This window comes from Pelophylax lessonae, assembly GCF_965119305.1.
Source record: "Pelophylax lessonae genome assembly, chromosome: 4".
Taxonomy (NCBI): Eukaryota; Metazoa; Chordata; class Amphibia; order Anura; family Ranidae; genus Pelophylax; species Pelophylax lessonae.
Window position 1 is genome coordinate 63,974,668 of NC_138771.1, and position 123,797 is coordinate 64,098,464.

Consider the following 123,797-nt stretch of genomic DNA (forward strand, 5'->3'; position numbering starts at 1 on the left):
GAGGGAGAGGAAGAAGACTCAAATCTGTCTGACCAGACTCATCAAGCTAAAGGCCTCTTCTGCGGGCAATGGGCTTATCAGAATCTGGAAGCCCCCTTTAACAAGGGGCCCCCAGATCCTGGCCTCCCCCCCTATGTGAATGAGCCCTACACCTACTCGTTCACCAAAAAAGAATTATAGTGTAAAAATGACAGTAGGCATTTTTTGACAAGTCCTTAAATAACTAAGGGGTGAGGCCACCTGGTGACATAACCGGGTGACCCCACCCCCTTGTGATGTAGTCGGCCACCAGGGGCATGCTGGGCTGATGACATCACAAGGAGTGGCCACCAGGTGACATCAGCGGTTGACCCTGTCCCTTAGTTATATAAGAACTGTCAGATGGCAGAGCAGGCAGATGGTGGGAGCCTTCGGCGAGAATGAAACACTTTTTTTTTTTTTTCTTCTATTTTCGGGTCGGTGGTAGAGTGATTGACGATGGATCTACGTCTGGAAACATTTTTTTTTATTTTTGTTTTTTTTAAATAAAGGACTTGTCAAAAACTGCCTACTGTCATTTTAACACTACACCTTTTATTTTTGGGTGAATGAGAAGAGTTACTATGTAATCCATACTCATTCACATAGCTGGAGGCCAGGATCTGGTGGCCCCCTGGTTAAAGCGGGCTTACAGATTCCGATAAGTCCCTGCCTGCAGACCCCCCCAATAGGCAGAGGTCCTCCAAAGCATCCCCCCATGTTGGGGGCATGTGGTCTGCCATGGTTCAGGAGGAGGGGGGTGCTCACTCGTTCCCTCCCTTTCCTGACATGCCAAGCTGCATGCTCAGATAGGAAAATGGTCTGTTATGGATTTTGGGGGGGGGGCTCACTTTTTTTTTTTCCATTTTGGCATGGGGTTCCCCTCAAAATCCATTTGTGGCCTGGTATGGATTGGGGGGGAGGGGGGCCACGCTGTTTTTTTTCCTGATTTTTTTTTTTTTTAATGCCGGAATTTATTTTTTACATTCAGCTGTCTGCGGGGAACCCCTCTGACAGCTGATGACTCATCGATTCTGGCCCGCGCCTTAACAACCAGCTTTTCACCGTCTGTTATTGAAAAAAAAACACAAATAAAAACCGCAAAACACATGTAAAAATGCATCAAAAAAGCAACACTTGTGTTTTTGGTGCGAATCTATTGAAGTCTATAACACCCAAAACGCAATCTGCTGCGGGAAAAAAAAAGTCCCTGATCCTTTCCAAAAACGCATAGATGTGAACGTGTACCATGGGAAACCATGTTAAAGGAACTGTAGTGCGTTTCTGCAAACTGCAAAATGCACTAAAAAAAACGCATAGATGTGAACCTAGGGTAAAAGCACATTTCTGGATACCCCACTCACAAAAAGATATTGATAAGACAGAATGAGCCCAGAGACGTGCAACAAAACTGGTAGATGGTCTGGATGATAATACACATTGGCCGATCCTTGGGAGACACATGCTGATTTTGTCAATATTAGACTTTAACATCTCTGGGTTCTGCCCTTTGGACATATAGATAGATCCCTGGATATTGAAGTGGTTTACTCCCAAGGCTATTTGATCAAGGGAGTTTTTTTTGTGTTTTGTGTTACAAATTCCCATTTGGGTCCAGTTGTCAATATATGGATAATTTCCCTCTCAAGTGGATTTTTTGTTGATTAAATTGGCTCCATGATGATGATGCACTGTGACCGGGGCTGCTATGTGTGTATGGCTCTCTGGATGTGTTCATTCACTGCACACCATTCACCTTATCCAATGGGAGGAGGGGGCAGCCGCATGTAGTCTTCCTGGCCAGTGGTCTCTTTCTACTAGAAGGGGGTGGGCAGGGTCCCATCTCATCACCACCCTGTAGTCGTCCTGGTCTGGGGACTCCTTAAACTGGAAGGGGTTTCCTGTATTTCTTGAGGGGGTTTTTCCTGTATTTGTCTGTTTTCCTGGATGGGTGGGATGGGGGTTCCTTCTAATCACCCCATGCACTCCTCTTGTTAAGGGATCTCCTTCTCCTGGAGAGGGGTCAGTACACCTGAAAGTGTGTGTGGGTGAGAGAGGTCCCTGACTTCAATTGGGATTCTCAGAATAGTCCTTGCACTTCTGGATTGGGATCTCTGATTACTCCTTCATTATGGGTACTGAAATACTGAGCTCTCAGATTATTGCCCCTGGACAGTTGTACAGAGTCCTTCCTGCCCCCTTCACACCAACCTCTGTTAGCATTAGTGCAGACAGTCCACCTCCTCGGTCACCACCTCTCCATGTACAGACATGTTGATGGGAGAGGGGCAGACTATTATGATCAATGTGTCCTTTCATACACAGATCCTATAGAAGCACAATGAGATTGCTATGGGTTTCATATGATTCATGTGTTCTTTTACACAGAGTTCCTAGAGGAACACACGATGGGATTGAAAATGGTGCTCTGGATGCAATGTTATTATGTAGAGGGGAAACCATTGGCACTATTTTGGTGCATGCCAAAAAAGTATAGAGACCATGGGGGGGTGATAAACATGTCAGCACCTTCCTGAATTAACACAGTGAGCGATCGGTACAGATCACTCCTGTGTTCATTCATCACTGAAGCATAGTAAACTGAATTTACTATGCTTTACAGATACTTCTATTTATTCATAGGCAGTGCAGCTGAAGCTGCAGAGAAAAGGAATGAGGACTATAAGTCTTCAGTCACTTCCTTTGTCTCAACAAACTGACATGGAAGACTATACTGGGGGACAGATTGACCTGGGGGAGTGGGAAGGATTATCTTGACGGACAGACTGACCTAGGGGGGAGGTACTGGGGTGAAGACTGACCTATGGGGATTATACAGGGGGACAGATTGACCTGGGGGAGGATGTACTTAAGAACAGACTGACCTGGGGGGGGGGGGGATAAAACTGGGGGACAGACTGACCTCCTGGGGGCAGGGCCGCTGATAGGGGGGGGCCACCAGCCCTCTTGTAGGGGGCCCGAGCACACAGGGGGGCCCACACAGAGAGGGGGATTAGTGATGGACAACAAATACAGAAATCTTCCTCCAGCACCTGAATCTGATCTGTCCCTCTCCCTGCTATCAGCTTTTATCTGTTGAGAAAGAGACAGTTGTCCCTCACTAATCCCCCTCCCTTGTGTGGGCCCCCTCCCAGCACTTATCTCTGCTCAGGAGTTTATTTGTAAATTGTAACTTTGTTTCTCTCTCTCTGTCTCTCTGATCACTGAGCTCCAACTGCCCAGCCTGTATATTTTCTCATCTTCTTTTTTGTTTAACATAGTTTTTTTTTTAGATTTAGCAGGAATTATGTGAGTTATGTTATATTTGTGTCTGATAATAGTGATTTTGTTGTAATTTTAGCTAAATATATCTTTAATATTTTCTTGGGGGGGCCCTGCCAGGTAGTCTGTACGGGGCCCCGCGATTTCTAACAGCAGCACTGCCTGGGGGGATTCAATTGGGGCACAGACTGACCTAGGGGGATTGCACTGGGGGACAGGCTGACCTTGTTTGATTTAACTACGCCTCAAAGCTTCTCCCATCGTTAACACAGTTTGGCCACACCCACTGTTCATCACCGCGCACTATGCGCGTGGCATACTCTTCTTGGGGCACTCAAAGGTGCTGCATGCAGGTCTTTTATAATCCCATAGTGTATATTGCAAACAAACAAAAAAAATTGCTGTGCGCCGCTTAAGTGTTTGGGTTCGACTTGATGAAAAGGTGGCAACCCTATAAACGCCTGTACAACACATCCTAAATTTCATTAAGGCTGTAGGCTGCTTTAAAATGTAAAGCCTGTGTAAAAGAGCCCTTACTTCCTGCCAAACTTACAATGTATCATTTTCCTGCAACATCCTAACCACCTGAAGCAGGGTAAAAGCTGTAAGGGCTCGTTTACACTTGCTTCAAAACGTGGCATTGGGCATGCTTTTTTAAAGCCCTCACAATGCCAATCAAAGCCCCTGTCATTAAATAAAAGGCTAAACTTACTGTTCTGTTCACATATTGTGTTTGCTTTGCTTTGCTTCACTTAAAAACTGATAGAGGTCTATGACAAAGCTCGCTCACAGTACCTGCAGCTTTGGAGAGGCTTTAATTCAGCTTTAGCTTTGCGCTGTTTTGGGAGGCATTGCAGGTATGAGATATCAACACACACACAGAGCATCAGCCAAGCTTCACTAAAGCTTCAAAAAAGCACCACGAAGCATCACAGAAACATCAAAAAGCATGCTAAAGCAGTAGGCGCTTTAATGTTTGTTGAAGTCGAAGAAGGTGTAAATAAGCCCTAATAGTTGCGTTCCCAGTAACAATTTACAGTTCAAACACTTATCATCAATGACTAGAGACATCTTGTGGCTGTTTAGGGAAACTACAATGGTAGATTCTCTAAGTACATACCACATTATCTTGCACACCCCCACAGGACTTCCAGGCTCCATCTGAGCTCCTTCAAACTCTCAGGTTTAGCACTCTAGAATTTGCTTAGGTCAGGTTTACTAATTACAGGAAGAGGAAAAGCTGATAAATCTTCATTTTAGCAGTGATAATAAAATAGGTAAGCCATACTAGATTTGCTGTTTTTTGGCTCTATATGGTTGCAAACAATATAGGGACACACAATATTATTGTGAAACGTTGGTAGAAATTCAGAATCCTCTTACAGAATTCCATTCTGGTTCATCAGAAAAGTAATGCCTACTGCCAAAGCCAATGCGGAAAGATAGCACATGTCTGAAAAAAGAGACAGTCTTTACAATTTAGCCTTAGCAATGAAATCATGAAGCTAGCTAGTACACATACAGTGGCAAGAAAAAGCATGTGAACCCCTTGGAATTAACTGGTTTTCTGCAGTAATTTGTAATAAAATTTGATCTGATCCTCATCTATGTCACAACACTAGCTAGACAAACACAATGTGCTTAAGCTGATAATATGCAAACAATTCTAATTTCTTTTTTATTGAACACACCCATTAAACATTCACAGTGGTAGAGGAAAAAGAATGCGAACCCCGTTGACTAATTTTTTTGAGGAAAGCTAACTGGAGTCAGCAGTTTGCACATCTAGAGTCCAATTAATGAAATGCGTTTGAAGGTGTGGTTTAGAGCTATTTTGATTGATAAAAGATACTCATACATTTTAAGATTCTTGTTCATAAGAAGCAACAGCTGATGTGAACCATGCCTTGCAAAAAGGAGCTCTCTGATGGCATACGATCAAGAGTAGTTGACCTGCAGAAGACTCGGAAGGGTTACAAAGCAAGTTCAAAGTGTTTAGACATTCACGAGTTGACAGATAGACAAGTTGGAGACAGTTTAATACTGTACGTACTCTTCCTAGAAGTTGGCAACCAGCCAAGATCACTCCCAAGGCACAATGGAGAATCCTCAATGAGGTAAAGAAGAACTCGTGAGTAACAGCTAAAGGCTTTAAGACATCACTTGAATAAGCAAACATTCCTGTCTATGAGTCAACCATACGTAAGTTTTTGAACTAGCATTATGTCCGAAGTGGAGCACCACGAAGGAGGCCACTGCTCGCCCAAAAAAAACATTGCACAGAGCAACCTTGGAAAACCACACCGCTATTGGGAAAATGTTTTGTGGACCGATGAAACAAAAGTTGAATTGTTCGGGAAGAATACTAATATGGCACAAAAAGGGCACAGCTTACAAACATCAAAACATTATCCCAACAGTAAAGTATGGTGGAGGGAACATCATGATTTAGGCCTGCTTTGCAGCCCCAGGCTCTGAGCCGCTTGAGGGGAAAATGAATTCCCAAATTTTCCAAAATATCCTACAGGATAATGTCAGGGGGGCTGTCCCCCAGCTGAAGCTTAGTTGAAGTTGGGTGATGCTGCAGGACAATGACCCTAAGCATTGAAGTAAATCAACGACAACATGGCTTCAGAAAAATAAAACGTGCCTTTTGGAGTGGCCCAGTCAGAGCCCAGACTTTAACCCCATAGAGATGCTGTATAAAAACATCAAGAGAGCTGTTCACACCAGACAATCTTACCTGCATTGTTGCTTTCTGAGTGAATTGGTTGCAAATATCCGGCAGATGGCAAGCACACATGACCTCATTTTTAAGAGGACACATTTTTTGGTAAGCAGATGGTGTGTGCTCTGTCTTGGTGATGTTACACTGAAGTTGGTGCAAACAGCTTGCAGTGTATCTGCACAAGTTTATTATGACACAATTTTATTGGACTTTTTGTATGAAATGTATTTACTGTGCTAGCACTTTGGAACGTACACATATTATTTATTCTCTATATTGATCATATTGCACTTAAAGCACTTTTACATGAGCAGTCCAATTGGAGCCACTTGTCTGTTTTTCAGGTGGACCCAATTGGACCCTCTATTCTCTTGGAGCAGCATGTGTAATCTCCAATCCAATCTACTAAAAACGAATCCTCCATCTGGGTGGATTGAATCAGTTTGCAGTCAGGTGTAAACGGACAGCAAAGTCTGTTTACATCTGACCGCCCATAGCGCAGAGTGGGCTCTGTCCCACCCTGCTCAGCGGGAATCAACTCACAGATCCCCCATGTTTCCTCTGTTCTGTTCCCAACTCCTTTGCTCTGTCTCTGTGTAGCTGCTCTAACTGCCCCTATGTCCCCTTCTATCCCCATCTCTCTTTCCCCTTGTTCTTTCTCTCCTTATCTGTCCTCTTTTCCCCATGTGTTCACCCTAGGGAGGGTCCCCATATACATGCAGTGGTCTGAAGATTAAAAGTACACACAGTCAGGCATAAAAAGCCATTTAATCCATGCCCTACCTTCCCCAGAAGATTGTCATCTGTACTATTCCAGCTCATCTGCCTGCTGGCTCTGCCTCCTTGTCTCACTCGGCTCCTCTACCTGGTCTCTGGGGGCTCCCTCTTATCCAGGGTCCAAGACTAGGGGTGGGTAGTCTAAATGTAGGGCCTCTGTTTGTGGCCAGGCTGTGTAAAGACTCATTATGCCTTATAGAATATACGTTGTGGTGTTTGCTTTCCAAAATTGGGTCATTTTGTGGGTCTTTCCATTGTCCTGGTGCTCCTGGGCCTTCAAAAGAGTGTTCAGTAGTCAAGAAGTTAGATGTGTAATTTATGCTCCTAGAACACCTGACTATGCTCCCTGCATGTTTGGGCTACTCTATGTGGCCAGGCTGTGAAAAAGTTTCACACATGTGGTATCGACATACTCAGGAGGAGTAGCAAAATGTGTTTTGGGGTGTAGTTGCAAGTATGTGCTAAGAAAAGCATATGTATGGCCTTGTCTGCTTATCAGGGGGGCCTGATCAGTTAGCTAGACTGTCATGTGTTTCCAGGTATGGTCTGTTGAGTCTCCCCACTGTATCTAATGAGGGCTCTTGTGGGACAGTGGAGGAAACCTGGCCAATGGCACACCAGGGTTCATAGCTGTCCCGGTGGGCAGAGTTTGCCGCAATGCACCGTAGGATGGGGTATAAACCTGGCGGGAGCATGTGACAGAGCGTCTTTGGCGGGAAGCAGAGTCCCGGGAGGAGACTGACAGCTGTCTCTCCTCCTGTCAGAGCTAGGGAGGGTGTCCTGGACGGTCGGCCTAGAGGACCGGAGGTTGAGCTGGGATACAGGAGAGGATCCAGAGTGTTGCTGTACGAGTGGAGCTGCTGGGCAGAAGTTTCCAGGAAAAACAGTGTTGTGAGTACTCGAAACTGCCCAGGGGTCTGCCTAGGAAAGGGGGCCGCTCCAGAAGGTCAAAGGGATCCAGGAGCCAGCTAACCAGTAGTTGTGGCATAGAAAGGGGGTGCCAAGTGTTAAGCCCTGAAGATAAGGGAGTGAAAGGGGGTGCCAGTGTGGGCCCTGAAGCGTTCAGCAGTAGAGCAGTGTATAAAAGTAGCTACCTCAGGAAGGAGTACCTAAGGCAGCTAAGAGAGGATTTTTTTAGTCAAAAACAGTTGCAAGATTAGTACAGCGTTAACCGGCATCAAGTCAGCGTTGGCGGGCATTCAGCCAGCGTCAAGCCAGCGCCAAACAGCATTTTTCAAGTGTCCTCGCCAAATTGTGCATAGTTGAGCCAAAGTAGTATCCCACTCATCCCTTCTCCCATCCAAGTTCCTAAATAAATCAAAAAACCCAAAGATACTGGACTGGTCATTGTCTTAGTGCTCACACTTGAAGAAACTGTTGTTGTTAGCAGTAACCCAGGGGGACCCATATCCAGCAAAACGGCTGGGAATTGTGCTACATATGCATATGCCATGTGAGAGAAATAACCTGTTAATATGATTTTTTATAATTTTTTGTGGGGAAAAAAATCTTCATTTTGCAAAGAATTGTGGGGAAAAATTACCCTGGAATGTCTACTTACCAAAAAGGGGGCATTTGAGGGGTATTTGTACTTTCCTGGCTTGTTAGGCTGGCCATACACTATACAATTTTCTTGTTCAACTTTCCTTTAGATTTACCAAAACCATGTAATATAGGGTCAAGCCTAAATACTTTCAATTTGTATGCAATCAGGCAGGCCCTTGCACTACATAGTTTAAGGTAAATCTAAAGGAAATTGAATAAGAAAATTGTATAGTGTATGGCCAGCCTTAGTGTCTCAAAACATGAGATCATCAGTACATCAGGTGTGATCAATTTTCAATGATTGGCATCATAGCTTGTAGACTCTATACCCTTCACAAACACCAAATATTATACACAGATTTGGGTTATTTTATCAAAGTATTGTAGCAGTATAAATTTCGGTCAAAATTTATGAAAAAAAAATACTAATTTGCAAAATTTTATAACAGAAATTAAGAAAAATGCATTTGTTTTACAAAATTGTCTGTTTTTTTTATTTATAGCGCAAAAAGAAAAAAACCCAGTGGTGACTACATACCATCAAAAAAAGCTTTATTTGTGTGGGGAAAAAAAGGAACTTTTTCATATGGATACAGTGTCGCATGACTGTAATTGAGTAATTGTCATTCAAAGTGTGAGAGTGTTGAAAGCTAAAAACTAGCCTGGTTAGGGAGGGGTGTATAAGTGCCCAGTGGCCAAGTGGTTAAGCTTTGACAACAAAAAAATGGAAGCTGATTGGTTTCTTTGAAGCACTCTTCAGTTTTAGTAAATCCACCCCAGTGTGTTGAGGTTATAATTATTTGCTCCTGATCTCACACATACATCTATACACTAACAATATAATACATCTATTTACTATAAATATAATACATAAATAATAATAATACAATATATAATACAATAATATAATAATATAATAAACAAGTGTCGTAGTATTGTAAATCACAAATGTGCATTCAGTCAGTGAACCACCTCTTTGTTTACAAGTGAACTCATTGCTATCTAACTTCTAGAAAGTAGTGGAAGTTTAAAATTTCCAGCTACATAAACATTTTCCAGAATGAGGGTGCACTTAGCAAAATGTCCTTTAGATGGCACTAGTCGACTGTGCAATAGGTGAACTGGAAGCTAATCTACATAACACTTCTTACAATATTGAACTAATACAGTAACTACTCTACATTTTGAATAAATTAACAAACAAGTTAATGAAGAAGTGACCACAATTTTGAACATTCAGAACTCACATATAAGCATAAGTCTATGGTATGAAAAAACAATGGTGCTGTACAAAATAAATATCTGACAAGCTTGTAAGCGCAATGCTCTTCTTTATTGCATGATCATGTAGAAAGGCAATGTTTCGGGACTGCGCAGGGATCCTTCATCAGACATGTGATCAGCTACATGCCTGATGAAGGGTCTCTATGTGGTCCTGAAAATGTTGTCTATGTGATCATGCATAAAATTCGCTTTTCACCTTAGTACAAGCTTGTCAGTGTGCTGATGACATATCTCATCAATCTTATCTATGCCCCTGAATCATACAACACTTTTTAGACCCATGACGTCACTATAAAGTGTCTTCACCTGTATTGCAGGGCTGGATCTAGGTGGATATAAAGTAGGGTTCGACCGATTATCGGCAATGACATTATATCAAGGGCCGATATGCACTTTCCCTGATATATTGGAATCGGCCCCTGAGGTTACCGATATTGCCGATATTTCGGGAAAGTGCTTGTACCAGAGTGATTGTACCAGAGTGATGGCTGCAGCTAGAGGCATCACCCGGTACCGATGTCCATAGCCGACGGTCACTTGGCTGTCATTTCAAGGAGCGAGAGGGGACGGCCTCCTCCCGCCGCCTTACGCTGCTCGCCGGGGTCTCCCGTTCCACTGGGAGACCTGGGCAACCCTCCTGCATGCCTGCCGAAGACCCGATCAAAGCCATATTCAGCTCTGATCAGGTCTCCATGTAAAAACCCAGAAGTGATGTCATGACATCTCTTCCAGGTACTCGGCGCCAAATTCAAAAAAATGACAGCATTCAAAACGGCGTTTTTAATGCTTTTAAGTGCAAAGGAGGGGTTTGGGGTCTTTTAGACCCCCAGATCCCTCCACAACAGTACCTGTCAAGAAAGAAAAAAAAATGTTTTAAATGTACAAAAATATCGGCCAATATCGGCCGATACCGATATTCAATGGTCAAAATATCGGTATCGGCTTTAAAAAAACGATATCAGTTGATCACTAATATAAAGGTCTAAAGAAATATCAAAGTAGCAATAAATTTGTAAATTTCTAACACAAAGGCATAAAAAATAAATATAGTTAATATACATTAATATATAAAAAAAATACTTCCATTTTGAAACAGTTTCTTTACCATCCAGATAAGGCTCCATGTACATGGGACGTTGTCAAAAGTCCCTTTGAATGCTGGAATTTTTAGGACGTTTAAAACGTCCATTAGGTCGCGTTTGCACCTGCGTTTAGCGGGCGTTTAGCGGCCATTTAGGGGGCGTTTGCGTTTAGAACCGTTCCTAGAGGTCAAAAAAATCATTCCCCTTTAAAATGGAAAAAGGCGAGCGCTAAACGCAGGTCATTGCGTTCGGTTGCGTTCGGCCGCTTTCGGTCACGTTTTTGCGTTTGAAACGCCGGGAAACACACCAAATATGACTGTAAACGACCCTGTGTACATGGACAGATAAGCTAAAATGTAGTTGGGTTCAGGGGCTTCTGAAAAAAACGCCCAACTGCTCCTAAACGGCCATTTCTAGCGTCCCGTGTACATGGAGCCTTAGTGCCTGCTTACCTAACAATAATATACAAACAATTGAAAGCCCTGACGGTAGCCTGGGCCTGTTTGTATTATTCATAAGGCTTTGCCAAAATTAAACAAATATCCCCCTTCAGTGCCGGTTCACATTTCTGCGATGTGGGAACGCTGCGAATATACAGCGTGTTCCCGCATCGCATCGGCACCCCAGGCAGTTCACACTGCCATATGCGATATGCTGGGGGTGTCAATTCAAAGTTAACGACACCCCCAGATCAGATCACATATCGCAGTGAGATCTGAAAGTTCGCACAGAATCGGATTGCACTAGTGTCAACCACCATGCGATCCGATTCTGCTGCGGACCAAAAAAAGGGTCCTGTGCGACTTAGGTGCGATTGCGGTGCGAATTCAGCCATACAAACTGTATGGCTGAATTTGGACCGCACAGAGATCGCATGTAATTTTAGGAGCAGTGCGCTCTGAATTACATGCGATCTCTGTGATTGCAGAAATGTGAACCGGCACTTATTGTTATAACTAGAGACGCATATCCGGCCGGTGGAACGCACGGCGTTCAGGAAATACACCGCTAGAGAGAAACTTGTGGCTCCTAAGCCAGACGGATGCTTTTGGACTGTTTTTTCTATGTGAGTACCTGTTTTTATGTTACTGAATAAAGGCTTTTAAAGCGATACTTCACTATAAGCGGCATTCTTTCCATACATGTCCTGGGATGGATCTTGTGAAATAATGACGCTGATGTAATCTTGCTATTGCCTATACGGAGTGTGACCTGGGAGTTGGAGCCATTTAAGGAGGATCAGGGACCGGACCCTGCTACACGGGAGCGATCCCTAGTATCGAGCTGCGCTTCACCCCTGTGGGGGTACCTGCTTCTGGTAAGCGCAGGACCTACTGGAGAGGGGAGTACCCGATTCCACACTTCCTATACAACCACCCCACGTCACCTCGGATAATAACACCATAAACTATTTGTGGACCTTCATAATTATAAAAAAAAAAAAAGTTTGTGGGGACTCTTTTTGCACATTTTTTGCACATTTATTTGCACATTTTTTATGAACTAACTATTTTTTTATAAATATAAGTGATTTCTTCACCGGTTTAATGTATCTTTTCCCATATGATATATTATCTTGGTTTAATATATTTATTACTGATTTTTTTAGCCAATTTTTTACTTCAATCAATTTTAACCATTTGCAATCGGTTATTTTCATCACTATTTAAGAGGGTTCCACCCTTGCACTTTATTGGGTTTAATTTGGATCTAATTAGAGTAAGTTACCAAATTACTGGCACCCAGCCTTTATTCACTATAGGTGATCAATTTATAGAGTTGATTTTTTTCATCCCACTTATCCGCTATTTATTCACTTTGCACTTTACGGCACGTATTGCACTATATCACAATATATGGTTTATTGCACTTTATATTGCCTCAATAATATTTATTTTATTTTTAGTGACTCTTGTTTGGTACAAGTCACACACTTTTCTTTAGTGGAAATTCACTGCATATATCGCACCCAGTTATATGTTTACTGCATTTGACTATTGTTCTATTTATAGTTTATATCTCATTTTTTATCCACATTGGTGCCACTGTATAGGATATTGTATACTATATTTATTTATTGCTGCTATTAATCTAGGGGATATTTATTACAGACGTGCTGGATATTTTACTTTTATGTATATTTTAGAGGGTATTTATATATATATATTTTTATTGATACTTTCTCCACATATACATACACCATCTTCTGATTTGTATACACACCACGTCAATACAGAATATATATTGTATTCCATACATTTACTGGTAGTGCCTAGCATCTCTCCTTCTTTTCATTACATACCTACATTTACCTTTCTCCTTGGCATACACATTATGTTAATATATAATATCTATTCTATTTACCACTGGCAGCGCCAATTACTTCATTTTTCTTTTATTATTGTTATAACTACCTTTAAAATTTGTAGAGGATATCTCTTTATTAATTTATACTTCTAGTACCTGGATAAGGCAGGTTCAGTCCTCTAATTAGGAGTAATGTGAGCTGTGCCGCTGACACCGATTCTCACCATGTAATTACATACAGGTTACAAAGTATATTTCACAATATTTCCCCTGCAATTGTTTGCTTAACGGGAGTATAGACAATAGTAAAAACTGACAGGTGTTCTTATCCCTCTTCACTCTATCCAAAAAAAAAAAAATAAAAAAAAAATTTCAAACACTTTGAGGGAGATTTACTAAAACTGGAGCACACAGAATCTGGTGTAGCTGTGAATATTAACTACCGTATTTATCGGCGTATAACACGCACCTCAATATTTGGAGAGAAATTTCAGGAAAAAAGCTTAAATCTAAAATAAACAGCTTTGAACTCAGAACATTTATTTTTTTTTTTTTTTTAATCAAATGACATCTCACCAGTGCCCATGAATGCAGCCTCATCAGCAGTGTCCAGCAATGCATCCTCATCAGCAGTGTCCAGCAATGCATCCTCATCAGCAGTGTCCATATATGCAGCCTCATCACCAGTGCCCATATATGCAGCCCATCAGAAGTGTCCATTTATGCAGCCCATCAGCAGTGTCCATATATGCAGCCCATCAGCAGTGTCCATATATGCAGCCTCACCAGCGGTGTCCATATATGCAGCCTCAATATATGCAGCCCATCAGCAGTGTCAATATATGCAGCCTTGCAAGCGCAGTGTCCAAATATGCAGCCTCACAAGCGCCATTGGAACTGTCCAAATCTGTTTTAAAAAATGGCGGGAAGTACTTGGTTGGGAAAAAAAAATGGCGGGAAGCAGTGCCGAGAGCAGAAGGGGTGGGCCGGGCTGAGGAGAAGGAAGGAGGAGCTGTCATAAGAGCAGAAGGGGGCGGGCCTGGCCGAGGAGAAGGGAGAACGAGCGAGTGCAGTCATCGGAAGCCTCCTCTGCCGAGACGTGTGACGTCTGTCATAGGCGGGACTTCCGATGACTGCGTTTGCTCGTTCTCCCTTCTCCTCGGCCCGGCTCGCCCCGCCCCCTTCTGCTCTAATGACAGCTAGTCCTTCCTTCTCCTCGGCCCGGCCCGCCCCTTCTGCTCTCGGCGATGCTTCCTGGCTTTTTTTTTTTTTCTAATATTGGCGTATAACACGCACTGCTGCTTTTTCCTCCATTTTTAGGAGGAAAAAGTGCGTGTTATACGCCGATAAATACGGTAATCAGCTCTAAACATCAGCTTGTCCAATGAAGCTTTGACAATAAAACCTAGAAGCTGATTGGTTAGTATTCACAGCTACACCAGATTCTGTGTGCACCGGTTTTAGTAAATCTCCCCCAAAGTGTCAATAAAGGCAAATTTTATTTTATTTTTTTTGGATAGAGTGAAGAGGGATTAGAACACCCGTCAGTCTTAATTATTGTCTATGCCCCCATTAGGGAGTTTCATTCTCTCTATTTTTCCTGTTTACCATTATTATCAAAAGTAAAAGTATAAGAGATTGGGACATTACAGCTGAAGGAAAAAAAAAAAGTCTACCCCTTCTAAACCTACCCTATGGAGGATGGAGACATATAATGAGTGAACGTCACTGGAGATCAGGACATCATAATGTTCCAGTCGTACCGAGTGGACAGATCTCTGCAGTCCTGGGCACAGGATGAAAAATTGGTAACCAAATCCTTCAAGTATTTCCCCACTTTATAGTAGTGATTAACCGATATCGTTTTTTTATTGCCGATACCGATATTTTGGTCATCGCATAACGGTATCAGCTGATATTTTGGTATATTAAAATTTTTTTTACCGACAGGTACTCTTGTGGAGGTATCTGGGGGTCTAAAAGACCCCAAACCCCTCCTCTGCACTTAAAAGCATTCAAAACGCCAAAATGTGGCTGTTTTGAATGCTGTCATTTTTTTTAATTTGGTGCCGAGTACCTGGAAGTGATGTCATGGCATCACTTCCGGGTTTTTACATGGAGACCCCATCAGAGCTGAATGCGGCTTTGATTGGGTCTGCGGAGGCCGTGCAGGCTGGTTGCCTGGGTCTCCTGGTGGGACGCCGCGGAAGGCGGTGGGAGGGGGGGGGGACGTCCCCTCCCGCTCCTTGTAATGACAGCCGAGCATGTTCTCAGCCGCATCAGTTGTCATTACAAGACATCCGACCATCAGCTATGGACGCCGGTACCAGGGTGATGTCTCTAGCTGCAGGCATCACTCCGGTACAGCACTTTTCCAAAATATCGGCAATATCGGTAACCTCAGGGGCCCATTCCGATATATCTGAGAAAGTGACTATCGGCAACCGATATATCGGCTTTGCCGATAATTGGTCGATCCCTACTCTATAGGGATCTATGATAGTGCTTAGATTTCAGTTAGAGGTGTAGGTCCCATTTAAAGGCCAGTTCCCACCACAAGAAGGCAGTCCAGAAGCGCTTGTGTATGTGCATTTCTGATACGTTTTTGATGCATTCCAGTGCATTTTTTCCTGTCGTTCTTATTTTATCTTAACCGATTGCCGACCGCTGCAAGTACATATACTGCGGCGGTCAGCCCCGGCCAGGCAAAGTGACGTATGGGTACGTCACTAGCCTGTCACTAGCTTGTGAGTCAATAGCAGGCGGGCGGGCGCGCGCCCGCGGAGGCGCGCGTCCGCCCCGTCTCGTTCCCTAACAAGTAAGTGCGTGTGACCGGCGGACCCGATGTCCGCCAGTCACTGGCGATCGTTCGCCGTGAAGGGAGAAAGGCAGGCGGCTAATGTAAACAAAGCCGCCTGTCATTCTCCCCTGTGCAAAAATGGAGATCACACGGTTATACTATGTAGGACCGTTGATCTCTGTTCTTACACCAGTAGCCATGTCCAATCACAGTTAGAAACACGCCCCTAGGGACATACTTAACCCCTCCTTCCCCAATAAAGTTAACCCCTTCCCTGCCAGTGTCATTTTTACAGTAACAGTGCATATTTATAGCACTGATTACTGTAGTAATGTCACTGGTACCCCCAAAAGTGTCAAAAATGTCAGTCAAGAGTCCGATCTGTCCGCCGCAATGTCGCAGTCCCGCAAAAAAAATCGCAGATCGCTGCCATTACTCGTTAAAAAAAAAATGACAAAAATCTTTCCCTTAGTTAGTAAACGCAAAAACTTTTGCGCAAACCAATCAAAATATGCTTATTGTTATTTTTTTTACCAAGCATATGAAGCAGAAAACAAATTGGCCAAAAATGTTAAAAAATTTTGATTTTTACATTTTTTTGGGGGAATTTCATATAAAAAATGTGAAAAATATTGTTATTTTTGCAAAATTGTCGCTCTTTTTTTGAATATAGCGCATGATCAAAAAATCGCACAGGTGATCAAATACCACCAAAAGAAAGCTCTGTTTGTGGGAAAAAAAGGACGTCAAATTTGTTTATGTACAGCGTCGCACGACCAAGCAATTGTCCGTTAAATTCACGCAGTGCCGAATCGCAAAAAAAACCCTGGTCAAGAAGGGGGTAAAATCTTCCGGGGCTTAAGCGGTTAAATAGGGACATGTGTGTTCCAGTGCATTTTTGATGTGTTTAAGTGCATTCAGGTGTGTTTTTAATGCGTTTTATCGTGTTCCAGTGCAGAAAAAAATGCTGCATGTTCTACTTTTTTTCAGCACTGGAACTGACCACACTGACTGCTGTGAACTATGCCTTTGGAACAAAGGTATGTATAGTGAACCGGCGCTAGTTTGAAAAAAAAACATGTAAAACGTTTAGAAAACGCATCAATTGCAAATGACAAAAAACGCATACAATTCACTAAATAGGCATAAAGCTTATATACCAGATGAAAAAAATGTTATCCAATGGATAGGAAGAAAAGCAATGTCAAAGCTGGTGAATGGATCCAAATATCAAAGGTTATAAAATAAAATAAAACGCATCCAGCAGCCAATAATTTTTTCTAAAAAAAGAGGAAACGCATCAAACAGCAAAAAGTTCCAAGTGAATAAAATGAGATAAAACATGTGCTGCAGGTGGAAAATAGAAGGTTACCCTTGAGAAAGTCACGTGCTTTGTGACGCAACGCGTCGGGAGGATACCGGGTGACGTTACTTCCGATTTACGGCCGAAAACCGGAAGTCCCTTTGTTTGTGTTACCGCAACTTAGCGGCTGCCTGCTGTTTTATTCTGACACGTAAGTTGTTATTATTTTCTTTAATAAATGGATACTATTACATATTTCACTATGGATTTGCATCTATTCCTTTGAACTACTGGGAGTGTCGCATTGAGTCAGTGGAAGGCGTGAGATCCCCCACAAAAAAAGCCCTCAATAGAAATAGAAAAGAAGGAACCCATCATCTCCATCCTTGGAGTGGATACCAGCTTAAGCGCCTATATTGGTGCAATGTGAGGTGAGCGTCCATTGCACTTATTGTTTGGATCACATCACTTGGATTTCACTAAAGTCACTTTTATTGATTTACTTTTAAGAAATCACCATCAGTCACTTCATCCTTTGATTGCACATGGACTTTATATTGTGAATATTTATCACTAATTCCCGGAGTGTGAAGCAATTTGTTGGCATTAAGACTTTATATATACATACATACATTCTTTATATTGTTTATATATTTGATCAATAAATTTTATTAGATATTTCGCATTTAGTTATATCCAACATTATTTATTTCACTTTGCATTTCACTTGGCACTTGAACATTAGGACACAATTTTATTCATAACACCTTTTTTCATTTTTTTTTTTTTTTCACTTATCATTATGGTTTCAACACCATACCTTGAATGTGTCATGAACATACATCACATGTGTTTGTGAATGTCCTTCTATTTTCCACCTGCAGCACATGTTTTATCTCATTTTATTCACTTGGAATTTTTTGCAGTTTGATGCGTTTCCTTATTTTTTAGAAAAAATTCTTGGCTGCTGGATGCTTTTTATTTTATTTTATATCCTTTGATATTTGGATCCATTCACCAGCTTTGACATTGCTTTTCTTCCTATCCATTGGATAACATTTTTTTCATTTGGTATATAAGCTTTATGCATATTTAGTGAATTGTATGCGTTTTCTGTCATTTGCAATTGATGCGTTTTTTAAACGCTTTACATGGTTTTTTTTTCAAACTAGCGCCGGTTCACTATACCAACCTTCATTTCTGTTAGTATTTGTGAAAATACAGAATTAGCTGCTGGTTTTGTGTGGGAATTTGTCCCATTATTTATATCCTACCAATATCTACTTCCCCTTTGACTCCCTTCTTTCTATTACCCAACTAGCAGCGCATAGGCTTTCTACCTTTTTTCAGTATGCCTTTGGAACCCATATATCCCACTGTCTATGCATTTTTGATGCAGGGAAAAAAACGCACTGGACTGCATCTGGTGTGAACTGGCCCTAAGTCAATTAACCATGTGCCGCCTGCCCACCGTTAAATGACGGCGGAGCAGTGCGGCTCTCGTTCTGGGACGACGTCATAAAAAAACTAAAATTAGCCCTTTATAGTACAAAAAGAGCAGATAATCTCTACTATAAGGGGTTAATTACTACTGTGAAACAGTGAAAGTAATAATATATATTACTCATATCATATATATATATATATATATATATAATAATAAATACACCCAGAAGTAGGATATATGGGCATTCTAACTAGGAGTCAGACATGAAGACGTGAATGACATGATTTTATATTAAAGTAATACTAAAAGCTGAGACTTTTTTTTTTTTCTCTGGATATGATCATTTTATATATAATGCAAAATACTTGTAAAAGTTTACTTTAAATGTAATTGTAATGCCTTATATTACCTCCAGTCTATCAGCCTCCACCTTCTCTAGGTTTAGATGCTGATCTTCCCTGCACAGAGTCTTTAAAGTAATTTTTTTTTTTAAAACACCAAATAAGTTTACTTACCTGCTCTGTGTAATGATTTTGCACAGAGCAGCACTGATTCTCCTCTTTTGGGGATCCCCCGACGCTTCGGGCTCCTCCTGCCTTCAGAGTGCCCCTTTAGCAAGCTGCAAAGTATAGTATAGAGTAGCCCTATAGCAAGGTAAAAAAAACACTCACTTCCTGCACAGGACTACATGTCCCATGAGGCATTGCTCCCCGCACATTCACATTCACAAGTTCTCAGGCACTTACTAACATGTATGGATGGTGTACTGAGCTGTATGTGTGCTGCACTGTATTTCCTGATATGTAAACAACTAATGCATTTTGTATGCAAGCCAACTAAGCGGCTGACCAACTAATCGATTATGGAAAATAATTGACAACTATTTTCATAAATCGCTTAGTTGTCGATTAATTGATTCCTTGTTTTGGCCCTAAACACATGTGCATGAATCAGAACACCATTAGCTCCAAGTGCTGCCCTTCTCAGTCTTAGTGCTGCTGTACATAACCACTGCTAGAGGCTGATGATACCAAATAAAACAATGGTACTGACACTAGGTTCATTGAAATATACTGTATATTTAAAGTAGAACTATAGGCAATGTTTTTTTTTTTTTTCATTTTTAATAGAGCAAGAATGGGTTATAACCCCTGTCAGGTTTTTGCCATCTGTGTCTCATGGGGAAGACTCCCCTTCATTTCCTTTCCCATAACCACAAGTGTAAGTGAGCGGAAATCCCTCAAAGAGAGGGAATCCCTAGTTCTCACCAGGGTGAACAGAACTATTGTCCCCGTTGGAAGATTTCCTTTTCATTCTGTGTCTGGGGACAACTCAAAATGTGGTATTTTTCTTCACTCTCAGTAAAAAAAGTGTTCCCTTTAAATGTCATTTAGTGCTAATGTGTGTACAGGTGGATTGTCATACTCAGTGTAATGGGTATACAGGTGGATTGTCATACTCGGTGTAATGTGTATGGGTGGACTGTCATACTCGGTGTAATGTGTATGGGTGGACTGTCATACTCGGTGTAATGTGTATGGGTGGATTGTCATACTCGGTGTAATGTGTATGGGTGGACTGTCATACTCGGTGTAATGTGTATGGGTGGACTGTCATACTCGGTGTAATGTGTATGGGTGGACTGTCATACTCGGTGTAATGTGTATGGGTGGACTGTCATACTCGGTGTAATGTGTATGGGTGGACTGTCATACTCGGTGTAATGTGTACAGGTGGATTGTCATACTCGGTGTAATGTGTATGGGTGGATTGTCATACTCGGTGTAATGTGTATGGGTGGACTGTCATACTCGGTGTAATGTGTATGGGTGGATTGTCATACTCGGTGTAATGTGTATGGGTGGACTGTCATACTCGGTGTAATGTGTATGGGTGGACTGTCATACTCGGTGTAATGTGTATGGGTGGACTGTCATACTCGGTGTAATGTGTATGGGTGGACTGTCATACTCGGTGTAATGTGTATGGGTGGACTGTCATACTCGGTGTAATGTGTATGGGTGGACTGTCATACTCGGTGTAATGTGTTTGGGTGGACTGTCATACTCGGTGTAATGTGTATGGGTGGACTGTCATACTCGGTGTAATGTGTATAGGTGGATTGTCATACTCGGTGTCATGTGTATGGGTGGACTGTCATACTCGGTGTAATGTGTACGGGTGGACTGTCATACTCGGTGTAATGTGTATAGGTGGACTGTCATACTCGGTGTAATGTGCATACAGGTGCACTGTCATACTCGGTGTAATGTGCATACAGGTGCACTGTCATACTCGGTGTAATGTGCATACAGGTGCACTGTCATACTCGGTGTAATGTGTATGGGTGGACTGTCATACTCGGTGTAATGTGTATAGGTGGACTGTCATACTCGGTGTAATGTGTATGGGTGGACTGTCATACTCGGTGTAATGTGTATGGGTGGACTGTCATACTCGGTGTAATGTGTATGGGTGGATTGTCATACTCGGTGTAATGTGTATGGGTGGATTGTCATACTCGGTGTAATGTGTATGGGTGGACTGTCATACTCGGTGTAATGTGTATGGGTGGACTGTCATACTCGGTGTAATGTGTATAGGTGGACTGTCATACTCGGTGTAATGTGCATACAGGTGGACTGTCATACTCGGTGTAATGTGTATGGGTGGATTGTCATACTCGGTGTAATGTGCATACAGGTGGACTGTCATACTCGGTGTAATGTGTATAGGTGGACTGTCATACTCGGTGTAATGTGTATGGGTGGATTGTCATACTCGGTGTAATGTGTATGGGTGGATTGTCATACTCGGTGTAATGTGTATGGGTGGACTGTCATACTCGGTGTAATGTGTATGGGTGGACTGTCATACTCGGTATAATGTGTATGGGTGGACTGTCATACTCGGTGTAATGTGCATACAGGTGGATTATCATACTCGGTGTAATGTGTATGGGTGGATTGTCATACTCGGTGTAATGTGCATACAGGTGGACTGTCATACTCGGTGTAATGTGTATGGGTGGATTGTCATACTCGGTGTAATGTGCATACAGGTGGACTGTCATACTCGGTGTAATGTGTATAGGTGGACTGTCATACTCGGTGTAATGTGTATGGGTGGATTGTCATACTCGGTGTAATGTGTATGGGTGGATTGTCATACTCGGTGTAATGTGTATGGGTGGATTGTCATACTCGGTGTAATGTGTATGGGTGGACTGTCATACTCGGTGTAATGTGTATGGGTGGACTGTCATACTCGGTGTAATGTGTATAGGTGGATTGTCATACTCGGTGTAATGTGCATACAGGTGGATTATCATACTCGGTGTAATGTGTATGGGTGGATTATCATACTCGGTGTAATGTGTATAGGTGGACTGTCATACTCGGTGTAATGTGCATACAGGTGGATTGTCACACTCGGTGTAATGTGTACAGGTGGACTGTCATACTTGGTGTAATGTGTATGGGTGGATTATCATACTCGGTGTAATGTGTATGGGTGGATTGTCATACTCGGTGTAATGTGCATACAGGTGGATTGTCATACTCGGTGTAATGTGTACAGGTGGACTGTCATACTCGGTGTAATGTGTATGGGTGGACTGTCATACTCGGTGTAATGTGTATGGGTGGCCTGTCATACTCGGTGTAATGTGTATGGGTAGACTGTCATACTCGGTGTAATGTGTACGGGTGGACTGTCATACTCCGTGTAATGTGTACGGGTGGACTGTCATACTCGGTGTAATGTGCATACAGGTGGACTGTCATACTCGGTGTAATGTGTATGGGTGGACTGTCATACTCGGTGTAATGTGTATAGCTGGACTGTCATACTCGGTGTAATGTGTACAGGTGGACTGTCATACTCGGTGTAATGTGCATACAGGTGGATTGTCATACTCGGTGTAATGTGTATAGGTGGACTGTCATACTCTGTGTAATGTGTATGGGTGGACTGTCATACTCTGTGTAATGTGTATGGGTGGATTATCATACTCGGTGTAATGTGTATGGGTGGATTATCATACTCGGTGTAATGTGTATAGGTAGACTGTCATACTCGGTGTAATGTGCATACAGGTGGACTGTCATACTCGGTGTAATGTGTATGGGTGGACTGTCATACTCGGTGTAATGTGTATGGGTGGACTGTCATACTCGGTGTAATGTGTACAGGTGGACTGTCATATTCGGTGTAATGTGTATGGGTGGACTGTCATACTCGGTGTAATGTGTATGGGTGGACTGTCATACTCGGTGTAATGTGTACAGGTGGACTGTCATACTCGGTGTAATGTGTATGGGTGGACTGTCATACTCGGTGTAATGGGTATGGGTGGACTGTCATACTCGGTGTAATGTGTATGGGTGGACTGTCATACTCGGTGTAATGTGTACAGGTGGACTGTCATACTCGGTGTAATGTGTATGGGTGGACTGTCATACTCGGTGTAATGGGTATGGGTGGACTGTCATACTCGGTGTAATGGGTATGGGTGGACTGTCATACTCGGTGTAATGTGCATACAGGTGGATTATCCTACTCGGTGTAATGTGTACGGGTGGATTATCATACTCGGTGTAATGTGTACGGGTGGACTGTCATACTCGGTGTAATGTGTACGGGTGGACTGTCATACGGTGTAATGTGTATGGGTGGACTGTCATACTCGGTGTAATGTGTATGGATGGATTATCGTACTCGGTGTAATGTGTATGGGTGGATTATCATACTCGGTGTAATGTGTACAGGTGGACTGTCATACTCTGTGTAATGTGTATGGGTGGATTGTCATACTCGGTTTAATGTGTATGGGTGGACTGTCATACTCGGTGTAATGTGTACGGGTGGACTGTCATACTCGGTGTAATGTGTACAGGTGGACTGTCATACTCGGTGTAATGTGTACAGGTGGACTGTCATACTCGGTGTAATGTGTATGGGTGGACTGTCATACTCGGTGTAATGTGTATGGGTGGACTGTCATACTCGGTGTAATGTGTATGGGTGGACTGTCATACTCGGTGTAATGTGTGTGGGTGGATTGTCATACTCGGTGTAATGTGTACGGGTGGACTGTCATACTCGGTGTAATGTGTTTGGGTGGACTGTCATACTCGGTGTAATGTGTATGGGTGGACTGTCATACTCGGTGTAATGTGTACGGGTGGACTGTCATACTCGGTGTAATGTGTGCGGGTGGACTGTCATACTCGGTGTAATGTGTACAGGTGGATTGTCATACTCAGTGTAATGGGTATAGGTGGACTGTCATACTTGGTGTAATGTGTACAGGTGGACTGTCATACTTGGTGTAATGTGTATGGGTGGACTGTCACACTCGGTGTAATGTGCATACAGGTGGACTGTCATACTTGGTGTAATGTGTATGGGTGGACTGTCATACTCGGTATAATGTGTACAGGTGGACTGTCATACTCGGTGTAATGTGTACAGGTGGACTGTCATACTCGGTGTAATGTGTACAGGTGGACTGTCATACTCGGTGTAATGTGTACGGGTGGACTGTCATACTCGGTGTAATGTGTACAGGTGGACTGTCATACTCGGTGTAATGTATACAGGTGGACTGTCATACTCGGTGTAATGTGCATACAGGTGGATTGTCATACTCTGCGTAATGTGTACGGGTGGACTGTCATACTCGGTGTAATGTGTACGGGTAGACTGTCATACTCGGTGTAATGTGTACGGGTGGACTGTCATACTCGGTGTAATGTGTACAGGTGGATTGTCATACTCGGTGTAATGGGTATAGGTGGACTGTCATACTTGGTGTAATGTGTATAGGTGGACTGTCATACTCGGTGTAATGTGTACGGGTGGACTGTCATACTCGGTGTAATGTGCATACAGGTGGACTGTCATACTCGGTGTAATGTGCATACAGGTGGACTGTCATACTCGGTGTAATGTGCATGCAGGTGGACTGTCATACTCGGTGTAATGTGCATACAGGTGAACTGTCATACTCGGTGTAATGTGCATACAGGTGGACTGTCATACTCGGTGTAATGTGCATACAGGTGGACTGTCATACTCGGTGTAATGTGCTGTTATATTTGGGGGTGATAGCTCCAAGGGATCACGTGCACAAGCCAGGTAAACTTAAAGACGTGGTTTATTTTCTTCCACAACAGAAATAAAGCTTCCAGCAGCAAACAGTTCAGAAAACAGGTATAACTTAAAAGTCCACTTAACTCCAGCATAAATGGTAAATGATAGTACGATACCGGCTTTTGGCAGGGGCTTGTACCCCAGGTATGCAGCTCCAGCTCCTACTCTCCCACCCCCACTGACACTACTTCCTGTCTTTAAGAGCTGTTCTCTCTGGGAGAGGGCTTAACCCTTCCCTTCCTGAGATCCCACACTTCCCTTACAGGGACCACAGTCCAAATATTGGTGCAATGTAACATCCATCCAGGACCCAACCTCTATGAACGCCACATATCCCCCCCCCCCCTCTGCCTCAACGCGGAGGTGTTGGAGGTACCATTAGACATCATACAATGGACTCGGGAGAGCGCATCGGCATTCTGATGCTGTCTCCCGGGCCGATGCTCTACCATAAAGTTGAATTCCTGGAGGGACAGGAACCACCTCGTCACCCTGGCATTGGTCTGCTTGTTTTGTCGCATCCAGGTCAACGGGGCACGGTCGGACACCAGGCGAAACTTCCTACCCAGCAGGAAGTAGCGCAGAGAGTCTAGTGCCCACTTGATGGCGAGACACTCCCGCTCCACCACAGCATAGTTTCTCTCAGTAGTTTCCTACTGAGAAAAACTATGGGATGCTCCTCCCCATTGACCACTTGCAACAAGACAGCACCCAGTCCAGCATTCGAGGCATCCGTCTGTACTACAAACTCCCTGAAAAAATCCGGCGCTACTAGCACTGGATGCTCACACAATGCTGTTTTAAGCTTCTGAAAAGCTTCCTCGGCCTCTGCAGGAATTCTCTCACTTGTTGGCTTTGGGACTTAGTCAGAGTGGCAGCAACATGCACTAGCTCAACTCCTGCAGAGTCCTCTACAGTGACCCCTACCACAGCGGATACCTGATCTCGGTCTCTCCAAGTTTTAGCAAATTCACATGGTAGATTTGGTAGGGTTTCCTCTTCCCAGGTTGATGTACCCTATAATTCACATCAGCAACTTTTTCCACCACCTCAAATGGACCCTGCCACCTGGCCAAGAATTTGCTTTCTACTGTGGGTATTAACACCGCTACCCGGTCTCCTACCTGGAACTGTCTTATCCTGGCGGACCGGTTATACACCCTCCTCTGGGCATCCTGTGACTTTTGGAGGTGTTCCCTTACCAACGACATTACTTTTGCCACCCTCTCTCTGATTTGGGAAATATGCTCCACCACAGTTTTGTGTGGTGAGGACTCACTTTCCCATGTTTCCTTCACCATATCCAGCAATCCGCGGGGTCTTCGCCCATACATTAGTTCAAAGGGCGAAAAACCCGTGGAGGTCTGCGGAACCTCCCGGATGGCAAATAACAAGGCCGGGAGCAACATGTCCCAATCTTTGCCATCCCTCTGGACCACTCTTTTTTAGCATGGATTTTAAGGTCTTATTAAACCTCTCAACAAGGCCATCTGTCTGCGGGTGATAGGCAGGCGTTCACAACTGTTTGATCTGGAAAAGTTTGCAGAGGTCCGCCATCACTTTTGACATAAACGGGGTGCCCTGATCGTCAGGATCTCTTTGGGCAGCCCAGTGCGTGAAAACATATGAAACAACTCTCGGGCAATAGCCTTAGAGGTTGTTTTCCGTAATGGGACTGCCTCCGGATACCTGGTTGCGTAGTCTAATACTACTAATATATATTGGTGTCCCCTCGCAGATTTTACTAAAGGCCCCACCAGGTCCATAGCAATCCGCTCAAACGGTACCTCAATTATTGGTAAGGGATCTAAGGGGTTCCTATAGTGTGACACTGGTGCTGTTAACTGACATGTGGGGCAGGAAGCACAGTACCTCTTTACCTCCGCCTTCACGCCTGGCCAGTAAAACCGGTCAGTTATTCTGGCCTCTGTTTTCTCCGCCCCCAGGTGTCCGCCTAATGCATCATTGTGAGATAAATCGAGAATCCTTCGCCGATACGACTGGGGAACCAGCAACTGTTCAATAATTTCCCCTCGGCTTTCAGTCACTCGATAGAGCAAATCCCCAATGAACGCAGAGTGCGGAAACTTTTGTTTTGCCCCTGGTATTTGTGGGACTCCATTCACCACTGAGATCTGTTCTCGGGCATTGACTAAAGAGGGATCCTGTAACTGGGCAGAGCTAAATGCCCCCTTGGATATGTACAGGTCTGGGTGCACTGGCCTGGGGGAAACCTCCCCTTCAGCCTCCCCAAGGGGAATCTGCAGTGGGGAGAGTTCCTCCTCATCTTCCCCCAACATGACCTGTAACAGAGAGTCTTCCCCCCCTCAGGGGTCAACTCGGGTTTGAGACCTGAAACATGAACGTCATCAGTCATATCAACATTTTCTATTATACCACTACCACCCTTAGGTGTTTCAAAGCTACCGGGGTGTGTTGTGGGCAGTTCTGGACCGGACCCCTGAGACTTTAGCCCTTCAGGCCCCACTGTCTCTAGTTCTCTGGGCCGTCCAGGTAGTCCACTCTGCACCTGGTTCCATAGTTCAAGGAATAGTGGACAATCCCGCCCTACTATGATATCGTGGATTAAGCTGTTTACCACGCCTACTTCCTGTGTCACTGAGGTGCAACCATAAGAAACAGTCACAGGTACCAAGGGGTACTTCCTGGTACCCCCATGGATACATACTACCCGAAGAGTCTTACTCACAGGGCCGAGTCTCCCGATCACTCTAGTGTGGACCAGTGTCACCATACTCCCGGAGTCCAGTAATGCCTTGGCAAGAAGGTGGTTTACCCAAATCTCGCATTCAAACTGTTCTGCTGTTAGATCGAGATGGGTGGTACATGCTAGTTGGGCATAGAAGGAGACTCTCCTGCCCACCCCACATTCCATGGGCTCCTCCTGAACGGGCACTGCGCCCAGGTATGGCCCCAGGATCGACAACGCCAACACTGTATGTCTCCCATTTGGTTGCCAGGGGCCGATCTCCGTGGATCTGGCGAAACTGAGGCAGGGATGCATGTTCCCAGGTCTGGTAGGGCTCCCCTCCTGGATGCTGCAGCTGGTTGTCCTGCCCTTGATGTGGGTTCCCGTCGCTTGGCAGGTCCGAGCAGATCCTCCACCACGGTATACCTTTCAACCAACTCCACCAACCGGTCAACTGTTGCAGGGTCTCCATGGCTTACCCAGCGTTGAAGGTCATCCGGCAGAGACCGCAGGTACCTGTCCATCACCACCCGTTCCAGCATTTGTGGGCCAGACAACGTTTCTGGCTGCAGCCATTTTTTGACCAGCTGCACCAGTTCATGCATCTGAGACCTCGGTGGGCGGTCAGGATGGTACCTCCAGCAGTGCACCCTTTGGGCCCTGGCGGCTGTAGTCACCCCTAGGCGGGCCAGGATCTCAGCCTTCAGCCGCTCATAGTCTTTGATGTGTTCCGTTGGAAGATCAAACTAAGCATTTTGTGGGTCACCGGTAAGGAAGGGGGCGATGATGCCAGCCCATTGGTCACGGGGCCATCCCTCTTGCTCCGCTATCCTTTCAAAGGTAAACAGAAAGGCTTCCACATCATCATTTGGAGTCAGTTTCTGTAAAACATGGCTGGCTCTCCCGGCTATTTGGTTGCCAGGGCCAACAGCTACTTGCTCTCCTCCTTGAGCTAGCTGTTGTACTGCCTCCTTTAAGGCCGCCACCTGCGTTTGTCTAGCCTCCTGCTGGGCTGTAGGATGGGTGACCAGCAAGCAGGTAGTCTCCTGCTGAGCTGCTATAGCCTCCTCATGGTGACGGTTTGCTTCTATGTAATGTGTATGGGTGGACTTTCATACTCGGTGTAATGTGTACAGGTGGACTGTCATACTCGGTGTAATGTGTATGGGTGTACTGTCATACTCGGTGTAATGTGTATGGGTGGACTGTCATACTCGGTGTAATGTGTATGGGTGGACTGTCATACTCGGTGTAATGTGTATGGGTGGACTGTCATACTCGGTGTAATGTGTAGACAGGTGGACTGTCATACTCGGTGTAATGTGTATGGGTGGACTGTGATACTTGGTGTAATGTGTATGGGTGGCCTGTCATACTCGGTGTAATGTGTATGGGTGGACTGTCATACTCGGTGTAATGTGTATGGGTGGCCTGTCATACTCGGTGTAATGTGAATGGGTGGACTGTCATACTCGGTGTAATGTGTATGGGTGGACTGTCATACTCGGTGTAATGTGTATGGGTGGACTGTCATTCTCGGTGTAATGTGCATACAGGTGGACTGTCATACTCGGTGTAATGTGTATGGGTGGACTGTCATACTCGGTGTAATGTGTATGGGTGGACTGTCATAATTGGTGTAATGTGCATACAGGTGGACTGTCATACTTGGTGTAATGTGCATACAGGTGGACTGTCATACTCGGTGTAATGTGCATACAGGTGGACTGTCATACTCGGTGTAATGTGTATGGGTGGACTGTCATACTCGGTGTAATGTGTATGGGTGGACTGTCATAATTGGTGTAATGTGCATACAGGTGGACTGTCATACTTGGTGTAATGTGCATACAGGTGGACTGTCATACTCGGTGTAATGTGCATACAGGTGGACTGTCATACTCGGTGTAATGTGCATACAGGTGGACTGTCATACTCGGTGTAATGTGCCTACAGGTGGACTGTCATACTCGGTGTAATGTGCATACGGGTGGATTGTCATACTCGCTGTAATGTGTATAAGTGGACTGTCCTACTCTGTGTAATGTGTACAGGTGGACTTTCATACTCGGTGTAATGTGCATACAGGTGGACTTTCATACTCGGTGTAATGTGTATGGGTGGACTTTCATATTCGGTGTAATGTGCATACAGGTGGACTGTCATACTCGGTGTAATGTGCATACGGGTGGATTGTCATACTCGCTGTAATGTGTATAAGTGGACTGTCCTACTCTGTGTAATGTGCATACAGGTGGACTTTCATACTCGGTGTAATGTGTATGGGTGGACTTTCATATTCGGTGTAATGTGCATACAGGTGGACTGTCATACTCGGTGTAATGTGCATACAGGTGGACTGTCATAATCGGTGTAATGTGTATAGTTGAGTTGTCATACTCTGTGTAATGTGCATACAGGTGGACTTTCATATTCGGTGTAATGTGCATACAGGTGGACTGTCATACTCTGTGTAATGTGTGTAGTTGAGTTGTCATACTGTGTGCAATGTGCATACAGGTGGCCTGTCATACTCGGTGTAATGTGTATAGGTGGACTTTCATATTCGGTGTAATGTGCATACAGGTGGGCTGTCAAACTCGGTGTAATGTATATAAGTGAGTTGTCATACTCTGTGTAATGTGCATACAGGTGGACTGTCATACTCACTGTGTGTAATGTATATACAGGTACAGCTGGGTTGAACATTACCGGTTGCTCTGTGAGAAGTGGGAGGAGATCCAGGAGGATCTCACCGTATACCTGTCACTGAGCCCTGTCCCCCCTCCTCCTCCTCCTCCTCCCTGAAGAGTTTGGATTGCTGTCAGCTGTGCTCTCAGATATGGTTAATAGTGCACACAAAAGCAGGCAGAGCAAGTGCAAAGGCTAATTTCTCCTAAGCTCCATCTCTCAGCCCCCCTCATGATCACTGTTTTCTTCACAGCCCTCCCCGGGCTGCTGCTGCTGCCTCTCCTCATCAGCTTCATCTTTCCATACATCTTCCAGGACATCGCCAATTTCATCACTGTCAGTCGCTTCGGTATCAGGACCAGGAAGCGTTCCAACAAGACCCCAGCCTACACCATTGTGGACCTATTCCTGGAGAAGGTGGAGACGAGTCCTGACAAACCCTTTATCCTCTACCAGGATGAAGTGTACACCTACGCCGAAATAGACAAACTTAGCAACCAGACGGCCAGAGCCCTGCGCAAGCATGCTGGGGTTAAGTCAGGGGACTGTGTGGCCCTATTCATGAGCAATTCCCCAGCTTATATTTGGATATGGCTCGGAGTGGCCAAACTGGGCTGCTCTATAGCCTGCCTCAATAACAACATCAGAGCCCAGTCATTTCTGCACTGCTACAGATGCAGCGGGGCAAAGATCATCCTCGTAGAGCCAGGTGAGTGCAGTTCTCGTCATGTGACATGGACCAGTGCCGTACAAGTGAGATCCAGTCATTGGATGTGTGTACGGTACTGTGTACTGATTGACAGTGTGACATGGACCAGTGCCCTACATGAGGGATATATCCATTGACAACTGACAATGTGACATGGACCAGTGCCCTACATGAGGGATATATCCACTGACAACTGACAATGTGACACGGACCAGTGCCCTACATGAGGGATATATCCACTGACAACTGACAATGTGACATGGACCAGTGCCCTACATAAAAGATGCATCCACTGACAACTGACAATGTGACATGGACCAGTACCCTACATAAGGGATGCATCCACTGACAACTGATAATGTGACATGGACCAGTACCCTACATAAAGGATGCATCCACTGACAACTGACAATGTGACATGGACCAGTGCCCTACATGAGGGATATATCCATTGACAACTGACAATGTGACATGGACCAGTGCCCTACATAAAAGATGCATCCACTGACAACTGACAATGTGACATGGACCAGTGCCCTACATAAAAGATGCATCCACTGACAACTGACAATGTGACATGGACCAGTACCCTACATAACGGATGCATCCACTGACAACTGACAATGTGACATGGACCAGTGCCCTACATGAGGGATATATCCACTGACAACTGACAATGTGACATGGACCAGTGCCCTACATAAAAGATGCATCCAGTCCACTGACAACTGACAATGTGCCATGGACCAGTGCCCTACATAAAGGATGCATCCACTGACAACTGACAATGTGACATGGACCAGTGCCCTACATAAGGGATGTATCCACTGACAACTGATAATGTGACATGGACCAGTGCCCTACATGAGGGATATATCCACTGACAACTGATAATGTGACATGGACCAGTGCCCTACATGAGGGATGTATCCACTGACAACTGACAATATGACATGGACCAGTGCCCTAGATAAGGGATGTATCCGCTGACAACTGACAATGTGACATGGACCAGTGCCCTACATAAGGGATGTATCCGCTGACAACTGACAATGTGACATGGACCAGTGCCCTACATAAGGGATGTATCCGCTGACAACTGACAATGTGACATGGGCCAGTACCCTACATGAGGGATGTCTCCGCTGACAATGCGACATGGACCAGTGCCCTACGTGAGGGATGTCTCCACTGACAATGTGACATGGGCCAGTGCCCTACATGAGGGATGTCTCCGCTGACAATGCGATATGGACCAGTGCAATACATAAGGGATGCATCTGCTGACAATGTGGCATGGACCACAGCCCTACATGAGAGATGCATCCACTGACAACTGACAATGTGACATGGGCCTGTGTCCTACATGAAGGATCTGGTCATTGGATATATGTGTACTACTAACTGACAATGTGACATGGGATACTGTCTCACATCTGCATGCATGATGCATCCTGTCACTGGATGTGTGTATACTGCCATATCCCATGCACCCGCCATTCAGTGTCTGCATACTGCAAACTACAAATTCTGGATAGACCCTCTGCACACAGCTATACAGCAAACTATGCAATGGGGAAAAAAAGGGATTTTTAGTACACATATTGCAATACATGTTTAAGCTGGCCAACTGTGTCAAAGTAATCCCTCTTATGGCCAGCCCTACACTACTTTGCCACTGCAAATGCTACAGTGGACACCATGCCAACATGGGGCATACTGACACAAGGTGGGGAGAGCTACTAGTTTTAGGTCTGGTCACTTCCCTTGTACGCCTGTGTAGAGCTCATGCACTTGGGTGTATTGGGGTACATAATGTAAAACACACCCGTATTTCAGTTGCTGGTAGCCACAGGTGTTGCGTATAGTCACTTGTAGCTCTGAGTGTGAACATGCATACGCGTATGGATGTATTCCCTGCAAGCCGACAAAGCAGACAGTCTGTGACAGGGGGTGTACATCCACAGGTGTAAGCATTACATTTACTGTAGCTCAGTTTGCCCACTGTACAAGCCACTGTGCACAATACCTATGGCTCCCAGCCGCCTAAATATGGCTGTATGTTATATTATATGCCCCAATACACTCATGTGCATGACCCCTAACATTCAGAGCTGCGTATATCTGCATACAGATTTTACAGGTCGTAATCCATTTGTTCAGGCAGTAGTACCTGTGGCTACCAGGTGTTAAAATCTGGCATCAATTTATGTCATATGCTCCAAATACTCAAAGAAATTTCCAACATGCAAGAAATATCCTTTGATTTAATAATTAGGAAAACTGCTGTGTGAAAAATATTTTAGTGAATTCATCTGTGTGTATGAGGATCTGCGTTCTAAGAATGTGTAAAATCTTCAATAGGCTGTGTGCTACAGAAAATAGACAACAATTAGGAAAGATTTATAAACTTTGTTGTATAGCAGGCCAGCACATAATATGAACAGTGATCCTTATGAGACAGATTTACTATATGATCAATTCATAACAAGTAACACTGGGCTAAGTATAAAGCACTGTGAAGCTGCTGCGGATATTTGCAGACTGTGGTGGCAAACTGATATTTTATAAATTAGAAATTGTAAAATAGACATATGCCCTGAAAACATTATTATAATAGATACTTATATTACGCCATCAATGTACGCATCACTTTACATATTGCCCGTTCACATCACTTACTGCCCTCAAGGAGCTTATAATCTAAGGCTACCTATATTACACACACCTCCGAGATACCACAGGGCTGCCTCGGAAGTATTAGTCGAAGTGTCCTGTGGATCCGAGCTGTGCCCTGCAGCTAGAACATTACTGGTGTCATTTCCCTGCTCTCTCTCTCTAGAGTGGGGGTTGGCAACCCATTCATTGTGATCTAGTCATTGAGCACAGGAGGTGATGGGTAGGTCACATTAACCCCTAGCAGATCAGAAATGCTCCATCCCCAAATGCAAAAAGCGGCTCAGGGAAGCAAAATATTTAGGTGTCCTGTGCTGATCCCTGCTGGCCCTCCTCTTCTGTTCAACCTAGTTGCTTGTATGTGGACCCATGTACCTTGCCCTGCTGATCCCTGTGCTCCGTCTTGCTGACCCCTATACTCTGCCCTACTGACCTCTGTGCTCTGGCCTACTGACCCTTATGCTCTGTCCTGCTGACTCCCTGTATTCTCCCCTGCTGACCCTGTGGACTCTGCCCTGCTGACCTCCTGTGCTGTGCCCTGCTGACCCCCCTCTGTTTTTCCCTGTTAACTCCCTGTAATGCCCTGCTATCTACCTGTGCTGTGCCCTGCTGACCCCCTATACATTTCCCTGGTGTCCCCTGTACTCTGCACTATAATCTACTGACCCTTGTACTCTGCCCTACAAACATTTGACCATTGTGTACTGCCCTTGATTCTACTGACCCCATTACATTGCACAACAAACTACTGATATTTATACTTTGCCCTACAAAGTGTGGACCTCTGCACACTACCCTATACTACTGATCCCTTTAAACTGCCTTATAATCTACTGATCCTTGTACTCTGCCCTACAAACTGCTGACCTCTGTACACTGCCCAGCTGACCCCTGTATACTGCCCTACATACCAATGACCTCTGTACACTGCCCTACATACTAGTGACCCCTGTACACTGCCCTACATACTGGTGACCCCTGTACACTGCCCTACATACTGGTGACCCCTGTACACTGCCCTAAATACTGGTGACCTCTGTACACTGCCCTACATACTGGTGACCCCTGTACACTGCCCTAAATACTGGTGACCTCTGTACACTGCCCTACATACTGGTGACCTCTGTACACTGCCCTACATACTAATGACCTCTGTACACTGCCCTACATACTGGTGACCTATGTACACTGCCCTACATACTAGTGACCTCTGTACACTGCCCTACATACTAGTGACCTCTGTACACCACCCTACATACTGGTGACCTCTGTACACCACCCTACATACTAGTGACCTCTGTACACTGCCCTACATACTAGTGACCTCTGTACACTGCCCTACATACTAGTGACCCCTGTACACTGCCCTACATACTAGTGACCCCTGTACACTGCCCTACATACTAGTGACCTCTGTACACTACCCTACATACTACTGACCTCTGTACACTGCCCTACATACTAGTGACCTCTGTACACTGCCCTACATACTACTGACCTCTGTACACTGCCCTACATACTAGTGACCTCTGTACACTGCCCTACATACTAGTGACCCCTGTACACTGCCCTACATACTAGTGACCCCTGTACACTACCCTACATACTAGTGACCCCTGTACACTGCCCTACATACTAGTGACCTCTGTACACTACCCTACATACTAGTGACCTCTGTACACTACCCTACATACTACTGACCTCTGTACACTGCCCTACATACTAGTGACCTCTGTACACTACCCTACATACTGGTGACCTATGTACACTGCCCTACATACTAGTGACCTCTGTACACTACCCTACATACTACTGACCTCTGTACACTGCCCTACATACTAGTGACCTCTGTACACTACCCTACATACTGGTGACCTATGTACACTGCCCTACATACTAGTGACCTCTGTACACTGCCCTACATACTAATGACCTCTGTACACTGCCCTACATACTAGTGACCTCTGTACACTACCCTACATACTGGTGACCTCTGTACACCACCCTACTTACTAGTGACCTCTGTACACCGCCCTACATACTAGTGACCTCTGTACACTGCCCTACATACTAGTGACCCCTGTACACTGCCCTACATACTAGTGACCCCTGTACACTGCCCTACATACTAGTGACCTCTGTACACTACCCTACATACTACTGACCTCTGTACACTGCCCTACATACTAGTGACTTCTGTACACTGCCCTACATACTACTGACCTCTGTACACTGCCCTACATACTAGTGACCTCTGTACACTGCCCTACATACTAGTGACCCCTGTACACTGCCCTACATACTAGTGACCCCTGTACACTACCCTACATACTAGTGACCCCTGTACACTGCCCTACATACTAGTGACCTCTGTACACTACCCTACATACTAGTGACCTCTGTACACTACCCTACATACTACTGACCTCTGTACACTGCCCTACATACTAGTGACCTCTGTACACTACCCTACATACTACTGACCTCTGTACACTGCCCTACATACTAGTGACCTCTGTACACTGCCCTACATACTAGTGACCCCTGTACACTGCCCTACATACTGGTGACCTCTGTACACCGCCCTACATACTGGTGACCTCTGTACACCGCCCTACATACTAGTGACCTCTGTACACCGCCCTACATACTACTGACCTCTGTACACTGCCCTACATACTAGTGACCTCTGTACACCGCCCTACATACTAGTGACCTCTGTACACTGCCCTACATACTAGTGACCTCTGTACACCGCCCTACATACTGGTGACCTCTGTACACCGCCCTACGTACTAGTGACCTCTGTACACCGCCCTACATACTACTGACCTCTGTACACTGCCCTACATACTAGTGACCTCTGTACACTGCCCTACATACTAGTGACCCCTGTACACTACCCTACATACTAGTGACCCCTGTACACTGCCCTACATACTAGTGACCTCTGTACACTACCCTACATACTAGTGACCTCTGTACACTACCCTACATACTACTGACCTCTGTACACTGCCCTACATACTAGTGACCTCTGTACACTACCCTACATTCTACTGACCTCTGTACACTGCCCTACATACTAGTGACCTCTGTACACTGCCCTACATACTAGTGACCCCTGTACACCGCCCTACATACTGGTGACCTCTGTACACCGCCCTACATACTGGTGACCTCTGTACACCGCCCTACGTACTAGTGACCTCTGTACACTGCCCTACATACTAGTGACCTCTGTACACTGCCCTACATACTAGTGACCCCTGTACACCGCCCTACATACTGGTGACCTCTGTACACCGCCCTACATACTGGTGACCTCTGTACACCGCCCTACATACTACTGACCTCTGTACACTGCCCTACATACTAGTGACCTCTGTACACCGCCCTACATACTAGTGACCCCTGTACACTACCCTACATACTAGTGACCCCTGTACACTGCCCTACATACTAGTGACCTCTGTACACTACCCTACGTACTAGTGACCTCTGTACACCGCCCTACATACTACTGACCTCTGTACACTGCCCTACATACTAGTGACCTCTGTACACTACCCTACATACTAGTGACCCCTGTACACTGCCCTACATACTAGTGACCTCTGTACACTACCCTACGTACTAGTGACCTCTGTACACCGCCCTACATACTACTGACCTCTGTACACTGCCCTACATACTAGTGACCTCTGTACAATGCCCTACATACTACTGACCTCTGTACACTGCCCTACATACTGGTGACCCCTGTACACTGCCCTACATACTAGTGACCTCTGTACACTGCCCTACATACTAGTGACCTCTGTACAATGCCCTACATACTACTGACCTCTGTACACTGCCCTACATACTACTGACCTCTGTACACTGCCCTACATACTACTGACCTCAGTACAGTGCCCTACATACTGGTGACCTCTGTACACTGCCCTATGTATGTGTTAGATTTTAATTGTTTCTCCTATGTGTAAAGATTACTATCAGACGCTCAAGACTAGTGACACTGACATACTAAATACAAATATTTGTGCCTGGCCAGCATAATATGAAAATGATCAATTCGATTATAATCAATAACCCATCTGTATGCTTATGATGCCTATTCTACAGGTAAAATTACATGGAGATGGCCTGATTACACGCAGATAGGTGATTAAGGGGTTATTATGAAAAATGATGGCACTGTTGAGGATAATAATGGCAACGACCGCGTTGTAGTAACAGCTAATTAAAACAGATGCCCCCAGACTATGTAAAGCCTACAGGGAGTTGTGATCCTGACTCAGCAGCCATAGGAGAGCGTACTTATTGTCTGTCTCTGTTTACACTGAAATACACAGTTGTAAGAATTCTTCTCTGTCTCATCTGGAAGTGGTTGGACTGGTAATAGGACATGTCATTAATAGACTCCAGGTGTATTGTCAGTAGAAAGACATTCAGAAAGGAGAATGTCCGGTTCATGTGGTTTTTTGCTCCCGTAACATGTCCTAACTCATTTGTGCCTGTTGGGGCCATAGAGACCTGGGGTCTCCCTGGGTTCATTCTCCATTGACTCCCCCTGGAATTTACCATAGACATGGCTGTATATAATGAGAATTATGCCTTCCCTGACACCCACATGCATTGTTTAAAAACTGGCTAAAAATATGATGATCTGATCTTTAAAAGAAAAAAAAAAAAGGGCTCTTTTATATCGGTGACAGTGTCTACCATCCCCTGAAAGGTGATCAGCTGTGGATCGATTTTCAGAGGGCAGTGGAACAGTGGCTGCCAGGCTGCATCCTGAATGTATGCCTTTTTTAAGTCCCAATGGGATTTCTGCTATAAAATAATAACTGTACATTATTGTCCCACCGCTATCTAATTTATCAATCACGTTACACTTTGAAGGGTCATACATCAGTTGAATTTTTCTAGAAAACTCTAATTTTCAAGATTTCTAATGGCTGACACGGAAAAACTGATGATCAATTTTGATCATAAGAATGAAGAAAATCTAAATCTATGTAAAATTATAGGAATGTATGAAATAACAATACAAAGAATGCTCTATAGTGTATGCAATCTGAATCAATAGGTAGATTCTAGTATGTACTGAACTGTATATCTAAGTATGTGTATATATATATATATAATTCCACTTTTTGCATTGTATTCCCTTTTAACCACTTAAGCCCCGGAGGATTTGGCTGCTAAAGGACCAGGGGTTTTTTTGCGATTTTTTACTGCGTGATTTTAACGGACAATTGCGCGGTCGTGCGACGCTGTACCTAAACGAATTTGACGTCCTTTTTTTCCCACAAACAGAGCTTTCTTTTGGTGGTATTTGATCACCTGTGCGATTTTTTGATCACGCGCTATAAACAAAAAAAGAGCGTAAATTTTGCAAAAATAACAATATTTTTCACATTTTTTTATATGAAATTCCCCCAAAAAAAAAGTAAAAATCAAAATTTTTTAACATTTTTCGGCCAATTTGTTTTATGCTACCTATGTTTGGTAAAAAAAATCGCAAAAAGCGTATTTTGATTGGTTTGCGCAAAAGTTATCGCGTTTACTAACAAAGGGAAAGATTTTTGTCATTTTTGGTGTTTTTTTTTTTAACGCGTAATGGCGGCGATCTGCGATTTTTTTTTCGGTACTGCGACATTGCGGCGGACAGATCGGACCATTGACTGACATTTTTGACACTTTTGGGGTTACCAGTGACATTACTGCAGTAATCAGTGCTATACATATGCACTGTTACTGCAAAAATGACACTGGCAGGGAAGGGGTTAACTTTATTGGACAGGGAGGGGTTAAGTGTGTCCTAGGGGCGTGCTTCTAACTGTGTAGGGACATTCCTATTGGTGTAAAAGCAAAGATCCACCGTTCTACATAGTAGAACGGACAGATCTTCACTTTTACACAGGGAGAACTGACAGGCAGCTTGTTTACACAAGCTGCTCTGTCTTTCTCCCTTCACAGGAGCGATCGCAGTGTGACTGGCGGACATCGAGTCCGCCGGTCACACGCACTGACTTGCCTGTGAACGAGCCGCGGCGGGCGCGCGCCCGCCCGCGATAGGCTCGCAAGTCAGTGACAGGCGAGTGACGTACCGATACGTCACTCTGCCTGGCCGGGGCTGACCGCCGCAGTATATAGTCGTGCGGCGGTCGGCAACCGGTTAAGGAAGAGTTCTAGAGACCTTTTTGCTTTTTACCCATACAGGGTGAAGGGTTCAGGGGTAGTCAGGTCAGAGAAGAGAGGACTGATAAATAGAACTCTCTGGATTAGTAAATGCCCATTTGGTACCCCAGATTCAAAGTCTGAGAGAGACTTTGGGTGGGAAAGAGCCTCCAAACCCTAAATACAGGGACTTTGGTCCCAAAAGGGGTAACCCACCTGCAAGAGGGGCTTGAAAAGCAGCAAGAAGACGTCATTACCTGTCTGAGATGGAGCAGAGTAATCCATAGCTTTGAGAAATTGTGGACTGTTTTGTGACTAAAGGCCCGTACACACGCACCGATTGTCGGCCGAACGATCGGCTGTCTTTTGTCCGGTGCTGTTTTGTTGGTTGAAAGGTGCTCTAGACTGCACACGAATTTTGTCGGCCAACAACAACCAACTGCAGAAGTGATGTCATGTTCTGGTCTACTTTTCGTGTGTTTTTTCTTCACTGAGCATGCCCAGTCTTGATCATCACATTTTTGGCGGCCGAAATCTGTACTGACTGACGAACAATCGGTCGTTCTTTGTTGGCCAACAAAAATTTTAAAGCCTGCACACCAGATTTTGTTCGGCCGAAAAGTCGCAAGTCGGTTGTCGGAAGCATCATACTAACAAGCCGACAATCGGCCGATCGGACGTTGGCCGAATATTTACGGCCTACAATCGGTACGTGTCTTGTAGCCTAAAACAGACGGGAGTCCTAAATGCAAGTTTGAGACCAATATACTGGTGGTGATCCATTTTGTGGTCTTAATTACACCAGGACTATGGACTGTTATCCTTTATTTTTGTTGAAGGAAGCAATTTGTGCTTGCATGTTTTGAGAGACCAATAAAGACTATTTACAAGCGGCTGGCTGGTAATCTTGGGGCCTCCATAATACAACTTCTAAATGTAGTGCTTACCCCCGAAGGAGCCATGGATTCCGCATGGCAATGGCCTTCCTGGCAATGCCACACCCTCTGACACACCAAGTCTCAGGTAGGAGGCATTATGTGGGATAAACAGCTTTTTCGGCAACAATAGAAAAAGAATGGCAACAGAAATAAACAATAACAGGTAAACAAGCCTGAAAAGGTACCTGCACTACTTTGATGCAACTTTGATCCAGAGAGTGTAAAGTTGGATCAAAGTTGCATCAAAGTCGCACTCTAAGTCGCAATAGTGGAAACGTAGACTAAGGCCCATTTCACACTTGGGCGACTTGTCCTGCAATTTGAGACTGCAAAGTTGCATGACATGTCGTAATCCATGATTTCCAATGGGTACCGTTCATATTTGTGCGACTTCAAGTTGCAACGACTTCAAAGTAGTCCCAGCACTATGTCCGACTTGATGCGTTTTAAGGTCCAAAGACATACGCATTGCTTCAAGTCAAGTCAAAATTGCAGCAAAATCGCACGACTTTTAGGCTGCACAAGTGTGAAAAGGGCCTTAAGCTCAGTTTCCACTAGTGCAACTAATTAATGACATCCAATCCCATCTATGCGTCTTTGAAAATCAGTGACTTTGAAAAGGTACCTGCACTACATTGTTGCAACTTTTAAAGCGACTTTGATCCAGAGAGTGCAGAGTTGGATCTAAGTTGCATCAGAGTCGCATCTAAATCGCAATAGTGGAAACGTAGACTAAAGCTCAGTTTCCACTAGTGTGACTTATCATGCGACTTTGGACACACAAAGTCGCATGAAAAATCGCAGCCCATTGATTTCAATGGCACCCATTCCCATCTATGCAACTTAGAAAATCAGCGACCTTGAAAAGGTACCTGCACTACATTGTTGCAACTTTTGATGCGACTTTGATCCAGAGAGTGCAGAGTTGGATCTAAGTCGCATCAGAGTCGCATCTAAATCGCAATAGTGGAAACGTAGACTAAAGCTCAGTTTCCACTAGTGTGACTTGTCATGAGACTTTGGACACACAAAGTCGCATGAAAAATCGCAGCCCATTGATTTCAATGGCACCCATTCCCATCTATGCAACTTAGAAAATCAGCGACCTTGAAAAGGCACCTGTGCTACTTTGATGCAACTTTTGATGCGACTTTGATCCAGAGAGTGTAAAGATGGATCAAAGCCACACTTCAAAGTCACACTCTAGTCTAGCGGCTATGTTTCCACTAGTGCGACTCTTAAGATGTGCGATTTAAACAGCGACTTTGAGTGCAGCTTTGATCCAACTTAACACTCTCTGGATCAAAGTCGCATCAAGGTGGTTAGCAGTAGATCCATGTGTCTATTTGTGACTGCACATACACAGCCCGGCCAATGGATCACAAAGCACCACAGCGCTGCCCGATATTTCACTTTAGTGAATGAACGTGTATAACACAGCCAGGCAGCACTGATCATCCATTTATATAAGTGAAAGATCACATAGTGCTATGTTCACTCTGTCCTCAAGGGGGAGTAAATAAAAAAAAAAGTTGTAATGATACTTTAACCACTTAAGGACTGCCCGCCGCAGATTTACTGCAGCAGGCTGGCCCTCCTGCGCGAACCGACGTAGCTCTACGTTGGTCACGCACCTGCAGCTAGGGGGCGAGCGTGCACCACCGGCTGTTCGCTCCCGCCCCCACTCGCAGTGGGGACTCCGATGCACGGGGCAGGCGGCTCCGATTGCCGCTGGGCACTCGCGATCGTCCCGCTGAGAGACAAGAACGGTCGGCTGTTGTAAACACAGCTAACCGTTCTTCTCCCTGGAATGATCACAGAGTGCCTGTGATCCTTCTATATAGGATCACAGGTCTCTATGATAATTTCACAAGCCCCACCCCCATACAGTTAGAAACACACCCCTAGGCTTACATTTAACCCCTTGATCACCCACTGTGTTAACCCCTTCCCTGCCAGTGTCATCATTACAGTAACAGTGCATTTTTTTAGCACTGATTACTGTAGTAATGTCACTGGTACCCCCAAAAGTGTCAAAAATGTCAGTCAAGGGTCCGATCTGTCCGCCGCAATGTCGCAGTCCCGCAAAAAAATCTCAGATTGCCACATTTACTAGTAAAAAAAAAACAATAAAAATGACATAAATCTTTCCCCTAGTTTGTAGACGTGATAACTTTTGCGCAAACCGATCAAAATATGCTTATTGCGGTTTTTTTTTTTTAACAAAAATATGTAGCAGAAAACAAATTGGCCTAAAATGTTAAAAAAGTTTGATTTTTAAATTAAATTTTTTTTGGGAATGTTATAGAGCAGAATGTGAAAAATATTTATTTTTTTTTTTTTTAGAATTGTCGCTTTTTTTTTGTTTATAGGGCAAAAATAAAAATCGCACGGGTGATCAAATACCACCAAAAGTAGGCTCTATTTTTGGGAAAAAAAGGACATCAATTTTATTTAGGTACAGTGTCGCACGACCGCTCAATCGTCCGTTAAAGTAGCGCAGTGCCGAATCAAAAAAAATGGCCTGGTCATTAGGAGGCAAATCCTTCCGGCCCAGAAGTGGTTAAATGAATGGTTCTGTTAGGCCCACACAGACAGCACAGAGTTTTGCTAAATGTGCAGATGGAGCAAAATTGTATGATCCGATTGTAATGTATTTACAGCTTTAGATTACAGATTGGTTAACTTTGAGGCTCGGGTCACACTATTGCGATGCGGGAAGGCTGCGAATTCGCAGCCTTTTCCCGCATCGCACACGCACCCCCGGCAGTTCACACTGCCATATGCGATACGCTGGGGGTGTCAATGTAATCTTAACGACACCCCCAGTTTGATCGCATATCGCAGTGCGATCGTGCAGTTCGCACAGGATGGGATCGCACAAGTGTGAACCGCTGTGCGATCCGATCCTGATGCGGCTGCAAAAATGCCTCCTGTGCGTGTTTGCACCGGGTGCGATGCGAATTTAGCCATACAAACTGTATGGCTAAACTCGCACCGCACAGCTGATCGCATGTAATGTCGGAGCAGTGCGCTCCGACATTACATGCGAACCCGGCACTCGCATGAGTGTGAACCGGGTCTAAATGTGTTTATTTCCTCAGACTGGTCTTGTATTTTAGCCAGTCATACACTTGGGCTAAACAAGGGAAATCCAATGGATTTCTCCATCCACACTACAGCGTGAATGAAGGGATCTTCCCTGCAGAACATTGTATTCTAACAGCCAGCACCTAAGGCTACATTCACACCTGAGCGTAGCGTTTTCGCGCGTTTTTTACCGCGATTTTTGCCACTATTTACAGGCGTTTTTTGTGCAGGCGTTTTTTGATTGAATAGATACAAATGGAAAACGCCTGTAATCTGCCCAAAAAGAAGCTCATGTACTTTTTTGAACGTTGGGCGTTTTGTAAACAGCGTCAAAACGCTCAGATGTGAACAGGGGCCATTGAAATGAATAGGAATTGTCTTGTTGGGCGTTTTAAGAGCTGATCCTAGAGCAGAAAAACGCCCCAAAAACGCCCCAAAACGCCTAGATGTGAATGGAGCCTAAAGCTGGCCATAGATGATTTTTTTTTTTTTAATCGGCCAGCAGGCTGAACAAAAACAAAATGAAAAAAAAAAAAAAACAGATTCCTCCATTCACACAAAACAAGGTGACAGCTGGGCTCCAATTGGCTGCAGTTGCTGATCAAGATAAATCTTCCAACATTCCCATATTGCAAAAGTGGACCTAACAATCCAACAAGGACACATCGATCGATGTGTCCACCGCCCTCCGGTGCTTCTACCGTTTTGCCCCTGTAATCGGTAGGCCGGAGTAGGAATCCACTGGCGGAAGAAGTCCAGATGGTCCCAGCCAGTCTCTTTGACCTTCAGAGGCCGGGAGCGACATTATGACATTACGTCCGACTTCGGCAGTTGTAAACATTAACATTGTCGCTTTTTGTTTTGTTTTTTATTTTAGGCTTCTTTCACACGGCTGCTCAGTTTATTTCGTCCGCTGCGGCACTTTTTTTTTTTTTTTACGGTCCGTATGTCCGCATATCATCCCATCCGTTTGCGGGTGATATACGGACATAATGTTGGTCTATGTGGATTGCGGATGTTAGCGGATGACACCGCTGACATCCAATTTTGCGTCCTTTCCGTTTTTTAAACGTAAGAAAAATAGGGTTCTGTTCCGTTCCAAAAAACAGAACAGAACTGAAAGGATGAAAATCAGATGTCAGCGGATGGTCATCCGCTGACATCCGCAATGCCATTGACATGCATTATATCCGTATATCACCCGCAAATGGATGGGGTGATATACGGACATACGGAACACCCGTGTGAGAGGCCTTAGGCTTTCCAGCCTGGAGGCGAGATCTGGGGACTTATATTATTATTATACAGGATTTATATAGCGCCAACAGTTTGCGCAGCGCTTTACAAAATGAAAGCAGACATTACAGTTACACTACAATTTGGAACAAGAGGAATCAGAGGGCCCTGCTCGTTAGAGCTTACAATCTAAAAACCACAGATCTCGCTGTAAAGAGGACCTGTCACGCTCTATTCCAAGTACAAGCGATATTTACATTCCTTGTAATAAGAATAAGCCCCGGTTCACACTCCTGCGAGTGCGGGGTTCGCATGTAATGTCGGAGCGCACTGCTCCTTCATTACATGCGATCGGCTGTGCGGTGCGAGTTTAGCCATACACTTTGTATGGCTAAATTTGCACCGCAGCCCCAGCAAACACGCACAGGACCCTTTTTGGAAGCCGCATCAGGATCGGATCACACAGCGGTTCACACTTGTGCGATCCGATCCTGTACGAACTGCACGATCGCACTGCGATATGCGATCAAACTGGGGGTGTCGTTAAGATTACATTGACACCCCCAGCGTATCGCATATGGCAGTGTGAACTGCCGGGGGTGCGTGTGCGATGCGGGAACAGGCTGCGAATTCGCAGCCTTCCCGCATCGCATAAGTGTGAACCGGACCTAAAAGTGATCAAAAAAAAATTTGTAAAAGGGAAGTGTCAAAATATGAACATAAAAGTAAAATAAACAATAAAAAATGTTCCCCACATGATCACTCGCAGAAGCGAAAGCATATGTAGTTCACGCCCTCATATATACACGGCGATCAATCCACGCGCGAGGTATCGCCGCAAACGTTAGAGTGAGAGCAATAATTCTAGCCCAAGATCTCCTCTGCAACTCTAAACAGGTAACCTGTAAAAAGTTTTAAAACATCACCTATGGAGATTTTTAGGTAAGTTTGGCGCCATTCCACGAGTGTGTGCAATTTTAAAGCGTGACATGTAAGGTATCTATTTACTCAATGTAACATCATCTTTCACATTATGCAAAGAAAATCAGGCTAACTTTAGTGTTTTGGTTTTTTTTAATTCATGAAACTGTTTTTTTTTTTTTAAATGCATTTGAAAAATTGCTGCGCAAATACCGTGCGAAATAAAAAGTTACAATGACCACCATTTTATTCCCCAGGGTCTCTGCTAAAAAAAAACCATATACAACGTTTGGGGGTTCTGAGTAATTTTCCGGACGGGCATGACAATGATTGGAAGAAAGAAGAGACAGAGAGGATATGATAGAAACTTTTAAATACATAAAGGGAATCAACTCGGTAAAGGAGGAGAGCATATTTAAAAGAAGAAAAACTACCACAAGAGGACACAGTTTTAAATTAGAGGGGCAAAGGTTTAAAAGTAATATGAGGAAGTATTACTTTACTGAGAGAGTAGTGGATGCATGGAATAACCTTCCTGCAGAAGTGGTAGCTGCAAATACAGTGAAGGAGTTTAAGCATGCATGGGATAGGCATAAGGCTATCCTTCATATAAGATAGGGCCAGGGACTATTCATAGGATTCAGATATATTGGGCAGACTAGATGGGCCAAATGGTTCTTATCTGCCGACACATTCTATGTTTCTATGGACATTTTAAAAATGGGTGGAACTCCACTACAATGTTTGGAATCTCGCCAGGTTCCTGTTGAACCGGCTATAATTCGAACTGTGTATGGCCGGCCTTAGGCTAGCAATACATGGCTCAAATTTTAATTTCGCTGAAATTTGAGCCATGGGTGAGCCACATGCCTCAACAAATTTCAATGGGACAAATCGAAGGAGGTGATTGGAAATTTTCCACCGAACGGTGACTGAATCCAATCAGATGTAAGCAGCCTTCGGGTATTCAGACAACTGTTGGTTTCAAGGCCATCAGAATACAATAGCTGGAAGAGCAGATTCCTCCATCCATGTTTAACGAGACTATGATTTGGTTGAATGCAGGTTACCATCAAAACTTTTAATGGGGGTCTGCGTCAATGTGTTTACTAGCATGCTGTGAGCAAAAACTCCATTCATCTGAAGAGATTTATAGAAAATGTTACATGTGTGGGAACCTGTCACAAATGGGCTTATGCAATGCAAGGTTCAGAATATTGTGTCCCAAAAGAAATCTATGGTCACACTTTCGTATTATAACTTCAGCACTGTAATAGCAATACAAATAATAGTTTGTAGCAATACAATATAAGCTTACTTGAAAAATCTCTCTTTATGTGTATGTTCTGCCTGTCTTCTGGCCATCTCTTTCCACAACTTCCTGGATTGCCGACATGCTTTGCAGCTTCTCCTCTGTTATTTACTTCCAATTTCTAAGGACTACATATCCCATGGTACCTTGCTGTAATTCCTGTACTGACTCCGCCTCCTGAAACTCCTCCCCTCAGCTCCTCTGTAGTTCAGAAGTCAGGCGCTACGAATTCTGTGACACAGCAGAGCCTACTCACAGGGCATAGTGACTACGTGTCACAGAATAGAAGGAAGAAAATGTGTGTGATCTTCACAAAGTAAGTTTACAAACTTCAAGATCATTCAGTGGGCTAGAAATAATTTAAATACAATGTGAAAATGAATATAAGATCTTAAATTTTGACTATAGATAGGCATTAATTTATGATAGCTGTTCAGTCTTAAAGCGGTTGTATCCCCGTGTAAAAAAATAAAAAATAAAAAAAACCCTGCAGGACAGTGGCATAATGTGCTAGTATGCATCGCATACTAGCACATTATGAAATACTTACCTTAGAACGAAGCCCCCACACAGTCGCTAGGACACCTCTGAGGGAGCTGACAAGCCTGAGGGAGTGCCGACAAGCCTGAGGGACAAGCTGAGGGACAAGCCTGAGGGACAAGCTGAGGGACAAGCTGAGGGACAAGCCTGAGGGAAAAGCTGAGGGACAAGCTGAGGGACAAGCCTGAGGGACAAGCTGAGGGACAAGCCTGAGGGAAAAGCTGAGGGACAAGCTGAGGGACAAGCTGAGGGACAAGCCTGAGGGACAAGCCTGGGGGACAAGCTGAGGGACAAGCCTGAGGGACAAGCTGAGGGACAAGCTGAGGGACAAGCCTGAGGGAAAAGCTGAGGGACAAGCCTGAGGGACAAGCTGAGGGACAAGCCTGAGGGAAAAGCTGAGGGACAAGCTGAGGGACAAGCTGAGGGACAAGCCTGAGGGACAAGCTGAGGGACAAGCCTGAGGGAGCTGACAAGTTCCCTCTGCGTCCCTTCCGGGTTCGGCGGCTCCGGCGCTGTGAGTGGCCGGAGCCACGATTACATCAATTCCGCGCACTCGCGCAGGAGTTCACTTTCCAGCAAGGGGCTCTGGAGGTCCGGCAAGATACGCCAGACCTTCAGAGCGCATGCGCCTCTGGTGTCAGCGGCTGCATGCAGGGTGAATATCTCCTAAACCGTGCAAGCTTAGAAGATATTAATTTTACCTACAGGTAAGCCTTATTATAGGCCTTATTATAGGCTTACCTGTAGGTAAAAATTAAAAAGTGAGTATACTACCGCTTTAAAGCACATTAAAGCCCAATAGGAAAAAAATAATTGCATTGCTGCTTACAAGTTCCTATATGTGGTGGCTGCATTAGTTTCTTTTTTTTCAGTTTTTTTTTTTCTATATATATTTACCTGTTGATTCTGCAAGCAACACGTTTCCTCTGCTAGAATGACAATGCTCACTCACCGTACTTTATCCAGAAGGAACAGGGTTATCAACCTGGGACAGGACTACAGAACTACTCCCTTTTTTCCTATTTCATAACATAGGGGCAAAGGGTTCTGTAGTTCACATAGAGACCTAGGAAGGAACAATGTAACTGATAAGAGTCAGCAAAGGCAAGACGCACAGGGAGTTGTCCGCTTTCCAGATTTCTGGCAGGATTGACATGTATTTTTTTGCCCATTTATCCAACAGATATATTAACCGCTTCCTGCCTGCCCACAATGTACTGCGGACAGCCAGCTGCTGTAGGTAAAAAGTGACATGCCCGTACATCGCTGCCTACTTCCAGATTAAGGGCACACAAATTGGCGACGACTGCCCCCCCCGACAGGCTCCTGCTGTGTACAATCACCTGTCAGCATCTCCCAGCCAATAATTCATGGCCAGGACCTGCTGATCATCACAGCCCAGAGCTCTGTGTTAGTAAGAAACACACAGCTCCGTACAGAGGGAGCGATCCGTCAGTTTCTCATCCCTGTAAAGCCGGGATGAGAAATTGAGAGATCATTAGTAAAAAGCAGAACACATTACACACATTACACACATTACACTGTCACATAGTTGGCCACACATTTAACCCTTTGATCGCCCTAGTTGTTAACCCCTTCCCAGCCAGTGTCATAGTTGCCAACATTTAAAAAAAATTTCCAGGGACACTTTGCAGCACAGCTATCAATTACCACACCCACTTCCCTGAAGCTCCGCCCATTCTGCATAATTAATCTTGCCTACTTATCAGATTATAGAGTCTACTCAATAAAGAGAGAATTACAGGAAATTAAAAAGGGAATTTCATATCTTAGGCCACAGTAGCAGAGTTGGAAAAATTCTCCCATTCAGCTGCACTACTTCTGCCTAACATTTATGGGCAGCCCGATTAACAGGCGCTTCCAGGGACAATATAAATTACCTGGGACAGGCTCCTATTTGCAGGGACTGTCCCAGGAAAAAAGGGTCAGTTGGCAAGTATGCAGTGTCATTAGTACAGTGACAGTGTATAGTATTATCGCTGATCACTGTATTAATTTCACTGGCGATGTCAGTGGCAGTTCGTCGGTTCCCCCCAGCATTAGTTAGTGTCAGATTGCCCACCGCACTATTGCAGTCCCCATCATAAGTCGCCGATCGCGCCTGTTAGATGTATAAAAAAAATTCAAAAAATTACATTTTCAGTATTTATGCCATATTTTGTAGGCGTTCTAACTTTCACACGTACCAATCAATATACACTTAGGCTTGGTTCACATATTTGCGAATTGGATTCATTTTTACCTGCACTCAATTCGCATAACTTGAGTGTGACCAGCTTTCAATGGAGCCGGTTATATCAGGCAGGCCCTTTCACTACAAAGTTGAAGATATGATAAATCTAAAGGAATGAAAATAAAAAAAATGTATAATGTATGGCCAGATTTAGGGTTATTCTCAGAGGAAATTATTATAGCTACATAACACTGGCTATGTATATTGAGTCACCACCAGTCAAGTTATACCCCAGTGTTTTTTTTTTTGGAAGTAAAAAAGTAACCAAAAGAATCCGAAATTTGGCCCTTTGTACTGTTGCTGTTCTGTTTAAACGACCATGGCCACCTTTCACCTAGTTTATTGATGTAATTGGAGGCTTTCATCTGGAAGTAGACTTTAGAACCGGTTGCTAAACAAATTAGTTCAAAGTTCAAACCCTCAGTTGACAATAGGCCTATCACCTCTGAGCTATTCTTGATGGAATGTATTGAGTTGTAGTTTTGATAACTTTTACATGGTAGAAATAATACTTCCTGTTGGTTATATGTATATAGTAAATCATGAAACAAAATCGTTGCATTATGCTGTCCACCAACGCTAGTGAAAACTTGAAATCCATGGTAATCTGTGGGTGTCTAATTTATAAAATTAGTTCAAGAAAATATTACCTTCTAAAGCCATGTGATGATTTTCAAATATGATAAAGCATTAAATAGGGAAAAGTGATCATGTCATAGAAATAGAGCATAGTAGATGCATTGTGATAACATTTGAGTCAATCATTGCTTTTCATTTCACCACATTTTTCTCCAGTTTATAAAACTTGAAAAAAAAATACATGCCAACGTGAAATGGAAAAGAAGTAATGAAAAGTAGATAAAATGAAAAAATTAAGAAGACAAAATCATAATAAAATAACAATTAGGCCAGACCAAAAAGAGAGCAAATAAGAAAAGTTCATTGTTATGGCTTACATACAGTACAACATACGTTACTACCAACAACTACAATATATACTACAAGACCCTACCTGAATAGAGATAAATTGACTAAATTGTTTAGGTAGACCCTTGTGTTACATTGGTAAATTTAAAGCAGACTGCAAAGGGATTCTACAGTCAGACTGTATGTATAGCGCTTTAAGGTTCCCATTGACATGAGATGACAGCACAACAATTTTATGGCTATGAGAGGCCTTCACCTATTTTATATATTTATTTATGTAGCACCCTCCTAGATAGGGTGCTAGGTAGGTAAAGCATAGTTGCTCTTTCTGCTTATCAGGGGAGCCTGATCAGTAGTTAGGCCTGCTCAGTGTGCTCAATGTGCGATTCATGTGGGTTGAGGGAGTGTCCCCACTGTATCCAATGAGGAGGTTCGTTGGACAGTGGAGGAAACCTGGCCAATGACGCACAGGCTTTTGTACCTCTCCCAGTGGGTTGGCACAGTGAGAGGTGCAACATGGGATAGGGTATAAAAGCCAAGAGCACATGAGGCAGGGGGTCTTTGGGCGGGAAGCCAGGTCCCGTAAGGAGGGTGACGGCTGTCTCTCCTTCTGTTTCTGTGGATGGTGGTCACAGGCGGTCGGCCTAGTGAGCCAGGAGTGTGGGGCTGAAACAGGAGGTCCATGATAGCTGACTGGTGGAGTTGAATGCAGAGCAACTCTGGGAAAAACAATGTCCGTGAGTACCGGGAAGCTTGCCGGGGGTCTGCCCAGGAAGGGGACCACTCCAGTGGAAAGTCAGTGGATGGGTGTCAGCACACACAGTAAGAGAGAAAGGGGGTGCCAAGCTAGAACTGTGAAGAGAAATTCAAGCAGGAACACTTAATCTATCTTCACTTCAGTGGCAGGGTAAAGCAGCGGCCTTGCCGCATCCTACAGTTAGTTGTCCTCACCATTGTGAATAGTTGTCAGTTGGAGTATCCCACTCATCCCTTCTCCTATTCAAGTTCTACAATAAACTACAAAACAACATCCCCTGCACTGTTCGTTGTCTGAGCCAAGTGTTTAAAGTGATACGTTTCCATAGACTGTTGCTATGGGTAACCCAGGGGAATCCAGAAGATACTATATCCAGCAGCCCTCTAGGGGGCAGTGCTACATTTATTACCGGTACTTATATAGTGCTGTAAATTTATGCAGCTCTTTACATATATATTGCACATTCACGTCAGTCCCTGCCCTCAAGGAGCTTACATTCTATGGTCCCTAACTCACATTCATACAAATACATACTAGGGCCAATTTAGACAGGAGCCAATTAACCTACAAACATGTCATGAGTGTGGGAGGAAACTGAAGTAGCCAGAAGAAACCCACACAGGACCAGTGAGAACATACAAACTCCATTCAAGTCAAGTGGCAACAATTGACTGGACAATTTCCCCTTTGACAAGCTGGCACTGGCCTTCCGTCCCTCTCAACTATTTCATTCATTTTTCAGTAAGTGAGAATAACATTTGTATGGCCACACCATTTTGCAGAAAATGATATAAACCCACAATTACAATGCATATGGCATAAAAGAAAACTCAGCAGTTGGCCTTACAAACATAAAGTCTCTGACTCAGTCATCTGTCTGTATAGCAAAGTCCTAGTGAGGGAGTAACTTGTGTTGTAATCCGCAGTTAGAATAGCACAATCTGTTAAATGGCTAACCCAGTAAGCCTATATTATTCAGGATTGGAGGGTGGTGGTCGGTCACACATTCCAGTCTCTAGGCCCTCTCAATTTACATACATTTATCAGTTTAGGAGACAGAGCAGTGCTGATAACGTGCCCACAAGCTGGAAGTATTGTATGCATGAAGAATCGTCCTATCAAGTCCATGATCCGCCTAAAACTTCCCAGGGAAGGGAAGTCTTGTGAACAGCTGAAATCTGGCCTTCTTTGAGTGACCACTCAATTGTTTCAGTAAAAAGTAATTCTTGAAATTGTCTTTAATTGCTTTTTAATTATTTAAATCAGTGAGGCTACACCCGCACTAGAAGGGTTAGCAGCACGATTTTTCTAGAGGAGAGGAAAAACTGTTTTACTTACCCAATCCTCCACTCCCTCGGCAGGCAGGGCTCAACCACGATCCAGTGGTGGACTATCCTTCGGCGTCCTCACATCCAGGCTATGGGCCCTACTCTGGTCTTGATATGGGCCCTGCTCTGGTCTCTATCTTAGACTTGTCTGACAGATTTGAGGAGGTGGGTTAGTTGAATGTATCAGTATAATTCATTGTTTGGCATATACTATTAATCTTGCAGGATTGAACCCTCAACAAGTCTGCTATCCTCAGGAGACCCTAAGGCTGCATTCACACTTGAGCATAGCGTTTTTGCACGTATTTTTACCGCGATTTTTAGGATTTTTTTTTCAGGCGTTTTTGGAGGCAGGCATTGACATCTATCAAAAACGCTGGTAATCAGCCCAAAAAGAAGCTCATGTACTTTTTTCAGCTACAGGCGTTTTGCAAAAGGCTCAGATGTGAACAGGGGCCATTTAAATGAATGGGGTTTTACTTGTTGGGTGTTTTGGAACGTTTTTTTTTAGTGTTTTTGGAGCTGAAAAACGCTCAAAAACGCCCAGGTGTGAATGGAGCCTTATTGATTTAACAGACAAAACCACTGGGTTGGTGACCCAGGATGAAGGCAGTGTTGTGGAGAATAAGAGCCAGAGGGTTTTGGGTAGGGTTGTCCCCTCATCTCTTTAAAACTGAACACATAATAATTACACAGGTTCTGGGGTTGAATCTTTAGGATTTTTACCGATTTAGCAACAGTGGCACAGGGGAAGATTGATAAATGGTTCTATTAATTAGGAATTTGGGGCCAAACCCCCAAATTTAAGTCAAAGCTTGTAAGGAAAACAATAGGTAGTCCTAAAAGACTTAAAAGCTTTGTAGAGATTTAATGTGAGCAGCTAAATTAAGGTTTGGGAATTTTCTTGTTTAGGCCTAGTAGTGGGGTCTTGTTTAGGCCTAGTAGTGGGGTATAAATCCCACTTGGTCCGAATGTATGTATAGAGCACATGTGTCAATCACAAGGCCCGCAGGCTGAATCCGGCCCTCCAGGCCATTTCATGTGGCCCATGCACCTCTCCTGCAGCTGCGGAACCCCCCTCGTCTCAGCAGTTGGCAGGAGAGAGGAGGACAGAAATCCTCCATCAGATCCTGCACTCCTCTGTGCAGCCACGGGGAAGCTTGTCTCTTCCCCCTACCTCAGCAGTCGGCAGCAGAGAGGACAAAACTCCCCCTACAGATACTGCACTGCTCTGTGCAGAATCCCACAGCTGACTCCAATTCTCCTTTGGTCCTCCTTTAGACCCTGCATTTTTTGTCTCCCAGATCCACCCCAGCTTCTTCTCAGCAGCAACACAAGGTAAGGAGGGGTGCACTCTGATGTAAGGGAGGGTGGGGGACTCGACATCTGCTTATAAGTATAATGAGAATAATAATACTATGCCAGTTCAAAAGGAGGGTTGTAGACCGCTGTGTCATCTACAAGAAACTTTATTGTTCCCCCGTGCATTGGCGCCACGCTCGGCGCCGGCGTGTGACGTCACCGCATGACGCCACGACGCCGACGTTCCGCTTTCCATCCACAGTGTATTTCAGGCAACCGTGGAGACGGTCTGCCTGTTCGGTCTGCCGCTTCGGCGGTGGCTACCTCTATGCACTGGCGTGACGCTGGGCCCACAGTGCGGAGCTATGATCGGCGGGCATGGGACACACATGTCCACAGTCTGGGCTTCAAATTCGGTATGTTTCTTTTGGCCTCTACTTCTCTGGTTTTCTACTTCACTTGTCACCCTTGGCTATCGGTTCTTCCTTTCTCCACATTTTTCTTTGTTTCTGCACAGTATCACACCCTCCTCAGGGGTTCTTATATACAATCGCTACTTTATCACATGGTCGATCTTTGATACTATGGGCAAGCAATTTCTTATACCATGCACTTAATACCATTCTTTCACTTCACCATGGATGATTCCCACCCCCCTCTGGCACCTTCTATACTCTTTCTTTGGCGGCAGCAGCACTATGATATTTCTACCATAAAAATACTTATGTACTTATGGCATATTCGATACATATATACATATGTATATAATCTTTACTATTTGACAGATATTTCCTGTTCTGCTGCCACAAGCAATGTCTCTACACCATATACTCCAGCCCACACTCTTCATGCGTGTGGCGTGTCTGACCCCTTTCTGCCCGCCCTGTGGACCCTCAGCTCCCGTGGGAGACCATCCGAGCCATGTCCTATTCCCTTAGCCAGCAAACACCTGCAAAGCAACGTAAGTTTGGGAATTAGAGGTCTACATCTCCTCTCCTTTCCCCCTTTTCTTCCAGTTTTTATTCGTCCTCATTTGCCATTTTTTACATATACTTTTTTACACACACAGATCATACATCTACTCCTGATGAAGTGGCATACTAAGACCACGAAACGCGTCGAGTTATTATGATGTTTTGATTACTATCCATTACTTCAATACTGTTGACCATTGCAGTCCATTGATGTCTATGAATATACTTCTGTATGTACAATTGCTATGTTGATCTTATGGAAACTGGAACTGGGATGTACTATTCCCCCCTTTTTATCGTTTACTTGTTGATGTCCAATACATATATAATTATATGTCATGTTTATTATCTGTATGCATGTATGTATCAATAAATGAGACATCTTTTTTCCTGCTATCCTGGTCATGTCTCTCACTCAAAGTCCCAAAACTTCCTTCATGTTCTTTGAACCGGGATGGAGGCGCACAATTTGTCCCATTGTGCTCCTCACTCAAAGTCCCAAACTTCCCCCTCCTCTACAGAAACTTTATTGGAGACACTTACACAGAACACCATGGCAGAACTATGTTCTATCTGAGCAGTCTCCAATAAAGTTTCTTGTAGATGATACCAGTGGTGTGAGACCCTCCTTTTCAGACTGGCATCATCTACTACAGTAGTGTGAGTGGGATCCTTGCCAATCTGCACCTGCCCTTCACAGTTTAAAGCGGAGTTCCACCCTGGGAAAGTTTTTATTAATAAAAATACCCCCGGGACAGTCAGAGCTAGTGCATTCCACAATGGCTAGCCTCTGATCTGTCCCGGGTTGCACTTACCTTTTAGAAGAAATACTTAACTTGAAAATGTATTGTCCAGCGCTGCCATCTCAGGTGTGGGCAGCTTGAAGCCAGCGCGATCCTCTTCTGCGTCCTCTTCCATCTTCTTCGGTCCCACGATGCACTGCACCAGCCCCGCCGTCACTTCCGGTGCCACAGCGTCATCCCTGCACAGCTTCTGGGCATGCCCAGAAGCTGTTTAGCAAGGTATGACGGCGCCTGCACCGGAACTGACGTCGGGCCGGTGCAGGCGCATTGATTCCTGGGAGCGATGACGTTCAGCTCCCAGGAATCATTGCAAGCCAGGAAGTGATGAATCGCTGTGGCCGCCGAGGGGAGGAAGAGGAAGTAAGGTGAGTATATTTACTTCTAAACCAGGTAAGTAAAAAAAAAAAAAAAAAATTGCGATTATCCATTTGTTTTTCAGGTGACCCGGAGCGAGAAGATGGAGGTAAGTATAATTTTAGGGTGGAACTCCGCTTTAAGTCCTAAGTTATAACTAAAACCAGTATTATTCGAATGCAGAGGCAAATATTTACTATAAAAAAAAGAGTAGATATATTTATATAGTCTTACAGATACCACTGGTCCTTTGAGGACAACCATAATGCTGATGTGGCGCTCAATGAAATTGAGTTTGACACCCCTGGTATAGAGGTAGGAAGAAGTTAATTCTATTTGCCAGTATTTTAGTCGTTATTTTGAGGTCTGCGTTTATGACGAAGATGGGGCTCCTAGATCTTATCTCAGTTTTGGGAGTACATGAATAAAAGTTGATGCAGATTATTACATTTGTTATTTTTGATTTTGATATTTTGATTTTTATATTATTTTCATATTTTTTTATTGACCTGTGTTACTGGGAATGTGTCGCAGGTGTATCCTTTGTATACACACTTTGCCTAAAAAGGGGCCAGAAAGCTAGGAGGTATACTAATTTATAAAACACAAGTGAATGTCTAATATTTTGAAAGAGGGGTACAGGATTTTTTTTTAATAATCATACTTACCTAGGTGGAGAATGCAGTATCAATTCGATGGTGCACCTGTCCCCCAACGGCTCTAAAACTGAGAACCGAGCGATCAAACAGAGCTGATTGCTCTGTTCTCAGAGCTCCGTGAGCAGAAAGTTGGTGACTGTCAGTAACTGCTGTCTGCTCTGTCCCCCCCCCCCCTTTCCCTGCACTGGAGAGCTGGGCTGTGGAGGGGGCAGAAGGGACTGGCTCAGTCTCTCAGCAGCTCGCCGAGAGGCTCAGCCAGATGCCGGTCCAGGCATGTGAGCAGATGCCGACCATATTGTTGCGATCATTCCCCAGCCAGGAGCAGCTCTGTCACGTCAGCCGACAGCGGGCTTCAGCCTGCTGTCTGCTGAAAACGGGTCAAAGGAGTGCAGAACACGTTGCACTCCTGTGATCCACAGAAGTACAGACAAATAGGCTTTGGCTGTACTCCTCGTTTAATTTTTATCTCCGTTCCTAACATCATTACCTTACACTCTATATCTGCAGCAGGCCAGGAAAAGGAAAACATTTACAAAATACAAATGAAGTTCATTGAAAGGTGACATTTGATAAGAATATAACCGATAAGCTAGGTTACAAAGATCAATCAAAATCAGGTAAGCACAGACCGTGATTACACCATAAAAATAGGTCACAAAAGCAAACTAATGTTAACCGCTTGCCGACTGCTCACAGTATATTTACTGCGGCAGTCAGCCCCTCACAGGCAGAGTGACGTAGGTCTACGTCGCTCGCCTGTGAGGCTCTGGGGAGCGAGCGCGCGCCCGCGGAGGCGCGCTCCCGCTCCCGCGCGGTCACGGACCCCCCCGCGCGTGTGACCAGCGGACCCGATGTCCGCCGGTCACTCGGTGATGGGCGGGGGAGAGGGAGAATGTCAGGCGGCTTGTGTAAACAAGCCAGCTGTCATTCTCCTCGGTGTAAAGACAGTGATCACACGGATCTACTATGTAGATCCATTGATCACTGTTCCTACACTAGTAGCCACAGCCAATCACAGTAGAAAGCACGCCCCTAGGGACACACACAGCCCCTCCCTCCCAAATAAAGTTAACCCCTTCACTACCAGTGTATTTTTACAGTAACAGTGCATATATATAGCACTGATTACTGTAGAAATGTCACTGGTAACCCCAAAAGTGTCAAAAATGTCAGTCAAGGGTCCGATCTGTCCGCCCCAATGTCGCAGTACCGCAAAAAAAATCGCAGATCGCCGCCATTACACGTTAAAAAAAAAAACAACAAAAATGACAAAAATCTTTCCCTTTGTTAGTAAACGCGATAACTTTTGCGCAAACCAATCAAAATACGCTTTTTGCGATTTTTTTTTACCAAACATAGGAAGCTTAAAACAAATTGGCCGAAAATGTTAAAAAATTTTGATTTTTACATTTTTTTTGGGGGGAATTTCATATAAAAAAATGTGAAAAATATTGTTGTTTTTGCAAAATGTACACTCTTTTTTTGTTTATAGCGCAAAAAGTAAAAATCGCACGGGTGATCAAATACCACCAAAAGAAAGCTCCGTTTGTGGGAAAAAAAGGACGTCAAATTCGTTTAGGTACAGCGTCGCACGACCGCGCAATTGTCCGTTAAAGTCACGCAGTGCCGAATCGCAAAATACCCCCTGGTCGTTAAGCAGGAAAATCCTCCGGGGCTTAAGTGGTTAAAGGGAATGTATTCTAGATTGTAAGCTCTATCGAGCAGGGCCCTCTAGTTCCTCCTGTTTTGAATTGTATTGTAACTGTATTGTCTTCCCTCACATTGTAAAACGCTGCGCAAACTGTTTGCGCTATATAAATCCTGTATAATAATAATAATAATAATATTCTAATTTTATTTATTTTTTTTTTTTATTTATTATAATAGGGCTAAAAATAAATATAATTACATGTTAACCAGTTATGTTTGAACTATTGCATATTAACGGTTTGCCTTACCGAAGCAGTTTTAACATTTTTTACATACATGTTAAAATCTGAATTTTTTTTTTTTTTCTAGAAAATTACTTAGAACCCCGAAAAATAATATATTTTCAGAAATAATAGGCCGTAGAAAATAAAATTGCGGTTGTTGCAATTTTTTATGTAACTTGATATGTGCGCAGGCGCTTATCAATGGATAATTTTACACGGCAAATACATAAATGAACTTTAGCGCACACAAACATCATGCCCAATTTTTGGGTAAAATATAAAAGTTGATGTTGTGGCGAATAAATATATACCAAACATATCAAGATTAAGAGCCGGTTCACACTGAGGCGACACAACTTCGGGGGGCGACCTGTGAAGTTGCGTGCACCACTGTGCACCTTGACTTTGGCACGACTTGCAGGGACTTCACATAATGGAAGTCTATGCAAGTCGCTCCGAGGTCGCCCCAAAGTAGTACAGGACCCTTTTTCTAAGTCGGAGGGACTTGTGTCGCTCCTATTAGAACGGGTCCTGTACTACTCAATGGACCGCGACCGACCGCGACTTGTCAGGCTGACAAGTCGCCTGACAAGTCGCGGCAGTGTGAATGGGCTCTTAAAATTGCAAATGCCTGAGAAATGGCGACTAACTACGGTACCTAAAATTGTCCATAAGTGATGCTTTAAAAGTACTTTACTGGAGTTAAACATGATCTCTGTGCTAGAATTATTGCTCTCACTCCCTGGTGCGACGATACCTCACTTATGGTGCAACCATTGTTTACATATGAGTGCCGCCAAGGTTTGCATTCGTGTGCATGTGTGGGAAAACTGCTTTTACATTTTTTTTGTTATTTTTATTTATTTTATTTTACAATTTTTTATTTATTTATTTTTTAACTTTATTGCTATCACAAAGGAGTAAACTAGCCTCCTTGTGAAAGCTTTGGGGAGTGACAGGTATGGTTTATGGAGACCCCTGAAGTCTCCCTTGTCCTTCAAAGAAGTTGCTTAAACACAGATCGTTTTTAATCAGCTGCAATACTGTCTGTAACAGCCAGGAAACGAGGGCTCTGAAACCAGAAGTGACAAAATCCTTGTTGCTACTGGGAGATGGGGAAACAGATGTTCCTCCATGTTCCTGACTCTCTGGATGAATGAGAGACCCTGTGAATGGTGGCTGGGGAAGGGGGGAGGTGGGAAGGGGGAGTGGGGTTCTGCAGCTTTGTGTAAGACCCCTTTAACCACTTAAGCCCTGGAAGATTTTACCCCCTTCATGACCAGGGCCTATTTTGCGTGAATTTAACGGACAATTGCGCAGTCGTGCGACCCTGTACCTAAACGAATTTGACGTCCTTTTTTCCCCACAAACAGAGCTTTCTTTTGGTGGTATTTGATCACCTGTGCGATTTTTTGATCATGCGCTATAAACAAAAAAAGAGCGACAATTTTGCAAAAATAACAATATTTTTCACATTTTTTTATATAAAATTCCACCCAAAAAAATGTAAAAACCAAAAATTTTTAACATTTTAGGCCAATTTTTTTTTTACCATATGTTTGGTAAAAAAAATCGCAAAAAGCGTATTTTGATTGGTTTGCGCAAAAGTTATTGCGTTTACTAACAAAGGGAAAGATTTTTGTAATTTTTGTTGTTTTTTTTTTTAATGCGTAATGCCGGCGATCTGCGATTTTTTTTTTTTTGCGGGACTGCGTCATTGCGGCAGACAGATCGGACCCTTAACTGACATTTTTGACACTTTTGGCGTTACCAGTGACATTACTACAGTAATCAGTGCTATACATATGCACTGTTACTGTAAAAATGACACTGGCAGTGCAGGGGTTAACTTTATTGGAGAGGGAGGGGTTAAGTGTGTCCCTAGGGGCGTGTTTCTAACTGTGATTGGATGTGGCTACATGTGTAAGAACAGAGATCAACGGTCCTACATAGTAGAACCGTGTGATCTCCATTCTTACACAGGGAAGAATTACAGGCGGCTTTGTTTACATTAGCCGCCTGCCTTTCTTCCGGTGTAACGGAAGATCACGAGTGCCCGGCGGACATCGGGTCCGCCGGGCACACGCGCGGGGGGGGTCTGTGACCGCGCGGGAGCGCGCCTTCGGCGGTGCGCACTCGCTCCCAAAACCCTTACAGGCTAGCGACGTAGTACTTTGCCTGTGAGGGGCTGACTGCCGCAGTAAATATACTGACGGCAGTCGGCAAGTGGTTAACACTTTTACGAGCTGAAAGTTGCGTGACTTGCCGCGACTTAAAGCAATGCCTGTGTAATTTTGAGGTTGGTGGACCTCAAGTCTCATCAAAGTCGGACCAAAGTAGTGCAGGGACTACTTTGAAGTCGCACATATATGAATGGCAGTCATTGGAAATCATGGGGTACGACTTGTCATGTGACTTTGCAGTCCCAAGTGGCAGGACAAGTCGCACAAGTATGAAAGGGGCCTAAGAATTCAGGCTGCAGGCATGATCCAGATAAAACCGCTTTCCAACTCAGATGTTTTTTTATACACTGGGCAGCAAGCCTTTAGATCAGGCATGTCCAACCTGTGGCCCGGGGGCCGCATGCGGCCCAGAACCACAGGCAATGCGGCCCACTGCCCCCTGACAATTTTATTTATTTTTTTTGCTGGGGAGGAAGGAAGTCGAGTCGGGGGCATGGCCACAGAGGTTTCCAACTAACTGTAGGCAGAGGCTGCCTGGGAGGGGATCATCCACTCCACTAGTTGTGTTAAATTAGTGCCTGGGGGGGGCGTGGCAGCGCGGGAAGGGCGCAGCAGCGTTTTATTACTCATATACCCTAACTATAGTATATCTTTTATATGCGGCCCGAGAAAATTTCTCTACACTCAATGTGGCCCAGAGAGGCCAAAAGGTTGGACACCCATGCTTTAGATATATGGGTTGCATCTTTCAACTGGTATCCCTTGTCTAAGTCAGGAATTATTTTTTTTTAATTTTGTTGTACAAATGAGTTATTCAGAGTATTATAGGATCCATTATCTAATGGTTATCACATGCGGTATTTGTGTTTTTTTTTGGAAATATTGCATGCAAATATAATAAGTCAGTTATGTGAGGTAAATAGTCCAAAGAAATCAATTAAAGTCAATTCACTAAATTCACACAAAAAAAAATAAATGACCCCATGATATAGGCCCCTGGTGCCCAACATTCAGCCCGCTGGTCCTCTGCTTGTGGCCTGTGGACTATTGGGCACCATATATAGCAAAGTAGCACCGAAGTTCCAGGTGCTGGAATGGTTTCTGTGTTCCAGCACTCGACTGAAAGAAAGACTTACTGTGGGTGGAATTATATTTTAATGTATTGATCACCAATTTGAGAGGATGGTGCATTAACTTTCACTGTCATGACTACCAATGCAGGGGTGATGGGGGTTTACCTTTCACTGCCAATGACCACCAATCAAGCAGCATCTCTGGGGTTACATTTCAATACCAGTGACCAGGGCTAAGACAAGGGGTGGGCAGGAGGAACGGTTGCCCTGGGCGCATTGATATTTTGCAGGGATGGGGGGGCGCCTTGACCCTAACCCTAAGGGAAGGGGGCGCAGTTTGCCATCCTTGCCCTGGGCACTGGATGATCTTGTCCCGGCACTGCCAGTAACCACCAATGTGAATGTGGGGTTATTAGTACTAACACCGGTACTGGGCACTATACAGTAATTGCATCCACTGACACCAGTGCTGGAAGTTAATATTGCGCCAACTGATGGCAATACTGGGGAGGGTTGTGTCCATTGATACCGATGTTGAAGGTTAATTATTGCATTCACTGAAACCAATGTTGGAGGTTAATATTGCATCCACAGTCAGCAATGCTGGGGGTTATTATTGCATCCTCTGACGCCAGTGTTGGGAGTTATTATTGCACTCACTCACACACCAATGCTGGGGGTTATTGTACTTCAACTTCTTCAGTGTGCATGAAACACATTGTGATGCAAAAAAATGCAGTAAGACCAACATTTTTGGGCATTGAGGTGCGATCTCCTGCTGATCAGGTATGGAATCTGCCACATACTAAAGGGGAACCCTACATTGGTCAATAAGTAAAAACAATGCATCAGTGTGGAAATGTTCTGCACCAAGTTCAGGAATGTAATTAAATTATAACATTTCACTAGAGGGGAATTGTTCAGTAAATGAAGGCACGCTGAGAGCGTTTTCATAGCTTCACAATATTTTGGTGTCCTCAATTATAGAAAATCTCCCTTGTTTGCAGTGTTGCTTCAATCCAATTTTGGTCCAACTCTTAGTGCGATTATGTAGTGTGACTTGAATGCAACTTGGATACTACTTTATTACTACTTTAAAATGTTTTTTTTTTTAATATTCTGTGGAGCCATAGTTACACTGGGAACTGCACAAAAGTAGTAGAAGAACCTTTTCCAAAATCCCACTGTGCTGAGTTGCATTGATGTGAACGGATGCCTTTGAAAACAATGTGATTTCCATAGTCATGCGATGCTGTGCGACTCAAGTTGCATCTGAAATCACACTGGTGGGACTGGAGCCAAAGGCTGGATACACACTATACAACTTTTGTTGTTAGATTTCCTTTAGATTTACCTTCAACTATGTAGTGCAAGGGCCTGCCTGATCACATACAAATTGAAAGTGTTTAGATTTGACCTCATATTATATGGTTTTGGTAAATCTAAAGGAAAAAATCTAAAGATAATTGTATAGTGTGTATCCAGCCTAAGAATGTGAAAAAAGTGGTAAAATATAAAAAAAAATAACACTAAATATAAGTGCTACATTTTGCAAAACATGAATATTTAAAACATTTGTTAGAACAAAAAACATTTTTTTAGTGAATTGACTACTTTTGAGACAAATACTGCATGAGCTATTTTAAGACAAAAAATGATATTTAATGCATATATTCTAAATTATATTTACATTATATATATATATATATATATATATATATATATATATATATATATATATATATATATATATATATATACATATATACATACATACATAATATACATATTCTAAAGATAATAATATATTAATTTTCCTATTTGTAAATCCTTTACATAGTACAAACATTATTACTGAATGCTGTGTTTTTTTACATCAGTCCCTGCACATCCAATGTCTACATTATACCCTAGGCCAAACTGGTCAGTTAACTTACAAATACATTTTGAACAGTTTTTAAAAAAAAACAGACCACCATCCAGAAACCTACAAATCCCAATCCATACAGATATTGTCCTAAAAGATTTTGAGGCAAGAAACTGGTTTTTAGGGCTTCAATACAATTCAGATGACCACTGCGCTGTCCTTTAAAAATAGACATTGTTGGCAACAGAACAAGGAATCACTTTGCTGCTTATTTTTACTTCCTGTTGCTGTTTTACTATTGTGAATTTATTGCTATGCTTTTAATATTTTTTCTTTTTTTTTTTTTTAGAGCTGAAAGATGCCGTTGAGGAAGTAATGCCAGAACTCCAGAAAGACAATGCAAAAGTATTTTATATATCAGAGACACCGGTCAGTGAGGGGACTGAAACTTTCTTGGACAAAGTTAAAGCTGCATCGTGTGAATCCGTTCCTAAATCCTTGAGGTCTTTTATTACTGGGAAAACCCTTGCCATGTATATCTATACATCAGGAACAACAGGTAAAAGGTGATAACTTCTATAAAAATAATAATGCACTCTCCTAAAACATATCACGTGAACCAAAAATTCAAATAATATTAGTTGATCCTTTCCAATATCATATGTCCATTATTAACCACTTTACCACTGGAGGATTTTGCTGTCTTACGTCTGGGCCACTTTTTGCGATTCGGCACTGTGTGAATTTAACTGACAATTGCGCGGTCATGCAATGCCGTACCCAAACGAAATTTAGGTCATTTTTTTCCCAAAAACAGAGCTTTCTTTTGGTGGTATTTGATCACCTGTGCGATTTTTCCTTTTTGAGCTATAAACAAAAAAAGAGCGACAATTTTGAAAAAATAACAATATTTTTCACATCTTTTTATTTGAAATTTCCCCCCCCCCCCAAAAAAAAATGTAAAAATCTAAGTTTTTTATCATTTTAGGCCAATTTGTTTTCTGCTACATATTTTTGGTAAAAAAAAATCACAATAAGCGTATTTTGATCGGTTTGCGCAAAAGTTATCTGTTATTTTTGGTGTTTTTTTGGTGTTTTTTTTTTTAACGAGTAATGGCGGCGATCTGCGATTTTTTCTTGCGGGACTGCGACATTGCGGCGGACAGATCGGACCCTTGACTGACATTTTTGACACTTTTGGGGGTACCAGTGACATTACTACAGTAATCAGTGCTATACATATGCACTGTTACTGTAAAAATGACACTGGCAGGGAAGGGGTTAATTTTATTGGAGAGGGAGGGGTTAATGTATGCCTGGTGCTTACTGACATGTGTGGGGGGAGGTGACTGAGTGACACAGGGACAGATCGCAGGTTCAGCTATGCTGAACCCTGCAATCTGACCCTACCTGTCACTTAGGAGATCCGCCCGCTTTGTTTACACAAGCGGGCGGATCTCCAGACTCGATTCTCCGACGATCGGGGAAGAGCAGCGGCAATCGCCGCTGCTCCTCCTCTGGCCCGACTCCCGCTGTGACTGAATACAGCGGGAGCGAGCCTCCGGCGGGGCGTGTGCGCCGCTGAGAAAGGGGAGTGTCTGGCGACGTAGGTCTACGTCGCCAGACGATAACGAACGACTTTGCCGCAGTAGCAGCTCAGTGAGCAGCGGTAAAGTGGTTAATGGTTTATTAATTATATTTATTCACTTATGAATTTTTTTGCACTTTATGGGGAAGGTTTATTATGTACATTTTTATACATGAATTGCACTATATATTTTGTCATTCACATAATAGTGGGCATATATTGGAAGGTATCAAATAATATTATTTAAATTTTTGGTTCACATGTTATATTTTTTAAGAGACAAATTATTATTTCTCTTTCGTTCACTGACAGACACAGCTTCAAGTCTTCAGACCATTGGGCTTATGCTCTCGCGGTCTAGGAGTAGGACTAGGCGGAAACCTTTTTGGTTACGCCCCTGGGGCAGTCCCAGGGGGTATACCAACACTTCCTGCTTTAGGACTCCAGTTTTTTCTGCCTAGTCAGGAGTAAGGACCTGGCTCTCTGCTTGGATCTGCGCCCTGGCATTTTTTCCTATTTCAGTGGAGTTTTTTACTTTATCTTTATTATTTTTGTTCCTGTGTGAACTACAATCAACTGTTCTTGTGTAAACTACAATCAACAGCCGGACTGGGTGACGCACTGCATATTCTAGATCCTTAAGGTCTTCCCGGTCTGGCCTGCGAGCGCGACCCAACTATTAGCTCCACGCTAGGTTGGCCGCGACATAGCCCCACTGGACAGGGGCTGACTGGCGAATGAAACACCTCACGAGGTCGCATAGCCCTGTTCACGACAATAGTCATAACTAAAGTCGCAGCATGCCTCAGGTCGCTGCATCCCCATTCCAAGATGGTGCGGTGGACTGCTGGAAGTGGTGCCCGCCTGGTGACTGTGGTATCGTGAGTAGTGCCCACCCTGCTTTCCTGCGAAATCGCTGGGGTGGTAGCAGGCCCCCCCTGGGGATGGTAGGCCTCTCCTGTGTCCTTCCTCCCCCTTCTCCTTTGCGGGGTTCCCCCTTAAGTTTGCGCCCCCTTTTTGGGGGCATGGGTGTAATTGGCTAGGGGGGCTGCATGGTGCTGGGCTGGAGGAGCAGTGGGTGCTGCCACTGTTGGCCCCCTTTAGGGGGTGTCCATACCTGGGTGCTGCAGGGGGGGTCCCCTCCTGGGGTCTGTAAGTTTTTCCCTGGGGTCCAGTGGGGTCCGGGGTCCCATGCAGCGCCAAGTGGTCCCCCCATTTTGCCATGGTCTCTATATTCCCAGCTTCGGCGGCCATGTTTGTGTAGTTCAGCAGCAATGTTTTTGTGGTTTCCCCATAGAATTTCATTGGCGGCCACTTTCTTGTAGTAGGATGCAGTGCTGATGATGTGGGGGGCCTCTAGTGTCAGGTCAGCGTTTCCTCTTCCTCTCTTCCTGCAGTGTGGCAGCCCGTTTTTGGCGCTCCCCAGCTAGGGTGGTGAGTCTCTGGGGGTAAATATTCCTTCCTCTGCTGTATATAGCGCGGTGGGTGCGCTTATTGTTGGGGTGCCCCAGCAGTGCACAGGGGGGAGGGGCCTCCCTTTTTTTTTTATGTTTATCTTTGCTGAGCAGCGCGGTTATGTTTAACCCTTTATGGTCATGGAGCCTATGGAGCATGTTTCACCACCCGATCCACTCCTGGAAGCTGTAGGACCCTCCGGGTCTCAGTCTAATCTGGCAGCCATGACGGCAGCCCTGCAGTCATTAGTAGCCAAAGTAGATATGGCCCTGCAAAGGAGACCTGGCAAGAAGTGCCTTCAATTTGACACCCGCTAATCTTCTAAGGTGAACAAGGTGTTTCCCTTTCCTGCCTATTTTGACGAGATTGTCAGTAGTCAGTGGGGTTCGCTGAAACACATGGTTGGTAGACCTAAGCATTTTGCTAGAAGATATCCCTTTGAGGAATCTCTTCTGAAGAAACTAATGGTTTACACCATCAGTGAACTCTCAGGTTTCCAGGCTGAATAAGGATACGCTTTTGCCGGTGGATGATTCCCCATCTTTTAAGGACCCCGTGGACAAAAGAGCTGAGGCTCTGATCTTGTACCTCTTCACCGTGGCCGGTTCAATTTTAAGACCGGTGTTTGCTATCACCTTGGTATCCCAGACCTTAACGGAATGGGCTAAAATTTTGCACCAGCATCTGGAGGGGAGTCAACACCCTTCTGAGCTGGCAGACCTGGCAGATCAGTTGATCCAAGGGTTACAGTATATTTGAGATGCATCCCTGGATGCGGCTCCCTTGGCCGGCAGGGTTTCTGTGATGCAGTGATTCTTCACCGCATGATCTAGTTGATGTACTGGTCAGCTGACCAGGCTTCTAAAAAGGTGCTGACTGATCTTCCTTTTGTAGGTGACCGTCTGTTCGGTGCCTCTATGTAAGAGATTATTAAGGGTCTAACGAGAGGTAAGAGTACATTACTTCCGCAGGCTGCTAAGGGCAAGGAACCTCAACGTAAGCGGGGTCCCTTCTTTTCGGGCTCACAAGCGGCCCTTTCATCTGGCTGGCTCGCAAGAAAAGGGCTGGAGATCCACCCGTGACTTTGCGGGGGGCTCCAAGAGACCCTGGAATGGTAAGTGCAAAGCTGGCGCTTCTGGTCCTGTGGACAAGCCTTCTCCAGCCTGAAGGGGCCCCCTGACCTGCGTCTAGGGTTGGGGGGACATCTTCCCTTTTTTCCGGATCCGTGGACCTTGCTCATTCAGGACAAATGGGTCCACAAACTGATTCAGTTTGGTTACAAGATCAAGTTTCGGGCCTTGCCTCCGGCAAGGTTCTTTCCTTCCTACTTATGCCTGTCTCCAGAGTGGCTACAGGGCTTCTTTGGAGCAGTGCAGGACCTGTTAGCCCAAGGGGTTTTTGTGCCGGTCCCAGAGTCAGAACATTTCCAAGGTTTTTATTTTAATCTGTTTACAGTTCCCAGGAAGGTAGGCAAGGTTCGTCCAATCATGGATCTCAAGGCTCTGAACCACTTTGTGCGGGTTCAAAAATTACCCGATGGAGTCCATTCGCACAGTAATAGCTTTCCTGCATCAAGGAGATCTGCTGGCCTCTATCGATCTCAAGGACGCTTACCTTCATATTCCAATATATGTCGGACATCAGCGTTTTCTTCGATTTGTCGTGGAGCGAGGAGCAATTTCACTTTGTGGCGATACCCTTTGGTCTCGCTTCAGCTCCTCGAGTGTTCACAAAGGTTTTGGCCTCAGTGTTGGCCTTGTTACGGCAAAAGGGGTACTAGCTTACCTAGCTGGCATTAACGGAGTGGTTATTGAAAGTCAGGTGCTGAAAGACAGAGGGCTGTCGGAGTCGGTGATTCCTACGTTGTTGAAGGCTAGGAAATCTACGTCCAGGAAGGTTTATCATCGAGTTTGGAAGGCGTACATTACTTGGTTTCTCCTCGCTCCTTTTCTGTGTCTCCCTGTTGGAGTTTCGACAATTGGGTATAGATCAACGTCTGGCTCTGGGCACCATCAAGAGCCAGATTTCCGCCTTGGCCATATTTTTCCAAAGGCCGTTGGCGGGGAAGTCCTTGGTTCACACTTTTGTGCAGGGAGTTCGCCATCTGGCTCCTCCAGTGCGATCCCTGGTACCTCTGTGGGATCTCAATTTGGATCTGTCGGTGCTTCAAAGGCCTTCCTTTGAAAACATTCAAGAATGTCCTCTGCTCACTCTGTCGCAGAAGGTGGCTTGCTTGGTAACCATTACATCGTGTGTCGGAGTTGGCTGCGTTGTCCTTTCGGTCACCTTACCTGGTGATTCATAGAGACAAAGTGGTGTTGCGACCCTGCCAGGCATTTCTTTCTAAGGTTGTCTCTGGGTTTAATTTGAATGAAGACATTGTCCCTATGTCCTAAGCCTAAACATCCTAAGGGAATTGCTTTGCATTTTTTAGATGTGGTAAGGGCGATTCAGGAGTACCTGGTGGTGACTGAACCGATTAGGAAATCTGATTCCTTGTTTGTTCTTACAGATGGACCTCGTAAGGGTCAGGCCACATCTGTTGCAACTATTTACAAGTGGATCACGCAGACGGTGGTGCAGGCCTATTCCAGTAAGGGTCAGGTTCCTCCTTTCCCTGTTAAAGAGCATTCTATGAGGGCACTGAGTGCCTCCTGGGCCTTTTCGTCATCAGACGTCAGTTGTTCAGGTGTGCAAGGCGGCTACTTGTTCATTTGTACACACATTCCCAAAATTTTTTAAGGTGGATGTACTTGCATCTTTGGATGCGGCGTTTGGTTGCAAAGTTTTGCAGGCTGCGGTTGTGGAGGCTTCCGCTTCTTGAGGGTGACATTTTTTTCCTGGTGGTGAGCTCCAGTTGTTCCTAGTTGAGCTCCTGTTTTTACCTGGTTGGCTATGTTTAGCCTTGTTGGGAATTCTGCGTTTGCTGTTTTTTTTTCCCCATCTCTCATGTTGACACTGCTTTGGGACATCCCAATGGTCTGAAGACTTGAAGCTGTGTCTGTCAGTGAACGAAAGAGAAAACTGGATTTTTGTCTTACCTTTAAAATCCTTTTCTCTGAGGTTCACTGACAGGCACAGCACCCCCCCCCCCCCCCCCCCCTCTGTTGGGGTTGAGTTACTTGTTCTTCTGACACCGCTTGTTACAAACTGAAGTCCTACAGCAGGAAGTGTTGGTATACCCTCTGTGACTGCCCCAGGGGCGTAACCAAAAGGGTTTCCGCCTAGTCCTACTCCTAGAGAGCAAAAGCATAAGCCCAATGGTCTGTAGACTTGAAGCTGTGTCTGTCAGTGAACCTCGGAGAAAAGGATTTTACAGTAAGCCAAAATTCAATTTTTTTTATAGAATTTGTGGTGGTCGTCCAGTATTCAGGAATTATTTAGTGCGTCCCATAAATTCTTTAAAAGGTGATAACTGCTGTCACCAAAGGTGTTTGCTTGCCTGGAGCCTCTTTATTTCTCGTGCAGCCTTCTTGTCTTTGTGACTCCTTGTTCTCCTCATTGTCCTGGTGACTCCTCGTCGTTCTCCTCACTTCTCCTTCCTGTCCTGTTGACTCCTTGTTCTCTTCATTTCTCCTTCTTGTCCAGGTAACTCCTCATTCTCCTCATTTTTCCTTCTTGTCCTGGTGACTCCTCATTTCTCTTTCTTGTTCTGGTGACTCCTTGTTCTCCTCATTTCTCCTTCTTGTCCTGGTGACTCATTGTTCTCATTTCTGCTTCCTTTCCTGGTGACTCCTTGTTCTGAAGTCGTGGAAATAAAAGGGAGAATCTCAAAAAAAGACCTTGTTTACAAACCCAGCAAAAGATGGTTTGGCCATGTTTTCCCTGTCCCTGACCACCCACCAAAGGCCTAACTTAGCAACTGGAGCAGACCATGTACATGCTGCAGCAGTTTCAACTCACCAATGCATCGCTATTCAGAGGGGTCATAGAGACCGCCATAATTGCGAACCTAGCCTAAAGGTTTCATATGACTTTATAGCTAATGCTTTCAAATATTTTTGTACAAATATTGTATATGGTTATGCTGCAGAACACTGTATAATTTAGCTACATCTCCCAGAGCAGTCATGGGAAAAGTTGTACGCAGGCCAATGGTGCAATAGACAGTGTAATATTTCATCCTTGGATCTGGCACCCTTCCCTTCCGCAGCTCATAAGTCTGAACCTACCCATTGTAAACTGTTGTGGTAAACATGGCTAAGATGAAAAAAAACAATGGATGGATGGTTCAGATGGTTCTGACTTTGCTGCAGCTCCTTTGTAAGTAACTATGGGGCCGCACCATCCAGACCTACCCTTGTGTTGGGGTGAGGATTTGGTCACTTATATATTAGAAAAATCATCATGCAGCATGTTTCCTGGAGTCGGATTGTGTCTTCAACTGTGATCTGTGAGTGGGGTAAGACAAATTAATTGATCACATCTGAAAGTGTATGCAGTCATCACTTAAAGCTGAACTTTATGAATGAGACGAAATGTACCCTTGCAGTGCATGAGGGGAGGGGGGGTGCAATTCAAAGGGTTAAATGCTTGTTTAGACTAGGGGTGCAGGGATAAGGTGTATTACTTACATTATTCCTGGCACTATGGCACTAGCAGAATTCCTCATTCCATATACTCGTGCTTTGGGCCATGGTCAATGGCTTTGCTCTTCACATATAATGCGGGGTAATAGCCTTGCACTGTGTTTGATAATGCCCAGGGTCCACCTACAGCTCGGAGCTTGAGGACCTCACTAGAATCTGCCAGAGCCAGGGATTAAGTAATACACCCCATCCCTGTATCCCCTAGACTAAACGAGCACTTTATGTACAAGTAAAGAAAAAGTTTTTTTTTAGTTTAGGATAAAGTGGATCCGGATAAGGACACCTTTTAGGTTTTTACTGTTGTCTTTGCCCCTGCTATTGAAATTCATCCTCTCTATTTGCCCTTTTTTACCATTATTACTGAGCGTAAAAATGAAAATCTCAAATTTTGGGTTATCGCCATAATAGGAATAGAGGGGAACTCTCACTCAAGACTCGGCAAAAACCAGGCATCCCCTCACTTTGGAAGGATTTCCCCTCACTTCCTGTTTTGGCTAAGAGACAGGAAGAGAAGGGGGAATCTCCTTAGTGGGACACAGAGGGCAAAAAAACTGACAGAGGTTATATCTGTCCCTTACTTAATCCAAAAAAAAGGGTTTGCCTTTAGTTTTACTTTAACCCTTGCAGTACACAGCAAGTGTACATTTTGTCTCATTGGCAGGCTTAAAGCGGAGCTCAGGTCAGTTTTTTTTTTCCCTTAAAAACACTGCTGCGATAGTCTTTGGTTGAAAAAAATGTGTAATGAAGTTACAAAAGTGCGCTAATATGTAAACAAGAGAACAAAAACGTTCATAGATAAAAATCAATTTGAAGTGTGCATAAATAGAAAAAAACAAAATCTACAATTAGAAATAAAGTCTTTTTCATCCAGACAAAAGTGTTCCCAAGGTGATGAGTGCAGAACAACCAACTGAAGAATAATGGGTGATGTGAAATGGATGAATTAGCCTCTTACCAAAGGGTAATCCATTAACGTGACTTTAAACAAAAATACACTCTTATGATGACATCCAGTGATGTGAATGGACTCTTACCACAACTGAGAGAGGATGAAGCATGTACTGTGGTACCAGGGAATCCAACAGATCAGCCAGATAAGATGGAATCTCAAGTGGGATGAATGGATGGATCAGCGGAGCTTCCCAATTATGGGGGTCTAGAGGCTTCCAGAGATGGGGATGCCAATACGAAGACCGTAATAAAAGAGGAAGGGACTAATAGTGCATTACCCACGGTTTGTTTAATCAATAAGGTAAAAAACACACTTACATAGATCCAAAGTGGTAGACAGCAAATACTCATCAACAGTCACGGTCGCCTGCAGTGCGATCCGAGACATGCAGCAGCACGGCTGGCTCCCCCCGACATGTTTCTACTGATAAGTCGGCTTCTGGGATAGTCTTTGGTTATCTAATCCAATTCGGGCATGTTGTAAATGTAGTCTTCTTTTGTTTATATAGTTATGGAATGTACTCACAGTAACCTCTGTGACAAGAATACTCCCAACTTCAGTGTGGGCATCTGAAGCCCACTCGTAGCTTCTTCTGGCATATGGTGCTACCAAGCATGCACCTCCCTAACTTGTGCATGCGCAGTGCGTACAAAGCGCGGCGCACTTATTGAAGCGAAGGATGCTCATCGACTCCTGGGTTTGATGACACTTCTATCCCAGGAGCCAATGGGTCGCTGGATAGGACGTACCTCGCCGCTCTCTGAGGTACAGCAGAAGTGAAGCTTTTTACTGACCCAAAAATGTAATATGCTTTACAAAAAAAACATTCAGCTTTGGAACATGTTACATGCTCCATCTGTCTTTTAGGGGGGAACATGTTCCAGCATCTGCAGCTAGGCCCCTCCCCCCCTGAATCCCCTCCCTGTTTTTATGCACCTGCTGTCACAATTAGAATAAAGTGTGGCCCTGCTGGGCTCCACCCTAACATGCGCGTCATTTATTCACAGTATCCTGTGAATGAATGCCTACAAGTACCATTATCCATTGCAGCTGATGGCTTGTAGTTCTCAATAAGCTGCAAGTGCGCTAGTGAGCATCCTCGTAGTCCATTGATCTTTCTGCTCTCAGTTAAATGCGTATTTAATATTTTTTTCTTAGAAGCGGAACTTATTTTTTAGGCTGGGTGCAAGTGTTGATCAAATCTGATTTTAAATCTGAATTTTGTTAAGCAGACCATAAGGTTCAAAAATCTGGTTAAGCAGTTTTCACTAATGCCCCATACACGTGCAGATTATCTGCAGACTTTTGTCTGCAGACTTACCAAAACCATATAATATGAGGTCAAACCTAAACACTTTCAATTTGTATGCAATCCGGCAGGCCCTTGCACTACATAGAAAAGGTAAGTCTGCAGACAAAAGTCTGCAGATAATCTGCACGTGTGTATGGGGCATAACTCTAGTAGTCAGTCACTTGAATCAATAACTATTAGGTTCTATCCACAGCAGAAAAAGAAAAGAACAAGGGCGCCAGGTCACAATAAAGAGTGAACAGATGACAATTTATTGCAGCAACTTAAAACGTGTTAATGTTAAAACAACGATCCAGAATACAGCCAATGGGACGTAAACAGCAGTGCCCGCGGTAGGACACATAGGGGATAATCAGATCCGGGGACTTACTGACTCAGGTCAGTGTTTTTGTTTACAGGTTCTGTCCACACTATGGCATTCCGGATCGCGTGCGGAATCGCCACAATTCTGCCCATGCGATCACCGTAATTTTCAATGGCACTCAAATCGCAGCACAGTTTTTCTACGATTGTCGTCTGACGAATTGCAATAAAATTGTGAAAACAGAATCGTGGGAACTTCTTTTGGGTGACAAGCAGCCCTCGATCCTGTTTACATGAATATACTGCGATTCCTCGTTCCACAATCGTGAAAAAAACGCTCCATGATTTGAGTGCAATTGAAAATAACGGGGATCGCTAGGGCGTCCCGCGATTTGTGGAAATTCAGACTCACAGGAAGAATTGCAGCGATTCCGCCCACGCTTCGAAACGTCATTGTGTGAACAGAGCCTTAAACAACCAGAAACAATCTCTGATCCAATTAAGCTATAATGCATTAAGATCTGCTGTTTTACATTTTGTACATCTTATGCATTTAATGAATTAGCCTTATTAAATATATGCCCATATTTATGTCACAGCTTCTAACTCTTTCTAGAAAGTTACTAAAATTGTATTTTTATTACTTTTTCGGTTTTTATGTTACATTTGAGTTTCAGCTTTTAACATGTATTTATACCCAAAACTTTATTTCTAGTTTTGATGAACCTAGGGAAGGATTCAGGTTTTTATTGTTGTGTATGACCCTCGGGAGGGTGATTCACCCCCTCTATTTATCCTGGTGACCAATGTCCCTGAAAATAAAATTAGAAAATGGTAAATTTTAACAATAGTGATCAAAACAGGTAGTGAAGAAAAAATTCTCTGATTCACATGGCAGTTTGCGTGCAGCCAGGGGCGGTTTAAATGCCGCCCGCATACACTGTGTGCAACCAGCAGAAGCTGCCAGCAGCAGTTACAAGATTTATACTGCGGTTGTAGCTGCTAGCAATAATCACTATGTGTTCTCCCAGCAGGGACGACTTCCCTGCAGCCCCCCACTGGGGGACACAATATATCCTTGGGAGGGATTCCCCCATCAATAATGACTGTGTTGATGGGGGAATCATGCGACCGGTTGCAGGAAAGAAAATTGCATAATCTATGGCCGGCTTTAGAGGGAGATCTCCTCTCACTTCCTGTTGCATCCAGGACAGGAAGTGAAATCTATCCACACAGAGAAGAAATTATTAAAATGATAGTAATTTTTAAGCCTTCCTTTTTCTATCACATCTAGGCTTTTTAGCTATAGATAAAATTTAATGCTAACGTATCAATTATTTTTTTTTCCAACAGGGCTTCCAAAGGCAGCTATTATTAATCACGGCCGTGTCCTTTTGGGTACTGGCTTTTTTGAAATCTGTCATATCAGACCCAGAGATATAGTCTATATTACCCTTCCACTCTACCACAGCTCGGCTTTGCTGATAGGAGTCCATGGATGCATCTCAAAAGGTAATATTTTCTGTTGTACTGCTTAAGGGATGGTTCCTCTGCATGCTGCGATTGAGACCAAATTGGTCCATTCTCACTACTGTTTGCTGGAAATAATCTGTTCACTGAACATTTATCACAGCCAGGTGCTGGAGAAAAAGTTATGATGCATCCCAGCATTGCATGATCTTGGCTATGGAAGGCAGATCTCTTGCATTCTACATGAGGGATCTGCTTTTACTATGGTCGACGGTATGGTCAACTTTATTAATGGCAATGGATTAATGATGGGCAGTAGGTTGTTGTTTTTTTGGTGTACTCTGTTCACACATATATGTAAATCATTGGTAAAGGTTGTTTCACTGGCATGGTTTTTATAACAAATTCAGTGATTTACATTTATATAATTCACTGTTGTCAGTGTTATTTAGTGAGTAATAATCCTGAGGCTCCGTTCACATCGTGGCGTCCTGGATCAGGGGCAGAATTGCCACGATTCTGCCTGCGATCCCGAATCACGGCAAATCACCCATGTGATCCCTGTCACTTTCCCTGTCACAATTTTCCCACAACTGTCGCCCAACAAATCGCAGTAAAATCGCGCAAATAGAATCGCGGGACGCTTGTCGCTCAAAAGAAGTACAATAACTTCTTTTGGGCGACAGGCATTCCGTGATTCTGTTTGCGCAATTTTACCGCAATTCGACGGGCGACAATTGTGGTAAATAGCTCCAGAATTGGGGTGCCATTGGAAGTGACAGGGATTGCATGGGCATCCCGCAGTGCCCAAGATTTGAACGAAGCCTGATTGCTTGAGTCAAGAAAACACTACAGTCGTTATTTACTAAAGCTGGAGAGTGCAAAATCTGATGCAACTCTGCACAGAAACCAATCAGCTTCCAGGTTTTATTGCCAAAGCCTAACTGAACAAGCGGAAGTTTGAAGCTGATTGGCTACCATGTTCAATTTAATGCAACTTTTCTTTTGCTACTGAGAGGCTATTCTAATGAGCAGTGCAAAGGTTATAGCAAATAGGTAAATTCTTCAATTGTGAAGAGATTTACCCTCCCCTCTATTTCCAATTTTGAGGTCAAATTAGGATAAAACCTAATCTACCTACTTAAAAAAATATTTTACAATGGCTGCTTATCATTTTAGTTGCTCTTTGCTGATAACTCCTACAGTACACTGCAAAATCCTTCTACTTAGATCTCTTTGTTTATGAGGGGGCTGGGCAGTTATGTTTGCTATAATTAACTGTAATGTGCTGGTAGATCTCAGTATCAACTGTAAACTAGAGTAGAACACTGTCTGTCCTAACAAAGTGTTAAAGGTGTAGAAGTTGGCCTCCTGCATTGTATGTTGATGAGTGGAAACACAACCTGTCTTTAGGACAGACTCAGTCTGATATTGTTCAGAAATCATTGCAGTCAGCCATGAGGCCTTCTTCTTCTTTTAATGAATAGCATACTAGGTCCAAGATAGTTAGGCCAGCCAATACACAAGATTTGGATCTTAATGGGCAGGCTGAATGTACGAGGTTGATCAATTGGTCAACTTGGGTACAACCAGCCTGCTAGATTCTCTTGCGATTAATGCTAGTGGCTGCTATAGCCGCTAGTGATGATCACTGTCTTCTCCCAGTGAGGACAGCTTCCCCCTGCCCACCCCTGCCCCCCGCCGGGAGCAGACAATTGCTCGGCAGAAGGGATTCCCCTGTCAACACTGTCTGAGTGGATGCAAACTATTCCTGCAACCCGCGGTTGCAGGAAAGAAATGTTCACCATGTATGGCCTGCCTTAGTCAATAGCATTCCACTTTGATGCCTCGGACATAATGAGGCACATAAGTGAGGGAACGGCTGCTTCCATCAAAGCCTAATAACAGTATTGTTGTACTATGTGACCGATGAGCTATATTGATATTAATAATCATAGTGATTGTTTCTTTTGATCTGTTCTTTGGTGTTTATTTCCTCTCCATGTTCTCAGGTTGTACCCTAGTGTTACGAAAGAAGTTTTCCGCCAGCCAGTTTTGGGATGATTGCAGGAAGTATAATGTGACTGTTATCCAATATATTGGAGAAGTGCTGCGCTACCTTTGCAATGTTCCTAAGGTACCTCTTGTTGTTGTTCACTGTAGAAATGTAATGCTTATGTGAAATATTAGGATTTTAGTCAGCAAAAGTGCCAAACATGTGTAGCAGGATTTCCAGGCATTGGGCCTGATATTGGTCTGCCAGGGTTACCGGTACCAACAACAGCCCCTCTGAGCTGATTTCCCAAGTGTGAGATCTGAGACAATGAACAGTCCGGCATCTTTGGTTTGTTCTATTTATTTTGTATAGGGATGGGAGAAGGGAATTAGTGGGATACTCCTCTGGCTCAACTAGGTACAACTTGGGACACTTTGTGAAAAAATGCCTGCAATCGCTGCTTTGGCGCTGGCAGAATGCCGGTCAATGCCCGTTGGCGCTTGGAAAACTGACTTGCTGTCTGTGAACTTGAATCCGACTTCTGACACTTCCTCTCAGCTCAAAAGTCCTTTAGAGTGCTCCCTGTAGTCTTCACTGATTAAGGTAGCCTTCTGTACTGTTACTACTGCTGCAACACTCAACTCTGTGTACCTTGCACTGCACACTCTGCACTGTACACACTGTACTTCAGGGCCCAACAGCTGGCACCCCCTCTTACTCTTCAGGGTCAAACTCTGGCACCCCTTTACTCTTTATTCCGTACTGGCTAGCTAGCTCCAGGATCCCTCTGACCTTCCCTGGAGTGGTCACCTCTGCTAGGCAGACCCCCAGGGACAGTTCACAGTACTTAATACTCAGAATGCTTTCCTGGAATTCGACCCCCACAGCCCCGCTGGTCCTCAGCACACTGGATCCTTTCTGCCGCTCAGCTCAGCCCTGTATCCCCTCAGGCAAGCCGCCTGGGACACCCGATTCTTTTTGACAGGAGGAGAGACAGCCGTCACCTCCCTCCTGGGACTCTGCTTCCCACCAAAGACCATCTGTCATGTGCTCCCACAGACTTATACCCTCTCCCAGAATGCTCTGTGGCAGAATCTGCCCTTCCAGGATAGATACAAGCCCTGGTGTGCTATTGGTCAGGTTTCCTCCACTGCCCAATGAGAGCCCTCATTGGGACACAGTGGGGAGACTCCCCAACTCAACAGGCACACCTGGGAACACATGCCAGCCTAGCTACAGGGTGCTACACATGTTTCAGATGTCTGTCTAATAATGTATACAGTATGGCAGAAAAAAATATTTTACCTTCCAGATGTCAACTCGAATATTGACAAATCAAGACCTGGAAGTTCAGCTAGGATAGTAGAGATCTGTGCTTTTGCATGGCCATACTAAAATCAATATGTTTGTGGCTAAGTCTGAGTAAGTACAGTACATAGTTAGGCTATATTCCAATTTTGTAGTGTCGCAAAATAAATTAAAAAACACTACACCCTTTATATAAATATATATATATATATATATACACACACACACACACACACTAGATTGTCAAAAGTATTGGAATGCCTGCCTTTACACACACATGAATTTTAATGGCATCCCAGTCTTAGTCTGTAGGGTTCAATATTGAGTTGGCCCACCCTTTGCCGCTATAACAGCCTCAACTCTTCTGGGAATGCTGTCCATAAGGTTTAGGAGTGTGTCTATGGGAATATTTGACCATTCTTCCAGAAGCGCATTTGTGAGGTCAGGCAATGATGTTGAACGAGAAGGTCTGATTCGCAGTCTCTGCTCTAATTTATCCCAAAGGTGTTCTATCGGGTTGAGGTCAGGACTCTGTGCAGGCCAGTCAAGTTCATCCACCTCAAACTCGCTCATCTATGGCTTTATGGGCCTTGCTTTGTGCACTGGTGTGTAGTCATGTTGGAACAGAAAGGGCCATCCCCAGACTGTTCCCTCAAAGTGCGGAGCATGAAATTGTCCAAAATGTCTTGGTATGCTCACGTCTTAAGAGTTCCCTTCACTGGAACTAAGAGGCCAAGCCCAAGCCCTGAAAAACAACCCCACACCATAATCCCCCCTCCACCAAATGATTTGCACAGATTACTGACCTCAACTCAACAGAACACCTTTGGGATGAATTAGAGCAGAGACTGCGAGCCAGGCCTTCTTGTCCACATCGGTACCTGACCTCACAAATGCGATTCTGGAAGAATAGTAAAACATTCCCATAGACACACTCCTAAACCTTGTGGACAGCCTTCCCAGAAGAGTTGAAGCTGTTATAGCTGCAAAGGGTGGGCTAACTCAATATTGAACCATATGGACTAAGACCGGGATGCCATTAAAGTTCATGTGGTTGTAAAGGCAGGCGTCCCAAAACTTTTGACAATATAGTGTGCTATCCAAATGCGAATGCCAAATTGGCTATTTAGGGCTTTTAAAGTGCTTACGTTTACTCTAGACTCCAAACGATAAAAAAATATTATTTATTTATGAAATCATTTTGTTTAAAATACAAATCCTTAGCCATAAAATCACAAAAATAGCAATTGCTTCTCCTCCTTGGGGAGAACACCACCAACGGGCAGCCCCTTGCTCTGTACAAAATATGTATGTTTAGTCCAGGGGTGTCACTATGCTTAACCACTTAAGCCCCGGAGGATTTGGCTGCTAAACGACCAGAGGGTATTTTGCGATTCGGCACTGCGTGACTTTAACGGACAATTGCGCGGTCCTGCGACGCTGTACCTAAACGAATTTGGCGTCCTTTTTTTCCCACAAACAGAGCTTTCTTTTGGCGGTATTTGATCACCTGTGCGATTTTTTGATCACGCGCTATAAACAAAAAAAGAGCGTAAATTTTGCAAAAATAGCAATATTTTTCCCTTTTTTTTATATGAAATTCCCCCCCAAAAAAATGTAAAAATCAAAATTTTTTAATATTTTCGGCCAATTTGTTTTATGCTACCTATGTTTGGTAAAAAAAATCGCAAAAAGCGTATTTTGATTGGTTTGCGCAAAAGTTATTGCGTTTACTAACAAAGGGAAAGATTTTTGTCATTTTTGTTGTTTTTTTTTTTAACGCGTAATGGCGGCGATCTGCGATTTTTTTTGCGGTACTGCGACATTGCGGCGGACAGATCGGACCCTTGACTGACATTTTTGACACTTTTGGGGTTACCAGTGACATTTCTACAGTAATCAGTGCTATATATATGCACTGTTACTGTAAAAATACACTGGTAGTGAAGGGGTTAACTTTATTTGAGAGGGAGGGGCTGTGTGTGTCCCTAGGGGCGTGATTCTAACTGTGATTGGCTGTGGCTTCAACTGTATGCAGAGTGATCAATGGATCTACATAGTAGATCCATGTGATCATCTCTCATACAGAGAGGAGAATGACAGGCAGCTTGTTTACACAAGCTGCCTGACTTTCTCCCTCTCCCCCGCCGATCGCAGAGTGGCCGGCGGCGATCGGGTCCGCCGGTCACACGCGCGGGGGGGTCCGTGACCACGCGGGAGCGGGAGCGCGCCTCCGGCGGCGCGCGCTCGCTCCCTAAACCCTCACAGGCGAGCGACGTAGACCTACGTCACTTTGCCTGTGAGGGGCTGACCGCCGCCGTAGATAGTCGTGCGGCGGTCGGCAAGTGGTTAAATATTCCCAGCATAGGCATGCGCAGGGGGTGTGCCAGGTGTGCCTGGGCACACCCTAATCACCCTGTGTGGCACAGATTCCCCGTTTGGACCTCTGATATTTCACCAAAGCCCCCTAAAAATTGTGAAACAAAAATAAAATAAAATTGTAAAAAGTAATAAAAAATAATATAATAAAAATAAAAAACTACGGACACCGTCAACTCCCATACTGACACCAATCCTTGCCCTACTGACACTGTCAGTATATATACACATGCGCACACACACACACGCTTTGAGGTGTACGCCCTAATGTAATAGACTGTGCACACCTATGATTCCCAGCAGTCTCCTTCTCAATGTGTGTCACGTATCAGGCTTCATCAGGAGAACAAGGAAAGGAAAATTCACAACCCAGGCAGTAATTTATATTTGGAGTGTAATAATTTACTTACGGTTACTTGGGTAACCTAATGGTCCTGGTTGATGACTACAAAGATGTATAAGAGGTATGGTTGCAAGTCAGTGATGTTTACAAGAATTATCAACAAGAGAAATCAAAATAGGTTAAAGGACCCAAAACTTGATATTGCACAATACACATTGGCTTTCCTAATCTGTTTTTTCTAAACTTCCTTTACGTTGTTCCTCAGACAGATGATGATGCATCCCATAATGTGAGAATGGCCATTGGAAATGGTCTACGGACTGATGTCTGGAGTGAGTTTCTGAGGAGGTTTGGAGATGTTCACATGTATGAATTTTATGCAGCTACTGAAGGAAATGTATTATTTATCAACTACACCAATACAGTTGGCGCAGTAGGCAGAGAAAACTTCTTACTCAAGGTAAATAAATAATATATTCATCAATAAAGTGATTGGCATTAGTGGCATTAGGTGTATAATGAAAGATCACCCTAGTCAGGATAGAAAACAAGGCATCGGGAGGTTTTGACGGTGGCAGTTTACAATAAGAACAGAACAAGTGGGTGATCAGAGCCCCACACTACAAGGAGGCCCATAGGGGTGCAAAAAGAAGTTCTGTACTTCATTCTTCTTCATAATAAGTCAGTTTCAGCTTTGCAAGTCTTTAGACTTTTTTTTAGAAGGTAAACATCAGTGGCAGCTTATGCATCTTTCTCTGTAATGGTTTCATTTGAAAGCAGAATAAAGAATGTAATGTGAAAAAAATACTAGTAGTTAGGAATTTATAGTAGAAGAGTGTATATTTGTTTTTTCTGCCATGAAATCTCTTCCTCTACCTACTAGCAGTTTATTGCTAATTGCCCACTGATAGCTACGCATGAGCAACTCCTGTAAAATCCTGGCATCTGTAAGAGCTGCATCATTGCGACAAGATGGAGAATCTACGTTACAAGAGGCAGGGAGGTGATTTCCACCTCGTCCAATCAGAGAACACTTTGCATTCATCAAAAAATTATACAGCATTCTCTGAATCGTGTCCATGCCGAGCAGGCAACCTACTGTGTTCACAATGCAGCAGGGCAGCCGCCCGGTACGGACCCCAGAAGCAAGTGGAGATAATTGAAGTAATAATTGCAGTGATTTCCAGCTTCCAGAGGAATCCCACAGGTATAGTATATGCAGTTACATTGGTCCAAGCTGGACCAATGTAACTGGATACTCTACGAACTACCTACTCTGTGAAAGAGAACTGTGCAGAGCAGTTTTGAACCTGCTGGGTGCATTTTTGCTGTGGGTACGAAATAGTGTGAACCAGGACTTAGATTGTGAGCTTCTTCAGGGGTCAGGGGCTGATGAGATGAATCTATGCTCTCTGTAAAGCATGCTGTAATATACAGTATATATTAGTTGTAGAGTTGTACAAATGGAAGAATGTGTTGCTCAGAGCAGATTCAGGACAAAAGAAGAGTTTTAATATATGCATCATGGTTTAGCTGGTGGTGGGCGCTAATTAGGTGTAAGTAAGAGAAATAGATAATGAGGATTGCTCTGCCTTATTAACTATCAGCATCTGTTTAGGCAGAAATAAGCTGTCTGGAAGCAGTTCCTTAATCGAAAGCTCACTCTCTCAATCAACATTGACTATTTTTAATTCTTATGCTGTTAGCGTTAGTAAAGTATATCATCTTTTTTTTTTTACATTTCTTTGGTTACTTCCTGGTTTCCAGGCCTTGGTCAATGATGTCATATACAGGGCCGGTGCACTCCCACTAGGCAAACTAGGCGACCGCCTAGGGCGCGCTGCCGCCTAGGGGCGCACTGCCGGCACAGCCTCCCAAGACTCCGCTGGATCATCCAGCCTGGATAGACATCATGTGTGCACAGACAGTGTGCTGCTGAATGTTACTGTGTGCAAACTGGAGTGTGACACAGATTGGTTGATGTTTGATGGGACTCGTTCCACCAATCCTTATCGTGAATAGCCAGAGGCTGCCAGCAGTAACAGGAGTCCAGGGCAGGTGCCTGCTATGCAGCGCTTCCAGCCAATGAGGTTCGGCGCGCCTCATGTAATTTCCTCCTCCCGGTCCCACCCACACAACAGAGCGGGCCTAAGTGAGTCAGTCCCTGTTCTTTCCTACATGTAGAGAGAAGAAGGTAAGCACGAAAGAGGAGAGAAGAGATGGGTCAGGGACCAGTGTGATCCCCAATAGTATATCAGCAGCAGATTAGTAATATTATATATATATAATATATATATATATATATATATATATATATATATAATATATATATAAATATATACAAAAGCAGCAGTCATCTTTATTATAATACCAAGAGCAGCAGTCTTTTAATATAATAATATGTATATAATATTATATTAAAAGACTGCTGCTTTTGTATATATTAAATTACTGGTGATATTGATAATATAATATTGGGGATCACACTGGTCCCCATGTTTACTTGGAGACTGAGAGTGACATTGCTAGCAATTTTACTCCTGCCATACAGCTGTAGGAGCCAATAGAAATGCGAATTGCATTTCCATCATTTAAAAGACATGCGGTTGCTAAATGCAACAAATTGCAACAACTAATCGATAATGACAATCATTAACAATCGTTGACATTTTTATCTATTAGTTGTTGCAGTTATATTAATAAAGGTGCCCTTTATTTATATTATTAAGGGGAGGGGGGTGGGTGCAAGTAGCTGGTTTTGCCTAGGGCGCAAAACAGTCTAGCACCGGCCCTGGCCATATACATTACAGGAGGCTTCAGGAGGGAAGGGTTTTTTTTAGCTGACTTCCATCATCCAATCATGTGCAAGTAAAATGCTGTTATTTCAAATTTTCCTTGCATATGATTGGGTATTCTTTGCATAGTGAAGCTTTACCTCATTTAAGAAGCTTTGGAGCAAATGCACTTGCAAAATGCACAGTATTTTAGCCTTTATTAAGTACACCCCATTGACTACCTTTACAACCCTGATGTGTCCAAGTGCCACACACACCTCTGCCACTGTTTAGAATTGGGGATAGTTGTAATAAAAATGTTATTACATAAACAGCGCATACCTGGTAGCAGGAATGGAAGATTAGGGATCTTGTTACCAATAGTCCTGACAAATGTTTGTACGCAGCCTGTGCTGTGGTATAGTGGATTATTGCCACCTCTATGCTGCCTTTTTATGTATAAACCACTTGTGTTACATACATCTATATGTGCAATAAAAAATCTTCATGTGAGTTTAAAGTGCTAAAGTTGTGCTGGTTGCGCTCTTAAATAAAATAATTAACATTTCATAATAAGAAAAAGATGGATAGTCATATGCATACATTGCTATATACTGATCTGTCAATGAAAATACGTATTTACACTGTATCTCATAAATAGATAAAAACCATCTAAAAAACTTTTAAAATAAATAGAAAGTGCTCAGTGCCAAGAGAAAGATGTCCATATGTTTCCAAGAAAATGGTGTTAGTTCAAATGGTGATTCAAATAATAATTCAGTCTTGAATATAATGGTATAGTTCAAAAACCAAAAGTGCATAAGTGATGACACCCTCTGTGCTCCTGTGTGTGAGGCGGGCAATTCAAACTCACCAGATGTTGTTGACCCTCGGTACCATACGGCAGGTTGGTCAAAAGTGCTTTGTGGTGAGTGTCCAGCGGGGTCCCAGCCGTCCGTGCTCGGGTGGTCCTGGATCCTGTTGGTTGTTACCAAAGAATCGCACTCCTCATGGTGTAGTATTAAAAATGTTGCTTTTATTTGTATAAAAAGATTGCCATAAAATCCCAAAAAATGCTTAAAAAATATATATACAACGTTGGTGGTACAGTGCTAGTGGAAAGATATACGGAGCCTGGGTACTGGGAAGCCGTGCGGGACGCCGGTGACGGTTCGCCCGCTCTCTGCACGGGGCTTCCGGGTGTACGTCGGCTTGCCTTCCACGTACCACAGTGAAAGTGCGACGTCTTCCGAAGACGTCGCACTTTGACGACGAAACGCATCAAGTTGAGCCGCACGCAGCCTCGCTTTCTCAGGACCACCCGAGCACGGACGGCTGGGACCCCGCTGGACACTCACCACAAAGCACTTTTGACCCACCTGCCGTATGGTACCGAGGGTCAACAACATCTGGTGAGTTTGAATTGCCCGCCTCACACACAGGAGCACAGAGGGTGTCATCACTTATGCACTTTTGGTTTTTGAACTATACCATTATATTCAAGACTGAATTATTATTTGAATCACCATTTGAACTAACACCATTTTCTTGGAAACATATGGACATCTTTCTCTTGGCACTGAGCACTTTCTATTTATTTTAAAAGTTTTTTAGATGGTTTTTATCTATTTATGAGATACAGTGTAAACACGTATTTTCATTGATAGATCAGTATATAGCAATGTATGCATATGACTATCCATCTTTTTTCTTATTATGAAATGTTAATTATTTTATTTAAGAGCGCAACCAGCACAACTTTAGCACTTTAAACTCACATGAAGATTTTTTATTGCACATATAGATGTATGTAACACAAGTGGTTTATACATAAAAAGGCAGCATATAGGTGGCAATAATCCACCATACCACAGCACAGGCTGCGTACAAACATTTGTCAGGACTATTGGCAACAAGATCCCTAATCTTCCATTCCTGCTACCAGGTATGCGCTGTTGATGTAATAACATTTTTATTACAACTATCCCCATATCTGTTACCCCAAAAGGTCTATCACAGCAGCTACCTTTATATACATATATACTGTTACATATATATATATATATTTTTTCTTAAATATCCATTGGCGCGAGTGTTTTCTCTATTCACACTGTTTAGAATTGTATAGCCTGCATCTGCTGCACACCAGTGTGATGTTAAAGCCACTGGAATTTCCCTCTGATTGTGAATTCTGCAGTCAAAATGGCCAAATTAGCTCATGAAAGTATACTTTGGATGTATAATTTAAATGACTGTTCTCCCTGTAGTACAGCATATCAAACTCCAAAAAACAGTGCCCTGGATTGAGTATAAAAAATGACACACCCTGGTAATTATCATCAGTTCCTGGAATACTATGCTGCAAAATGACATAAGGAAGATATGGCAGGTAATAATTATAATAACAGCCACTTCAGTAAATAGCTACTTTATGGCCAGGTATGGCCATACGCAGAATTAGGTCCAAAAGCACAGACCCACATTAACTGATATGGTAAGGCATTGTCATCTAGTAGTCAGCATGTGCCACAAAGGTGTATTCAGGTAAAATTCCCATAAGAAGCACACTTACGGTTTAGCAGTCCTTCAAGTCTGCTGAGTATACAGTAAGTCCCAACAATGCAGGTATTTCTAATCCCGTAGTCCCAGTGTACTTGGGTGCCCTACATTATTTGTAATATTATCAGTAGTAGACATTACAGGACTGTGCACAGCAGCAAATATCCCATCATAATCCACAGGAATTGGTATCTTTAAAGCAATTTTTACCAGCTTGGCCCAATGGAAATATGTATGTGCCATACCTGGCCATTCTCCTTGTGTAAACTGGAAATCACTGACGTAAATACCGCTATGCCAGTCATCTCCATTAGCTTCTGGGTCCCATGCCGAGTGGCTGCCCTGCTGCTTACTGAGCACCGAAGGTTAACCACTCAGCATGGGCGTCATTAAAAGAACACCTTGCATTTTCTCAGTGAATGAAAAGTGTTCTATGATTTGGCAAGGTGGAGATTGTGATGCTGTCAACTCACTTTTCCACCTCATCCAATCAGAGAATGTTTTGCATTCACTGAGAAAATGCAAAGTGTTCCATGAATGGCGCTCGTGCTGAGCAATCGACCCCCTATGTTCACAATGCAGCAGGCAATGGTGCAGGCAGTGGTGGAGGTGGGGGGAGGGGATGAGGTGAGCGTTTGGTGGAGCAGAAACTGCAGGCAAGTGGCATACAGTTATAAAAATGTATGCAAAGAAATGAGGTGCGGGGGGGGGGGGGTTAAAACAGGGGTTTGAGGTTTGACACCTTGGGGAATATTGTAGATGGCAATAGTAATAATTAGTCCATATGCATACAGTAAGTCCATAGATTCTGAATGGTTCCACTGTGCAGCACTTAGAAAATAGGCAGCCAGCCATCAGAGTAGGAAATGGTTCTGTGGGTGAAGAGGATGGGAGAGAAGCAGCGCCAATCTAAGTGCAGTATGTATAGCAAAAAAAGAACATTTATTTAGTTTTGCACTTACAAGATGAGATCGGGTAAATGGCATGTAAAAGAGACCAGGCAGTGACGTCCCTCTGAATGGAGAGCTGGGTTCTGCGGTGTCCCACTTTGTGTTCTGTTGAGTAGTGCAGATCGTAAGATAATGCCTCTGACGATCTGAGCATGCGCGGTAGTGACGTCATGCCAGCTGATCAGCTGGCGTGACGTAAATACTGTGCATGAGCATATCGTTGGAGGCATTATTCAACGATCAGCAAAGCATGTGCACAGAGCTCTCAGTGTAGACGCTAGCACTGCACCACTCGGAAGGAGTGACCCAACCAATTATCCTCCAGGGGGATCTACCCTCTTTCTTCTCCCACTACACTGCACTGCCCGGCAGGGGGGACAGATCCAATCTTTTACAAATAAATATCTGAACAGTATGGCGTGCATTTGTATTCAGCCCCCCTGAGTCAATACTTTGTAGAACCACATTTTTGCTGCAAAACAGCTGCAAGTCTTTTTGGGGATGTCTCTACCAGCTTTGCACATCTACAGAGTGAAATGTTTGCCCATTCTTCTTTGCAAAATGACTCAAGCTCTGTCAGCTTGAAAGGAGAGCATCTGTGAACAGCAATTTTCAAGTCTTGCAACAGATTCTCAATAAGATTTAGGTCTGGACTTCGACTGGGCCATTCTAACACATGAATATGCTTTAATCTAAACCATTCAATTATAGCTCTTGATGTATGTTTAGGGTCGTTGTCCTGCTGAAAGATGGACCTCTCAAATCTTTTGCAGACTCTAATAGGTTTTCTTCTAAGATTGCCCTGTATTTTGCTCCATCCATCTTCCCATCAACTCTGACCAGCTTCCCTTTCCCTGCTGAAGAAAAGCATCCCTACAACATGATGCTGCCACCACCATGTTTCGCAGTAGGGATGGTGTGTTCAGGGTTATGTGCAGTGTTAGTTTTCTGCCATAAATAGCGTTTTGCTTTTAGAACAAAAATTTAAAATTTGGTCTCATCTGACCAAAGCACCTTCTTCCACATGTTTGCCATGTCCCCCCACATGGCTTCTTACAAACTGCAAATTTTTATGGCTTTCTTTCAACAATGGCTTTCTTCTTGACATTCTTCTATAAAGGCCAGGTTTGTGGAGAGCACGACTAATAGTTGTCCTGTGGACAGATTCTCCCACCTGAGCTGTGGATCTCTGCATCTCCTCCAGAGTTACCATGGGACCCTTGGCTGCTCCTCTGATTAATGCTCTCCTTGCCCGGCCTGTCAGTTTAGGTGGACAGTCATGTCCTGGTAGGTTTGCAGTTGTGTCATACTCTTTCCATTTTCAAATGACGGATTGAACAGTGCTCCCTGAGATGTTCAAAGCTTGGGATAATTTTTTATAACCTAACCCTACTTTAAATTTCTCCACAACTTTATACCTGATCTGTCTGGTGTGTTACAACAACAAGAGAAGGGTGCACCAACCTTGTACATTACCACTAAAAAAGTTTATTAAAATCCAAAAAGGTAGCATACATTATACTCACAAACTTAAGATATATATATATACACGCATGTAGGAAATAGGGACCAATCGCCTCCAGGACACTTCTATGCTGCTGGATGGCGTGATGGCATCCGCAATGACCTGGTTGATGCGTTTCAAGGGAGAACCCTCTTCTTCAGAGCCAAAAATGCCACTGACCCACCATCAATTCCCAGAATGTTATATAGCCGGTCTACACCGCCCACATTGCCCCGCTCCACCACACAAGGAGCAAAGGTAAGGAATGTGTGTCAACAATTTGGGGTATGTATACCCCAGTGTGCAATATCCACGCGATAGACTGCCCCTCAGTGTCAGCTATTGCCACTTAACGTGAATACCAGCCACAAGCATCTGTGAGTGGTGATAGTGACAGTGACACAACAATGATGAGAAAAAGAAATGTAAATACTACAATATATGTATAAAAAGTATAATGATGATAAAAATATTAAATAACACTAGAGACCTAAGGATCAGAGACAGGCATTAGAATTCTTTAATTATACCAACAGATAAACACAATGCCCCAGACTCATAAGCAGCCTCCAATGAGGTAATGGAAATGATGCACATAAACTGAAATGTACAATAACAATAATATATGCCCTCCTTACAATGTATACTAAATGCATAGACACATAAATGTGTATAGAGAATGAACTCCCACCTTTATTTTGGTAAGAGCTGTGTGGGATGGTAGGTGATGCCCCCAGGGAGGGGGAATGTTCCATGGGTGTACCCTTAGCACCCCAAGTCGCATATAGCAGGCTTGAAATGCACGCTTTGCTTGTGCACCCGGAAGTGCGGGACGTCTTGCGTTCCAAGGCCCTATGAGTCACTTCTGGGTGTACAGCGACGTCACTGCCGGTTCCACCCGAAGACACCTGCATAGCGAGTGATGACCCCAGCGGCCTACAGGTGTCTCCAACGGCCACCCAAGCCAGCCTCCATCCATCCCAACCACAAGGGTCTCTCGCCCCCCCTGTGGTTGGGGTGGATGGAGGCTGGCTTGGGAGGCCGGTGGAGTAATTAGTATTCAGAAAAAATAAAAGTTAAAGGGATGGGTGGGTGGGGTAACATGAAAGGTAACGTCGACGAGATGAGTGGGTTGAGTGCAGGTATTTATGGAGCAAGACTCCTCCTACAAATTTAGGTTGCCCTCCTATTTACATTTTTTATTGTAACATGACAATGTGTGTAAAATTTCAAGGGGTATGAATACTTATTCAAGGCACTGTATGCATGTGGGATAGGGATCTTAGACTGTAAGTTTCTTGAAAAACAGGGACTGACATAAGTGTAATTTGTCAGCAATATATTTTAAAAATCTGTAATAAATAATAATAATATATAATAAACTGCATGTCTCAGCACAAGCTGTAAACTCGTGTAATTATATGATGCCCATCCCTTGCCTTCATTTACTTCTGAATGCTAACCTATCTCCTTTGTTTCCACAGAAAGCACTTCCATTTGAATTTATTAAATATGACATTGAAAAGGATGAGCCTGTCCGAGATGCCAAAGGTCGCTGTGTCAAGGCCAAGAGAGGTGTGTAATGAATGGATTATGGGTTCTACATTAACTACCTGTCACCTGCCCACAGTAATTTTACTGCAGGTGAGCAGCACAGCCCCACCTGACAATGGACTGGTATGTCACCAGGGATTTCCAGGTTTGCCGGCATGCCAATGATTTATGGCTTTGACCTGTTGATTGGCAGTGTCCAATCACAGCACAGAGCCCTGTGTTTACAATCATTCAGGGCTCTGTACACTGATCAGCTCTCTGGCTGTTTCTGCAAGGAGAAAAACAGCCAGATAGTAAAAGAAAAGCAGCACACATTACACATTGTTAGGCACACAGCTTGATTGCCCCTAGATGTTACCCCTTCTAAGCCAGTGTCATTAGTACAGTGACAGTGTAGAATATTATCACTGTATTAATGTCACTAGCGATGTCAGTGTCAGTTAGTGACCCTCCCAGATAGTGTCTGTTAGTGTCAGATTGGTCGCCACCAGTGGCGGCCCGTCCATTGGGAGCGCAGGGGAGCCGCCCCCCCATCCATGCATCCGGCCCCCTAATCTACATGCAGAGCACCGGATGCATTGATTTCAATAGGGTTTTTTTTTTGTTTATATCGGTATAACCTCGCGCTTATGGTATTGTGCAAAAAAATATATATAAAGAAAGTGACTGTGCTTTTAAATAGCTGCTTGCTGCAAATTAAAGTGCTAGTGCCTTTAAATCATAGTAAACCAAATATTGCTGCGCTGCTAATAAATTAAATAAATAGACATATATATATAGATAAAACATAGATATCACTGTGTAACCTTGTGCAAAATATATATTGTGCAAAATATCGCAATATCACACAATAAATATATATTCAAACTTCATAAATGTTTTTTTTTTTTAACCACCTGATTAGAGCCAGGGGCTCTAATAGGCTTCATAAAAGGGTGGGCTTGGGGTGCAGAGCACTGTGCCCTGAGCCCACCCAGTTGTATGACAATAGCGAATGAATATTCGCTATTATCACACTGATTCTCCTCCCAGCCAATCAGGAAGGAGGTCGTGAGACCCCTTTCCTGATTGGCTGAAAAGAGAAGCGATTTTACTGGCCATTGGCCAGGAAGAGGGAGGAGACGCACATCGCCAGAGGAGGTAAGAATTCTGGCTGTCCCGCTGGGTGGGGGGGTGGTATATTTGCCGACCGTCCATCCCGTTGGGGGAGGGGGTGTATTTGCCTGCTAGCCGTCCCACCAGGGGGGTGGCAGATTTGCTGCCCTCCCCCCAAATTATCATGCTCCAGCTGCCACTGCCCACCACACTATCATAGTCACATTATAAGTCGCTGATCACCACCATTACAGTATAGCGTCTATAACTGTCTAAATTCCAGTACCAATACCGCAGTTTGTAGGCGCTATAACTTTCACAAAAAACAATTATTATACACTTATTGGGATTTCTTTTTTACATGCAGAATATATTTTTGCCTAAATTTATGAAGACATTCGATTTTTTTTTCTTAATTCAATATGTTTTATAACAGAAAGTAAATAATATTGTGGGGTTTTTTTTTCAAAATTTTCATTTTTTTTTCGCTTGTATTGAAAAAAAAAAAAAAAAAAAAGTGGAGATACCACCAAAAGAAAGCTCTATTTGTGTGAAAAAATTGTAAAAATGTAATTTGCATATAGTGTTGCTCAATCACCAGTTAAAGTAGCGCAGTGCTGAATAGCTAAAAATGCACTGGTCATGAAGGGGATTTCCAGGGGTCAATTGGGTAAATGTATTCAGATATGAGAGATGCCAATGAGTGCAGCTCTGTGAACATTAATACAGCTTTAATTGTATTTTTTGACATGCAAGCAGTATATAAGTACATTTGGCTTGGCATCTTCCTGTACAGCAGAGCTTAGACTGAGAGAGGAAAAATGCAGCATTCACCATCCGGTCACATGGCAGGGATGGAGAGGAGACATGTAAGTGAAAGTGAATTTGCAGCAGAGAAAGTTAAGCCCCCTGTCTGTGTTTGTATTATTACATCACTTTCAGGGATTTGCAGTTTAAACTACACCAATCATAATTATAAGTAATATGGGGGTTGCCGTTGCTGACTTCTTTCTGAAAATGCTGGTTGCCAGGCTTGTAGTGAATTACAAACTGGGAAAACGCATGTAGCAAATAAAAGCTAAGAAATATCAGAATTCTACTGGGTTAGTGTTAAAACCAATAAATGACTCTAATACTGAAGCCATTGCATCAACCTGGCAGCCAGGAAAACTAGCTGTTTCAGAAGGTCTTCAATGGTAGCTTCCATATTTATTTATGACAGATGTACTGTAATCACAATCCATTACCAATTACCTTTGTATGTCTGCCTGACTCAAATTGTCTTTCCTCTCCTAGGCCAGCCTGGGCTTCTGGTCAGTAAGATTACCTCCCTGTCTCCATTTGGAGGCTATGCTGGAGACAAGGCTCATACGGAGAAGAAGATTCTTAATGACGTGTTTCGGAAGGGAGATGTGTATTTTAATAGTGGGGATATTTTAATGGTTGACCAGCAGAAATTTATTTATTTCCACGATAGAGTTGGAGACACATTTAGGTGAGTTAACAAAATAAGAATATTATTTATCAGTTTTGAAATTGACGTGGAACTTTTTTAGAACTTCAGTGATCCCTAAGGTCGGCTATGGACACAAGGAGAGCCATGCAAAGCCTTACTTTCTTCTAGACTTGGAGTCTACAAACTGCAGGGCACAGGCCAAATCTGGCCCTCTATCGGATTGCTTCCAGCCTGCTGCTGAGAGTAGTTTCCCCCTACTGCATTGTAAAGATCTTCCCTTCAGTTGGTTGCTAGGACAGTCAGCATCCTAGCAACCAACAACATGCTTGCCCCGGCAGGAGAATGGAACTTTCTTTGTCTATGGTGAAACTATCAGCGCTGCTCTAGTGACCAAATAAAAAAAAAAAAAAATATATATATATATATATATATACGGTATATATATTAAAAAAGAATAGCGCACACATGCAAAAGAAATGACTATCAGAGGCGTAACTAGAACCTTCAGGGCCCCGGTGCAGGAAACCATGAAGGGCCCCCTGGACCCCTGGCCGGGGCCCTTCCCTTCAAGCCTGGGACTCTTCCCACTGATCCTGGGGCCCTTTACTCTCGTTGCGGGACCCTTTCACAAGTTCTGCAGTGGGCCACCTTCCTACGATGTTGGGGCCTCCCCACAGTGGCGGAATGCCAGGGCCCGGTTGCAAGTGTGACCTTTACGATCCTGGAAGTTCACCCACTGGTGTCAGTTGTTTTTATTTTTTTGGTATTTTAATTGTATTTATTTTTTATCATTTTATTTTATTTTTTTTTACAATGTCACTGACTATGACTCTGTCCATTCAGAAAAGGAAGGAGCTGGCTGGTAAATTACCTATTTACCGACCCCTTCCTGGTTCTCTATTGTGACACATCCCCTGCAGCAGCCGGCAGGAGAGGGTAGGGAGCACAGTAGGGGGGGGAAACTCAGTAGGGGGGGAAGCACAGTAGGGGGGGGGGGACCAGGGGAGCACACAGGGGCCCAGAGACAGCAGAACACAAGTGAACTGGATGGATAGGAGGAGGGGCGGGGGCAGCATACAGAGGAACCAATCTCCTCCATTTTCCCCCTGCAGCTACAGGAGGAAAAAGGAGGGCAGTGATTTCTCTACATGCGGCCCCTGCTGCCCCTCCTATCCAGGTGTACAGGGGAGCCGCACAGGGCCCCCTGGAGCATGGGGCCTGGTTGCGACCGCAACCCCTGCAACCCCTGTAGTTACGCCCCTGATGACTATCAAATATGGAGACAATCCATAAATAAAAATGGGGATTTAGTCCCACCATATGGCCATATCGTGCTCAAGCCCACCACTGCGTCAAAGTACCCCATTATCAGTGGGTCCTACACTATCCATAAAAAATATATATATAATATGTATGTAAATGACAAATCTTCAATGTGCATTAACAATACTATATAATACAATTACTATATAATAATACATAATAAATTAAAGTGCCGGTGCTATATCACTGAACTGAAGTGCAAAAACATGAAGCAACTGAAAAAAGTCTTTTGGATTTGGTCAGATAAAGTCCTTATGCATAAAGTGCTTGTGCTCTTAAACAGCTGAAAATAGATGTTCCTTGTAAAAGTACTCGTGCTTAAATACCTAATAGTGCAGACCACTCTGTGCTCCCCTCTTGTGTCCCCACTCACCAAACAATGGGGAGAACAAACGTATATTCAGAGACTTTGCTTTGCCACTTGGTGGATGCTGGAACAAGAACTTCTCCAAGGTTCTCCCAGTGGACTCAGACAGTGGGAAATGGCTTTATCTGCTGTAATTCCTTGACTCTCCGGTACCCAAATATAATCAAAGAAGAGCCTCATTAGCGTAAAACCGTTTATTAAGGATAAAAAGCAAAAGTAATACAGTTACATCTGATGATAGTAATGGGCTTAGCCGTATATTGGGAGAGCGGCGTCTCGGCGTGCGGTTCACCACTATACCGGAAATGACGTTGGTGCATTCCACCGAACAGAAGTGACATCTGACGCTAGATTCCTGCTTGACGCGTTTCGCCCCTCCTACTGGGCGTCATCTAAAGCTGGCTAGCTATTTTCAGCTGTTTAAGAGCACAAGCACTTTATGCATAATGACTTTATCTAATCAAATGAAATCAATGAAGGCGGCGCGCGCTCACCCCCTAGCTCTTCCCAGGCAGATGACGTTTATTAACGTGATTCTGCCTGGGCCTGCCAGTTTGCTGACGTAAATGTACAGTGACTGGTCAGCAAGTGGTTAATGAAGAAATTTGATTTTTTACTTTTACTTTTTTAATTGGATATGTTTTATAGCAGAAAGTAAAAAATATTGTTTTGTTTTTTTTTCAAAATTGTCGGTCTTTTTTTGTTTATAGCGCAAAAAATAAAAACCGCAAAAGTAATCAAATGCCTCCAACAGAAAGCTCTATTTGTGGGAAAAAAAGACATACATTTTTTTTTTAGGTACAGTGTGGCACAACCGCACAATTGTCAGTTAATGTAACGCAGTGCAATATCGCAAAAAAAATGGCCTGATCATGAAAGGGGTAAAACCTTACAGAGGTCAAGTGGTTAAAGAGATTTTCATTTTTTTTTCAGCCTGCTATATCTGAAAGCTAAATTAAAGGGGCCCTCAAGAGTTACCCTATTACAAATAAAGAATCTGCCACTCTAGGCCTGGCCAGAAAAAAAAAACCCAGCTGCCATTTTAGGTATTAGAAGAAAATAACTCCTCTGCCTCTCTAGGCCTGGGTAGAAATGAACCCATCTGCCATGCTAGGTGTAGGAATAAAATAAACTCATCATCTACTCTAGGTGTGGGTAGAAAATGAACTGGTTGAGCAAAGAAACCAAACTTTGTCTTCTTCAAATAAATTTTTTTCAAGCCTGCCATCTATAAAAGCTAAACTAAAGGAGCCCTCAAGAGTTTCCCTGTTACAAATAGAGAATGTAATCACTAGTTTGATCTAGTGTGGCAGAGCATTGCCCTGCCAGGGTCTAGAAAGAGGTTGTGACCCAGAATTCTCAACCAGATAGGTTGAGGGGCTCCAGGGAGCTTGTGAACTGAGGAGGAAACTGGCTTTTCAGATTCCTCAGTGCTTACTAACCACTTTACCACCGGAGGATTTTGCTGTCTTACGTCCAGGCCACTTTTTGCAATTCGGCACTGTGCGACTTTAACTGACAATTGCGCGGTCGTGCGACGCCATACCCAAACTAAATTTACGTCCTTTTTTCCCACAAACAGAGCTTTTTTTTGGTGGTATTTGATCACCTGTGCGATTTTTACTTTTTGCGCTATAAACAAAAAAAGAGCGTAAATTTTGAAAAAATAACAATATTTTTCACATTTTTTTATATGAAATTCCCCCCAAAAAAATGTAAAAATCCAAATTTTTGGCCAATTTGTTTTCTGCTACCTATGTTTGGTAAAAAAAATCACAATAAGCGTATTTTGATTGGTTTGCGCAAAAGTTATTGCGTTTACTAACTAAGGGAAAGATTTCTGTCATTTTTGGTGTTTTTTTTTTTTAACGAATAATGGCGGCGATCTGCGTTTTTTTTTTTTTTTTGCGGGACTGCGACATTGCGGCGGACAGATCGGACCCTTGACTGACATTTTTGACACTTTTGGGGGTACCAGTGACATTACTACAGTAATCAGTGCTATAAATATGCACTGTTACTGTAAAAATGACACTGGCAGGGAAGGGGTTTATTTTATTGGAGAGGGGGGGTTAATGTATGCCTGGTGCTTACTGACATGTGTGGGGGGAGGTGACTGAGTGACACAGGGACAGATCGCAGGTTCAGCTACGCTGAACCCTGCAATCTGACCCTGTCTGTCACTTAGGAGATCCGCCCACTTTGTTTACACAAGCAGGCGGATCTCCAGACTCGATTCCCCGGCGATCGGGGAAGAGCGGCGGCGATCGCCGCCGCTCCTCCCCTGGCCTGACTCCCGCTGTGACTGGATACAGCGGGAGCGAGCCTCCGACGGTGCGCGCGCGACGCCCACGGCTGGAGGAGTCCAGCAACGTAGGTCTACGTCGGTGAACGGGAACGAGCCACTTTGCCGCAGTACGGTCAACGTGACCGATCGGCAAGTGACTAAAGTCCATTTTGAGACCTGGAGCCTGGAGATTTCTAAGTCATCCGGGTGGGATGAAATCTCTAATCCTGGGTACAGGTATTCAGAATAGCCAGCATACTAATTGGTCAGGTGTGTACTGGGCTTTTAGTAATGAACTGACCATGGTTCTGGGCTCCACCCTATCAGACGGGAGGTCTTGCCCAGGAGTCAGAAGGGCTCCATGTAGGAGCCAGCGAAGCAAGTTGGTCAGTAAACAGTCTGTAGGAGACAGACAAGGGCCTGGAGTGTAAGGCCAGAGCGGCCATGCTGCAAGTACAAGCCGGAAGGGCTGAATCTTGTTTATGTTGAAGGAGAAGAAATGCTGAAACCCCTGTGAGGGAAACCTATGTTAGTGTTTTCTGAACTCTGAATCTTCTTTCAATAAAAATGGGCAAGAAAAGCCCTTAAAAAGAAAACAAGCGAATGGTGGTGTCCTTAAATGCTCTACCTTTGATGCTAGTTCTCACACTAGGTATAGCGGGAAAATGAATGCAACTACCATTTTAGGCCTGGGCAGAAAATAAACACAGCTACCATTCTAGGAATTGAAAGAAAGCGAATCTATCTGCAATTTTAGGTGTGGAAAAAATGAACTTTGCTACCTTTTTAGATGTGGGAAGAACATAAACCTGTCTGCCATGGTAGGTGCTGGAAGACGATGAACCCATATGCCATGCTAGATGTGTGTAGAGCAGTGATGGTGAACCTTGGCACCCCAGATATTTTTGAACTACATTTCCCATGATGCTCATGTACTCTGCAGTGTAGTTGAGCATCATGGGAAATGTAGTCCCAAAAAATCTGGGGTGCCAAGGTTGGCCATCACTGGTATAGAGAATGACCCCATCTGCCAATCTAGGTGTGGGTAGAAACTGCACCTATCTGCTGAACAAAAAAAACTGACCTTTTATTCATCAGAGAGATTTTCATTTTTTGTCCGGTCTGCTATATTTGAAAACTAAACTAAAGGAACCCTCAGAAGTTTCCCCATTACAAACATTGGAACCAGAGCTGGACTTGTCACTGCAATTAGAGTCTGTAGAAGCTGTAGTGTTTCAGGCTTTTTCCTACTAAGTATATTTGTTTTCCTGAGCAAATAAATCCCCTGCCATTACCAGAGATTAAAATGGTTTGTTTATGGTAGCAAAATGTATTCTGATCTGTAATATACCGTACTTTCCAAGGCTCTCAAAGGTTCTTCCTCTTGCACACGGTACTGATGTTTGAGCTTCTGCTTTTTTGGATGTATTTTCAGGTGTTTGTTTTGCGGGAATTTGTAATTATTTGTGCGCGTATTTGCACGTATATGCGCAAAAGCTTGCAATACCTTGTCAGGGAAAATTCATTCATATTTATGCTCAGGCGCAGGTGCAAAATACTGACCGGGAACGCAGATTTTTCTTTTTTTTTTTTTTACTGAGGAATACTGGGCACTTGTTTACGCGCGTGTGTGCACAGGCACATTGTAAATAATGGGCTACATTTTAGCTCAGTAAAAAAAAAAAAAAATGCTGTACTGAGCTTTTTTAAGCTGCGATGTGCAAGAGGCCTTAAGCAGTCATCTCATGCATGGGATTATTTTTTGAGAACTTTATTTGAGAGCGCTTTATTTGAGAACAAGAACAGCACAAAATAAACAATCCCATTGACAACACAGTGTCATACAGATTTGACAAATAAAAACAAGCTAATAGAAACCCAACCATACAATGCAGTGAATTACATACTAGGTATGGTTACTATAAACAATAGGGTTGTCAAACTTGATTTATTCGTGGGCCGCATTAGCATTATGGTTTCCCTTTAAAGAGCCGGTTAAATCTGCAAGACTATATGAATTTATCCAGGACTTTTATTTCTCAGAGAATAGGTACAGGAACTCAACCATGCCCCCCTGCCAAACCGCATCAGTGGATGTGGCCAGATTGCAGTGCAGTGAACCGCATCTTACAGTTGGAGGATCTTAAAGGGGCAATGAATACCAGGAGTGCATTATGTGCAGAGTTTAGGGGTACACTAAGCACAGAGTGTATTGTTCAGGGGTGCACTGTGTACAGAGTGCAGTGTTCAGGAGTACGCTACATACAAAGTGCACCAGATTGCTGTGCAGTGAACTGCATCTAACAGTAGGAGGACCTTAAAGGGGCAATGAATACCAGGAGTGCATTATGTGCAGAGTTCAGGGGTGCACTAAGCACAGAGTGCAGTGTTTAGGGGTGCACTGTGTACAGAGTGCAGCGTTCAGGAGTACGCTACATACAGAGTGCACCAGATTGCAGTGCAGTGAACTGCATCTAACAGTAGGAGGATCTTAAAGGGGCAATGAATACCAGGAGTGCATTATGTGCAGAGTTCAGGGGTGCACTAAGCACAGAGTGCAGTGTTTAGGGGTGCACGAAGCACAGAGTGCAGCGTTCAGGAGTATGCTACATACAGAGTGCACCAGATTGCAGTGCAGTGAACCGCATCTAACAGTGGGAGGATCTTAATGGGGCAATGAATACCAGGATTGCACTATGTGCAGAGTCCAGGGGTGCAATAAGCACAGAGCATAGAGCTCAGGGGTGTGCTGTGTACAGAGTGCAGCATTCAAAAGTGCGCCACATACAGTGTGCAAGATTCAGCTCTCTTTTACAGGCTGCAAACATCTCACTTACCCTCCCCCCCCCCTGAGCTTTGACCTCTGCACCACTCTCCTCCATCCCCCACCTCTGCACACATCTTCCTCCACAGCCCTCCACCATCCCCCCCAAAAAGCTTCCTCGCATCTCACCTACCTGGCCCACCTTTAGTACCTCTCATCAATATAGGCAGCTCTGCCTCTCCCTCTAATTTGCAAGGAGATCATTGGTTGGCATCTGTGCACTCGGGCACAGATGGGGATCACAGTGCAGCTTACAGCATGATGCCCCATCCCACACTGCACCTGCATCTCTCTTGTCCCCGCTGTGAGTTTAGGGCAGGCAGGGATCTATGAGAATTTCTCAGAGGAAAGCTGTCCTTGTAAACACAGAAGGCTTCTGTGTTTACAAGTGATGCTGCTGAGCGGGGAGTGGAGGGCTAGTGGGGAGCGTTATGGCTGAAAAAATCCCTGGGTCCAAGGGCCACATGATATGGCCTGGCGAGTTGGTTTTGGCCCACAGGTCTTTTGTTTGACACATGTGGTTTACAGCATCTGGGTCTATAAACTCATTTTATAAAATGTTTCATTTCAGGTGGAAAGGAGAAAACGTTGCTACCACTGAGGTTGCTGATATTTTGGGTCTGGTGACCTTTATAGAAGAAGTCAATGTTTATGGAGTTCCTGTCCCAAGTAAGAAAAATGCCTAGTTGTGTTTATTTTACTACACATCATCAATTTGTTTTTATGTGTATATATTTATTCTCTTAGTTCTCTAAGCTAGTGCAGTGAGCACTGATGTGCTAGAGTCCATAGTAATCACTCATATTTAACATGTAAAACTTAGAACAATGAGTGGGGATTTATCGCTAGTTGTTCTCTGATTGTTCTTTTCCTTATTAAATAAGTTTTTTTTGTGTGCCACCAAAGGAATACTATGATATAGATAGAAGGGCAGATTCTTGGCACCAGGCTTGCTTGCCTGCCAACTGACTCTTGGTTGATAAGTCCAGTTCTTTATGCTACCATGGACTGAGGAGACCCTAAAGTCACAGTTTATGAACTATTCCTTTCCTATACTGGGGAGTTCATGTTAATCAGAATCATGAAGGAATATATTTCCCATGGTTATTTACAGTATAACAATATAAGAGAGATATATTATACCTGCATATGGTATTATGGCCAACTGCCCAAGCTGGAATATAATATGATTTGATTTGAACAACAAACAGAACGAAGACAAGGGCTAGATTCCTATGCCACAGTTCCCGTATTGCACATTTAGCCGGCCATAGGTGAATCGTTTTTCTTTCTTGCAAGCAGAAAAAAAAAATCGCTCAATTCCCTTATCAGCACAGTCAATGTTAATAGGGAAATCTCTCCTGCAGAGCCATTTTGTTCTCCTGGTGGGGAGGCAAGGGAATCCATCCCCACCGGGAGAACACTGAGATGATTGCTAGCGGCTACAATAGCCCCTTAGCAATAATCACATGTAAAATCCGACAGGCTGGCTGTACCCAAGTTGATTGATCAGTCAACTTTGGTACATTCAGCTTGCCCAAACATGGTTAGAATCTCAGCTGGTTCTTGCTGAACCGGCGAGATTCGATCTATGGCCGGCTTTAGAAACCTTCCTTGTAACTTGATTTGATCAATTTGATTTGCAAAGTTTATGCTGATAGCTGTGTATTTCTAATGAGTGAATGAGGAGGTGTTCAAAATATAATCAAAGACCATTTTTACAAAAACTAATCTCCATCTCATGCAGCTTTTCTATGGACCCCTTTAAAATAGTTTTCAGGTCTCAGGAAACCCCCACTAAATTTATTAAACCTACAGCTCATGGTACATTAGCATGATCAGTATGTTGTAGAGACTAAATACATGAATAAAGAAAGGGAATAAAGAATATTAATATAATACAGTATTTTACACAAAAGAAACACAGACAATGAAAACTGTAGTAACCAGTTGTTGTATTGTTGGTCAGTGTAGGCAAAAGATCAAGTAGCTATTGCTCTCTTGAAAATGAGCCCCTTTGAACCTCTGGAGAACCCCAGGGTTCAATGGATCCCTGTTTGCAAAAGTTTGGTTTAATGTATTATCCTTAAAATGTGTTTATGCCCACATAGTAGACAATCATATTCCAGCTGCTATATGTCTCTTGCAGGCTACAGAATAACCTCACAAATTAATTTTAGTTCTTTGAGAGCACTTCCGCTTTTTCTTTCCTTTTTGAATTCTAGAAATGACCCACATTGTGTCTCAAATGTGTCCAAGTATTACCAAAGAAATAAAACTTCTATGATAGCAATTCCTGATCATTTAAATGATGTTAAACCTTATAAGCTACAGGTTAGGCATTCCACACGCCCATTTTGGAGTGATATGCCTTTTTAAGTAACTTACAGTTTGCAATTAAAAAAAAAGAAATTAATGAAATATTTATATTGGGGCAATTTAGAAAAATGGGTTTAAAAAAAAAATTCAATTTTCGAAGAAGTTATCTAGGATTACAAGTAAACCAGTTACAAATTTTGGCAGCTCAAACTAAGTATAGGATTAAAATCAGAAGTAACCTTCTGTGAAAGTAGCGTGTCAAAAATATCAGTTGGTCCAGAGAAAAAGGAAGCTCATATTTTATGCAAAGCTCCACTTTTCCAGTAAAATTATACCTTGTTTTTTTAACTTTGCTTTTTCGTCAATGGCCCAAGATTTGCATACAAGTTCAGCTGCCTATATCTGTGGATCAGTTGATAATTTTGAAATGCAGTTTTCACTGAGGATAACTTCTCCTCTCCATGATATATTCAGTTTGAATTACTCAGGTGTGTTTACTTTAACATGAGCCATTTCTTCCATATACATATATCCTGTAGAATTACCTGACAACACCTTTCAACTATCGCTACTAAGTTTGGACACCTCAAAGACCTTCGCAAGATGGTAGTGGCTTTCTCAACCCCTTCCCGTCCAGCCCCAGTGTCCCTTTACTTGGGCTATTATGTCGTCCGAGGGGTGGGAAGGTCTGTCTGATCACATGACCACTGTCATTACTAGAGACCTGGTGCTGTCTTTGAAAGCTTGGTTGAGTGCACTCTCAGCACAGAAACCTCAGCAGCCCCATTGACCCATATGTGTACCCACTTTTCCGCCACACATATGCATTAGGTGATTATCAACGTGTTAAAATAAGCCTGCCAGGAAAGAAATATGTAACATGCCATTACTGACCTCTACTTCTAAAAATGTTAGTTGCTTGGTTGGCATACTGGCCTGTTTCAGTACTTTTTAAATCAGTAACCAATATTAGTAGCAAACTAGGAGTTCTGACTTCACTTTCTGCATGCTTGTTCCAAGTCAGTGAAACAGAAATGACTAAAGTCAAAGAAAGCCAGGAAACTAGCTCAGATCAGATAGATAACCATGTTGTAGTGGAAGTTGAAACAGTGTGGAAACTGACATTATTTTGAATTCCTGCTGTTATTAAAGAAAGATGAGATCTCCCCTTCCTGCCTTGTTTTTTTAATGTGCAGGCTCCAGGATTGTTATCCTTATCTGTGCATCACGAATATTGGGCTTGTTGGAGTTGGTTTACTGAACGCAAATTGGCTGTTCACATTGCAAGGGAATTTTCCCTAAGCTTAGGGAACGTGGTGAAAATTCAGTCTGCAATAGATACCCAATCACGTACAAAGAAAAAAAAACGAGTTTTTGCTCGATTGGATAATGGATGTCAGCAGAGCTAAGTTAAAGCAGAACTTTACCCATAACAGTTCGATAACAATAAGTGTTCTTGAACAAAAGAACATACATTCCACATTAACAATTAGGCCCCTTTCACAAATACGCACTATTTGTCCGTTTTTCATCCATCCGTTGACGGATGAAAAACGGACATCAGTGCATTCCTATGGAAAAACAGGTGACAACGGATGATCATCCATTTATATCCGTTTTCATCCGCTTCCGTCAATATTCGTTTATTTGAACAGATGAAAGCCCTATTTTTCTTCCGTTAAAAAAACGGATTGGAGGAAAAACAGATGTAAACGGACAAACGGTCCGTTTTTCCTCCGTTTTTGCATTGGTAGTGGATGTAAAAAAAAAAACGGAGGAGAAAACAGATTTAAAAAAAAAAACGGACGAAAAACGGATGAAAAATGGATGAAAAACGGATGAAAAACTAATACATTTTGACATGACTGAACTGATGAACTGAACGGACCGTATGTGTGAAAGGGGCCTTATGCTATCAATATTATTGTGTGCTGTTAATTGCCTCCAGCATTGCTCTCGTTTCTTCTTGATAAAGGCCACCATTTTGTTGAAGCACAAAGCAGTCACTTCCCTATTGGAAACTAGCCACACCCTGTCTTTAGTCTTAAAAACTATATGTCACTTCCTTCAATTAAAATATGTACATTTCCAAAATTGATTGTAGGTCTTGGCTCAGATAGAGAGGGAGGCTGACAGAAGGTTTATGCCTCTTTCACACGGGGCAGATTCCATTCCAATCAGCAGGGGATCATCTCCCAAATGCCCTGCTGATTGAAATGGAGAGGACGGATGACACATCAAGGTCTGCTTGGTTTCTGCAGATTGGACATGGACACAGCCCGCTCTATGGGCGGCTGGGAGTAAATTGACTCCTCTGTCCATTTACACCTGACTACCCAACGATCCATCTGCCTAAACAGAAGAAGATTAATCCCCTTCTGAAACAGACCTGGAGGTAGGCCAATGTGAACTGACAAAAGTCCATTTACATCCACCTGTCCATAGGAATGCATGGAGCTTCTGATCAGGTCCCCCTGAAAAACTGACGGGCAGACCTTATTGGATCGCCCATGTGAAAAGGGGCCCTTAAGCACTGAAGTTTACAGGCTGCTAATGAGGAAGAAAGGAGAATATATCAGGGAGATAAGACAAGACACTATCCTTGTAAGTTTAACTCTTGTGTGTCCCCCTGGCAGCAGAATTTGCCTTGTCACCTGTCCTGCTTTTCTTTTCTCCTTCCCTAATCTGTATTCCCTCAACACAATCTGTGATATTCCTGCTGTTTTCTTCCCCCTTCAGCAACAGGAAATCTTAAACCTTTCAGCTGATTGGCCTCTAGTGGCTATAAATTTAGGCACAGTGCCAAGAATAGGAGCAACTGAGCATATATCGAGCAGGGTGAGACAGGCATTACTGGATTTTACAGTATAGTCTTTTATTTTTAAAGTTTTACATAGCTATAACTGCAAAATGGGCCAGCCCTAAGTGATCTATCAGGACTTAATTTGCTGACTAACAAAAGGAAAAATTCTCTTGCATAGTGAACATCCAGTTTGCCTTCAGTATATTAGCCCCATTGACATAAAGCCAGCATGTGTACTATATACCAGGTGGTCTGACACATAATAGGCACATGCTTGCTGCAGGGCAGTGATGCACTGTGTTGTAAAGGAAGGATAAAGCCCTGGAACATGTATGATGAAAGACAATTACGCAACAACAGTACCCATTTTTTATGCTGAAAGGTTCCTTTACAAATGTGGTGAGGTATTGGCCATCAATATGTTACCAAAACTGTGAGAGTACTTGAAGTTAGTAGTGGTAATGCTGAAGATTTTATTGATTGAAAGCATTGTAGCAACCATGCAAAACATTGTTCATCTCTCTCAGACCTCCTGCAAGCAATATCTGGTAAAAATATAATCTGAGTTGTCTTGTGATTTCCTGAACAGATCATGAAGGGCGGATTGGAATGGCCACACTCAAGCTGAGGAAATATGAGACCTTTGACGGAAGAAAGCTATATGCACATGTTCGAGACTTTCTTCCAAATTATGCAAGACCTCGCTTTATTAGGGTCCAGGTAAGTCTTCTTTTGGTTCCCTAGGATAAAACGCTTCATACTGTCTAAATTTGTACTCACACTTATTGCTATTGCTTGTTGTGGCATCCTATCCTATTTAAAGCCCTATTCCAGGCTCAAGATCCCCCAGGTATCTTTGGTTCAGTCATGAGACATTATAGGTCCTCACTAGCTTCTTCTTCCTCCAGCAGTGGGTGGATCCTAATTACCACAATTAGTAGTTCCATGTAGAATTGTGGTGTCACTCTCTGCAGCATTCACCTGTGAGTCCAGGACGGAGCCTTAAGGCTTTTTAGCTCCTATAAAGAGGGATAAATAGTGCTAGGCCTCATTTAACCGAGCAAAAGAGCAGCACTGGATTGGTGAGCAGGTGACTGTGGAGAACAGCACTGGAGAAAGGGTAGATATAGATAAAGTATAGCAGCCAGGGCTGCTTATTTTTTTAAAGAGCTGCTGGGGGATCCATATATTTATTTTGTTGCTCAACCTGGACTTAGACTTTAACCTACCAGTATGTTTTGGAGTGTGGTATGAAACTGGAGAGCCCAATGGAAACTGACACAAACATCAGTAGGACATTCAAACACCAAGCAGATAGTGACTTGGTTGGAATCAAGTTTGGGACCCTAGCTCAGAAAGTCATAGTGTCACTGCTTTCATCCTATCCATGTTTTTTTTTTTTTTTTTTTTCAAAACTGCACTAAAATTCTGTCCTACTGTATTAACAACTTAAAGTGAACCTGTAATTACCATTAAACAAATTACCTAGCATTTCTGGTGAAATACAGATACCTTGTGTATCTTCAAGTACCTGCTATTGTCTTGAGACCAAACTGGACTTGCTGTTTCCTTCTGTTGCTTTGTTTTTGGGTTCCTTTTGGCCTGAGTCTGGGCCTGATTTAGTACAGCCCTAAATCTGGGCTGTATATAGGACCCAAATTTTTCTACCCACCTTCCCACTACAAGTTGAAACAACGGGACTAGACTGAGCACCAGGAAAGGCAATGGTTTAATGCTAAATTGGAAAACTGGAAAGATAACATACTAAAGACCTGTATACAACCTGGGCTTAGTATTCAGCACCCTTCCTAGGCACAAAATAAATGGTTTAAGGACAGTTAAGCCCTGTACACACGGGCCGAATGTCCGGCGGCATCGACCTGTTCAATAAAAACTGGCCGACATTCGACCCGTGTGTATTGCAGCCGTTCCGACAGAAGTTCGGCCAGCTTCTGTCGAAGGGGCATGACCGGAAAAGGTCTGTCGCTTGACTCCAGATCAGTGGCGTAGCGTGGGTTGTCAGCACCCGGGGCAAGGTAAGTAATTTGCGCCCCCTACACAAATCTACTAGACCACTACACAGTCCACTACACTGACCTAGCTAACCACTACACAGACCTACCTTATTCCTAACACTAACCTACCTGATCACTGACACCTACAGAGACCTACCTGATTGCTACACTAACCTACCTGATTACTATACTGACACCTACACTGACCTACCTCACCACTACACAGACCTACCTGACCACTACACTGACCTACCTCATTACTATACTGACACCTACACAGACCTACCTGACCACTACATAGACCTACCTGACCTCTACACATACCTACCTGACCTCTACATAGACACCTACACTAACCTACCTGACCACTACACAAACCTACCTGTTTCCTGCACTAACCTACCTGATCACTATACTGACACCTACACTAACCTACCTGATTACTATACTGACACCTACACTGACCTGCCTGATCAATACACTGACCTACCTAATTACTATACTGACAATTACACAAACCTACCTGACCACTACACAGACCTACCTGACCACTACACAAACCTACCTGACCAATACACTGACCACTACACTCACCTACCTGTTTCCTGCACTAACTTACCTGATCACTATACTGACACCTACAGAGACCTATCTGACCACTACAGAGGCCTACCTGATTCCTACGCTAACCTACCTGATTACTATACTGACACCTACCGCACCACTACACAGACCTACCTGACCACTACACTGACCTACCTGATTCCTGCACTAACCAGCCTGATCAATACACTGACCCCTACACTGAAATTCCTGACACCTTCACTGACCCCCTACAGTGACACCTACACTGGCCCCCCTTCACTGACCCTTTATCCCTTCCCCTCCTTTACTGACTCCCCTTCACTGAACCCCCTAAGCTGAACCCCATTCACTGAAACCTAAACTAACCCCCCTAAACTGACATCTACACCGATCCCCCTACAGTGACACATACACTGGCCCCCTTACAGTGACCCTTCCTCCCTGCCCCTCCTTCACTGACCCCTACACTGACCTCTACACTGACCCCCCTACACTGACACTGACCCCTCTACACTGACCCCCCCACATTGACTCCTACAATGACCCCCCCTACACTGACCCCCCTTCATTGACACCTACACTGACCCCTTTACTGACCCCTCCTACACTGACCCCCCCTTCATTGACACCTACACTGACCCCCCCACATTGACTCCTACAATGACCCCCCCCCCACATTGACACCTACACTGACCCCCTCTACATTGATCCCCCTCCACTGACCCCCCACATTGACACCTACACTGACCCCCTGCCCCCACATTGACACCTACGCTGACCCCCCTTACACTGACCCCCCTACACTGACACCTACAATGACCCCTCCCACACTGACACCTACACTGACAACCCCCCCCACACTGACTCCTCCTACATCATCCTCTGTCCTACTGTGGAGGAGTCTCACCTACCTGTTCGTGAGGCGCCTTAGATTTATAAATGGCGCCGCCCGGCGCCAACACGTCATTGCGCTTGCGCCGCCGCTCGGGAAAGCTCGTATACGATTGGCTATTCCTGGGAATAGCCGAACGTGTACGGACTTTCCCGAGCAGCGGCGGCGCATGCGCGGTGACATGTTGTCGCTGAGCGGTGACATTTTTTAATTGAGATGCCGCAGGAGCACGTTGGGCTGGCCGGGGACAGTGACACTGGCCTGCCGTGGGATGCGCCCTCCCAGATTTTGCGCCCGGTGCGGCTGGCCCCCCAGCACCCCCCACGCTACGCCACTGCTCCAGATCAGCGCTCTGATGCAATGGCTGAGAGCGCTGACCGGAGTGTTCTGGCAGGGGGGCTGCCGGGGTTTGCCGGGGCTGCCGGGGCTGCCCCCCCGTCAGAACATAATAGAACAGCAGGCTCCGACCTGAGCTGTCAGTTTTGTTTTCGTTCAGCGAGTGAAAAAAAAAACTAGCAGTATGTACTAGGCTTTAAGTATATTGTGGAAACTACTGTATGGTAATTAGTAATATTAGTTTATATACTTGTTAAACATTACAGCCTAGACCTAATAAATATTGTCTCCTAATCACTTATATATTTATTTGTTTGATTAGGAGGAACTGGAGATCACGGGAACTTTTAAACAGCGCAAGGTGGAGCTTGTGAAACAAGGCTTTGATCCATCCACGATCACTGACCCCCTATACTTCCTGGACGAGAGGGAAAAGAAATATGTGCCCATGACTCAAAACATATATACAGACATTAAAAATAAAAAGATAAAATTGTAAGACTGTGGCGCGCCTTTGGTTACTGTGCGTCTGTCCTATGCTGGGTATTGACACTGCAACTAGTTTATTTTGCATTAAAAAAAGATTAATAGTATGTATATGTTTGTCCATTCTTCAGAGGGTAACTAAGTAACAACATGAATTCCTCCAGGATGCCATTAGTGCCCCACCGGGGCCAATTTGTACGCTCTGACCCCCGACATCAGTGTCAAAAATAAACAACAGGAGCGGTTTGTGTTGTAATACAGCTGCAATACTCAGCACTGCTCATTTAGAGCAATCTTTGTAATACCTTACAAAAGATGATACTGCTTGCCCTTTAATGATGTGTGTGATGAAAAATGAAACACTATTTATGGGCTAAGTATTGCAGGGAGGATTTCAGGTTACTGCGACATCAAACCTGAGTATATTCCTCCAATTAGACTGCATCGGTTACCCACAGCAGTTGTTTGAAAAGCCTAGACAATATGCACATGAGATTTATTACATGAAGGGGCTGATGCACTAAAAGAATTCACTAAAGTATTTATGGTGGTCCAATGCAGAGGAAGTTAACAAAAGCATTATTTATTTTTTAGTAAATGACCTCCTAAGATCTTTCTTGTCAAATCTGCGTTCATTTTTAAAGAAGCTCTATTGAAAAATGAGCCAGCAATTTACAGTGGTTGGCATGTTTGACGCAAATAAGTACTGAAATGTTAAAATTTTATTAGTACTAACATTTTTACATTATTAATAAACTGATTGTCACATGCTGAGGCCCAGGAAGGAAATAAATCAGAAGATTCATTGACAAGCTATGTCATCTTTTCTAAAAAAACAAAAAACAAAACACATATAGGACATAAAAGACATACAGATAGCAGAAGGCCGAATGCAGAAAATTTAAAGTACTGGATTCAGCTACAGAACCCAATGTAGTATGTTACTTTGTGTTGCTATTTATACAGGCTGTCTTATATTTTTTTCAGCATTAAACTTAGCATCTATATAGTTTGAATAGTGCCGAAAGCAGGTCCACTACCACGAAAAATATTGTATTCTGAGAATGTTATGCAGTTAATACATGTAATATTAGTATATAATTGACTTTATTTAATTTTCTCCATATGTACAGTAAAAGTGTCAGTGATGGGGTACAGAAGAGGATAGGGGGAAAAAAAAAATATGGACTTTATAGGCACTGGTATTTTAAAAAATATATATATTTTATATATGACAGTATAAAACAGGAAATTCTCCAAACAAAAGAAAAAATACAAAATTGTAGAAATATATTGCCTCAGTAGGCATGTATGGCATAAATATGATAGTCACACTTATGGTACAAAGTAGAATTACATATCATATATCAAAGTAGATGACAAAATAATACGTCACATCTGGTAGGCCTCATAGACGATGACAAGAGGATTGTTCCATCGTCCCTGAGTTCATCTTGTGCGACAACTGATATGTAGACGTTGCATGTAGCCAGATTGCCCTACATGTTTCGCTTGAACAAAAAAGCTTCCTCTGGAGCTACTGGTACATATATTTCTGGATAAAAACAAGTAATAGTAGGAGCCAATGAAGTGAACGTAAAAATAATGGCGGCATTTCCCCATCCGGGGGGTGTTTTGTTGGAGTGACTTAAGCCTTGATATCAGCCCTGTTGTATTACTATAGGCTCCCCATGCAGTGGTATAGAATGTCACAGCCCAATCATGTAATTTTTGCTGATCGGCTTAGTATATGGGGGATGGGGGGGAGAATATAAATGAGGACAATAAAGGGCAATTTATATACCATCATAAAAAGTACTAGATATAATTATAAGAATGCAGGGTTTTTTTTGCAATGGCTTTTTTTTTTTTTGGCCAATGTTGTTTAAATACACTTTAACTAAAACAGTGCAAGTAGGTAGTGGAAGTTACCTCATTTATGCTATGTTTTTGACCACAGAGATAAATACCTCGGTCAACTGTCTTGATACAGGTGTTCTCAAGTTTGGCCCTGACATCCCCAAAGTGCAATACATAATATTCAGTAAATATAATGCTACAGAAAGCAGTTGTAGACTGCAAGAAATGACCAGAGGCTCTGGACATGCTGCAGCAGATGGTCAAAAACTATGGACATCCTACGGGAGATGTTGTGGGCTCTGGGCATGCTGCAGGAGATGGTAAAATACTATGGGCATCCTACAAGAGATGATCTAAGGCAGGCATGTCCAACCTGTGGCCCACTGCCCCTGACAATTTTTTTTTGCTGGGGAGGAAGGAAGTTGGGTCGGGGGCACGGTCACAGCAGCTTCCAACTAATGTTAGGCAGAGGCGGAGGGGGGGGGGGGAGGCAAGCATGTGCAGTGTTTCTGACTCCTACCACCATGACCACTACAAATAACTGAAGTGGTTATGGTGGTTAGAGTGTTCCTTTATTGTCTCTCAGAAGAAGTAAACCTCTGTATACTGATTCCATTTCATTTGATCATCCTCTAGTTGTGTTAAATTAGTGCGGGGTGCGCGGCGGCATTTTATTACATGCCTTAACTATAGTATATATTTTATATGCGGCCCGAGAAAATTTCTCTACACTCAATGTGGCCCAGAGAGGCCAAAAGGTTGGACACCTATGGTCTAAGGCAATGGACATGCTGCAGAAGATAATCAAATACAACAAACATCCTGCAGGAGATGGTCAGAAGCTCTGGTCAAAGACTATGGAAGTCCTACAGAGATGATCAGAGGCTTTGGACAAGCTGCAGGAGATGGTCAAAGACCATGAGCATGCTAGAAGAGATGGTGAAAGACTACATACATGTTGCAGGAAATGGTCAAAGACTATGGACATGTTAGAAGAGATGGTCAGAGACTATAACGTGCTACAGGAGTTGTCAGAGACTTGGGACTTGCTTCTCTCGGCAAAAAGATAGCATGACAGGAATAAAATAAGCAATTTAATTACTAGAACCCAAACTTAAGAATTATTCTTCCTTCACTGGTCTGAGTAAGCACCTAGGATAGGAAAACACAGACTTTTTCTGCTGAGTCCTAGAGGGTTGCATAAGTGCCAGCGGACCTTGGACTGCAGGCTGGGCACCAGAGCCATATACAGTATATCTATTTGTCAATCTTTAGTGCAGGTTTGAGGGAACAGTTATTACACATTAATATAGTTGCTTCACAATCAGGTATATTTAATAAAGCAAAGTGCAGCAAGTTCATAAAAAGTAATCAGAGTGGTGGTTTCAGTGGTCAAGCTACAGCAGGCTGACATCTATTTGGTTGCAAATAATTACCAAAATTTAGGTTTGTACACTGTGCTGCCTTAATAAATACGCCAATGTATTCTTAGAAACACTACAACCTAATACTTTATATGAAATCCAGCAGGTTCTTCTAGTCAGCACAATGACCAGCCTGAGGAATGGTGATATATGTAATGGGAAAGCTTGCTTGGATTATGACTAGTTTCAGACAGTTTTCTGTTTCTCCCCTTCACTGTAACTGGTTCATGGGTCAATTTAAAGGGAACCTGTCAGATTGCCCCTTAACTGTGCCATATGAGGTTCCCACCCAGCCCTGGAGGCTGCCATCTTCTAATTGCTTGGATACGCTGCAAAGTTTAGCAACCCATAGCAGACAATTACAGTGACTATTCACTGATCTGGTTGCAGCAAGCTCAAAACTATTTGGTTGTTATAAGTTACCACCTTTACACATGACCACTGTACATTTTACTGTCATATTGAATAAGCCAAGGTATTCTTACACGCACTATACCATAACACTTATTAGGAAACCAAACAAGTTCTTCTAGTCAGGGATTACCCTAACAATGGGCAGCTTTAGGAAAGGTGATACAAGTAAAGGGATACCTGGCTTGGATTATGAATATTTGCAGTTTTCTGTTTCACATCTTTACTGCAGCTTCATTGATCAATTTAAAAGAGAACCTGTCAGATTGCCTTTTAATTGTGTCAGATGAGGTTCCTATATGGCTCTGGAGGCTACCATCTTCTAATTTCCGGCACAATACTGACTCTGGGTTCAGCTAGAATCTGATTAATATATTTACTTGGCCCTAGAAGAACATATTTAATTCATATTCATCTCACAATTTTTCACATTTGGACATTTCGGCTTTTTTTTTTTTTTTCTTTTTTACTATAATAGCAATAACTAGTAATGCACAGCAACCTATATGACCACTTTTAGCGGCTTAGGGAAAAACTATGAATAAAAACCTTTATGTCATGTAATTATATAAAGTACAACTTAATGATCATTACAGAGACTGCAACCCAGAGCTGTATGTGAGGTGATCAGAACTATTAAAGTTCACCATGTAGTTACTTTTGGAGCAGACCCTTGATAAATAAATATATTTCACATTTGTCATAAAGGTAGAATTGAATTCTGTCAACATGACAACGATGAGCCAAAATCAAGTAAATATGGCGCCCTCAGATAGCAGTACTCTGAGCGCCAAGGAAAAAGGGGGTTGTTTTACAGGTAAGGAATGTGCCACATCCCAAATATAGTGGAAAGATTGTTCAAATTGATCAGGCAAGGACTTTATAGGCACAATTTATTAAAAAATCACAATTTATTAAGAAATTATTAAAATCAACAATATGGGTGCATATGCCTCATACAAAGAGGACAACAAATAACAGTAAATATGACAATATACACAGAATATATAAGTTTGTTATAAAGGTAATATCCTACTACATCACAGAGTGGGCCTTGTGATCGGTGACAGGAAAGGTAACTGTCGTCCGTCAGGGTCCCATGATGTTACATTCGAGTGGTAGATGGTAGATATTTACAATGCTCAACACGTTTCGCTTTTATATAAAGCTTCATCGGGAGCTTAAATCATGTTTCTGTGTGCTTGTTGTAATTCAGTGGGACAGGTTAGTGAACCCACAATATGAGTTGGTGGCGGTTCCCCATCCGAGGAAGGTGTCTGTGCGGGCCGGGATTCTGTAAAACGTATTGACTGTTCCTGTTACAGGCCTGAACGGTGTGTATCTCAATAGGGTTGCTTATATACCCCTATGCCTCTATTGTGTATGTGTGGATTAAAGAACAATCTTTAGATACGGCTGGATCTTGTGCATGCTCCGCCGCGGCCAGTGACAACTAGCAGCCCCACAGCGGCTCGGCTATATCTCTGGAACCTCACCACCTTCTCCTATGACCACTATCCTGGAAGAGGAAGATGGATGACCCTAACAGTCTTTGTGTACCGGTCTCACCCAACCTCGGACAGTGAGTCACCAATTTTAACAGTGTTAAATAAACTTGTACTATACTAAGCTGGCGCCGCACTCTCCTTTCTTGCATCTATAAACCAGCTGGTCCTTAAAGTAGTCATTTTCCAAAGAAAACACCTATAGATAATCATCACTTACCTGGACTCCACCTGCAATTTCAGCGCCTTCCTCGTTAATTCTATGTTGTGGGTTCACTAACCTGTCCCACTGAATTACAACAAGTACACAGAAACATGATTTAAGCTCCCGATGAAGCTTTATATAAAAGCGAAACATGTTGAGCATTGTAAATATCTACCATCTACCACTCGAATGTAACACCATGGGACCCTGACGGACGACAGTTACCTTTCCTGTCACCGATCACAAGGCCCACTCTGTGATGTAGTAGGATATTACCTTTATAACAAACTTATATATTCTGTGTATATTGTCATATTTACTGTTATTTGTTGTCCTCTTTGTATGAGGCATATGCACCCATATTGTTGATTTTAATAATTTCTTAATAAATTGTGATTTTTTAATAAATTGTGCCTATAAAGTCCTTGCCTGATCAATTTAAACAATCTTTCAACGATGAGCCAAAAGTTTAATTTAGCATTTGATTGCACATTAGGAAGCATTACATCTTTCATCAAAACATTTTTCAAATCTTCAAAACTTCTTCAGAAAGACCAGTTTTATGCCCTAGTATTTGCTTCTATATAAAACCTTCATGGATATTACAAGTAATAAAGGGAGTATTTATAAATAGTGATGTCGCGAACCTAAAATTCGCCGTTCGCGAACGCGAACATCGGCAAATGTTTGCGAACCGGGCGAACCGCCATAGACTTCAATAGGCAGGCGAATTTTAAAACACACAGGGACTCTTTCTGGCCACAATAGTGATGGAAAAGTTGTTTCAAGGGGACTAACACCTGGACTGTGGCATGCCGGAGAGGGATCACGCAAAAAAAAGTTCTTAAAAATTATAATTTTTTGATAGAGAGCCAATTATTGGAAAAATTAAAAAAAAATAAAAATAAAAAATTTCTTTGGATTTAGCATCTGGGGGGTCTAAAAAGTGTACCTGTGAAGTTTCAGCTCTGTAGCATGTCCAGGACCCCTAAAAAACAGCATTTGTCTTATATTTTCAGGAATATGGCTTCTCTGCGGCTGGCTTTTTCTCTTGCAGGCATTTATCGGGCATTTTTTTAGGCAGGCATGTCATTTTTTGTATTTAGTGTCTGGGGGGTCTAAAAAGTGTACCTGTCAAGTTTCAGCTCTGTAGCATGTCCAGAACCCCTAAAAAACAGCATTTTTCTTATATTTTCAGGAATATGGCTTCTCTGCGGCTGGCTTTTTCTCTTGCAGGCATTTAGCGGGCATTTTTTAGGCAGGCATGTCATTTTTTGTATTTAGTGTCTGGGGGGTCTAAAAAGTGTACCTGTCAAGTTTCAGCTCTGTAGCATGTCCAGAACCCCTAAAAAACAGCATTTTTCTTATATTTTCAGGAATACGGCTTCTCTGCGGCTGGCTTTTTCTCTTGCAGGCATTTAGCGGGCATTTTTTTAGGCAGGCATGTCATTTTTTGTATTTAGTGTCTGGGGGGTCTAAAAAGTGTACCTGTCAAGTTTCAGCTCTGTAGCATGTCCAGAACCCCTAAAAAACAGCATTTTTCTTATATTTTCAGGAATACGGCTTCTCTGCGGCTGGCTTTTTTTCTTGCAGGCATTTAGCGGGCATTTTTTTAGGCAGGCATGTCATTTTTTGTATTTAGTGTCTGGGGGGTCTAAAAAGTGTACCTGTCAAGTTTCAGCTCTGTAGCATGTCCAGAACCCCTAAAAAACAGCATTTTTCTTATATTTTCAGGAATACGGCTTCTCTGCGGCTGGCTTTTTTTCTTGCAGGCATTTAGCGGGCATTTTTTTAGGCAGGCTTGTCATTTTTTGTATTTAGTGTCTGGGGGTCTAAAAAGTGTACCTGTCAAGTTTCAGCTCTGTAGCATGTCCAGAACCCCTAAAAAACAGCATTTTTCTTATATTTTCAGGAATACGGCTTCTCTGCGGCTGGCTTTTTTTCTTGCAGGCATTTAGCGGGCATTTTTTTAGGCAGGCATGTCATTTTTTGTATTTAGTGTCTGGGGGGTCTAAAAAGTGTACCTGTCAAGTTTCAGCTCTGTAGCATGTCCAGAACCCCTAAAAAACAGCATTTTTCTTATATTTTCAGGAATACGGCTTCTCTGCGGCTGGCTTTTTCTCTTGCAGGCATATATATCAGTGGTGGGTATATTTAAAAAAATATATATATTTTTTTACTTTGCAAGCTGCTGTGCCACCTTATATATCAGTGGTGGGTGGGCAGTGGCACAGTACACTCTCTGTGGACCTGACAGCAGTCACTGGCACCCAGGCAACTGCAATTTTAAAAAATATATATTTTATTTTACTTTGCAAGCTGCTGTGCCACCTTATATATCAGTGGTGGGTGGGCAGTGGCACAGTACACTCTCTGTGGACCTGACAGCAGTCACTGGCACCCAGGCAACTGCAATTTTAAAAAAATATATTTTATTTTACTTTGCAAGCTGCTGTGCCACCTTATATATCAGTGGTGGGTGGGCAGTGGCACAGTACACTCTCTGTGGACCTGACAGCAGTCACTGGCACCCAGGCAACTGCAATTAAAAAATATATATATTTTTTTTTACTTTGCAAGCTGCTGTGCCACCTTATATATCAGTGGTGGGTGGGCACACAGTGGCACTGCAGTGGGCACAGTACACTCTGTGGACCTGACAGTAACTGGCAGCCCAGGCAACTGCAATAATAAAAAATATTTTTTTTTTTCAATTTATTGCAACAAGATGCTGTGCCACCGTATATATATCAGTGGTGGGCAGTGCACTGCAGTGGGTACAGTGCACTCTGTGGACCTGACACAGCACTCACTGCAATTATGACAGAGGAAAAAAAAAATATTTTTTAAAATGCAAGGTACTGTGCCTGTGCCACCCGAAATGAGTGTGGTGTGCACACAGTACAGTCTGTGGTAGGTCTGTGGCCTCTCACACACAGCGGGCAGGCAACTGCAGTGTACAATAGATATATATAGATATATATATAAAGAAAAAACTCTATTACCTTACCAGCCCTTAAAAGGGCTTTTGGGGACACTATATATATATATATATATGTATATATATAAATAAAAAAAATCCTCAATTACCAGCCCTTAAAAGGGCTTTTGGGGACGCTAGGTATATATATATATATATATATATATATATATATATATAAAAAAAAAAAAACACAAATACCAGCCCTTAGAAGGGCTTTTTGGGGTGCTGATATTACAGCAGTAGTGGACCAAGAACACTGCAAGACCAGGAACACTGACTAACTGTCCCTAGCTTAACAGCAGCAGCAGCAGCTCTCTCCCTACTCTCACTACACACACTGCTTCAGAATGATCTAAGATGGATGCTGCCCTTGCTTATTTATAGGAGGTGGGAGGGTGTGGGAGGGAGGTATGCTGATTGGCTGGAAATGTGTCTGCTGACTGTAAAGTTCAGGGTCAAAGTTTGCCTCAATGATGTCTTATGGGGGGCGGACCGAACATCGCATATGTTCGCCGGCAGCGGCGAACGCGAACATGCTAAGTTCGCCGGGAACTGTTCGCCGGCGAACAGTTTTATACATCTCTATTTATAAATAGTAGGACCTCCTATGAGGATCATAACAATTAGTGCAGCCCTAGACATTCTGTAACAAAATGTTTTTGTGGACAAAATATGATATACTGTACATGTGCATCTTATAAAATGATAATATCATCAAAAAGCTATTTTATTTCAGTAATTCAATTCAAAAAGTGAAACATATATATTATATAGATGTGTTACACACAGAGTGATATATTTCAAGCATTTCTTTCTTTTAATTTTGATGATTATTGCTTACAGTTAGTGAAAACCCAAAATTCAGTATCTCAGAAAATTAGAATATTACATAAGACCAATAAAAAAGGATTTTTAATACAGAAATGTTGGCTTACTGAAAAGTATGTCCTTGTACAGTATAGTATGCAGTGAATATCTGGTTGGAACTCCATTTGCATGAATTACTGCATCAATGCGGCGTAGCATGGAGGCGATCAGCCTGTGGCACTGCTAAGGTGTTATGGAAGCCTAGGTTGCTTAAATAATAGCCTTCAACCCGTCTTCATTGTTGGATCTGGTGTCTCATCCTCCTCTTGACAATACCCCACAGATTCTCTATGGGGTTAGGTCAGGTGAGTTTGTTGGCCAATCAAGCACAGTGATACCATTATCATTAAAACAGGTATTGGTACATTTGGCAGTGTGGGCAGGTGCCAAGTCCTCCTGGAAAATGAAATCAGCATCTCCATAAAGCTGTTCAGTAGAGTGAAGCATGAAGTGCTCTACAATTTTCTGGTAGAGGGCTTCGCTGACTTTGGACTTGATAAAAAAAAGACAGTGGACCAACACCAGCTGATGACATGGCTCCCCAAATTATCATGAACTGTGGACATTTTTGCATTTCATTTGGAAATCAAGGTTCCAGAGTCAGGAGGAAGAGTGGAGAGGCACAGAATCCAAGTTCAATGAGGTCCAGTGTGAAATTTCCACAGTCCGTGATGATTTGGGGAGCCATGTCATCTGCAGGTGCTGTTCAACTGTGTTTTATTCATTTCATTTTCCAGCAGGTCTTGGCACCTGCCCTCACTGCTAAAAGTATTAATACCTAGTTTGGTTGGTATTGTCAAGAGGAAGATGAAAGACACCAGACCGAAGAATGCAGATGAGTTAAAAGCCACTATCAAAGGAACCTGGGCTTCCATACCTCTCGGCAGTGTCACAGTCTGATCGCCTCCATGCCATGCCGCATTGATGCAGTAATTCATGCAAAATGAGTCCTGTCCAAGAATAGAGTGCATACTATACTGTACATGGACATGCTTTTCAGTAAGCCAACATTTCTGTATTAAAAATCCTTTTTTATATTGGTCTTATTTTCTGAGATACTGGATTGTATGCTGCAAGCCATAATCATCAAAATTAAAAGAAACTAATGCTTGAAATATATCACTCTGAGTGTAACGAATCTATTTAAAATATTGAGTTTCACTTTTTAAATTGAATTACTGAAATAAATTAACTTTTGATGATATTCTAATTATATGAGATATATGAGATGCACCTGTATATCAGCTTACCAACCCTTGCATATGGTGGCTGTATCAGGTTTTTCAGGCTAAGTACATTTTCTGCAGATACAAAAAATACCTATTGATCTTAAAAGAAGTATCTTTATTAAACTGCAAATTCCCCCGCTATATCTGTTATAAGGAAACTCTGCTGTTCTGTCCTTGATTGACAACGCTGCTGCTCTATAGATACAGTACAATGAGCAACCATAGTCAGACTAGGACATTAAATGATTACCAAGTAGAATCACCAGGTGAAAATAAAAGCATTAAAAGGAGGCAGACATTTACAGCTGCCAGTGAAGTACCAGTAAGAATTTCAGGAGAATAAAATGAAAACACTCATTCTTTACCAATATACTACAACGTGCTACTCTACTGTAATTTGCCTTTACTTTCTAACTGGGATACACAACAAGAAGTGAGAGGACATCTCCCCAAAGTGAGGAGACCTTCTCTTAGCTGTCACCAGAACAGATGTCCAAATTGGAAAACTTTCCCATTTCTGATGACTGTAAAATGCTGGATTTGGCAACACTTTTTATCAAACTGTCAATGGTCACCAAGAAGAATAGTGAGGAAGAAGGTCGCCTGCAAGGGCCAGAGACAGCATTAAAACCTGGTGTAACCATTCTCCTCCTCTATCCAAAATTTCAAAAAGAACTTCAGCTAGGGATACACTTTATTTTATTAGCGTACACATACTGCCTTATTTTGCATTATTTTTTCTGTTAAAAAGGAAAGAAAATAGGATTTGCTATGTTGAAGGGAATATTTTGTCTGGAATTCATTTTAAAAAAAGCAGAGAGCTTCCAAGTATACAAAGGGTCTAGGCAGTGGTGTATTTAGGTTTTTTGCTGCCCTAGGCCTGACTAAAATTGTGCACCCCGAATTTAAATATGACCCACCCCTTCCTGTAAAGGCCACATCCCTTCCTGTTTATGACCTGCCCTGTCATCTGTAAACCCCAGACCATAACCACAGTCTATCAGTGCCCATCAGCGTAGCCTCATCAGTTCCCAGAAGTTCAGCCTCATCAGTGCAGCCTTATCAGTGCCGCCTCATTACTGCCCATCAGTGCAGCATATCAGTGGGTCCTCATCAGTGGCCATCAGTACAGCCCCATCAGTGGCCACCAGTGCAACCTATCAGTGCCCATCAATGCAGCTACATCAGTGCAGCTTATCAGTGCCGCCTCATCAGTGGCCATCAGCACAGCCTATCAGTGCCCATTAGGGAAGCATATCAGTGCAGCCCCATCAGTGAAGCTTATTGGTGCTGCCTCGTGCCCATCAGGGTAGCCTCATCAGTGCCCATCAGTGCAGCATGTCAGTGCTGCCTTATCAGTGCAGCCCCATTAGTGCCCATCAGTGCAGTTTATCAGTACCCACCATTGCTGCCTCATCAGTGGCCATCAGAGCAAAATATTAGTGCCCATCAGTGCAGCCTATTAGTGCCCATCAGTGCAGCATATCAGTACCCATCAGTGCAGCCTATTAGCACCCATCAGTGCAGCATATCAGTCTTGCCTTATCAGTGCAGCCCCATCAGTGCAGCTTATCAGTGGCCATCAGTGCAGCCTTATCAGTGGCCATTAGTACAGCCTTATGTCACGAGATTAGTAAGATGACTCCTTTCTTTTAAGATATTTGGACTTGTGTTTGCTGCCACTGATTGTAATCATAGGATTATTTCACTTATTTATATAATGACTAAGAAGTCCATAGTCATTATACAAAAAAGTGAAATAATCAGTGGCAGCAAACATAAGTCCAAATATATTATAAGATTGGAGTAATTTTACTAACCCAGTGACATAATGCGGTAGAACACATAAGGTGAGCAGGTCCAAAATATTATTGCCTTCATATACAATTAAAAGTCTTATTTGTATATGATGCAATTCAATATGCTCGCTCAAGGACAATAATGTTTAAAGAAATTGAATTATATTATTGACATGATGCCTGCCATACCTGGGGGCGGAGGAGGGTAGGCAAAGTATTAGGCTTCAGTGCCACACTTATTAGCATTGGCGGCCGTCGGGCCAGTTGTATTAAGTGTGGTCGGCAGTCTGCCGTCTGTCAACATGTCCTCACCTGCCAGTATTTTCATACAGGCAGGTAGCAGTGTGACCGCTTCATGGGGGTGCCAGACAGATTTGCCTCCTGGACCCTGCCCTCTGGACCCCAAATTCGCCCCAAAAAACTGGCACTATACAAAAAGTGTAGTGCAAGCCGGCGGGGACCCTTTTTGTGCAGGAGTCGGGAGGAGGCAGTTTTTTTCTCATAAGGGGAGCAGCTTTTTTTTCTGCCCCCCCCCCCCCCCCCCGCAAAGTGCCGCCCTAGGCCTGGGCCTTGTTGGCCTAGGCCAGGATACAGCACTGGGTCTAGGTATTACTTGTATGTAGTTGAATGCTGTTTATCTGCAGTGTGAGATCCAAGGCACTGTGCTTTTTAAAGCTAGCTTCAGAAGATTTGAAATAAGATTAGGTAATGCCACTACTGTGCTCCTCGCAGTTCTCCATGCTGGAGGCTCTGACATGAGAAACTAAAGTCGAGCTTCAACCAATATGGCCACCTCTAAACAGAGACACAAGGCAGAACAAGGCATGGTAAGTCAGTCATGGGGAATAGAGAAGCTGCAGGTAGACCACAGGCAATACTGGTTACTTTGCCTGCTTTTCATGGGGCATAGCTTCCAGAGTTTGTTTCATCTTTATGAATCAGTCAAGTAATTATTTTCTGCTCACAATCCATTTTTCATGTATTTTGATGGAATGGGGTTTAAATGAACATCAACGAAGAGAAAATGTAAAATTTTAATAATCCTATATCAATTTACTCATAATGTACAATTGCTTTGTTGTGTCTGTGTATCCTATGCATTCCAAACACATCAATTCCATTTAAAATTAAAGCGGAGTTCCACACTGGATTTTTTTTTTTTTTTTTTAATACCCCCGGGACAGTCAGGGCTAGTGCATTCCACAATGGCTAGCCTCTGATCTGTCCCGGGTTGCACTTACCTGTTAGGACAAATACTTACCTTGCAAACGTCTTGTCCAGCGCTGCCATCTCAGATGTGGGCAGCTTGAAGCCAGCGAGATCCTCTTCGGCGTCTTCTTCCGCCTTCTTTGGTCCCACGATGCTCTGCGCCGGCCCCGACGTCACTTCCGGGTCGCGCGCGTCATCCCTCTACAGCTTCTGGGCATGCCCAGAAGCTGTTTAGAAGGGGATGACGCGCGCGACCCGGAACTGACGTCGGGGCCGGTGCAGGCGCAATGATTCCTGGGAGCTATGACGTCCAGCTCCCAGGAAT

At 43.5% G+C, this 123,797-nt stretch overlaps 1 protein-coding gene across 1 annotated transcript; it reads left to right on the forward strand.

The window, feature by feature from the left end:
- Positions 1–30,263: 30,263 nt before the first annotated feature.
- SLC27A2 (solute carrier family 27 member 2) lies at positions 30,264–110,091 on the forward strand. Its single transcript, XM_082256260.1, has 10 exons — positions 30,264–30,839; positions 64,506–64,715; positions 75,709–75,867; positions 77,838–77,962; positions 82,117–82,311; positions 91,123–91,213; positions 93,584–93,782; positions 101,116–101,213; positions 106,256–106,386; positions 109,817–110,091. Exons 1-10 carry the CDS (start codon positions 30,362–30,364, stop codon positions 109,991–109,993), a joined length of 1,863 nt encoding a protein of 620 aa, XP_082112386.1. The 5' UTR covers positions 30,264–30,361; the 3' UTR covers positions 109,994–110,091.
- Positions 110,092–123,797: the final 13,706 nt, after the last annotated feature.

Coding starts and splice junctions, on each gene's coding strand:
- SLC27A2 (XM_082256260.1), top strand. CDS start 30,362: ATGATCACTGTTTTCTTCACAGCCCTCCCCGGGCTGCTGCTGCTGCCT. Junction 93,783..101,115: donor AGAGTTGGAGACACATTTAG/GTGAGTTAACAA, acceptor GTTTCATTTCAG/GTGGAAAGGAGAAAACGTTG. Junction 101,214..106,255: donor TTATGGAGTTCCTGTCCCAA/GTAAGAAAAATG, acceptor TTTCCTGAACAG/ATCATGAAGGGCGGATTGGA.